The sequence below is a fragment of the Dipodomys merriami genome, unplaced genomic scaffold (assembly GCF_024711535.1).
Source record: "Dipodomys merriami isolate MVZ:Mamm:240054 unplaced genomic scaffold, mDipMer1.0.p SCAF_34, whole genome shotgun sequence".
Lineage (NCBI taxonomy): Eukaryota > Metazoa > Chordata > Mammalia > Rodentia > Heteromyidae > Dipodomys > Dipodomys merriami.
The window spans coordinates 7,581,833-7,725,195 of NW_027204937.1; the positions used below are offsets into that span (position 1 = coordinate 7,581,833).

Genomic DNA, 143,363 nt, shown 5'->3' on the forward strand with positions numbered 1-143,363 from the left:
GATTAAAACAAAATACAGGCTGAGCACTGGTGGCTCACATCTGCAATCCTAGTACTCAGGAGGCTGAGATCTGAGAATCACAGTTCAAAGCCAGTCTGAGCAGGAAAGTCCATGATACTCTTATCTCCAATAAACTAGTAGAAAACCAGAAGTGGCACTGTGGCTCAAGTGGCGGAGCACTCATTTTGAACTGAAGAGCTGAGGGACAGCACCCAGGCCCAGAGTCCAAGCCCTAGGTCTGACAAAAAACAAATTACAAAAATACAAAAAGGACTGGGGTATGGCATATTTGCCTAGCCTATGTGAGGCCCCAAGTCAAGACCCTACCCCATCTCCACACAGAGAGGAAATTGTTTCTACCTTTCCCTCAGAAACTTGTTCACCCCATCCTCATTCCAGTCAGGTCCACCTTGTAAATGGCCATACTGGCAGACATTCTTACCCTATATTCAGTTGCCAGGTTCTGCCAGCTCCACTTTTGCCTATTTTTGCATATGTCTCCACTACTGACAGACACGTTAGGCAGACTTCTATGGCCTTGCACGCAAACACTATTCTCAGGCCCTCTGCCCCAACACATCATTCTCCCCTGTGTCTCCAGCAAAGGCTGAAATTGCTATAGCAACCAGCTTTTGGTCCTGTGCCCACACATACCCCAACTCCACCTTTCCTAGTACACGTGAGTTATGTGGGGTACATGAATTTCTCAGACAAAGAAATAGGAGCAGCTTTAAGAGCACAGTCTTTTTCTCTTCCTCTGTGATGAAGGCCATGAAGATACACAGAAGTGAGAAAGGAACTTATAGAGCTGTGTCATCAACTGCTCCTGACTGCACTATGAATATAAATGCCTTACAGCAGTGAACAGTTTTCCATGAAATAAGTCCCTTTGCACTTTCCCATTTCACCTTGGACCTGTGGTTCCCGCTTACTATATAGCCATTGGCCCCCCGGGCTCACATTGGCCCCTTGTAATTTTTGGAAAAAGCAAAGCCCCTAAACTTTCCACCTTTTCATGCAAAGTTCTGAGCACTAAATTACTTTCTTGCCAAGTACCAGTGGCTCACACCTGCAATCCTAGTAACCCAAGAGGCTGAGATTTACAAAAAAGTCCCTGAGACTCTTTATCTTCAATTAATCAGCAAAAAGTTGGAAATGGAGCTGTGCCTCAAGCAGTAAGGTACCATTCTTGGGCAAAAAAAGCCAAGTGAGAGTACAAGGTCCTGAGTTCAAGCCCCAGAAGTGCCATGCACACATGCGCATGGATTCACACGTGTGTGCGCGCGCATGCACACACACAATCTTTCTTAACTACTTAGAAGCCCCACATTATCACTGTCCCATCTTTTCCTGCACAGCATGTCAGTCTGTTAACCATTCATTCTACATAAGGAAAGATCTTGATCCATCTCCAGTGTCTAGCGCTATACTTTCTATACAGCACCATCTATAAACAGCAGGCACTAGTTAGTACCTGATAAATGAATTAAAAAAATACTCCAAAAGTAGAATAGAACCCTACGGATCATTCCCCAGGAGCATGTAGTGGCAGTGTTGGTAAGGACAGTAAAGGAGCTCGTAGTGAGCACCTAGCACCACATGACCTGCTCAATCATGACCCGCCAGGAACAAGTTTTAACCCTGACCTTTCGCTTTCAAGAGACAGCACTATACATTTTTACTCCTCAAACTAATTTCTGCTTTCATTAGCTCATCGTTTGATATCTGAGACCTGGGAGGGCAAATGATGCAGCAAACCCGAACTGTGGCTACCTCCAACATTTCACTGGAATGCTACTCTGGGAGTGTTTTTCTTCTCAGAATAAGAAGCCAGGAACTCATTTGGGGACTTGGGCTGGATTAGTTTATACTCAGGTCTTTCCACCAAATGTTGTTCTGTCAATCACAAAACCTGTGAAGCTAAATGGCCTCAGGGGACCTGAACCACAGTACTGACTATATCAGCCAGGGCTAAGCATGTGAGTGTGTGAGCATGTGCATGTGCCTGTACATGTCTGTGTGTCTGTCTGTCTGTCCATCTTTGGGTAAAGTAATAACTCTGGGGCCTGCCTGCATCACTCCCCAAAACTCCCAAATAATTCTGTGGAGCTAACTATACTCACAGGATTATCCCTATAGAAGGGACCATAGGGATGGTGGCATTAAATCCACTGCATGATCTGCTTTGGAAAGAGATCCAGCCAGGCAGTTATTTACCTACCTGAAAGAAGTCTTGATTTCTGGTCAAGTACTCTTCCCAATATACATGGCATCTTAATGGAAAACTAGTGATTATGTCAAAGCAACCAGGTGATACTTTCCAAGTAACAGTTTGTAACCGCCCCTTCCCCCCACCAAGTTTTCCTACATGCACCATCACCAGGAAACTCTGAGCAATAAGAACACACAGTAAAAACAAAGGAAATCAGGAAGAGCTACTTTATTTTCTATTAAATATTCTTCCAAAAGTATTATTTTTATTCCATGTCTGAGTGATAAGAAATAATATTAGAATTTGAAAGACTATAAAGAAAAGGCAAATGTGGATAATTACTTAGGCATAGGAAAAATAAAAATTATAGTAAAACTTAATGAGATTATAATTTGAAAATTGTGCATCTGAAAAACAAATGTATTTTTTCTATTATTTTTAGCAACAGCATTATATGACTCTAATACCCTGATTTTTCAAGAAATAAACCCATTTTAAAAATATTTTTACTTTAAAAATAGGCCTGTGTTCAACTACAAAATTTCCCCCAAGCTTTGAGCATAATTCCTTTTTTTGGGGGGGAATGGTTTCTGATGGTATGATATATGCAAAACTTTTAGATTTTTTTTCCTGGTTAATCCCAATGCAGAATGTTAAGAACTATTAATAAGAAATCCATGAAGGTTATCAACTGTAAAACACTAATTACTGCTCAACTACTAGTATTTCTGTTTTTACCCTAGTTCCCTCAAAGAAAAGTCTTAAATTGAATTTTCAGCAGAATAAACTTTATATATAGCTCTAAGAAAAACAAGAGCTTTTGTTTACATAATCCTTAAGATTTTACTGTTCCTAATTTAAACTCACCCCAAACCATAATTACCATACTAACTTTGTCACGTACAATTGTATGGAATTCCGCCAAGCAGTAGTACACCACAAGACCCTGTTTACCCAGAGATTAGGAAAAACATGATCCATCACCCCGATTTAACAACAAATCTAACTTATGCTAGTTGCCTGTGTATGGTTTCAAGCTAAGCTGTGACAATACAAGAGATGGAGAGATATCTAAATATCTCATCTTGGTTTTCCCAAGTTGTCAGAGGTGTTCTTCACAGTTTTGCTTTGCCTGGCTGAAGTTGAAGCCTCTGTAACTTCATTGCCAGGCCCATGTTGCCAGTGATTTTCAATTTACCTTGGAAGAAGGCCTGTAAGAAAAAGCAAATCATTACTTGGTGATTCTAACGTTTCTAGACTATTCTATCCAAAACTACATAGTTCCTTCATTTGTTCAGGAGCGCACTTAGAACCACTATCCCCATGAAAGAATCTGCAAAGGCCATGCTTTAAAAGTAGAGCAGTAGAAAGGAACACTAGTCCCAAACTGAGTCTGTCTTCACCTGCCTTCCTCAAAAGTGGTCCCTCTCCTAAATATCAGACAAAGAGGGTTCATAATAGATATCATTTAAAAAACATTCTACATGAGTTGGAAATACAAACTGAAATTTTCAATAGGCTGCTCATTTAGAAACTCAGGATTCAGCTGATGCCAGTACTCATGCCTGTAATCCTAGCTACTCAGCTGAGATCTGAGGACTGTTTCAAAGCCAGCCCAAGCAGGAAAATCTGTGAGACTCTTATCTCCAATTAACCACCAGAAAACCAGAAGTGGTGCTGTGACTCAGGGTGGCAGAGTGCTAACCTTGATCAAAAGAGCTTCAGGGCTGGGAAGGTGGCTCAGTGGTAGAGCGCTTGCCTTGCATGCATGAGGCCTGGGTTCGATTCCTCAGCACCACATAAACAAAAAGAAAAAAGCCAGAAGTGGTGCTGTGGCTCAAGTGGTAGAGCGCTAGCCTTGAGCTGAAGAGCTTCAGGACAGTGTCCAGGCCCTGAGTTCAAGCCCCAAGATAGCACAAGAAAAAAAAAAAATCCGTTTAGGAGTCAGTAGAGGGTAGAAGAAATGCCACTAACGGTTCTCCTTTCCCCGTGCAGGGCTGATCCCTACAGGATGGCCACTAGCTCCACAGTGCTCAGTGCTCAGGTTACTCTTTGGCTCAGTGAAAGTGTCGGACCATTCGGAAGGGTAGAGCTACAATGTGTTCCATTTAACAATGCCTAGAATTAGACCACATGATCCTTTCTAAATTTGCCATGTAACAAAATCCCAGGAAAACTAAGAGAAATAGCAAAATGGGAACATAAGCAAGACTCTGGTCTTCACTTAGTCCCTGAAATCAGGAAGAGCTACATGCAGTTTCTGGTAGCCTCAGCTTTTCATAGATATACAAGAAGAAAAGCCTCTCAGGACTTCACCGGTCTGTTTTGTTTTGTTTTTTAAATACCTCCTGGTAGGGGTGACTAATTCCTTTCCCTCCCCCTCCCCTGTCTGGACAAACTAAATATTTCCTTTCTGTATGGGCACAAAGCCTTCTGTCTGATGACTTAAAGGTCGGGTGTCTTTTGGAACACAATATATTTAACATATGTCATTTAAACATATGGACTGAACCACTACATCTCTTTTTTTTGGGTTAAAAGTGATTTCTTTCTTTTTTTTTTTTTTTTGGTGTCTGTCGTGGGTTCTGAACTCTTCTGGGCCTGGGCGCTGTCCTTCAGCTCTTCAGCTCAAGGCTAGTGCTCTACTACTTGAGCCACAATGCCACTTCCTACTTTTTCTGCTTATGTGGTACTGAGGAATTAAACCCAGGGCCTTATTCATACAAGGCAAGCACTCTACCACTGAGCCACCTTCCCAGCTCTGAGAAAGTGATTTCTTATACTAAGAAAGAAAGAGCCCAAACATTAGCTTGGTTTTAATCTGGTCCTTGTGTGCTTTTCTCCTGGAGAGCACCTTGCTTTGTTCCAGCCAAACACTGAGAATTTCACTCAAGATTTCCAGTCAGGTCCTCTACTGAGCATAAGGGAAGGACATTAGCACTTTATTAGAGGGATCTGTCATTTGAATCCTTAATTCCTCTGGCTGTTAACAAGTGCTGAAGGAAAATGAGCCAACAACTCACTCCTCCAACAGACCATCCACAGACACCCTGGGAGGTGAAGGGCAGCAAATGTGAGGTGAGGCCATGTGTGCAGCGGGCCAGCTCCAATCCTGGTGGCCTCTGCTGTGCCCAGATTTCTGGAGCAGGCAGCAAGGGACGAAGTGTAGATGCCAGTGTTGTGTGATCATCCAAAACGCCACAGGCCCAGGGCTCTCACACACCACAGACCTGTGCCTCACAGCTGCTTAGAAAAAGCATTTGAGAAGGAGCATGTGATTGTTTTATCCAATCTTACAAATTACCAGGGAATGTCAGGAATAGAACCTGAAATTAATTAGGCCGAGGCAACAAAAACAAGTTACAATGTAGAGCAAGGTCTTATTTTCAGCTAAGAGGAAGCTCAGAATATGAAGCTGACTGAAAACTGTATATCTAGTCTAGTCTCTTAAAAACAAAAACAAAAACAGAGGCACTTGAGAAATTGAGGACCAAGAGCTACAGAAGACATTTAAATATAATTTAACCCAACAGCTATTCATAAAAACCTAAAAGCAGCTTGGTGCCGGTGGCTCACGCCTGTCATCCTAGCTACTCAGAAGGCTGATACCTGAGGATCATAGTTCAAAGCAGCCTGGGGCAGGAAAAGTCCATGAGACTCTCATCTCCAATTAACCACCAGAAAACCAGAAGTAGTAGCACTGTGGTGCAGAGTGGTAGAACACTGGCCTAGAGCAAAAAAGTTCAGGGACAGCACCCAGATCCTGAGTTCAAGCCCCATGAATGACAAAAAAAAAAAACCCAAAAACAAAACAAAAACACTTAAAAATATCAGACATTAGGCTAAGTTCTGGAACATAAAGAGCAGTAAGAGCAGTCTATCTTTGAAGATACCACCTAATGGTGAAAAGACAAGCACATCATGACTGAGGAGCGCTGCCATTATACTTACTGACTGAGGATTCATTTTCCCAGTCATCAAAGCCAGCAAGTCTGAGTCGGCCATAGTGATTGTGCAGTCAGCCTTTTTATCTAAAATGGATACGCAGAAGGAAGAAGAGAAAAACACATATTCAGGCTCACATGGACATTTCACTCAAGACAGTGACTGCATCAAGAATCATAGTAGAGAACGTCCACATACACATCTATGGCAGCCTGGTACTGTGGCAACCTCCATATTCAACAGGGAATTAAGTTTAATGCAGTATACTTACATGGTAGAATACAATACAGCAGGATAAGGGATGATGTGGATATAGACTACTGACCTGGAAAAAAATTAGCTTTATATTGCTCGTGACAGTTAAGTAGGCTAGCTACAAAATAAACTGAAAGGATTCCACTTTTGCTTAAAAACAGTGTTCAGGGCTGGGAAGGTGGCTCAGTGGTAGAGCGCTTGCCTTGCATGCCTGAGGCCCTGGGTTCGATTCCTCAGCACCACATAAGCAAAAAGAAAAAAGCCGGAAGTGGCGCTGTGGCTCAATTGAGTGGTAGAGCGCTAGCCTTGAGCTGAAGAGCTGAGGGACAGCACCCAGGCCCAGAGTTCAGGCCCCACGACTGGACCCCCCAAAAAAATAAAAATAAAAACAGTGTTCAATTATATAAGTATAAGAAGAATATGTCAATGTAGACACCAATATATTTAGAAGTTATTATGGCCAATAGATTATACTCAATCTCCTGCTATCTTTCCCTGCCTGTATCTTTGCCTCCAAGGTAAGCAGACCTGTGACTTACTCTAAGCAAAAGAATGTGGTACCACTGACAGAAAGAGACTACTGTCACGTCCTTCTGTTACGTAAGCCTCCATCTCACTAGCAGACTCACTTACTCTCCTGATGACTCTGAACAGCTAGCTGCAGTGTGGGAGCTTCCCAAAAAGAGTGACATGCTTCCTCAGAGCCAGCATGACTCTGGCCTACAATCCGTAGAATACTAAACTTGTCATTCTCACACATTCAAGAAATGAATTCTGCCAATAACCTGGATAAGCATGGACACAGATCCTCCCAGTCAGATCTCTAGATGAGGACTATCACAGGCCAACACCTCAACCACAGCAATAACCCAGCTAAATGATCCTCAGTCTCCTGACCAATGAAAAAGTTCAAGGTGATAAATGTGAGGAAAGGTGTATATGTGTGTGCGTGTGTGTGTGTGTGTGTGCGCGTGTGCATGCGCGTGTGTGTGTTGGTCTGAGGGCTTGAACTCAGAGCCTGGATGTTAGCTCCTTTTGCTCAAAGCTAGTACTCTACCACTTGAGCCACAGCAACACTGCCAGCTTTTTCTGAGTGGTAGGAGTCTCATGGACTTTCCTGCCCAGGCTGGCTTTGAATTGTGACCCTCAGATCTCAGTCTCCTAAGTAGCTAGGATTACAGGTTGAGCTACTGGTGCCTGGCCAGAAGACTATTTTAAAAACAACCCTCAGCCAGGCACTGGTGGCTAATGCCTGTAATCCTAGCTACTTCAGAAGCTAAGATCTGAGGATCACAGTTTGAAGCCAGCCAGGGCAGAAAAATCCATGAGACTCTTATCTCCAATAAACTACTTTTTAAAAAAGCCAGTGAGTGCTAGCCTTGAGCAAAAGGAGTTCAGGAGTTCAGGGATAGTGCCTGGGATCCACAGTTCAAGCCCTATGATCAGCCAAAAAAATCCTGTGTGGCTCTACTTATGACTAGCATTTCCACCTGGGGTACAACATAGCCATGTCCACTAAAAGACATGGTAAAGGTCCCCAAATGAGAACAATGCAGTTTTGAAAACCACACATGCAAACATAAGAGCAAAAGAAGCAAAGGCCTCAAAGACCAAGTCAAACTGCATGCACACCTCCACTTATACGCATTTCCAAAGTAAAATCAATCTGTGGTGATAGGACTTGGGACAAAATTCCAATGAGATTTTGGGTGATTGGTAGGAGGTAGAACACAAGGGGTTTCTGGAATGTGTACATTTCTGCATGCTAGTCTGGGAGGTAGGCCCTTCAGATTTAGGCCTAAATAAAAGAAAAAAAAAAAGTCACTAAAAACAAAACAGAAAAAAAAAGATGGTGGGCTAGATTTGGTCCACAGATTATAATTTGTCAATTCTAAGACTAGAGGGTAAAATTGTAAGAGAATTTTTTTTTGGGGGGGGGGGTCAGTCGCGGGGCTTGAATGCTATCCCTCAGCTCTTCAGCTCAAGGTGAACGCTCTACCACTTGAGCTACAACGCCACTTCCGGTTTTCTAACGGTTTATTGGAGGTAAGAGTCTCACAGACTTTTCCTGCCTTGGCTAGCTTTGAACCGTGATCCTGAATAGCTAGGATTACAGGCATGAGCTACCGGTGCCCAGCTATTTTTTATTTTTTTAATTTAATTTATTTTTGTTAGTGAGGCTTGAACTCTGGGCCTGGGCACTGTCCCTGAGGTCTTTCACTCAGCCACAGTACCACTTTTAGTTCTCTAGTTAAATGGAGGTACACGTCTTACAACCGTCCTGCCTGAGTTGGCTTCACACTGCAATCCTCAGCTCTCAAACTCCTGAGTATCTAGGATGATAGGGATGAGCCACCACCAGCAGAAAGTTTTTTGTTTTGTTTTGTTTTATTTTATTTTCTAATTTTTTATACCAAATGTACTTATTTATACAATGCTCTTAAATTAGTAATTATAGTACCATTAATGTATAATAATAGAAAAAAACCTGGGCAAAAGTAAAACCTCATTGTTAAATTAGCCATGACTACCTCAGGCAATCAGAGGTTTCTAGTGCAAAAGGAAAAATTCACTAGGAAAGTAAATGCTTTACTAGTCTGTGTTTTAGGCAACAATCTCTAAAGCAATAGGGCTCTAACAGTGAGCTCCTCATATCACTGAGAACCAGCTCAAGTTAAAGCTTGCTTTCCAGGGCTGGGAATGTGGCTCAGTGGTAGAGTGCTTGCCTAGCATATATGAAGCCCTGCGTTTGATTCCTCAGTACCACATAAACAGAAAAGGCCACAAATGGCGCTGTGACTCAACAGGTAGAGTGCTAGCCTTGAGCAAAAGAAGGGACAGTTCAAACTCCAGGACTGGCCAAACAATAGTTGGGCCTGATCCTAACATCCCAAAAATGGACTTGTAAAACACTGAAAGGCAACTCTGGAAAGCCTGGTTTCCTCTGTTTGTGTGCCAATCCTAGTAGGCCAGAAAGGTCAAATAACATCCAAGATCACACAGCAGATTCTTGTTGCTGAAGGCCATATCCCCAGCTTTGTGCTTTGCTGCTCCTTCTTGTTACAGGAAAGAGGCAGACATTTCTCAGCTCTGTTTTAACTGGGCCTTCATTACTAGTTCAATAGCATCTGATGAATCACAGATGCCTTCCCAGCTCCACAGGTCCTTTCTGGGAGCTTAGACAAGCCCATGGGTCCAAGAAAAATTAACATTTAATACATGGGCAGGGAGGAAGTAATGATTTACTCAGTACTTCCAGTGCTAGGTACTTTATGTAGTTATCTCATATAATCCCCACAACAGCTCTAAGGATAGAAACTATTCTCACCCTTTCTAGAAAAGACAATTTTGGACTCAAGGGAAGGTATTTGTTCTGCTTGGCCAAAATCTGAACCAAGGTTTGGGTGTCTCCAGGATACTATTTTTTTTCGGGGGGTGGGGGCACTTATGGTTTTCTGGAGATAAGAATGTCACGGACTTTCCTGCCCAGGCTGGCTTTGGACCGTGATCCTCAGATCTCAGCCTCCTGAGTAGCTAGGATTATAGGTGCAAGCCACCGGCACCTGGCTTGTACCAGGGTTCTGCATCCTATTGCCCATAAAGGAACCAGGCTGAGAACTCCAGTGCTCGGGGGCGAACTAAAGGAATGGAGGAATAACAAGGAACCCAGAGAGGAGGGAAAGATTTTTTTTAAAAATATAAGTCTTTAACATAACCATGGATATAATCATTCGGGGTACCTAGCAAACAAGCAAATAAAAAACAGTTGAGAAAATCTTACTTTGTACAGTAAGTAAACCTCCCAATGCTATGCTAGAGGCCAGAAGAACTAGCAATTCTCCTTAAGGTACCAGTTCAAACTAGGACAGGTTATTGATGCTTTAATGCAACTGATCTCAAACAAATGGTCATTTGTTTGGTATATGTAAAAAGAGCTGGTAATTTCCAATAGTGGCTTTTACAGGTTAAGTCCACATTTCAGTGCCACTCCTGACTGCCAACAGGTGTTGAATTCGGCAGAAATTCCCTTGTGCCAAGGTGGGATCCCTTCAGTTCTGAGTTGGCACCTAATTGGGGTAGGGGGAAGGACTCATAGTAAGAATCCACCTGCAAAGAACAAGACTTTTTGAAATCATTTAACAGCTTTTTGTAAGCAAATTATCTCCCATGACCAACTAGCTGCCCAAGCTACCACTATCAACAACAATAACATATTAACATCTGTCTGAGAATAACAAAATAGAATTCTAAGTAATTATTAACCTTTTTTTTTTCCAGTCTTGGGGCTTGAACTCAGGGCCTGGGCAATGTCCCTGAGCTTCTTTTGCTCAAGGCTAGCACTCTACCAACTTGAGCCACAGTGACACTTGCAGCTTTTTCTGTTTATATGGTACTGAGGAATTGAACCCAGGGCTTCATGCATGCTAGGCAAGCACTCTACCACTAAGCCATATTTATATCCCCTAGCTATTAACCTTTTAATGCTTAAAAAAAAAAAAAAAAAAAAAGACAGTACTGTATTCCCAAAGCTCTTTCTGTTTCAAAAAACTAGAATCTGGGGAGTTTGCACCTTTTTTCCTCCACCACCTTAGAATGGCAGCTCATATGATGCAAACATAATTTTTTTTTCTGCCCATGTCCACGCTGCTCATACCAGGTAAAATTCCTTGCTGTGATGCTCAGCTTTATGAAGTTTGCACTGATTTCTCATTCTGTGGCATACACTTCTTCCCTACCTCTGAAGGCCACCCTCCATCTCTATTCCAGGAGCTCTGTACCCTTCTCTTCCCTTGAGGTGAATTGCTTACCTAACTACCCTTGCAGAAGAAGCACCTATCCCTCCTCGCCAAGACAAATGCACCACTTCTAATGGCATCCTGTCCCCCAGAACTTCCTCACTAATGTGTCACAACTGTGTCACTGTCTGTGACAGACCTCTTATCTACATGGCCTCCAGGTCCCATCAGCTTCATCCCAGCATCTACCTCTGACAACACTCGCTTTGCTCACAGCCACACTTCTATCTTCTCTTCCTGCCTCCAATCTCTTCCTTTCTAGTTCAGCAGGTCTGTCATAGTTGGGATATGAAGTGTCCCCACAAAAGGATCTATGTTGAAGGATTGCTCCCCAGCTGGTGGTACTATTAAGAGGCAACCGGTTCATGAGGGAGCTAACGTCATCCACGGATTATGCCACCAATGAGTTTATAGCTGAATGAGCTGGTAGGAAGTGTGACCTGGGTGAACAAAGGAGGTCACTAGGGTTATCTTTAAAGGTGATCTTGTCCCTGGCCCGTTCTGGGCTTTCTGCTTCCTGGCTGTTATGAAGTGAATAGCCTTCTTCTTCCATGACCTTTCACCACACACTAGCCCAGAAGCAACAGAACATCTGACCATGGACTGAACACTGAAGCTACTAGCCAAAACAGATCTCTACTCCTTTAAGTTGTTTGTGTCAGGTATTTTGTCTTAGCAATGGAAACTAACAAGAGGTCTAAGACATCAGCTTCTTCTGTAAAACACAGCTCTTTCGCTGGGTGCTGATGGCTCATGTTTGTAATCCTAACTACTCACAGTTTGAAACCAGCTCAAGCAGGAAGAGTCTGTGAGACTCTTATCACCCATCAACCACCAAAAAAGCTGGAAGTGGAGCTGTGACTCAAGTAGTAGAGTGTTAGCCTTGAGAAAAAAACAAAACCAAACCAAGACTGGTATAAAATAAGTACATAAATAAAGGAGGTTAGAGACTTTGCTCTCATGCATGAATGGGTATCATTTTCTCACGAAAAGTTTATCCTTCAGCCTTTCTCTGTCTTGTGCATGCTCACTAACCTCTGCAAGATATTATGACAGAGTCTTCACCAGATGTAGCCACTCAATATGGGAGAGACTTTCCAGATTCCAGAACTGTGAGCCAATGAACTTCTAATGTTCATAATTCAAGCAATCTGTGACATTCTGTTACAGCAGCAGCAAACACTCAAGACAGGTGTCTTCACAAACTTGTCAATGAAGCAGTTGGTTGGGAATCTGGAATTTGGTGGCTGGGTCCACACAACATATAAACCTGACAGTCATCAGTATATAGACTATTTCCAAAGCATGAAGCTATATGAGATTCCTAAGAAGTGAATGAACTAGAAGAGAGGCTTGTGCCACCTCAGTGCTTAGAAGAGAGAAATCAGCGAAAGAGACCATGAAGGAGCAAGCAGCCAGTAAGTAAGAGGAAGACTTTGAGGGCTGGGAAGTCATGACTGTATTTAGCAAGATGGTGTCCCTGTAGCATTGGCAAGAGCAGATTTGAGACAAGAGATCAGGACAAAAGCTGACTGGAATAGGTTCAAGCAAGATTTGGGTGAGAGGAAATGGTGATGCAGAGTACAGATAGGTCTTCCAAGGCAACATAGCTATGCAATGGGCCACAAGCTAGCCAAGAGAATTCTCAGTCAGGTGGTAGTGCACAATTGCTTAGAAGGCTGAAGTAGGAGGATTGTGATTTTGAGGCCATCCTGGCTACATAATGAATTCCAGGCCAGCCTAGCCTATATGATTAGGCCAGTCTTTAATATCTGAGGTGTGGGAGGCAGGTGAGATATTCTCTTAATCCTTACATCAACCCTATGAAGTAGGTGCCACATATCATGCCCACTTGCAATAAGAAAACTGAAGCTTAGAGCTGATGGTTTAGCTCAAATGGTATAGTAGATTACTATCTAGTAAGAATGAGGCCCAAATTTGTCTAATTTTAAAGCCTATGATGGAGCCTCCTCATCTAGGAAGGAGGGTTTTGACCTACTCATTTCCAATGAGTCACTAGTTCTTTAGCAAGGTCCCACACACTGCTCTAAAGGCAGTCCTTTTGGAGAACACGAAAGACAATTCCAGTTTTCCCAGCTGATGGCCTTTTATGAACTTGTTATTGCTTCGTAAGTGGAATCACTACTGTACTGACCTGAGTTCAGAAGCACTGATCCTTTGCCGTTCTTTACATCCACTACCCAAGTGGCTTCTTTACCCCCAGGGCCATCCTTCACCTTGAAGGCAAAAATACCACCAATTTTCTTCACAAACTGTTCACCTTCCTGGAAACAAAGAATAACACTGGGAGTTACATTAAGTCTCTCTCTCTAGTCTTCTCTCCAGTTAATTAAGGTTTAAACAGGTACATGACCCGAGAAGTTAGGCTAGCAAGAATCTATAAGCTCCTGTAAACTACCCAGAAGTCAGAAAGGCAACCAGGCAACACCTTCTACTCAGCAATGTCCTGTAAAAAATCAGCCTCTCTAAAGGTATGAGGGGCTCCATTTTCTGCATGTAAATCCCTTTACATCTAATTTTGGTTTCCCAAAGCTCTGTGTGTGTGTGTGTGTGTGTGTGTGTGTGTGTGTGTGTGTGTGTGTGTGTGTGTGTGTGTGTGTGTGTGTGTGTGTGTGTGTGTGTGTGTGTGTGTGTGTGTGTGTGTGTGTGTGTGTGTGTGTGTGTGTGTGTGTGTGTGTAAAATAAAAATCAATCTTTTTTTTTCTTTTGTCTAAGACCAGGACTCAAACTCCATATCTGACACTTTCACTCACTAGCTGTGTGTGTGTGTGTGTGTGTGTGTGTGTGTGTGTGTGTGTGTGTGTGTGTGTGTGTGTGTGTGTGTGTGTGTGTGTGTGTGTGTAAGTAAAATAAAAATCAATCTTTTTTTTTCTTTTGTCTAAGACCAGGACTCAAACTCCTTATCTGACACTTTCACTCACTAGCTGGCATTTTACCACCTGAGGTCTTGGAGAATGACATCAACTTGGATACAGAAAACATTAACTTCACACCCCTATTTCTACAGATGAGTTCCTTTCTGCTTTCCTTCCTATTTTCTCCCCTTCATTCTCACTCGGTGACCTTCACCTTGACTTTTTGAAAAGGTGACAAAGCTGAACACTGTTCTAGGTACAAAGGATATGGAAGCAGAAGTCAAAGTTAAGTGATGACAATTCTTTGTGCATAGAGACTAGGAGCAGCTGGTAGGCTAAACAGTGAGAGGATGACGACAGACTCATACACGTTGCTTTTTTTGTAGGGATGGAGTGTAGTACTGGGGGTTTGAACTCTCACTGGTAGTATACCACTGAATCACACCTATAGCCTGACCAAGCTGGGCATCTAGCTGCTCAGGAGGCTGAGACCTCAAGCCCCATGACAGCCAAAAAAGAAAAGATTATAGACAGGAATATTTTATATAACCAATAGCTTTTGCTTATTAAGCTAACTCTAACTTAGTTCTTACACAGTGTTGTAACTCACACACTCATAATCTCTTTTAAAAGTAAACTGCCAGAATTAAAAATTGCTGATTAAGACTGCATTTGGGAATCAGCACAGATTTGTGTTCCTGCTCTTCCTTGTGCTGCTTTAAATAGCTTTGGCTTTGTATTATCTTCTATCTGTTGTCATAACTTTACTTCTCTTTGTTGTCCCACTGAATTCTGCACCAGGTGGGGAGGCGGGGGAGTGGAGGACATCTATCAGAGTCAGTGGAAGAACAGACCTTCTTCTATTGAGATCCACTTGTCCTAAGGCTGTTGCTTTAGTCATCCCTGGTCCCCTCCCCTTAACTTGGGTAGCTCACAATACTCCTATTTGAGGGAAAAGAGAAATGGAAGCAAAATCTTGTCCCATGTACATGGCTGTCTTATAAGAAAGATTAGTTGAGAAAAACTAAAAAGCAGATTTCTTTATATATTCTGCCTAATCCATTTCATTTTGTGCCAAAGGTTTCACTTTGCTACCCCATTATTCTAATGGTTCCCAAGTCACTGTCTTTGGTTTGGACTTCTTTCATTAGTTGCAAACCTACACAACTGCCACACATTATAAACTCAATCTATCAAAAACAGTCATGCATTCCAAGTGGTTCCTCTTCTCAGCACAAAATAATTTTTCTTTCTTGCACTGAGCTCTGTAATGTATCCTTTAATTAAAAATATTCTGGGGCCGGGCGCTGGTGGCTCACGCCTGTAATCCTAGCTACACAGGAGGCTGAGATCTGAGGATCGCGGTTCAAAGCCAGCCCAGGCAGAAGAGACCGTGAGACTCCTATCTCCAATAAACCACCAGAAAACCGGAAGTGGCGCTGTAGCTCAAGTGGTAGAGCGCTCGCCTTGAGCTGAAGAGCTGAGGGACAGCGCCCAGGCCCAGAGTTCAAGCCCCACGACCGACAAAAAAAAAAAAAAAAAAAAAAATTCTGGGCCTGGGGGGTCCAGCATCACACACACACACACACACACACACATACACACACACACACACACACACACACACACCCCTCCTAAAAGGTTTTCTATTCCAGCATCACACACACACACACACACACACACACACCTCCTAAAAGGTTTTCTATTCCAGCATCACACACACACACACACACACACACACACACACACACACACACACACACACACACACACACACACACACACACACACACACACACACACACACACACACACACACACACACACACACGGCTCCTAAAAGGTTTTCTATGGTAACTAACACAGCAAATGTAGGTATTCTTGTTTTAGAGTACAGAACAGGGGAACATAACACTCATACATATTTAACAGTTAGTAAGCATGAGTAGCCACTTGAACTCGTTTGTAATAGGAAAGCTATCAGAGACTCAGCACCGTATACTAGTTTAAGCTAGAAGTCTGGAAGGTATTACAGACTCCTTTAGTTCCTCAGCTTTTCTTTCCATTCTACTCCAACCTTACAGCTTAGGTTCTATGATTCTGGAACACAAAAACAAGCCAAAAGCAAAACAAAGTTTAAAAAGTTGTCCTTGAGGGCAGGGAAGGTGGCTCCGTGGTAGAGTGCTTGCCTTGCATGCATGAGGCCCTAGGTTCCATTCCTCAGCACCACATAAGCAGAAAAAAGAAAAAAAAAAAAAAGCCGGGAGCGGCACTGTGGCTCAAGTGGTAGAGCGCTAGCCTTGAGCTGAAGAGCTGAGGGACAGCGCCCAGGCCCAGAAGTGCCCAGGCCCAGAGTTCAGGCCCCATGACCGGACCAAAAAAAAAGGAGGGATACTGAAAAAGCAGCAAAGGATGCTTATGTCCCTTTCTATTTCCCTACACTATTCCATCTTTTCTCTAGCCTGTATGTACTGGAGGTCTGGAGCAGAAATTGTTCCCTTTATCTTGGTCTAAAGAAGGGATGTCATTGTTTCTTCCCAATGAAAGAGTAATTTCTATAAACATAAACTAAAATAAGAATATCAGGGGCTGGGAAGTTGGCTCAGTGGTAGAGCGCTTGCCTTGCATGCCTGAGGCCCTGGGTTCGATTCCTCAGCACCACATAAGCAAAAAGAAAAAAGCCGGAAGTGGCGCTGTGGCTCAAGTGGTAGAGCACTGGCCTTGAGCTGAAGAGCTGAGGGACAGTGCTCAGGCCCAGAGTTCAGGCCCCACAACCGGACCAAAAAAAAAAAAAAAAAGAATATCATTCTACCATACATTTGGTTAACAGGCCCTTCAAAGACTCTCTAGGCCTACCAAACGGAAACCCACTTAAGAAGGGCCCTTGATGGAGCTGGGAAGGTAGCTCAGTGATAGAGTGGTTGCCTTGCATACATGAGGACGTTGGTTCAATTCCTTAGCATCACATAAGCAAAAAAAGTCAGACGTGGCACTGTGGTTCAAGTGGTAGAGCGCTAGCCTTGAGCTGAAGAGCTGAGGGACAGCACCCAGGCCGAGTTCAGGCCCACGTCTGACAAAAAAAAAAAAAAAAAAAAAAACTTAAAAAGAAGGGCCCTTGATGACCTAGCTCATATATCTTTTCTCTAGACTTTTCCCTCAAGAGTATCATCTAAACTACATTTATACTATTCTATCTACATTTCTTTTTCTTTCTTTTTTTTTTTTTTAATGCTGGTCCTGGGGCTTTTAAGCTCAGGGCCTGGGTACTACCTCTGAGTTTTTTTGCTCAAGGCTAGTGCTCTACAGCTTGAGCCAACAGCTCCATTTCCAGATTTTTGTTGGTTAATTAGAGATAAGAGTATCACAGACTATCCTGCACATACTGGTTTTGAACCACAATCCCAGAGCTCAGTCTCCTGAGTAGCTAGGATCACAAGGCTTGATCTATGGGTTATGTTTAAAATCTATAATATATAAAATCTATATTTAAAATCTAGAATATAGGCCTGGCACAGAGAAGGTGGGGGCAAAAGTCAGGACCCTTGTTGAGCCATCCAGTGTTGGTGTTAATTCTTTTGTTCTCACTTGGTTTCTTCAGTAGAGCTCAATTACTCTTTCATGTCACTGAAGCTTTATGATTTTCATTGCCAAATCTTTTGCATATGGACTGGTCACAGAGACACACAATGAGCACTGCCTCCTACCCTTTCTGGGATAGATGCAAATATTTTGTGTTTGCCTCATTATCAAGAGGGAGAACTAAGCCAGGTGCTGGGGGCTCATGCCTTTAAATATAGCTACTCAGGAGGCTGAGATCTGAGGATAACGGTTCAAAGCAGCCTGGGCAGGAAAATCCATCTTATCTCCAATTAACTGAAGAGCACAGGGACAGCGGCCAAGCCCAGAGTTCAAGCTCCATGACCAACCAAAAAAAAAAAAAAAACAAAATAACTTCCAGGTACTGGGTGTCAATGACTCACATCTGTAATCCTAGCTACTCAGGAAGCTGAGATCTGAGCTTCAAAGCTAGCCTGGGCAGAAAAGTCTGTAAGACGCTTATCTCTAATTAACTACCAGAAAACTGGCAGTGGCATTGTGGCTCAAAGTGGTAGAGTGCTAGCCTTGAGTGAAAAGGCTCAGGGTCAGTACCCAGGCCCTGAGTTCAAGTCCCAGGATTACAATACTTAGGTAGGTAGATAGATATAGATAGATAGATAGATAGATAGATAGATAGATAGATAGATAGATAGATAGATAGATAGATAGATGGATAATGAATATAGTTCAAGTAGTTTATATGCATATATGAAAATAGAACAACAGGGGCTGGGAAGGTGGCTCAGTGGTAGAGAGCCTGCCTTACATGCATGAGGTCCTGGGTTCGATTCCTCAGTACCACATAAGTACAAAGAAAAAAAAGCCGGAAGTGGCGCTGTGGCTCAAGTGGTAGAGCACTAGCCATGAGCTGAAGAGCTGAGGGACAGCACCCAGGCCCAGAGTTCAGGCCCCACGACCGGATCCCCCCTACCAAAAAAAAAAGAAAGAAAGAAAATAGAACAACAAAACCTGGGGGCTGGGAAGTTGGCTCAGTGGTAGAGCGCTTGCCTTGCATGCCTGAGGCCCTGGGTTCGATTCCTCAGCACCATATAAGAAAAAAGCCGGAAGTGGTGCTGTGGCTCAAGTGGTAGAGCGCTAGCCTTGAGCTGAAGAGCTGAGGGACAGTGCCCAAGCCCAGAGTTCAGGCCCCACGACCGGACCCAAAAAAAAAAAAAAAAAAAAAGAACAACAAAACCTGTTGAAATTGCTTCAATTAGTGGGGAGTAGTTTAACAGAGAATGATAGAGGCCAGAGTTCAAGCCCTACAACCAAAAAAAAAAAAAAAATTAATCAATGGTTGCTGGTGGTTCATGCCTGTAATCCTAGCTACTCAGGGAGGCTAAGATCTGAGGATTATGATTTGAAGCCAGCGGGGGAAGGAAAGCTGGTGAGTGACGTTTCCAATTAACTACAATAAAATAGAAGTGGAGCTGTGGAAGAGTGCTAGCCTTGAGCAAAAAACACTCAGGAGTAGCATCTAGGCCCAGAGTTCAAGCCCCAGGAACACAAAAAATGTTAATCAATGGGAGTACTTTCACCTACATAATTCCTTTAATGTTCATAAAAACATATAGTTGGGCTAGCATTAACATTAGTTCATTAAGTGGAAAAAGCAGCTGACTCTCATAAAGGTTATGAACCCTTCAGATTATTTTCTGTACTGCTGCCAAGGACTTTATCTAACACATCCCACTAATTCTTTTATGCCTGAATTTCATACATGGTCCCCATAGCTAACAGGTGAAATCTGTCTTTATGTAACACTCAAGAATCTTCACGATCTAAAGAATATTCTCTCTACCACTTTTGGTTCTAATACTGATCATTTGCCTATATGTATCAAGTTGTCCCCATTTGCTCATACCCATCCCAGACTACCTTCTCCTGTTTCCTGACCCACCTTGACTCCACCAAGCTAGTTATACCTCACATCTAATTCCTTTGGGAAGGCTTCTGTTTCCATTACTTTGTGGTCCTTCGTACATGCACATATGTTTCTTGTTAGGGCTGTCACTTTTTCTGGAAAAAAAATTTCCATGTGTTTCTTCCCACTAAACAATATGTTCCCTTCCTTGAGAGCTAATAAGTAGTGACACCCAAATTCAACTCCAGCTTATTTTTTTTGTTGTTGTTGCCATGTTTTTATTTTTTTTCAGTACTGGGATTTGAACTCAGGGCCTCATGCTTACTAGGCAGGTACAGTATCACCGAACTATCCCTCCAACCTCTTTTTGAATTGGTTATTTTTGAGACAGCACCTCACTTCTTGTCCTGGCCTGTGATCCTCCATTTTACACTTCTTACCATAGCTAGGACAAGCACACACCACCATGCCCAGCTTCCTCCACGGAGATAATAGTCCCACAGACCTTTGTGGGTTGGAAAGGGTGCCACTCCCAATCTCAGCTTCCTGCTAGTTAAATTAACAAGTATGTACTACCACATTTAGCTATGGTCTCAAACTGTGATCTTCCAGATCTCAGCCTGGCAAGTAACTAGGATTCTGTGAGCTACTAACACTCAGGATCCTAGACTGGTAAAATTCCAAGTTCAATGTTCTTTCCAGGAAGTGGCACTGTGGCTCAAGTGGTAGAGCATTTACCCTGATCTGAAGAGCAGAGAGACAGTGCCCAGGCCCAGAGTTCAAGCCCCATGACCGAAAAAAAAAATGTTATTTCCATACTGTAACTGTGACTTACATCAGTACTTTCAAACTTGAATGTATGACAGTAAGTCGGATCTACTACTACAGAAAGTTTATTTTTTTTTCTCCCATTCCCTAAAATCTTCTCTCAAGGTTCTGCAAAGATAACCTGGAAAAAGGGGTTAATGTTGATGTGAGGCACTAGACCAGTTTCCTCTGGGGTTAGGGGCCCATAAATAACAACTCCAGAATGCACTGCGTCATTTCTTGTGAAGTACCTCAGGATGACAGCTATGAGCAACAAGTCAGTGCAGGAAAACATGAGCAAACATTTAGAAACTCTACTTGTGTACTCAAAGAGAAATTCCTGCCGCCTTGAACAGATGTAGATTCACTTGCACTTGCTATTTCTTTTTGAGATCCAACTGAACTCTCCTATAAAACCACATCCATTTGTAGTAGGAGTGAGAGTTCGTAAGAAAAGGAATGAGGAGGAGGGAGAGAGTTTAAAAGAAAAGAAAACAGAGTTGTGAAACTGGAGCTCTAAGTATTAAGAAAGTTCCAAGTGCTTCCTTATGGAAAGAAAAGTTCTTTCTGAGTGGGCAAAAGGTCAAGGAGTAGGTCCTGTTGTAAACTTAATAGGAACAAAAAAATTAACGACAGAATTCAAAGAAGGGCAATGGAGTATTGCTAACACATGCAAAAGTGGAAATAAAATCTCTTGCCAGGCTGCCTTTGCTAATGCAGAAAATGCATGAATTGACAAAAGATTCCAAGACTTCCACTTTCTACTGCTGCAAACACAGGAAACCGACAATCGTGGGAAGAGAAAAGAGACAAGGGATAAGGTTGGTGGGGTTGAGGTTATAAAAAAGAAAAGAATTAACATGGAAGCAAGAGGCATACCATTGCGGAGCTAAAAGTATACTGCAAAATAAAACAGCACTGCTTTGTTAGTCCCAATAATGACATTTTCAACATGATCCATCTGTGGCCCTATTTCAGACCTGAAAGTAGATAATCTCTAATCTTTTCATTTGATTTTCTTTTAGACTCGAGTTGAATATTTTTTTTTAATTAAAGTGCAGTCCTCCTTCATTTCCAGTGGACACATGCTCAAAATACAGGATGAGATTTTTTTTTTTTTTAAAGGGGAAAAGGAGTCATAGGGCTTAACTCAGGGACTGGACACTGACCCTGAGCTTTTTTGTTCAAGACACTCTACCACTTTTGAGCCATAGGGCCACTCCCAGTGTGGTAGTTAATTTAAAGATAAGAGTCTCCTGAATTTCTCTGCCTGGGCTGACTTTGAACCACGATCCTCAGAAATCAGCCTCCTAAGTAGCTAGGATTATAGTTGTGAGCCACTGGTACCAGGCTGAGATTTTTTTTTTTTCCTACTAAGGTGGCAGGGATTTTTGTTGGTGGTGGTGGTGATGGTGGTGGTCATGGGGCTTGAACTCTGGACCTGAATGCTGTCCCTCAGCTGAAGGCTAGCGCTCTACCACTTTGAGTCACTGCACCACTTCTGGTTTTCTGAGTGGTTTATTGGAGTTAAGAGTCTCATGGAGTTTCCTGCCAGGGCTGGCTTTGAACCGTGATCCTCAGATCTCAGCTTCCTGAGTAGCTAGGATTACAAGCATGAGCCACTGGCACCTGGCTGCAAGGATTTTTTTTCACGCCAGCCACTACAGTATAGGAGAAGATTGCTCTCATACATTGTTATGTTTGTAAGTTACAAAAACTGTCTCTAGTGAGAGTCTGGCACACTGCATTAAATATAAATTGTATGTCTAACTATCCATCAAATTAACTTCCTTCATTATTTAAACTAAGTTGATACTGGTATAAGTTCCTTTTTTTTTTTTTCTTTTTGCCAGTCCTGGCCTTGAACTCAGGGCCTGGCACTATCCCTGAGCTTCTTTTGCTCAAGGTCAACACTGTACCACTTGAACCACAGCACTGCCTCTGGCTCTTTTATGTGGTAGTGAGGAATCGAATCCAGGGCTTCATGCATGCTAGGCAAGCACTCTACCACTAAGCCACATTCCCAGCCCTTTGAGTTCCTTTTAAAGGTAAATGCCAAAATAAATTACTACAGTACATGCCCTACTTACAAAATTTCAACACAACCTGATATTCATGATAGGTTACATTACTTGTGATACATGTGCAAGCATGTACTATGTATGGAAAAGAATGATTAGAATCTGTAGTGATGGCCATGGAACTTTTTATCAGCAGAAAACAGAGGGCTATAAAACATCAGATAGCCCTGTGTAGATACATCCCCAAAGATGATCTCCTGACAGCCTTGGACCTGTGCCCTGGCCTGTAGCTACCAGCCTGGCTCTGCCCCACTTCAGAAAGATGTTTAATTATTATGAAAGTTCTGGAAATGTGCAGTTCTTTCATAAGACATCAGTGACATCAGCTGCCTTGCACCCACAGAGCAATTGCCTCACATGTTAAGAAATCCCATTATGACCTACAATAAGGGAGTTTGCTTTTCACTCTGACAGGAGTGAAATACACAGCTGAAACTTCATGAATCCTTTGGTTTATTTCAGCCTACTCTATTCATCTTCTCAGATATGTACATTGAATTGTGATCATTGGCTGTGAAGATACCTTGTATATGATCTCAAAGCTAAATCAATAATGAAATCCCCTAAATGCCCCAGCATTAAAAAAAAAATAAAATCTGTATCATATTTTGCCAGGAAAGAATAAGTCTCTTTTTAGAGTTACTGTTAAGATTATTTTACTATGTTTCCTACACAAAAGTAATAATGGATGGGCACTAGTGATTCATGTCTATAATCCTAACTATTTAGGAGACTGAGATCTGAGAATTGCTCTTCCTGCTACCTAGGCAGGAAAGACTGTGAGATTCTTTTTTTTGGGGGGGGGTCCGGTCATGGGGCCTGAACTCTGGGCCTGGGCGCTGTCCCTCAGCTCTTCAGCTCAAGGCTAGCACTCTACCACTTGAGCCACAGTGCCGCTTCCAGCTTTTTTCTTTTTGCTTATGTGGTGCTGAGAATCGAACCTAGGGCCTCATGCATGCAAGGCAAGCGCTCTACCACTGAGCTACCTTCCCAGCCCTGACTGTGAGACTCTTTTTTTTTGGGGGGGGGGGCGGGGTCCAGTCGTGGGGCCTGAACTCTGGGCCTGGGAGCTGTCCTTCAGCTCTTCAGCTCAAGGCTAGCACTCTACGACTTGAGCCACAGAGCCACTTCTGGCTTTTTGCTTATGTGGTGCTGAGGAATCGAACCCCGGGCCTCAGGCCTGCAAGGCAAGAGCTCTACCACTGAGCCACCTTCCCAGCCCTGACTGTGAGACTCTTATATCCAATTAACCACCAAAAAGCTGAGAGTGGAGCTATGGCTCATGTAGTAGAGCACTACCCTTGAGCACAAAAGATCAAGGACAGTGCCCAGGCTCTGAGTTCAAGCTACAAGGCTTATATTTAAAAAAAAAAAAAAAACCCTAATAATGGTACATAAAAATAGTAAAGCCAAGTATTAGTGACTCACAGCTGTATTCCTAGCTATTCAGAAGGCTGAGATCTGAAAATCAAAGTTCAAAGCCAGCTGGGGCAGAAAAGTCCTTGAGACTCATCTCTAATAAGCTACTCAGAAAAAGATGGAAATGGCACTGTGGTTCAAGTTGGTAGAGCCATAGCCTTAAGCAAAAGAAGCTCAGAGACAGTGCCCCAGAACTGACACACAAACACACAAAAAGTAATACAGGGCTGGGAAGATGGCTCAGTGGTAGAGCACTTGCCTTTGCATGCATGAGGCTCTGGGTTCGATTCCTCAGCACCACATAAGCAAAAAGAAAAAAGCCGGAAGTGGTGCTGTGGCACAAGTGGTAGAGCGCTAGCCTTGAGCTGAAGAGCTGAGGGCACTGCCCAGGCCCAGAGTTCAGACCCACGACCGGACCCAAAAATAAAAATAAAAATAAAAAAAAGTAATACAATATTAGAACTGGAGGTATATGGAGGCATAGTTTATGTCCTATGAACTATGAACAAAAAAATAGTAGCATAACAAAAACCCAGTAAGTACTATATGATCCTAGTTTTGTAAATTTGTAAATTCATACACAGAGAGAGATTACTGCAAGAATGTTCACTAGTGTTAATAATAGTTTAGTGAACTCTGGTAGAATCTGAGGAAATTTTAAATCATTTTAAAAAAATTTTTAATTGTGTTTTTCCTGGTACTGGTATTTGAACTTAGAGCTTCTTCCAGACTGGCTTTTTCTGTTCATACCATGTGCCCTACCCCATGAACCACATTTCCACTTCCAGCATTTTGTTGGTGAATTGGAGAAGAGTCTCCCAGTTTGTTTGCCCAGGTTAGCTTTGAACCTTGACCTTCAGATCTCAGCCTCCTGAGTAGCTAGGATTATAGGCCTGAATCTTATGTGCTTGGCTTAATATTATTATTATTTTGTTGGTGGTGGTGGTCATGGGGAGCTTGTACCCTGGGCCTGGGCACTGTCACTTAGCTCCTCAGCTCAGGGCTAGTGCTCTACCACTTCAGCAACAATACCACTTCCAGTTTTCTAGTGGTTTATTGAAGATAAAAGTCTCACACACTTTCCTGCCCCGGCTGGCTCTGAACTGTGATCCTCCGATCTCAGCCTCCTGAGTAGCTATAATTATAGGCCTGAACCCTATGTCCTTGGCTTAAAATTGTTATTTTTTTATATTTTATATTTTTTATAAAAATTCAGTGAATTTTTTATTAATTCTCTTTCCTTCTTCCTTCCTTCCTTCCTTTCTTTTTTTCTTTCTTTCTTTTTTTCTTTCTCTTTCTTTTTCTGTGCTTGTCCTGAGACTTGAACTCTGGGCCTGGGTACTATCTCTGAGCTTTTGTGCTCAAGGCTAGCACTCTTCACTTGCGCCTTTGCTCTGCTTTCAGCTTTTTTGTAGTTTATTGGAGAAAATAGTCTCAAGGACTTTCCTGCCTGAGCTGGCTTTGAACCAGGATACTTAGATATCAGCTTCATGAGTAGCTAGGGCTACAAGTATGAGCCACTGGCACCTGGCTAATAATCTTTATTAAAAAAAAAAAAAAAAAGATATAAATTAAAGTCTAACTTGAAAAGGCAACTGTAATTGATTCCTTTCTAGAAAAGATTTTTATATCATTATTATTACACTAAGGGCTCAAATAAAATATTCTTTGGAACAATTTAAAGTAAAATCCTTTTTTTTTTTTTTGGCAGGGGGGCAGTACTAGAACTCAAGGTCTCAAGCTTGCTAGGTAGCTGCTCTACCACTGAGTCATGCCCTTACCCTAATTATTATACTATTTATTTTTTGGGGGGGGGTCCAGTCGTGGGGCCTGAACTCTGGGCCTGGGTGCTGTCCCTCAGCTCGTCAGCTCAAGGCTAGCGCTCTACCACTTGAGCCACAGCGCCACTTCCGGCTTTTTTTCTTTTTGCTTATATGGTGCTGAGGAATCGAACCCAGGACCTCAGGCATGCAAGGCAAGCGCTCTACCACTGAGCCACCTTCCCAGCCCCTGTACCCAGCTTCTTTTGGTTGAGATGGACTCTCAAGAACTTTTCGGCTTAGGCTGACTGGAATCCCTGTTCATACCAACTTTCACCTCCCAAATAGTTGGGATTACAGGCATGAACCACTGCATTCAGCTATGGGTTGACCCACTAGCCAAGAGTGTCTATTTTGAAAAAATATTTACTATAACTTTTTAACTTACATCTGGATATTTTTACACTCATGAAATGGCAACCTTACTAGAATTATAAGGAAGCCTAATAGACACTTAGAAATCTAAAAGAAGTTCAATACTTCACAACAGGACATCCATTTCAACTTGTGAACCTCATGTCAATACCAGGCACCTGTGTCACTTCCTGACTTCAAAAGACTCCATAATGTTTTACACAACTCTTACCTCTTCAAGCTTCTTTTCGATCTCCTTGAAGATAAAGTCTGCCTTGAACCCGCTGCCTGCAGAGCTGGTGGGTACAGCCTTAATCTGATGTGTTCTAAAGGAAGCATAGAAGCCATTTGTTTTTATTCACTGAATCACATAGGTAGGAGTTCTCAACATTTATAACACAGTAGTTTTCGAAAACCCTAGGAACAGAGATGTTGCAATTCCTGTCTAGTGGTCCAGTAAGGCCTCTCAGGAGAGGCGACATTTAAATTAGATCTTAAACTATGTAAATAAGCTGGCCCTAGGTGATTCAGATAAGGAAGCCAATTCTAGCCTGGAGGACCTTAGGTATAAAGACTATAAGGGGGCTGGGAAGGTGGCTCAGTGGTAGAGTGCTTGCCTTGCATGCCTGAGGCCCTGGGTTCGATTCCTCAGCACCACATAAGCAAAAAGAAAAAGGCCGGAAGTGGCGCTGTGGCTCAAGTGGTAGAGCGCTAGCCTTGAGCTGAAGAGCTGAGGGACAGCTCCCAGGCCCAGAGTTCAGGCCCCACGACCGGACCCAAAAAAATAAATAAAGACCATAAGGTGCAAAGTAGCTTGACAGTTAAAGAAAATATAAAACCAGTACAGCTGGAACAGAGGAGAAAGGCCAGAAAAACACAAGGGGCACATAGCAATTCCCTTTACAGATCATAGTCAGACCTTTCAGTATTTTTTTATTGTTTTTGTAGTACTGGGCTCAAACTCAAAGCATCATAAATACAAGCAAGTGTTCTACCATTGAGTTATACTCTCGGTTCTAGGAGTTTTGGTTCTAAGGGCTAGGTTAGAGTTCAGGGATAGAGTTTGTGCAGGCACAAGACCCTGGATTCTCAGTATCACATTTTTAAAAAGTGTCTAGTTTTAGTGCAATAAAGAGAATAGTAGCATATGATCTACTTTATATGTTTTGAAAAGTAAATCTGGCTGTCAACTGGAAAATAGGACAAGTGGGAAGTAGGGAGATTAACTGAAGTTACTGCAAGAGTCCAGTGAGATGATGGGAATCACAACAGAATTCCAGGGACTGGGGAGTAAGCAAGCAAAGATTACACTTCAGTTTTATTGTTCACCTACAATGCAAGATAAATAAAAAACTGCTCATTGTTTATGGAACCGATTCATCTGTGGACCATACTTCCATGGATTCTGAGGAAGAGGACACTTTAGGCTGCTAGATAAATACTGTCAAACCTCCATTAGCCAGTGCAGGCAGGGAAAAGACCAGGAAGCAGCAGGAAGGGTATGTTTGCTAGGAAGAAGCACAGCAGCTGCTCCTTCAGCTCTCCTTCCTCCCAGCTTGCTCGCCTTTCCTTTCATCTCCTCTTATGACAAGTATTAGAAACTGCTTTGGCTCCAGCTGGAAATGTGGCTTAGTGGTAGAGTGCTTGCCTAGCATGCATGAATCCCTGGGTTTGATTCTTCAGTAGCACATAAACAAAGCGGGAAGTGGCTCAAGTGGAGTGCTAGCCTTGAGCAAAAGAAGCTCAGGGACAGCGCCTAGGCCCTGAGTTCAAGCCCCAGGACTGGCCAAAAAAAAAAGAAAAACTGCTTTGGCTAAAAGCATGGGCACTACTTGAGCCAGCAAATGTCCAAAGGATAACTAAAAGCAAGATAAAAAAGCATACTTGCCTCCAAGGCACAGCTCTCTCCTTCACTCTGAGTTATTCTCTCCCATAAATGCTTTTTTTTTTTTTTTTTTTTTGTCGGTTGTGGGCTTGAACTCTGGGCCTGGGCGCTGTCCCTGCGCTCTTCAGCTCAAGGCGAGCACTCTACCACTTGAGCCACAGAGCCACTTCTGGTTTTCGAGTGGTTTATTGGAGATAAGAGTCTCACGGACTTTCCTGCCTGGGCTGGCTTTGAACTTTGATCCTCAGATCTTAGCCTCCAGAGTAGCTAGGATTATAGGTGTGAGCCACCTTCTCTCGGCCCTATGAACTCTTTATCAGTGATAAAAATCCACAAGGCTAAGATAAAACCAGTCACCAGGATACAAAGACTTTCTCCATGTGATAAAATCTGACCCACCAATCCAGAGATCTTGATCAACCATAACATACTTTGCCAAGATTATAAACCCCTTCAACCCTAATTCTTCCTCTACCTCCAAGATATTTATACCTCCAAGATAAATTGAAATGCTTTCTATCCTCTTCATTCTCTGACCTTGACCAGTGCTGGTCTCTAACTGGCATTTAATGTAGTGAGTGGCCATATCCCCTGAGGTGGGCTTCTTGCCTGAGACCAGTTATACCCACACTTCAACCCATTTCTTCTTTCCCTTCCCTTTCATTCCTCTTGACAATTCATAAACATCTGATGTCTGTTTGCTATACGTCAGGTAAGACATGTTTGAGGCAAATGTTATAATGGTGAACCTGTCCTCTGGAACCCCACTATTTAGAAGTCTGTCTAAAAGTCTGGGACAGGCTTCTAAAGCACCTGCTGCTGCTGAGTACAGAAAAGCATGTCATAAGAAGCCCGAAAGAGCCAGGCACCAGTGGCTCACCCCTGTAGTCCTAACTACTCAGGAGGCTAAAATCTAAGGATTGGTTCCAAGCCAGCCCAGACAGGAAAGTCTGTGAGATTCTTATTTCCAATGAACCACCAGAAAACCTGGAGTGGCACTGTGGCTCAAACTGTGGCTAACCTTGAGCAAAAAGGCTCAGGAACAATGCCCAGGCCCTGACTTCAAGCCCCATGACAAACAAAAAAGAAAAAAAGAAAATCTTTGTATTCTCAACCCAGAAGAAGCATTTGGTATACAGTTACTAAGTAGAAGAGAAAATCCCTTCTCAATCCTTTTCCATTTGAAAAGAATTATCTAGTCTACCATCTTGGCTTAAAAAAATAATCTGAATGATGAGGCTAGGAATGTGGCTCCGTGGTAGAGTCTTGCTTAGCATGCATGAAACCCTGGGTTCAATTCCTAAGTACCACATAAACAGAAAAGCCAGACGTGGTGCTGTGGCTCAAATGATAAGAGTACTAGTCTTGAGCAAAAGAAGCTCAGGGACAGTATGCAGGCCCTGAGTTCAAGCTCCATGACTGGTAAAAACAAAACAAAACAAAACAAAAAAAAACCCTGAATGAATGCTGGGCAGTGGTGGCTCACATCCTTAATCCTAACATCTCAGGAGGCTGGGATCTGAAGATCACTGTTCAAAGCCAGCCTGAGCAGGAAGTTGGTAAGACATTTATCTTCAGTTAACCACTAAAAAGCCAATTTATCTTCAGTTAACCACTAAAAAGCCAGAAAGTGTATTAACAACAACAACAAAAAAAAGCCAGTGAGTGTAAAATCTAAGTGACAATGTCCAGGCCCTGAGTTTAAGCTCCAGTACTGGTGCACGTGCATGCGCGCACGCGCGCACACACGCACGCACACACACACACACACACACACACACACAATGTGAATGAATAAACTAAAATCAAGTGGCCACAACCAGTTCTCTACAAGCGAATTTCATTTTATTGATGGTCCAGTTTTTTCACATTTAAACACCACTGCACCCTTCTCAAGCCTGCCACTTCACTGTATATGATAAAGTAATCACTGGTAGAAGCAGCACTTTCCACAGTACAAAGTATCTCTGTTGTGTGGCAATGTCCAGGCAGGTTCCCAAAGGTCACAATCCCTTTATCTTGTTTTGAAAAGCTTATCAAGTTATGGATTAACCAACTTTCCACCCAATTTAGGAAAAAGGTTAATATGTAAAGTACTATCAATATTTCCAGAAACCATTCCTTAAACTTTACAGCTGAGGGGCTGGGAATATGGCTTAGTAGTAGATTGCTTGCCTAGCATGCATGAATACCTGGGTTCAATTCTTCAGTACCATATAAATAGAAAAAGCTGGAAGTAAGCTGGGTACCTGTGGCTACTTGGGAGGCTAAAATGTGAGGATTGAGGTTCAAAGCCAGCCCAAGCCAGGAAAGTCCATGAGAATCTTTTTTTTTTTTTTTTTTTTTTTTGCCAGTCATGGGACCTAAGCTCTGGGCCTGGGCGCTGTCCCTCAGATCTTCAGCTCAAGGATAGCACTCTACCACTTGAGCCACAGCGCCACTTCTGGCTTTTTCTGCTTATGTGATGCTGAGGAATCAAACCCAGGGCCTTCATGCATGCAAGGCAAGCACGCTACCACTGAGCCACCCTTCCCAGACCTCCATGAGACTCTTATCTCCAGTTAAGTACCAGAAAACTGGAAGTGGCACTGTGGCTCAAGTGGTAGAGTGCTCACCTTGAGCAGAAGAGCTCAGGGACAGTGCCCAGGCCCAGAGTTCAAGCCCTAGGACAGACAAAAAAGAAAAAGAAAAAAAAAGAAACAGAAAAGAAAAAGCCAAAATGGCACTGTGGCTCAGGTGGTAGAGCACTAGCCTTGAGCACAAAGAGGCTCAGGGACAGAGCCCAGACCCTGAGTTCAAGTGGTACTGTGTCTAAAGTGGTAGAGTGCTAGCCTTGAGCAAAAGAAGCTCAGGAATAGTGCCCAGGTGCTAAGTTCAAACCTCAGGACTGGAAAAAAAAATTATACTCGAATACCCCCGCTACACTCAAAACCGAATAGGTCACCTAAAATTTAGAGATTACTTACACATACAAAAAGATTATTTCTCATCATTTCTTTTCATTTTTTTCTTCTGTCAGTAATGGGGCTTGAAGTCAGGACTTGGGCATTGTCCCTGAGCTCCTTTGCTCAAGGCTAGCACTCTACCACTCTGAGCCACAGCACCACTTCCAGTTTTCTGATTGTTAATTAGAGATAAGAGCCTCACAGACTTTCCTGCCTAGGTTAGCTTCAAACCTCCATCCTCAGATCTCAGCCTCCTGAGTAGCTAGGATTACAGGTGTGAGCCACCAAGGACTGGCTTCATCATTTCTTTTTGTGAGACTTTTTTTTTTTTGTCAGTTATGGGGCTTGAACTTCGGGCTTGGGCCCTGTCTCTGAGCAATTCAGCTCCAGGCTAGGGCTCTACCTCCCAGAACCGCATCCAGTTTTCTGGTGGTTAATTGGAGATAAGAGTCTCCCAGACTTTCTAGCCAGGGTTGGCTTTGAACCGTGATCCTCAGATCTTAGTCTCCTGAGTAGCTAGGATTATAGGTGTGAGCCATCGGCACCTAGCCATCATTTCTTTTTGTAATTGTTGTTTTGTTTTAATATAATTGTCCAGGCTGGTCTCAAATGCCTGGGACTCCAACAATACTCTCAATGCATCCTCTTGAGTGCTGGGACTATGCAGTACACCATCTCACCTGGTCACTTGTGACTTTTATTTTTCTTTCCCCTTTTTTTTCTTCCTTCCCTCCCTTTCTTCTCTACTTGCTTTCTTGTGGTATAGGGATTAACATTCTACCAACTGGGCCATGCCTCCAGTCCTAGCTATTCATGATTTCTTTTTTGTTGTTGTTGTTGGTCATGGGGCTTGAACTCTCGGCCTGGGTGCTGTCCCTCAGCTCTTCAGCTCAAGGCGAGCGCTCTACCACTTGAGCTACAGTGCCACTTCCGGTTTTCTGGTGGTTTATTGGAGATAGGAGTCTCACGGTCTTTCCTGCCCGGGCTGGCTTTGAACCGTGATTCTCAGATCTCAGCCTCCTTAGTAGCTAGGATTACAGGCGTGAGCCACCAGCACCCGGCTGCTATTCATGATTTCTATATACATAAAGTTATCTTAGTAGACACTAAGTTCTGAATAGTTTTTATTTATTTATATGTTATTTGATTTATACATGTTTTATTATGACATATATGTTTCCTGGAATAAATTAGTATGTATAGTGTTATTGGAGACCTAGATGAACCAGCAGAATATTCTAGTTGGTGTAGAATTCCCTTTCACTGGAACTTTTCACTGGAAGGCCAACACAGGCTCTGCTTTAACAATGTTAAACATTGGGTTGGGAGGAATTATAATAGGAATAACAAGAATTGGAACTGGAACCAACAATGGTTAGAACCTTGATTCCTATCACTTGAGACTTTCTTGAAACAAACTTTTAATACTGATCATCAATCTCTTCTATGAACAAGGTATAATAATACCATGTGGGGTTTGTTAGGCTTAAATAAAGAAGTGGGGCCAGGTAGTGGTTTCATTATAAAGCATGATCTAGCATATGTCAGGCTCAGATTCAATTCTAGAAGAGCAAAGAAAGAAAGGGAGGGACAGGGAAAAAAGGAAGGAAGGAAGGAAGCAAGGAAGGAAGGAAGCAAGGAAGGGAGGGAGGGAGGGAGGGAAGAAGGAAGGGAGGGAGGAAGGAAGGGAGGGAGGGAGGGAGGGAGGGAGGGAGGGAAGGAGGGAAGGAGGGAAAGAGGGAAAGAGAAAAGGAGAAAAGGGAGAAGGAAGGGAGAAAAAAAGAAGAGAGAAAGAGAGGGGCTGGGAAGGTGGCTCAGTGGTAGAGTACTTGTCTTGCAAGCATGAGGCCCTGGGTTTGATTCCTCAGTACCACATAAACAGAAAAAGCTAGAAGTGGCGCTATGGCTCAAGTGGTAGAGCGCTAGCCTTGAGCTGAAGAGTTCAGGGACAGCGCCTAGGCCTAGAGTTCAAGGCCCACAACTGGCCAAAAAAAAAAAAAAAAGAGAGAGAGAGAGAAAGAAAGAAAGAAAAGTAAAGTACCTATTTGAATCCTGGTATAGACTAGGCCTTTAAAAAGTGAGTGCTGAGAGTGCTGATGGCGCACGCCTGTAATCTTAGCTACTCCGGAGGCTGAGATCTAAGGATCTCAGTTCAAAGCCAGCCAGGGCAGGAAAGTCTAGACTCTTATCGCCAATAAACCACCAGAAAACTGGAAGTAGCACTGTGGCTCAAGGGCTAGAGTGCTAGCCTTGAGCTGAAGAGCTCAGGGACAGCGCCCAGGCCCAGAGTTCAGGCCCCATGACAAATAAATAAATAAATAAATGTGAGTGCTGGGCTCTGTGCTGGTGACCCATACCAGTAATTTTAGCTACTTGGGAAGCTGAAATCTGAGGATAGCAGCTTAAAGCCAGCTCAGGAAAGAAAGTTCGGAAGACTTTTTTTTGTGAGTTTGGGGCTTGAACTCAGGGCCTGGCCTTGTCCCTGAATTTCCTTTTTGCTCAAGGCCAACACTCTACCACTTGAGCCACAGTGCCACTTGCAGCTTTTTCTGTTTATATGGTACTGAGGAATTGAACCCAGGGCTTTATGCATGTTAGGCAAGCACTCTACACTAAGCTACATTCCCAGCCCAAAAGTAGAGGAGAGTTTGGGCTTCATTTGAGTAATTTTTTTTTTCTGTCAGTCATTGGGCTTGAACCCAAGGCCTGAGCACTGTCCTTGAACTCTTTTGTTCAAAGCTAGCACTCTACCACTTTGAGCCACAGCACTACTTCCAGAAAGACTCATCTCCAATTAAGCACCAAAAAGCTGGAAGTAGAGCTGTGACCCAAGTGGTAAAGTGCTAGCCTTAAGCAAAAAGAAGCTCAGGAATAGTGCCCAGGCCCTGAGTTCAAGCCCTTCAACCAGCACCCAAAAAAAAGTGTAGCTGGAACTAATGTGGAGGTACATGCCTATAATCCTAGAACTAAAAAGGCAGAGGCAGGAGGTTTTTTAGCTTGAGCAACTTAAGAGATACTCAAAATATTAACTAATTTAAAAGGGAGGCTAGGTGAGGTGGCATGAGGCAATGATCCTAACCACTGGGAGGCTTACGTAAGAGGATCAGTGATGCTCCAGTTTAACCAGGGCAAAAACTTGAGACCTTATCAGAAAGGTAACTAAAACACACACACACACACACACACACACACACACACACACACACACACACACACACACACACTTGAGACCTTATCACACACACACACACACACACACACACTTGAGACCTTATCAGAAAGGTAACTAAAACACACACACACACACACACACACACACACACACACACACACACGAGACCTTATCAGAAAGGTAACTAAAACACACACACACACACACACACACACACACACACACACACACACACACACACACACACACACACACACACACACACACACACACACACAGAGGCTGGGGATATGGCTCAAGTGATAAAGTCTGCCAAGCAAGCCTGAGGCCCTGAGTTCAAACCCAATTACTGAAAAAAACATACCCTTAAAGTAAATAATATCCTAATTTGTAAATGGCCAAATGATCTAAATAGATATTTCTTCCAAGGATAATATACAAATGGGGAATAAGCACATAAAAAGATGGCCACTGAGGAATGGAAACCAAAATCACAATGAGATACTTCACATCCATGAAGACTGCTGAAATAAAAATGGATGAGAGCCAGGTGCTAGTAGTTCATGCCTGTATTCCTAGCTACAAAAGAGGCTGAGATCTAAGGATCTCGATTCAAAACCAGCCTGGGCAGACAAATTCCCTTGTATCTTCAATTAATCAATAAAAAAGCCACAAGTAGAGGTGTATGGCTCAATTGGTAGAGTGCTAGCCTTAAGCACAAAAGCTCAGGAACTGCACCCTGGCCCTGATTTCAAACTCCAATACAGGCACACACTCACAAAAAAACTGCATATGCCTCAACCAAGGACTAGATAAACAAACTATGGTTAAGTCCATACAATTAAGTGATATTGATCAATAAAAATAAAAAGCATAGCAGGACATGAAGGAAAACACAGGTATCCCAGCACTCTGAGGCTGAGGCAGAATAACTGAGAGTTTGCATCTAGCCGGGGAGACATGGAGCAAGTTCCATGATAGCCTGAGCTACATAGTAAGATCCTGTCTCAAAAAAAAAAAAAAAATTAAGAAAAGGAATAAATCATCGATAAAGTGGATGAATCTTAAATACATTATGCTAAGTGAAAGACGGCAGACAGGACATTCATGAAAAGGGAAATCTACAGAGGTGAAAAACAGACCTGTGGCTGCCAGGGTCAGAAGGTAGGAAAGGGCTGACAGGTACACAAGGAATTTGGGATGAATGATGAAACTGCTCTAAATCTTGATTGCGGTGGTAGTTATATGACTATCCAGCATGTGGATGGCAAAACTTGAAATAACTAATAAAGGTGATTCTTTCCCAGGAGCCTCTAATCCTAGCTACTCAAGAGGCTAAGATTTGAGGATCAGTTCCAAACCAAACCAGCCCATGCAGGAAAGTTCATGAGACTCTTATCTTTAATTAAAACACCAAAAACTGGGAGTGGCACTGTCGCTCAAAGTGTAGTAGAGTGCTAGCCTTGAGCAGAAAAAGCCCAGGGACATCACCTAGGCCCTGAGTTTAAGTCCCAAAACTGACACACACAAAAAAAAGATAAATCACACTATATGTAAATTGTACTTTAACCCTGGGGGTGAGGGAAAAAGCAGCAGGTAATAATAAAGTGAGTTAAAGTGCGTTCTAGAAATAGGTTTCATTTAATCTATCACAAATAAAATAGGCTCCCTTTAATCTACTACAGAATGCAAAATCATTCATTTCTATCATAATAGCTTTCTATTTATATTAAAGAACATGATGTTACAATATACAGCCAATATTCATGTCTAAAACTGGTCTAATTAGCTAGGCACTGGTGGCTCAATCTTGTAGTCCTAGCTACTCAGGAGGCTGAGATCTGAGGATCTCAGTTCCAATTCAGAATAGGCAGAAAAGACTCTTATCTTCAACTAACCACTCAAAAAAACAGAAGCTGTGCTGTAGCTCAAAGTGATAGAATACTAGCCTTGAGCCAAAGAGGTCAGGGACAGGACTCAGGCCCTGAGTTCAAGCCGCATGACTGACCAACAAATTAATTAATTAATTAAAAACGAATCTAGTTAAGTTTAACTGGAAACCAAATGCAGTGGTCCTGGCTCTTAAATATGACCTTTCTTCTTCATTTCATCGTCCTATGGTAGCACTAACCATCTCTTCTCCACACTATTTAAACTGCCTCCTAAGAATTCTGGCCTCTGGCTCTCCTTCAACTAACTCAAAGTAATGCCAGTCTGATCTATCAAACATATAAAAATATATAGGTGTTCGATCACTAAACCTATCAAAAGTATCAATAATAGATCTGTTTGTTTTCAGTCATTAATATACCACCTTTCCCAAAGTATCAATCTTGGATAATGTGAACAATTCTTTTACCTAACTATGTAGTCTCTTAAAAATCAAAGAACTATGAGAAATTCACACTTAAGATAGATTCTCTTGAGCTGGGAAGGTGGCTCAGTGGTAGAGTGCTTGCCTTGCATGCATGAGGCCCTGGGTTCTATTCCTCAGCACCACAAAAGCAGAAAAAGCCGGAAGTGGTGCTGTGGCTCAAGTGGTAGAGCCATAGCCCTGAGCTGAAGAGCTGAGGGACAGCACCCACCTAGGCCCACAGTTCAGGCCCCATGACCAACAACAACAAAAAGATTCTCTTGCCTGCTACTCAGAATTTTTTCCTCTAAGAAAATGAGATAGCTATACTAATCATGCTGATTGTGGTGGCTCTTTATAATTTGGTGTTTACTAGAGGTTTTGAACTCCATATATGAACTGGATGGAATTCTAGAGTCAGTACAGAGTCAATAAAAATCAGACAAGAAAATACAAGTCATGATCTTTTGATTTAATTAGAAACATTTGCTAATTTAAGAGAACTCCTAGGGGTAAAAGATGTCATAGCCTTAAGCCTCAAGAAATCAAAACTAGGATAAGGTTCAAGAAGTACAATGTGCTGTGAATAAAGAGAAATGATTTTTAAGATAGATCTTAATTTTTACAACAGAAATTATACTCTGTGCAGATATTCTGAAACAGAAGAAGAGACACAGAACTTGTAGGAGATTAAGAACATAATAAATTATGTAAAAGCAGTGACATGTCCTCTGTAGATGATGTGAATAAACTACTAAATTATTAAAATAAATTATTACCAAGAAAAGAGAGAGGCTGGGAATGTGGCTTAGTGGTAGAGTGCTTGCCTATCATGCATGAAGCCCTGGGTTTAATTCCACAGTACCACACAAACAGAAAAGGCTGCTAGCCTTAAGCAAAAGCAGCTCAGGGACAGCACCCAGGCCCTAAGTTCAAGCCCCAGCCTGACAAAATGAAAAAACAAAAGAAAAGAGGGGGGAAGAGGGAGAGAGAGAGGGAGAGACAGTATTAAAAGCTAAGGCACGTTTTAAAAGCATACGGAGGAAAATACATACATAAAGACAAAGGCATCTAATTTCATTCTCATCTGCCTGCCTAACCTCCAGTGAGACACTAGACTGCCAGGCACTCCAGAAAAGGAAAAAAGAAAAGCAAAGGTGGCTGGATACAAAAACTCAGTATAAAGGGGAATAATTAAACAAGGAGAAAGTAGATTCTTCAGGGGAAGATCTGACCATGTTTGCTGAGAGCGGAAAAGGACCCAATGAAAGGAGAAAGACAGGATAACTCAAAAGAAAAAAGTGTAATAGATTGGAATGGAGTGTCAATGGGAATAATAGCCTAGGAAAAGGAAAGTTGGATCTTAAAGAAGAAAGGAGACTTTTTTCCCTCTGGGAAGGAGGAAGCTTCTCACATAGGGGACCAGGGACCTGGAGGGCTGGGCAGAAGGCACCCAGAGCCCTGAAGGGCACAGCCATGCAGCCAGGCACAAAGATGAGGGCAAAGATCCGACCGCACTGCACGCATGCACTCGGTGGCTTTCTCTACACCGCCTAGGAGCCAGGAGGCGGCCAGCGCGGGGGACACCTGCCCCAACTCCGGGGCGGCCCCTCTCTGGACTAGGCCTGAACAAAACCTTCCTGGTGCGGACAGGTGACGCCTGAGGCCAGCTTTAAAGCCCTGGGATCCCGGCACCGTGATGGGATTCTCATCCTTGGAAGTTAAGACAATTAAAACGAGGGAATTTATTTTTTAACATAAAAAGCATCCTCAACTGTGGAACGTTAGAAAGACGGAGCGGCAGAACGCAGAGTGCCACGTACCTGGCAGCCTCTGGGAAGCCCATCCTGTAGAGGGTGACGACCACGGCGCCGCCGAGACCCAGGTTGTGCTGCAGGGCCACTTTCGCCCCCGGAACTTGCCTTCTTCCGGCCTCGCCGCGCAGCTGCCAGCAGAGCTCGGCGCACTGGGCCAGGCCTGGCGAATCGAGCACAGAGCGGGCAGAGGGCTGGTCTTAAGAGAGCCGCCAGCCTCCACCAGCTTTCCCAAGCCAGACGCAGGCTAGCGGCTAATCGTGACTTTAATCAAAGCACTAGAAGTGGAGCCCAAGTTCGCCTCAATCACTTCTCTGACAGAAAGGGTTTTGCCACTGCTAATCCACCCTCTCTAGTCCCTTCCTTAGTCTCTGTATTTGGGCAATATACCAGGCTTACAAATTGTCTGAACTCTTTTTAACCTGTCATTTGGGGGCATGCTGAAAATGAAAAAACACTGTATATTATTCACCAGCCTAGGAAAAATGTCATAAAAATAATTTAATCTTGCCATCTTCAAGATATACACTGAAAATCTAGGATCTGAGTTCACTTTTTCTAAAGCATCTAGCTGTTAAGGGGAAAATTTCTATTATTGTCCTCCAAGCAGTTCCTAATATTGAGTAGTTTTCCAGACCTATTCAAAAGAAAAGGTGTTCATTCACAAGAATAACTATCTGTCCCTTGGATAATAAAATGAAACATTAACTGGAGGAAGCTAATGATGTAATTATTCCGAAATATAAAAGTTAATTCCAGACATGAGATTATTGAAATGCACTATAACTATAAGACAATAAAAAAATACTTCAGCTAAACAAGCATTTAAAGCACCAGCTGCCAAGTTCAGAAAATACAAATTATATTCAAATAATGGACCAAACCATACTTATGACAAAAATAAACAATGCTTACAAAGTCTGTGTGTGCTATTACCTGTAGCTCCCAATGGGTGTCCCTTTGAAATCAATCCACCACTAGGATTGATGACCCATTTCCCTCCATAAGTATTATCTCCTCTATCAACCAGTGTTGCACCTTGCCCTGCAGAAGGAAATACAATATTCACAAATGTTAGAAATAACATCAGAACAAAGGGCAAACTTTTTTTTGGGGGGGGGGGTCAGTTGTGGAGCTTAAACTCCTCAGGGCCTAGGTGTTAGTTAGTTGGAGATAAGAGACTCAAGGACTTCCTACTCAGGCTGGCTTCGAACCATAATTCTCAGACCTCAGCCTCCTAAGTAGCTAGGACTACAGGGGTGAGCCACCAGTGCCCAGCGGGCAAGCATATCTTAACAGCTCACCAACAAGTATAAAATATTGAACAAAATAATGGCTTGGGGCTGGAAAGGTAGCTCAGTGGTAGAGCGCTTGCCTTGTATGCATGAGGCCCTGGGTTCGATTCCTCAGCACCACATAAGCTAAAAGAAAAAAAAAGCCGGAAGTGGTGCTGTGGCTTAAGTGGTAGAGTGCTAGCCTTGAGCTGAAGAGCTGAGGGACAGTTCCCAGGCCCAGAGTTCAGGCCCCACAACCGTACCCAAAATAATGGCTTATCTTTATATAACATGTCCTGCCTGAAACAAAGCTCTAGTTAATTCCTAAGAGTTCTCTGTCTTCCAAAATTGCTCCATATGTAATAGATTCAAAAAGCCAGAAGAAAAGAACTAAATGGATATAATACTACATAACATAACTAAAATAATTATAGCCACTTTAAAATTCATACTTTTAACAATTATGTTTGAATTGTATTGCCATATACTAATACATCTAATAGATATTATAATATATGCATTATATATGTATACATCTATTACCTGTGTGTGTGAGTGTGTGTACACACATGCTGGCCCTGGGGCTTAAACTCAGGGCCTGAGCACTGTCACTGAGCTATTTTTGCTCAAGGATAGCACTCTACTACAACTCCACTTCTAGCTTTTTGGTGGTAAATTAAAGATAAGAGTCTCACAGACTTTCCTGCCCAGGCCACTTTGAATAGCAATCCTCAGATCTTAGCCTCCTAAGTCTCTAGAATTACGAGCATGAGCCACTGGCACCTCTATATACGATATATACTATATACTCTATATACTATATATTTTTAATAAACAAGGAAACACAAGAAAAATAATATTTTCATGAAATTAAGAGAAATGGCTAAAGATATTGTTGTGCCACAGAAACAAGGGAATGGAGGAAGTGGTGCTGTGGCTGAAATGGTAGCATTTGCCTTGAGCTGAAGAGCACAGGGATAGCGCCCAAGCCCAGAGTTCAAGACCCACGACCAACAACAATAACCAAAAAAGGAATGGAAAAAGTATTCACATGCATTGTGCTTCAACATTTCGATCAGTCTTAGTCACTGCCGGGCACAGGTGGCTCACGCCTGTAATCCTAGCTACTCAGGAGGCTAAGATCTGAGGACCCAGTTCAAAGCCAGCCTGGGCAGGAAAGTCCAAGAGACTCTAATCTCCAGTAAACCACCAGAAACTGAAAGTAGCACTGTGGCTCAAGTGGTAGAGCACGTAAGAAAAAGCTGAAAGTGGCGCTGTGGCTCAAGTGGTAGAGCACTAGCCTTGAGCTGAAGAGCTGAGGGACAGCGCCCAGGCCCAGAGTTCAGGCCCCATGACCAGACCCAAAAAAAAGAGATGGTAGAGAAATAAGGCAGATCTAGAGGACCAGCTGTGAGACTACAACCATTGAAGCAAGAATTCTGATAAATGACTAAAGTGGCAAGATCACAGGCTAGATTTATTTCAAAGGTTAAATCCATATCTGACAGGAATTATAGGTGGGCTCAGTTGGGGCTATAAAAGAAAGAGAAGGCTTAATTAATGAATTAATTTTGGCAGTATTGGTGTTTGAGTTCAGAGCCTTAAACTTGATAGGGAAAGAGACTTATGAGTAAATCTATGAGTAAATCTAGTTTGACCAATTAGAAGATAGAGAAGATCTGTGAGAGGAAGAAATATGAAAAATATTGAGTCAATTCTGAATCTGGTTTGAGATGATTATGAGGGCTGGAAATGTGGCTTAGTAGTAAGTTTGCTTGCCTAGCATGCATGAAGCTCTGGGTTCAATTCCTCAGTACCACATAAACAGATAAAGCTCAAGTGGTAGAGCACTAGCCTTCAGCAAAAGAAGCTCAGGAACAGCGCCCAGGTCCAAAGTTCAAGTCCCACAACTGGCAAGAAAAACATGTATCAGAACTACAGGTAACTAGTTCTTTTCAAACCACACTAGAAATGACACAAAAATGTGTGTTCTCAGCAGAGCAAAAGAAACTAGAGGGACTAGGAAGGTGGCTCAGTGGTAGAGTGCTTGCCTTGCATGCCCTGGGTTCGATTCCTCAGCACCACATAAGCAAAAAGGAAAAAAAAGCCAGAAGTGGTGCTGTGGCTCAAGTGGTAGAGCGCTAGCCTTGAGCTGAAGAGCTGAGGGACAGTTCCCAGGCCCAGAGTTCAGGCCCCACGACTGGACCCCCCCAAAAAAAAGAAAAAGAAAGAAACTAGAAAATGAAGCAAATGGAAATTTTAGAACTAAAACTGAAGTATTAGAAATAAAAAAAAATCTCACTACAAGGGCTGGAGGGATGGCTCAAGGAATATAGTGCCTGCATAGCAGGCAGTACCACAGAAAAAGAAAAAAGAAAACCCTCCCTAGGTTCAAGAGCAGAGTGAGGATAAATAAGGAATCAATCAATTGAAAGATACATCAAAATCAAAGTTGGGTGTTGGTGGCTCACATTTATAATCCTAACTACTCAGAAGGGTAAAATCTGAGGATCACAGCCCAGACAGAAAAGTCTATGAGATTTCTCCAATTAACTAGCAAAAAGCCAGAAGTGGAGGTGTGGCTTAAGGAGGGGGCAGGGAGCAAGTCCAGATTTCAAGCTCCAGTACTGGCATAAAAATAAATAAATAAATAAATATAAAGATACATCCATGTAAATTATCTAATCATTTAATCAAATAAAGAGAAAAGGAAAAAATAAAAAATAAATAGAAAAGCTGTACATTGCCTTGGGTTTGATCTCTACTACTATTACTACTACTACTACTACACTCACACAGTTTCAGGTACCTATGGGATAATATCAACCAAATAGCTGCATCATTGTCATCTCATAAAGTAAGAAAAAAGAGATTGGCACAGAGTAATTAGAAACTCACCACCATAGCATGTTTGTAATCCCAACACTCAGAAGACTAAGGCAAGACAATTTGAAGTTCTAGTCAGCCTAGGTTATGTATTGAAACCCTGCCTCAAAAAGGAGAAAGGAAGGGAGGTAGTCAGAGAGTAAAGAAGTAGGAACAAAACAGGGAACAATTTCAGTGACCATAGACTCCTCATTAGAATCAGAGATCAGAAGACTCAACATGCTTTTCCATGTTGAAAGAAAATACCTGTCATCCCAAAATTCAAGGTCCAACAAAGGTTACCTTTAGAAATTTAGCTTAGGTAAAGATAGTGTCATAAGAAAATGAAAGGATCCATCTCCAAGAGATCTTCACTATAAGACATACTAAAAGAAGGCCTTCAAACTAAAGGAAATGGTTACAAGGAAAAACTACAGTCTTTGAGAATGAAGAAAGAGCAACAGAAATTATACTTAGATGAATAGAAGACTTTTTATCTTAATGTCTTTAAAATATTTATGACAAATTAAAAGCAGAAATTCTATCATTATGTGTTCTGTTTTTCAGTATCACTAAATGCATATGATAACTATAACATATATGATGATATGAAGTGGTACAGTCTAAAAGGAGACCATGAAAGGTAAGTTCACATATAATAACTCATGCAGCAAAACTTAACTGGAAGAAATTTTACCCTAAAGAGACCTTTGGCAATTGTAGAGCCATTTGGTTATCACACCTACCTGTTGGTGGAGGTGTTGCTGACATTTTGTGGTAAAAGAGCAAGAATGCTGTTGAGTATCTTACAATTTACAAGCCTCACCACAAGAAAAATGAGCACAAATATCAACAACACCAAGGTTAAGAAACCTGGTCCTACAGCAACCACCAGAAAAGAAAGAGAGAGCCAAAAACACGACATGTATACATAAATATTCAAATAATGTAAAAGAAGACAGGAGAAGAAGAATGGAGGAACAAAGGCATCGAAACAGGTAATAAAACTTACTACATCAATAAATCAAGAGACTATCTTCACAGACTGTATTTACATTTACAGTGCACATGTACCAGAGAAATAAACTGTATGAGAATACTCTTACAACACAATGAAGACAACTAAAAAACAGTGTGGGAACCTTAGAGCTCTGTGGGGATTATGACTTGGCGTAGGACATATGATAGCATGGAGAATGCCTGATGCCAGCAGAAAAATCTGGTTATCTGATTGCTCATCCTAGGTCTGAATAAAGACAGGATTATGAGTGTTTGACCTTCTGAAGTAATCTTATTAAAGACTTGAGAGTGTTCTATGAACTGATCTTACTGTTCTTCCTGATATCCTTCTATGTGTCCATGGCAATGTGCCCTTTAGTCTGATACTTAAATTGCCTCAAGCAAGCCTCTAGGAGATCTGATCTTAGACTGTTCAATCAAGTCTGTTAGTAAAACTCAACCCTACCCCCACCTGTGGTGGTATTATTGAGTATTAAAATATTGTGGAGGTGATGAGAATGTGGCTCAGTGGTAGAGTGATTGCCGAGCATGCAGGAAGCCCTGGTTTCAATTCCTCAGTACTACATACATAGAAAAAGCCAGAAGTGGTACTGTGGCTCAAGTGGTAGAGCACTAACCTTGAGCAAAAGAAGCTCAAGGACAGCATCTAGGCCCTGAGTTCACAAGCCCCAGGACTGGAAAAAATATATATATCATTGCATGGGCAATCTTTCATCTGTCATCGTGACATCTGCTGGAGAGAGCCATAAAACAATAGCACAAAAATCTAAACAGAGTTGGGTGCCAGTGGCTCACACCTGGAATCCTAGCTATTCAGGAGGCTGAGATCTGAGGATTGTAGTTTAAAGCCAGCCCAGGCAGGAAAGTCTGTGAGACTCTTATCTCCAATTAATTATAGAAATAAAAGAAAACTGGAAATGCCACTATGGCTCAAGTGGTAGAGCACTAACCTTGAGCAAAAAGGGAGCTCAGAGACAGCACCCAAGCCCATAGTTTGAGCCTTGGGACCAGCAAAAAAAAAAAAAAAAAAAAAAAGATACATGAGTGGGGCACCAGTAACTCACACCTGTAATACTAGCTACTCAGGAATCTGAGATCTGAGAATCATGGTTCAGGACAGCCTGATCTCCAATTAACCAGCAAAAAGCTAGAAGTGGAACACAAAATGGTAAAGCACAGCTGAGAGCAGAAAAAAAAAGTAAGAACATTTTTAGGAGAACTCAAGGATAGTTATTCAAATCCCAAGATAGACAGACAGACAGACAGACAGACACACACACACACACACACACACACACACACACACACACACACACACACACACACACACGCACACACACATACACACACACACACACACACACACACACACACACACACACACACACACACACACACACACACACACACACACCTATAAATGACCAATAAGCATGGGGAAAGATGCTCAGTATGGCTAATCAGAAACATGGAAATTTAAACTAAAATAAAATACAATTGTGTGCTGGTGGATCACACCTATTGTCCTACTTATTCAGCTCAGGCAGGAAAGTTTGTGATAGCCTGATCTCCAATTAATTACCAAAAAGCCTGAATGGTGCTTGCTATGGTTCAAGTGGTAGAGCCTTGAGCACAAAAGCAAAAGACTGGTACCAAGGCCCTGATTTCAAGCCCAAGGGATCACACACACACACACACACACACACACACACACACACACACACACACACACACACACACACACACACACACACACACACACACACACACACACACACACACACACACACACACACACACACACACACACACACACACTCACATAATGTTTTAGCATGGCTGAAGCTTTAAAAACCAATCATTCAAAGTGTTGGCAATGAAGTAAAGCACTAAAAGTCTCACACACTAAAGGAAAATGGTATACTTAAGAAATGAAAAAGAAATCTTTCTAATCTGATCAACTATTTTTCATTCTCATTTCTTTAAGTTTCTAAGCATACTTCAAATAATTGGAATTATATATGTAATATTATATGCTTTCAATAATTCATGTTGTAAGTGCTCTGACACATATAATGTAAATTATGTGAATACCCTGTTATCAGGGTTGACTATTCCAAAGACCATTATTCTAAAAACTAGTAACAAAACCACTTGCATTCACTTTGCAGTGTGGAACAGCCTGACGTGGAGGGAAAGGCAATTAGTGAATTCTTTTATTTGATAATGAAAGTGAGCCTTTCATAGTGAAATCTACCCAATGAATCTTCCCTCTTCAAATACATTACCTTCTGGACAGAGTCCCAGTGCTTCATAAGTAAGGAGTTCATTGATAGAAAAGCAGTCATGAAGTTCTATTACATCAACATCATTTGGTCTAAGGCCAGATTTCTCATAGCATTTTCTAGCAGCTTCTTTACTCATATCATAGCCAACCTAAAACCAAAATCACATTTAAGTAAATTTAGGGTACCAAAACTGGACCTTTTAGACAGGATTATATATATATATATATATATATATATATATATACATACACATATATATATATGTACATGTACATGTATATATACACATATATGACATAAAGAAATATGAGTTGAATCCGTATTATGTAGGAAGTCTAAATAAAGTAATACCCAGGAAGAAGATACATACACATACACACATTCTATATACTCATAATATATATGTAAATTTTGAACTATAAATAACAGAAGTTCTAATCAAGATATATAGGGGGATTACAATTCCTCGCATTTTATTTTATGCTACATTATGAAAACTATCAAGTCCCAACATATTCTGTATTAAATTGGTTGAAGAGGGGCTGGGAAGGTGGCTCAGTGGTAGAGTGCTTGCCTTGCATGTATGAGGCCCTGGGTTCGAGTCCTCAGCACCACATAAGCAGAAAAAAAAAGCCAGAAGTGGTGCTATGGCTCAAGTCGTAGTGCGCTAGCCTTGAGCTGAAGAGCTAAGGGACAGTGCCCAGGCCCGGAGTTCAGGCCCCACGACTAGACCCAAAAATGAATAAATAAATAAATAAATAAAAATAAAATAAAATAAATTGGTTGAGGGCTGGGAAGGTGGCTCAGTGGTAGAGCGCTTGCCTTGCATGCATGAGGCCCTGGGTTCCATTCCTCAGCACCACATAAGCAAAAAGAAAAAAGCCGGAAGTGGCGCTGTGGCTCAAGTGGTAGAGTGCTAGCCTTGAGCTGAAGAGCTGAGGGACAGCGCCCAGGCCCAGAGTTCAGGCCCCACGACCGGACCCAAAAAAAAAAAAAAAAAAAAAAAATTGGTTGAAGAGATTTGCCATACATCATTATGAGTCAGATACACTGAAAGAGAAGGAACATTTCTATATGAAAGCACACATCTTTTTTTTTTTTTGTCGGTCATGGGGCTTGAACTCTGGGCTTGGGCGCTGTCCCTGCACTCTTCAGCTCAAGGTGAGCGCTCTACCACTTGAGCCACACAGCGCCACTTCCGGCTTTTTTCTTTTTGCTTATGTGGTGCTCAGGAATCGAACCAAGGGCCTTGAGCATGCAAGCCAAGCGCTCTACCACTGAGCCGCCTTCCCAGCCCTCAAAGAGATTCTTATTTCCAGCTAATCAGTAGAAACTCAGAAGTGGATATGTGGCTCAAGTTGTACAGCTCCAGCTATGAGCAGAACAGTTTGCTAGAGAATGAGAGGTCTTGAATTCAAGCAAAAAACAAAATCTAAACTGTTAATCCATCTTTGGTTTTATATAATAGTATGCAAACTCAACTTCCCATCAAGAAATAAATTGAAAATAATAGAAAATGTGCTATCAAGAAAAAGCTAAGGGGCTAGGAATGTGGCTTAATGGTAGAGTGCTTGCCTAGCAAGCATGAGGCCCTGGGTTCAATTCCTCAGTACCCCATAAACAGAAAAAGCCACAAGCAGCATTGTGGCTCAAGTGCTAGCCTTGAACAAAAGAAGCTGAGGGACAGTGCCCAGGCCCTTAGTTCAAGCCTCAGGACTGGAGAAAGAAGAAAGAAAGAAAGAAAGAAAGAAAGAAAGAAAGAAAGAAAGAAAGAAAGAAAGAAAGAAAGAAAGAAAGAAAGAAAGAAAGAAAGAAAGAAAGAAGAAAGAAAGAAAGAAAGAAGGAAGAAAGGAAGGAGGAAGAAAGGAAGGAGGAAGAAAGGAAGGAGGGAAGGAAGGAAGGAAGGAGGGAAGGAAGGAAGGAAGGAAGGAGAAAGAAAAGAAAGAGAGGGAGAAAGAAAGAGAAAGAGAGAAAGAGAGAAAGGAAGGAAGGAAGGAAGGAAGGAAGGAAGGAAAGAAGGAGAAAAGAAAAGAAGAGAATAGAAAAGAAAAGAGAAAAAACTAAGAAGCAGGGGCACTGGTGGCTCATGCCTATAATCCTAGATAATGAGGAGGCTGAGATCTGAGGTTCACAGTTCAAAGTCAGCCTGGGCAGCAAAATCCTTGGGACTCCACTAACCTACAAAAAAAAAAAAAGAGCCAGAAGTGGTGCTGTGGCTCAAGTGGTAGAGTGTTAACCAGAGTTCAAACCCTAGGAACAAAATAGATAGATAGATAGATAGATAGATAGATAGATAGATAGATAGATAGATAGATAGATAGATAGATAGATAGATAGATAGATAAAATAAGAAATATAACTATAGCCGAGCACCAGTGGCTCACGCCTGTAATCCTAGCTACTCAGAAGGCTGAGATCTGAGAATCACGGTTCAAAGCCAGCCCAGGCAGGAAAGTCTGTGAGACTCTTATCTACAATAAACCACTAGAAAACGGGAAGTGGCTCTGTGGCTCAAGGGGAAGAGCACTCATCTTGAGCAGAAGAGTACAGGGACAGCACTCAAGCCCAGAGTTCAAGCCACACGACCAAAAAAAAAAAAAAAAAAGAAATATAAATATTTCACCACTGAAGCGTGGCACTGGTGGCTCATACCTGTAATCCTAGCAACTCAGGAGGCTGAGATCTGAGGATCACCATTCAAAGCCAGACCAGGCAAAAAAGCCTTAAGACTCTTATCTCCAATTAGCCACCAGAAAACTAGAAGTGGAGTTGTGGCTCAAAGAGGTAAAGCCCTAGCCTTGTGCAAAATAGTTCTGTGACTGCACCCAGACCCTGCATTCAAGCCCTACAACCAATAAAATAATAGTAGTAATAGTAGTAAGAGTAATAATAATAATAATACCACCTCTGCTATAATTTTGTTAATTTTGATAGTTTCCCAACACTGTGACAAAATACCAGTGGAAAACAAATTAGTTATGAAAATGGTTAATCCCAGGCTGAGGTGTAATCCTATGTATAACCCCAGACTACGGTGAAATCAGGCTGAGGCAGGGAAATTTCAGTTCAGCCTGAGCTATATAGTAGACAATGTCTCAATTAAAATCAGAAAACTAGAAATGGTTTATTTTGGTAGGTAGTTTCAGAGGTTTCAATTGGAACCATAACTTTGAGCCTATAGAAAGACAGAACATCTTGACAGGAAGCACATGGAACAGCAACACTACTCATTGAAGACAAGAAAGCAGACAGAGAGCTCACTCACTTTTTTTTTTTTTTTGGGTCCAGTCGTGGGGCCTGAACTCGGCATGGGTGCTGTCCCTCAGCTCTTCAGCTCAAGGCTAGCGCTCTACCACTTGAGCCACAGTGCCACTTCCGGCTTTTTTCTTTTTGCTTATGTGGTGCTGAGGAATCGAACCCAGGGCCTCAGGCATGCAAGGCAAGTGCTCTACCACTGAGCACCTTCCCAGCCCCTCACTCACTTTTATGACAAAGACCCATCCTCAAAACCCATTCAGCTATGCACTCATTGTCAGATAAATGTATTGATAAGTCAGTGTCCTCATAAGCCAATAACTCCTGAACATTGCTGCACTGGGATCAAGTCTTCAATATGTAAGCATTAGGGAAGCATTTCAGTACAAATCACAGCGCTGGTCTGGGTCTGAATTCTCTTTTCTTTCTTTAATTTTCTCAATTTTTTTTAAGACCTATAAAATCTTTGTATAAAATCAGGATGTTTGTTCTGAGGGTTAAGAAACTTCTCTAATGGGGGCTGGGAAGGTGACTCAGTGGTAGAGTGCTTGCCTTGCATTCATGAGGCCCTGGGTTTGATTCCTCAGCACCACATAAGCAGAAAAAAAAAGCCAGAAGTGGCGCTGTGGCTCAAGTGGTAGAGTGCTAGCCTTGAGCTGAAGAGCTGAGGGACAGCGGCCAGGCCCAGAGTTCAGGCCCCATGACCGGACCCAATAAATAAATAAATAAACAAACAAACAAGGACTGGGGATGTGGCTTAGTAGTAGAGTACTTGCCTAGCATGCAAGAAATCCTGGGTTCTATTCCTCAGTCCCACATACACAGAAAAAGCCGGAAGTGGCACTGTGGCTCAAATGCTCAAGTGGCATTCAGGGACAGTGCCAAGGCCTTGAGTTCAAGCCCTAGGACTAGCAAAAATCAATAAGTAGGGCTGGGAAGGTGGCTCAGTGGTAGAGCGCTTGCCTTGCATGCATGAGGCCCTGGGTTCGATTCCTCAGCACCACATAAGCAAAAAAACAAACAAAAAAAAAATCAATAAGTAGATAAAATAAATAAATAGCCAGCATGACTAGACAGGTAAAGATCAAACTCATGACTCAACCATAACAAGTATCTCTTTGTCAGTTTTCCCATATCAGATACTTAAGGACAGGTTACAATACTAAAATTTCTAGACCAATGTTTTTCAAGTAAATAACTTCCAGAGTTGTTGATAGACAATGTATGTCATACCAGGTGCCAGTGGCTCACGCCTATAATCCTAGTTACTCAGGAGGCTGAGATCCAAGGATGGAGGCTCAAAGTCAGACCAGACAGCAAAGTCCATGAGACTCTTATTTCTAATTAACCCCAAAAAGCTGGAAGTGAAGCTGTGGCTCAAGTGATAGAGCATTAGCCTTGAACACAAAAGCTCAGGGACAGCACCCAGGCTCTCAGTTCAAGCCCCAGTTATGGAACTAATTTAATTAATTAAACACCATTTCCTCAATTTGATTAATAAAATAATCTCAGACATACCGTTTTAATAACGCTTTTCTCTTCAAATGAGCTTGGCAAATCAGTCATCATCTCTTGTGCCACAATTTCTACAGCTTTGGATTGCAGTCCATACTTGTGTACAAATTCTTCACTAGCCAAAACTGCAGCAGCAGCACCATCTGAAGTGGGACTAAGAGGAAGTAAAACAATGACTTACCCCTGACCCATCTCAACCCTAGGATTCCAGAATGGAAGGCAGAAGGAGGCCCAATTATACTTGCTGGTTGGTGCACTGTTTTCTTGTGATACCTATCGTAAGAAACCACATAGGCTTCCCACTAAAAACTGGACCTCTAGCAAGACTTCAAATGTTGTCCATCACTTCTTGATTTCTAGTCTCTCCCAAAAACTTCTCATCACACAAAATCTGGATTTGCCCTTGCAGGTGCATAATGCAATTTCTGATATCTTTCTGAAATAACCAAAAGATTATTTCATATCCTACTACTATAAAAATTCAACTATAGACCTAAATAGCTCCAACTCTGCTTAGCTCAGACAGCTCACTCTTGCAATCCTTTTGGAAACTGAGGAAATATAGAAGAGGGATACCAGAAAGTCCAAAAGCAAGACTCCTGAGATCTCCTCAGAGCAGACCTTTTCAAACTTAGAGCATCTACTGGTTGTAATCTAGGTTCCCTGGGAAGCTAGACTACAAATGACAGAAGCCCTCTGTGAGTTCAGCAAGACTCTCTAGAGGGGAAAATCCTCAGAATGCAACCTGACTTGTTTACCTGAATCCCAAGCCAGTATCTGAAGGGTTCTGCCAAGGATATACTAGGACTTATGGAGGCTCTACACAGAACTCACTGTCAGGTAATTTGCATTATGCTTTTTTTCCTTGTTTTATTTTTATTCTTGACTATTTTAATAGCAGAAAGTTTCCTATATTAGAAGCCTATTTAGGGAAAAACAAAATGCTCAAGGAAAAACCTTTGGATTCCTCTGGTCTCAAGGTATATTTTAAATGAATATGTATGATTAAAACAAAGCAAGTAGAAATTACAAGAGAAGAAAGAAGTAAAACGTATTTTTCAAGATAGCAGATAGTCTGTCTCAGGATAGGAGTAAGAAAAGGATATTCTCATGAAATAACCTGGAGTGAGGATCACATTGGTAGTACTTCTGTAAAAGCTACATTTAGATAACACAGTCTGAAGTTTAACCACAGGGATGGGCAGGGAGAGGGAAGGAAGGAGTTACATCTATCTAGTAAATGTCAAAATAGTTTTTCTTACCAACATTGTAAGATAGTCAAAAAATCAAAAACTCTTCGAGATTTCATTATTTCATCTAAACTGTATTCAACTTTGAACTGGGAATACCTAGATACAAAATAAATAGTTACAAAATGTGCAGTAGTAATTGTAATTTTTGTTGAAGATGTCTTGGTCCAGAGATAGAATAATGTGTAAATATTGTTTTTACAACCAAAACAACAGATTTATGAATAGTTTCAACCTTGAAATGAACATCTGGATTGAATTGAAAGAGAAAATTCAAATTTTGAAATACCCTCTGCTACATAATTAAAAAAATTAGCCAGCGCCAGTGGTTTATGCCTATAATCAAAGGCTGAAATGTGAGGATTGTGGTTCCTGAGAAGGAAAACCATTCAAACTCATCTCTAATTAGCAACCAAAAAATGCCAGAAGTAGAGCTGTGACTCAAGCGGTAGAGTGCCAGCCTTGAGCAAAAAAGCTCAGAGAGTGAGCCCAGGCCTTGAGTTCAAGCCTCAGAACCAGTACGCACGTGTGCGCGCACACACGCACACACACGCGCACACACACACACACACACACACACACACACACACACACACACACACACACACACACACACACACACACACACACACACACACACCCTCTTTTTTGTTATCTTTTTGTTTTGTTTTTCTAGGGATTGAACTTAGGGTTTCAAATTTGCTATGCAAACATTCACCACTTGACCTTTTTATTTTTTATCTTGTTTTTGAGAAAGAGACACATCCTTATTTAATACCATCAAGCCTTAATAGTATTCTAAATATAAATAAGTCAAAAATGAACTGCAAAATAGTCAAAAGTTGACTGGGGCACAGACTCTTATAATAACGGGCTGGGAAGTTGGCTCAGTGGTAGAGCGCTCGCCTTGTATGCTTAACGCCCTGGGTTCGATTCCTCAGCACCACGTAAGCAGGAAAAAAAAAAAAAGCCGGAAGTGGCGCTGTGGCTCAAGTGGTAGAGTGCTAGCCTTGAGCTGGAGAGCTGAGGGACAGCGCCCAGGCCAAGAGTTCAGGCCCCACGACCGGACCCAAAAAAAAAAAAAAAAAAAACAAGAAAAAAAATAACATGCAAGTTAGTATTTTTGAGATCTTACATTTTCTTCTTATAAAGTTGTATATTACACAGTAGAATAAACAGATTTTCATTTCTTGTCTCAGAAATACTTACGGGTTATTAACTGAATGTTTATGATTTTTCCATCCAATATTTGCAAAGTGTTCAATTTTTGTTCCTGTAGGAAAGATAAATATCTGTTAATATTTTTCTGATGTTTATGAATAATGGTAATCATGATACCCAAACTTCTGCTAAATATTTTTATATACTCTCTTGCATAGATATCACATATACTATTTAATATTTTTATTGCTTATTGTTATTATAAAGGTGATATACAGAGGCATTACAGTAATATAGTCAGGTAAAGAGTACATTTCTTTTTGGACAATGTCACACCTTCCTTCACTCCCAGTTTTTCCATTTTAGTAATTTTTATAATTAAATTTGAGGTTTTTTAAGAATGTATTTTATTTTTAGCAAGAATTTATTTTATTACAACAAGGTTAGCATAGAGAGAAATAGGAAGAAATTAATATTTACTGTTACTAATGTAGGAAATGGAAGTTAAAAGATTCCAAATTTGCCAGGTGCTGGCGACTCATGCTTATAATTTTATCTTCTTAGGAAGCTAAGATCCAGAGGATCTGTCAGCCTAGGCAGACAAGTCCAAGAGACTCCTATCTCGTTTATCACAGTGAAAGTGATGACAAATGGTACTGTCAGACTGAGTGAAAGTTTGCTGGTATACTGAAGACAAAGTAGAATCATAGAGTCTTGATCAAATATAGAAAAATGGAGTGCTCAGTTATTGAGTGGGGAAAACTTTAGAGAAACAGCCAGTTCAATGAAAGAATTAAAGGTTTTATACATCCTATTTATGCTACATCAACTAGCCATTCAAATGAAAATCCCTTTTGTAAAGTGCTGAAGATACAAAATAAGGTTTTTTTTATTTATTTATTTATTTATTTATTTTTGGTTGTGGGGCTTGAACTCTGGGCCTGGGTGCTGTCCCTCAGTTCTTTAGCTCAAGGCTAGCACTCTACCACTTGAGCCACAGCACCACTTTTGGTTTTCTGGTGGTTTATTGAAGAGTCTCCAGGACTTTCTTGCCTGGGGTACCTTTGAACCAAGATCCTCAGTTCTCAGCCTCCTGAGTAGCTAGGATTACAGGTGTGAGCTACCAGCACCTGGCTTAAAATAAGGTTTTTCTTTGTTAAGTTTTGGTTTTATTAATATTGATGAATATTCACCCCAGTTAGCCCTACTTCCACAGGTTCTCCATTCGAGCCTGTTTTATTTTCCTATCCTTTTTTAGTATTAATTGTACTAGAGAGTATCACTATGGTATTTTAGGCATGTTATATTCTTCTCTGAATCACCCGACCTCCTGCTTTCTCTTTCCTTGTCCAGATCCCTACTGACTGACCACGTTCATTGAGGTTCCTTATGCCATAGTATACACAGTTGCATTGTATTTTGAAATTATTCACCCTCCATCTTTCCCTCCCTCCTCCCCTAACCCCTACTGTCCCACAGAGTGAGAGAATAATGTTTTATCTATATATATATATGTATATAAATTTATGAAATACCCTTTATTTTTGTCCTCTGTATTAAACTAGTATTCAAAAAAAATTTTAATATACCGTATTTTTCCATGTGCTCTTTTCCAGCACCCACAAACATTTGAGCAGTAATAGGATGGGCAGAAACTCCATACTTATTGGCCAAGACTTCAACATGTTTATCTACAGGGTGGGTACAATCATTTGCTAACTAAGAGAGAAGGGAAAAACAAGTTTAATGAGTACCTGGTATAGTGTCTCTTTCAACTACTACACCATTACTAACACATTCATTTATTCTACAAGCATAAATAGGAAATACTTGGCATAAAAGCATAGAAAATAGCCGGGCACCTGTGGCTCATGGCTTTAATGCTACCTACTCAGGAGGCTGAGATCTGAGGATTGCAGTTCAAAGCCAGCTCTGGCAAGAAAGTCTGTAAGACTCATCTCCAATTAACCACCAGAAAGCCAGAAGTGGCACTGTGGCTTAAAGTGATAGAGCACTAGCCTTGAGTGAAAAAGCTCAGGGACAGAGCTCAGACTCTGAGTTCAAGCCCCATAACTGACACTGACAAACACAAAACAAAACAAAACAAAACAAAACAAAAAAACAGAGGAGCCAGAAGCCACACCTGTAATCCTAGCTACCCAGAATGCTGAGATCTGAGGATCACAGTTCAAAACTATCCCAGGAAGAAAAGTCTTTGAGATTTTTATCTCCAATTAATTATTCACCAAAAAGCCAGAAATAGAACTGGTTCAAGTAGTAGAGCACCAGCCTTGAACATTAATCTAAGAGATGATACCCAGACCCCAAGTTCAAGTCTCCACTCTGGCACAAAAATTTAAAAACGGGGGAAAGACAAATAACCAATGTTCAATCAATAAGCAATAAGCAATGTTTATTCAACATCTAATGTGTGGAAATTCTAAGGTCTGCCCCAGTCCATGTGGGCTTTGGCCTCCCCTCCTCTAAGGTCACATCCTGGGCCGCCCCAGGTCACATCTCTCAGCAGACCAGGGAAGGGTCTCAGGACCTGAGGTCACACCCAGATCCAGTGTGGCCACACCTCTTCTCACCTCAGGCCAAGATAAGTGCGGCCTGGGATGGGTCCACCCTACAGCCACGTGCTCTCCTTTAAGCACAACAGGGCAGCAGTTCTGTAAATGAACTTCTCTTCCTGCTTTAATACTGGGTGGCGTTCTCTTCTTCAGCAGCTACTTTACCTTACAGAAATAACTATTCAAAGTGTAAGCCATAAAGGAGTCAAAAACTCAGCTAAGATTCAGTTCATCTGGCACCTATTTTGTAGAAAATGAGGACAAGAAACAATGGGGACGAGAATAAATTAAAATATAAGTAATCTCATAGAAGAGAACAGTTTTACTTTATTTTTTTCTTCCTTTTTATTTTCCTTCCTTCCATCTTTCCTTCCTTTAAAACCTAAAGATTTGCTGGGAATGTTGTTTAGTGGTAGAGTGCTTGCCTAGCATGCATGAGACCTTGGTTGAATTCCTCAGTACCACATAAACAGAATAAGTCAGAAGTGGCACAGCCCCATCCATGAGACTCTTAATCTCCAATAAACCACCAGAAAACTGGAAGTTGTACTGTGGCTCAAGTGGTAGAGCACTCACCTTGAGCTGAAGAGCTAAGAGACAGCACTCAGGCCCAGAATTCAAGCCCCAGGACCGATTTAAAAAAAAATTTTTTTCAATGTGAAATAAGGATGGGGGGAGTGGGGTGGGGGTGTCTTGTTAGTATTATGCTCACCTTTGGTCCTCAGCTCCACCCACACCTGAGCTCCTCCCATTCCTGGAGTTCCTGCCATACAGCTGGCCCCTCCTTCTCTCTGCCCAGACCCTCCTGAGCTCCCATCTACCTCACTTCCTATCCCCCAGATCCTGCTGCTACCTGGATAGGTAGCATGTGCTCCCTCCTCTTGGGGGGAATATGGCTCTTCTAATAAGCCTTATAATAATCTTTCTCCTGTGCCTGCCTGCCTCTGCATGGTCCCCTGGGATGGATGTGTGGGATCCTTCAGGTCTAACTGGCACCATCTTGTCTTCATGGTAGAAATAGGGATGTTCCACCCCCAGGTGAATACCGTGCCTGAATTCCTAGAGGCAGGGGCAGGGACTTGGACAATAGGTTACTGGACCTGTCAGTCCTATACCTCGAACTCTCCATATACTCGTTTCCTGTGCCCCTGCCCCCTGACCAGTTCAGGTACTATCATGCCACACATCCTGTCTCTCGTGTGTCATGTCTCTTGGCTCTCTTCTGGTCAACATGGCATCTTCTTCAGCTTTCCCTTAGAGAAGATCTGGTATGATGGTATTATTTTTCTACTCTTTCTTTCCTCTCCTACACTCATGGTTCAGTTTTCTAATAGTGTTAAGTGTATTCAAGTGGCTACAGATCTTTGAGACAGAAGTCTACCTGCAGATGCCTGCTTTCCAATAAAAACTTCCAATTCAACCTCTCAAAATGCAGCCTCTCTGTATCTCGCCATCCAAGGTACTGTACAACAAATGCACCAGAAGGTACAGTCTTTTTGGTATGTGCAAACAAAAGTCAAGAGACAAACTCTCTCTGGTATCAGAAGTATATGAGTCTCATTCAGAAGTTCTTTTCTATGATCTTGTTATATGGAAAAATTTGACCAGCAAGATACAGAGAAACCACATTCTGAGAGGTCCAGTTGGGAGTCTTTACTACAAAGCCTGTCACTGTAAGTAGACTCACGTCCCCTAAAAAACTTGCAGCACCAAATGTAGCTAGCACAAAGTTTGTAAAGGCAAAAACCTCATGTTTGAGGTTGGGAACTAAATCTAACACAAGGGTTACACATGAGCAAAGCAAACTACCTAAGGGAAATCAGGGCAGTCAAGGGCCAGTTATCTGTTGGGTAAAAAGAATCAAGGGCAAGTATTCTCTGGACACATCTGCAATTCAAAGAATGACCTATTTTACTTCTTCTAGAGTTTCCAGAACTGGGTAAAAGGTCATCATTCATTAAGATGCCAAGATGGTGGTAAAGACAAGATGGCATTACTTAAACCCAGTACCCATATTTCAACACTAGATTCTAATACAGTCAAAATACAGGGGATATTAATTTTGTGGAGAAATAAGCATTCAATCCATGTATCAGGTTTGTATATAATCTTTTTTTTTTTTTTTTGTCGGTCGTGTGGCCTGAACTTTGGGCCTGGGCGCTGTCCCTCAGCTCTTCAGCTCAAGGCTAGTGCTCTACCACTTCAGCCACAGCACCATTTCCAGCTTTTTCTGCTTATGTGGTGCTGAGGAATCAAACCCAGTACTTCACACATGCAAGGCAAACACTCTACCATTGAGCCACTTTCCAAGCCCCTGGCATATAATCATTTTTTAATTCTCCCCTATAAAACCTCCATGTGGCTGGGAAGGTGGCTTGGTGGTAGAATGCTTGCTTTGCATGCATGAGGCACTGGGCTCAATTCCTCAGCACACATAAGCAGAAAATTCTGGAAGTAGCGCTATAGCTCAAGTGGTAGAGCACTAGCCTTGAGCTTAAGAGCTCAGAGACAGTGTTCAGGCCCAGAGTTCAAGCCCCATGACCAATTGAAAAAAACAAAGAAACTTCCTTGCTCTCTATGCAGGTTTAACTTTAAGAACTGTTTATTTCCACTTTGGATTTTGCTGTTAAGATCAACAAGAACCTCTATCTTTTTAAAATTCTTGTACCAGTTCTGGTACTTGAACTCAGGGTCTATGCACTATCTTTGAACTTTTCTGGTCAACACTAGTGTTTTATCACTTGAGCCACAGCTCCACTTCCAGCTTTTGGGTAGTTAATTGGAGATAAGAATCTCATGAACTTTCTGGGCTGCCTTTGAACCATGATCCTCATATCTCAGCCTCCTGAGTAGCTGCACCAGATAAGAACCCCACCTTTTACACAATATGTCCTAATATCTATACTGTTGGTTTCAGTACAAGGCGACATTTGAGAATTCCTTCATGTGGCTCTCTGGGCAGTACAAGATCCCTAATGACACCTGTATGAAAGTGAGGAAGTCTTAATAATAGTCCTTGTAAGGAATGAGAGGCAAGCAACCAAAATGGGCTCAAGGCTTTACTGGGGACAGATCTACCAGGCTGCTCCAAGCAGGAATGGAGGCAGCAGATAGACAGGTGTGAATGAAATTCAAACAAAATTTGGTGGGTGGTCATGGGTCACATTACATAGGCTACAGGAATTGGGGGGGAAAATCTCATTCCAAGGAGGAGTGTAATGAGACTGTTACAACTGGGGCAGGAATTTGTACATCACATCAGGGAAACAGTACAACATCAGGGAAATAGAAACATAACAGATTTTTGTAAACAGGTAGGGACACAGAGTGGGAACTTTCCAATATCAAAAAGCTGACTCTTTGTAAGACCTGTTTAATTTTCTATATTCTATCCAAATGTCTTAGACCTGTCAAATTACTTAGCTTGCCATATTCAAAATCAGATGTCTCCCACTTCTTCAATTTGTTGAGTGGAATTAATTTGTTGAATGAATTGATTATTTTAAATAGACAAAAAAACTTTTAATTCAAGCATTTGATGTTTTTGAACTCTAGTTTCATCCATGGTGGTAGAGAGTTTAAATAACTCTAAGATTCTTAACTATTCTAAAATACCGGTGTGGAAAATAAAGTCAGTGGTAGTCCATTTTCTTTGTGTGTGTGTGGAGAGCAGGGTGGTAGGGCTGTCTCTTTCGGCCTGGGCGCTGTCCCTCAACACCACTTTCGATTTTCTGGTGGTTAATTGGAAATAAGAGTCTCATGGACTTTACTGCCCAGGCTGGCTTTGGACCGCATCCTCAGATCTCAGCCTCCTGAGTAGGTTGGATTACAGACGTGAGCCACCAGCACCCGGCTTGGTGATCCACTTTCAAGACAAAACATCTGACCCTGAGTAAAAAGTTGCTACATAAATTAACACCAAGCAAGAGGCAGGGGAGATGAAGATAAGACTCTCTTCTAAAATCCAACCAACCTCAAAAGATACATGTGGGGGCTGGGAAGGCGGTTCAGTGGTAGAGTGCTTGCCTTGCATCCCTGGGTTTGATTCCTGAGCACCACATAAGCAAAAAGAAAAAAGCCGGAAGTGGCACTGTGGCTCAAGTGGTAGAGCGCTAGCCTTGAGCTGAAGAGCTGAGGGACAGCGCCCAGGCCCAGAGTTCAGGCCCTACGACCGGACCCCCCCCCCAAAAAAAAATACATGTGTTCAAATTATCCAATACAACTGAGGGGAGGGACTTTCAAATTAGGGAATAAATTGTTTAGTATAACTTCTCTGTGTATGTTTGCCCACCAGACACCTGGTCTTGCAAGCAGGCAATTAACCACTGAAGCCTTGCTTTTGTTGTACTCAGTCTCCAAGACCATTCTTTGAGAGTTTGGGCAGGTGAGTACATTTCTTACACCGAATGGTGTTACTTTACAGCTTACTAAATTACTATAGAAAATTATGTTTTATGTTGCTTATTAACAGACAATGCATGATAGTCAGATGGGCATAGTTCTCTTATCATAGTGAAGTTAGGCTACTGGGTCAAACTGGCACCATCTCCGCAATGGAGTAGATGATAGGGAATTGGGTCTAACTGGTGCCATCTTGGCTTCGTGCTGGGTGAAGATGAAGTCACACACCCAGGTGATGGGCATGCTTGAATTTCTAGAGGCAGGGGCAGGGACTGGGACCATCAGTTACTGGACGTGTCAATCCTGTGCCATGAACTCCCTGTGACCCTACCCCCTGCCATGAGCCTACATAGGCTCCACCACCTTAGCCACCATTTTGTGCCATGCCTCTTGTCTCCTCCAATCACCATGGCATCTCACTTTAACTCTCCATTAGAGTAGATCATGTTTGTTGAGATTGTTTTTCTGCTCTTTCTTTACTCTGCCACCCTCATAGCTCAGTATTAAATGTATTAGAGGCTGCAAGTTTTGGGGGGAACATGTGATTACATGCAGTTGTTGGCTTTCTAATAAAGACTCCCAATTCAGTCTCTCAAAATGTGGCTTCTCTGTATCTTGCGTTCCAATTCCCATATAATAGCAACTCCAAATTAATAAACGACTTACTTTTACTTCAATTGCTCCCTTCTTCATCTTCTCAAACCCAAGAGCCAAGACACAGTCTGCCAAACCTTAAAGGAAATGTAATTATTTTGAAATTTTTAATTTCCAGACACCCAATAAAATGCTATTAAATATTTCTATTTAAGCCTGGTGCTAGTGGCTCATGCCTGTAATCCTAGCTACTCAGGATCTGAAGATTGCAGTTTGAAGCCAGCCTGCGCAAGAAAGACCCAAGACTCTTTCTTATTTTTATTTTTTTGGGTCCGGTTGTGGGGCCTGAACTCTGGGTCTGGGCGCTGTCCCTCAGCTCTTCAGCTCAAGGCTAGCGCTCTATCACTTGAGCCACAGCACCACTTCCGGCTTTTTTTCTTTTTTGCCTAGGAAGTGATGAGGAATCGAACCCAGGGCCTCATGCATGCAAGGCAAGCGTTCTACCACTGAGCCACCTTCCCAGCCCCCAAAAGAGCTTATATACAGTGCCCACCCTGAGTTCAAGCCCCATGGTGACAAAAAAAAGTGTATCAATTTACACAAAATACAAAAACAGCTGGGCATCAGTAAAATCTGAAAGATAGAGGTTGAAGTCAACCCAGGCAGGAAAAGTCTATGAGACTCCATCTCGGAAGTGGCGCTGTGGCTCAAGTGGTAGAGCGCTAGCCTTGAGCTGAAGAGCTGAGGGACAGCACCCAGGTCCAGAGTTCAAGCCCCACGACTGACAAAAAAAAAAAGAGACTCCGTCTCCACCTAACAAACAAAATACCAGGCTTGGAGGGATGGCTCAAGAGGTAGAATGTAACATTTCAATTTATGTGTACAATGCATCCTAGTATTCTAAATTTTAAAACCTTTTTTTTTTTTTTTTGCATGGGCAAGATAATGTGTACATTTCTTTTTTTTTTAATTTAATTTTATTTTATTTGTGAACATACTGTACAGAGGAGTTACAATTACATGGGCAGGATAATGTGTACATTTCTTACCAAGCATTGCAGCCTCCTCCTTTGTTTACCCTTCACATCCCTTCCCAGCCTCCCCCCTCCCCCCCAATCCCAATCCTTCTCCTTCCCCCCCTTCCCCCCCCCCCCCCCGCACCGAGGTTGTAAAGCTCGTTTTGGACATGACAACTTGTACTTCTCATTGTTGCAACTAAATTTTAAAACCTTTTTATACTGAATTCAAAGTTTAACTGAAAATTATAAAGGTTCCCAATGTTCTCAGGTGCCAGTGGCACACACCTGTACTACTGGGATCATCACTGAAAGCCAGCCCAGGAAGGAAAACTAAGACTCCAACTAACAGGCAAAAAGCCTGAAGTAGAGTTGTGGCTCAGTGGTAGACCAGCTTTGAGCAAAAAAAGAAACAAGTGAGTGCATGAGGCCCTGAGGCCAAGCCCCAAGTAGCAGCATTAAAATTAATAAATTAATAAATAGGTTTCCCAGTCAAAATCTCTACAAAATTGTGCAAGTTTTGTTTTGTTGTTGTTTTTGGAGTCCGGTCGTGGGGGCCTGAACTCAGGGCCTGGGCGCTGTCCTCCTCTCAGCTCTTCAGCTCATGCTCTACCACTTGAGCCACAGCACCACTTCTGGATTTTTTTTTGCTTATGTGGTGCTGAGGAATCGAACCCAGGGCCTCAGGCATGCAAGGTAAGCGCTCTACCACTGAGCCACCTTCCCAGCCCCAATTTGAAGGGGGCATCTAATGATGGTGTTAAAGTTCAACTCAGAAGCAAAACATGACAAAATTGCTAACATTTTTCTATAAAAATGAAAGAAAAATAATAAGGAAGAGGAAAAGGGGATACTAGCATTATCAAACAGGAAGATTACAAAGTGCTAAAAAATTGGGAAGTAGAACAATAATTAGTGGAATAGAACAGAATAGTAGGGCCTCAAAAATCCTGAGAAACAATATACATCAAGTGCTGAGCAGACAAAAAAATGTGGTACAACTTTACAAAAGAGTATTATCTGACCATAATGCTCCAGTAAGAATGAACTGTTAAAATATTACACTAAATAAAATAAGCCACAGAAGGTCAAGTATTACATGCTAAGTCCATAGACAGAACATAGATGAGTGATGACAATATGCCATGGGAAGAATAAAAGGTGGAGTGACTGCTAATGAGTACAGGCTTTCTTGCTGAGTGATTAAAAAAAAAATATTCTGCCTGGTGCCGGTGGCTCACACCTGTAATCTTAGTTACTCAGGAAGCTGAGATCTGAGGATCATGATTCAAAACCAGCCCAGGAGGGGGGACCAAGATGGCGACAGGGCAGTAGGGAAACGCCACAGCTCTCTCCAACCAAAAAGAGAGTTCGAGTTCCAACGCTTAATCTCCCCAAGAGACCGACAACAACAAAATGACGAACACTCAGAGAAAAACCAGAGGCGGAGAATAACAAAAAAAGAAAGAGAGGAAAAGAAGAATTTCAGAACAGAGAAAAGCGAAGACCCCTCCCCCAACCTTTACTGGCCGCGCCGCAGTGCGCCAAGCCGCCGGCCAGCTGGCCCGGCAGGGGCTGCGGGAGCCCCAGAGACACAGGGGGCCGCTTTCAGATCACCAGGTACCAGTTTGCAGAACAGCGGATGGATCGCCAGGAACAGAGAAACCTACCAGCCGGGAGTGTCCACGAGGATCCCACCCCCACCCCTCACTCTCCACCCGAGCAGAGAGGCTCCATCCCGCCAAAGCCGCTCGGCACTAGCAGCGCGACAACGGGACCTGTCGGCAGACCACTGGCCCGATCACGATCGCAACGACCTGGCGGGGCCGCTCGGGCCCCAGAGGTACCGCGAAGAAGCTGCCTGAGGGTGGACACTTTTGACCCGACAGCTTCGACAGAGGCAGAGACAGAAAAGAATCACACAGAGCCACCACGGCCCAACCCAGCCCGGATTGCAACAACAACTGACGACCTACACCACACAGAAACAACCAGCTCCAGGGTGAGTACCCCACAGGGGAAGTGTATCCCTCAAGGGAGACCAGAGCTGGAGGGAATTCCCAGACCCTGACCTAGACTCCCTACCCCAACACCCGGACCACAGGACCCACTAAAACTGGGAACTGTTTGAGAGCTCCACCAGCCCGTGGAGCACACTCAGCTGGCCAGGCTAGAGCAAGAGCGCCCCTGGAAGGGAGCTTAAATGCCCAAGCCAGGAACAGCACCCCTGGGTCAAGACTACCAACAGTGAAGAAATTTGAACTGTGTCCCCCAGGCTGTATAACCTAGGTGGTATACACATCAGCACAGGCCTAACGAGTGCGCTCCAGGCTGCATAACCTAGATGGTATACACATCAGCACAGGCCTAACGAGCGCGCTCCAGGCTGGGGCCGGAACCAGGCCCAGGGATCCGGCGCCTGAACAACACAACCAACTCCTCCCAACTGAAGTAAAAAGCTGAGCATACGCCTCAACAGAGGGGAGAAAACCAGGAAATAACACTCCCCGGGAAGCACGCCTGTGACAACAAAAGACCTGGAGGCCCAGGACAAGAGAAGCCCAAACCCCACCAAAACTCCACCCATATACCCTAGACTGGGAATTGGGCAACACAGGCTGCCAGCACCTTATAGTAAGCAGGAGCTCAGACTGATAAGGAGCCTCAGCAATAGAGTGATAGTCTTGGATGTATGAGGCCCTGGAACTGATTCCTCAGCATCACAAAAGCAAAAAGGGTCAGAAGTGGTGCTGTGGCTCAAATGGTAGGGTGCCAGCCTTGAGCTGAAAAGCTGAGGGACAGCACCCAAACCTAGAGATCAAGCCCACAACTAGCCCAAAACAAACAAACAAAAACACATCAGGAGCCCATAGCAGACTCCAGTATTTGGGAGAGTACATCCAGAGCATCTGTTCTTCACAAGAGCACCTGTAGGAGCAAACACAAGCAGTCTAGGCTGCTCAACCCTTCCAAAGGCGGGAACTGCCAGCAATCTACAGCAGAGAGCTGAGAATCCTAAGTAAGTCAGAATAGCAGCTGAAAATAGGCTCCCAACAGAACCCAGATCAGGCACAGAGTCTCTCTACCAATACAGAATCAGCAACCAAGCAAAGACAGACACACCAAAACAAAATTGAAGAGCAGTCTCCTGAACCTCCATGCAAAAATCACAGAGAAAAATCACAAGGTTTACCACCACCCAGGACAGCAAGCTCACCTCAAAAGCCAGCAGCCACACAGGGGAGAGCCCCAGTGGGAGCAAAGCAGGAATGGAAGACAAAAGCTACATCCAAGGGTTGCTGGAGGCAATGACTCAAGAAATAAAGCGAGAAATTGATCAGAAATTGAAAGAGCACAAGGATGAACTATCCAAAGAGATACAGGGTATCAAACAAGAGATGCATGCAAAAATAGAAGCTGCACAAACCTCAGTAAGAAGTGAGATAAACGCCAAATTAGAGGTAATGCATACCTCATTGAGAGGTGAAATCAGTACTCTGAGAACCAACATTGAATCCATAAAGGGATCCATTTCCTCCATGCAAACCACAATAGAAGCCACGATCAACAGAGTGAATGAAATGGAAGGTAGAGTGTCAGATACAGAAGACAGAATACACCAACTGGACCAAAAAGTGACAGATATGGAAAAATCACTCAAATTAAACCAAAGGGAAATTCAAGAGCAAGCAGATAATGCTAAAAAATTTAACCTTCGCATAATTGGAGTGGACGAAGGTGAGGAATTCCAGAGCAAGGGAATGCACCACCTATTTAACAATATAATCAATGAAAATTTTCCCCACCTCAAAAACGACCATCTTAACTACATCACAAAAGCTTATCGAACACCCAACAAGCAAGACCCCAGGAGAAACACTTCTAGACACATTATAGTAAAAATGATAGATCTGAATAATAAGGAAACAATCCTGCATGCAGCAAAAATGAAGAAGGAGCTATACTACAACGGGAAAAAAATAAGAATCACTGCAGATCTCTCCACACAAACAATGAATGCAAGAAAAGCCTGGGAAAGCACCATACGAGCCCTGAGAGCCAATAACTGCCAACCCAGACTGATATACCCGGCAAAGCTAGCATTCACATTCGATGGAGAACTGAAAACTTTTAATAGCAAAGAAAAACTAACTGAATACATAAACATTAAGCCAGCATTACGAAGAATTCTAAGAGGGGGGACACAACCTGAAGAAAGCAACCAGGAACTGGGGCCTGCCCCAAACAGGCTTTACTCAAAGTCTAACTGAGCAAGCACAGGAGGAAAGGAAAGAAGAAAAACTTAGGAAAACGAAATGGCAGGGACAACAATGCATCTCTCTATACTTTCTCTTAATATAAATGGGCTGAATTCGCCAATTAAAACGAACTGAGGACTGGATCAGAAAACAAGACCCATCCATCTGTTGCCTTCAGGAGACCCACCTCTCAGCCAAACATACAAACAAACTCAGAGTGAAGGGGTGGAAAAGGATCTACCAATCAAACGCCCCCAGTAAGAAAGCAGGTGTAGCTATCCTGATATCTGACAAAATAAACTTTTCATTAAAATCAGTACAGAAAGACAAGGACGGACACTACATATTAATAAAGGGAACAATCCAAGAGGAGGATATAACCATCATCAACTTATATGCCCCAAATATTGGTGCACCCAGATATGTCAAACAAATGCTCTCAAACTTACAGAATAAAATAGATCCCAATACGATAATACTAGGAGACTTTAATACACCACTCTCACCAAAGGACAGGTCTACCAACCAGAGGATTGGCAAAGAAGATACCGAATTAAGAGAGGCCATACTTCAAGCGGAATTAACTGACATCTACCGAGTATTTCACCCTAAAACAACACAGTACACATTCTTCTCAGCAGCTCACGGAACTTTCTCCAAAATAGACCATATCATAGTTCATGCAAGGAACTTAAGCAAATACAAAGGGATCGACATAATCCCCTGTATCCTATCTGACCACAGTGGAATCAAGCTAGCTCTCAATAACAAAGCATACCGCAGAAATTTCTCTAATACATGGAAATTGAACAGCACACTCCTTAACAATGCCTGGATAACAGAAGAGATCAGAGAAGAAATAAAGCATTTCCTACAACTCAATGAAAATGAAAACACCTCACAAAGAAACTTGTGGGACACAGCAAAAGCAGTCCTGAGGGGCAAATTTATTGCCCTCAGTGCCCACATCAAGAAAATGGAGACAGACCAAGTAAATAATCTCATGTTGCAATTAAAACAGCTAGAAAAACAAGAAAAAATGGGACCTAAAGCTACTAGACGAAGCCAGATAACCAAATTAAAAGCAGAGATTAACCAATTAGAAAATCAGAAAACCATAACCAAAATAAACCAAACAAAAAGCTGGTTCTTTGAAAAAATAAACAAAATTGATGGCCCATTGGCTAGATTAATTTAAAAAAGAAGAGAGGAAACCCATATTAATAGGATTAGGGATGCCACGGGAAACATCACAACACGTACCCAAGATATCCAAACAATTCTAACAGACTACTTTCAAAAGCTATACTCTCTAAAGGAAGAAAATCGGGCAGAAATGGATGCATTTTTAGAGAAATACAAGTTGCCCAAACTGAGCAAAGAAGAAGTTAACCAATTAAATAAGCCAATATCCTATAATGAGATACAGGAAGCTATCAAAAGTCTTCCAACAAAAAAAAGCCCAGGACCAGATGGATTCACAGCAGAATTCTATAAGACCTTTAAACAAGAACTAATACCCATACTCCTCAAGCTCTTCAGAGAAACAGAGAAGGAGGGAGCTATCCCAAACTCATTCTACGAAGCCAATATCACACTCATCCCCAAACCAGGCAAAGACCCAACCAAAACGGAGAATTACAGGCCAATCTCCTTAATGAACACAGATGCAAAGATCCTTAACAAGATTCTAGCTAACAGAATCCAGAAACACATAAAAAAAATAATTCACTATGACCAGGTAGGCTTCATCCCAGAGACACAGGGATGGTTTAACATACATAAGTCAATAAATGTAATCCAACATATCAACAGAGCCAAGGTCAAGAATCACATGATTATCGCCACAGATGCAGAAAAGGCCTTTGACAAAATTCAACATTCATTCATGCTAAAAGCTCTGGAGAAAATAGGAATAGAAGGAACATTTCTAAAAACAATAAAAGCCATTTATGACAGACCAATAGCCAATATTATACTTAATGGGGAAAAGCTACAACCAATTCTCCTAAAATCAGGAACAAGGCAAGGATGCCCACTGTCTCCACTCCTCTTCAATATAGTCCTAGAACCCTTAGCCAGGACAATAAGGCAAGAAAAAGACATTAAAGGGATCCGCATAGGGAAAGAAGAAGTTAAGCTATCCCTTTTTGCAGACGACATGATACTATACCTCCACGATCCCAAAAACTCCATCCCCAAACTCTTAGAAATCATAAATCACTTCGGCAAAATAGCAGGATACAAAATAAACCCACAAAAATCAGTTGCCTTCCTATACACTGATAATGTACAGGAAGAGAGGGAAATAAAGGGAGCAACCCATTCACAATAACCTCCCGAAAAATAAAATATTTAGGAATTAACCTAACCAAAGATGTAAAAGAACTATTTAATGAGAACTATAAAAAGTTAAAGAAAGAAATTGCATAAAACACTAGGAAATGGAAAGACCTCCCATGCTCTTGGATAGGCCGACTTAATATAGTAAAGATGGTAATACTTCCAAAACTAATATACAAATTCAACGCAATTCCTATTAAAATCCCAATGACGTACATCACTGAAATACAGAAAACAGTCCAAAAATTCATATGGAACAACAAAAGACCTAGAATAGCCAAAACAATTCTAGGGGATAAAGACAATATGGGAGGGCTATCCATGCCGAACTTCAAACTCTACTACAGAGCTATAATAACAAAGACAGCATGGTACTGGCACAAAAACAGACCCGAAGACCAATGGAACAGAATAGAAGATCCAGAGATAAATCCACAGGCCTACAGCCAGCTGATATTCGACAAAGGAGCCAAAGACATACAATGGAAGAAACACAGCCTCTTCAACCGCTGGTGCTGGGAAAACTGGGCAGCCACATGCAGAAAACTAAAAGTGGACCCCAGCCTATCACCATGCACCAACATCAACTCAAAATGGATTAAAGACCTTAACATTAAACCTGAATCTCTGAAACTACTACAGGACAGAGTAGGAGAGACACTTGAACTAATAGGCACAGGAAGGAACTTCCTGAACAGAGTCCCAGGGTCACAACAAGTTGGAGAGAGACTCGACAAATGGGACTACCTTAAAATAAAAAGCTTCTGCACAGATAAAGCTATCGCAACCAAGCTAGAAAGACAACCAACTAATTGGGAAAAAATATTTACCAGCAATATATCAGACAAGGGGTTAACATCCTGTATATACAGGGAACTCAAGAAACTAATCCCTCCCAAACCTAACAAACCAATTACTAAATGGGCAAGGGAACTAAAGAGGGACTTCTCAAATGAAGAAATAAAAATGGCAAAGAAATACATGAGGAAATGATCATCATCCCTGGTGGTGAAGGAAATGCAAATAAAGACAACCCTGAGATACCACCTTACCCCAGTCAGAATGTCCCACATCCAAAAATCAGCCAACGACAAATGCTGGAGGGGATGTGGAGAACGAGGAACGCTATTACACTGCTGGTGGGAATGTACACTTATACAACCACTTTGGAAAGCAGTCTGGAGGGTCCTTAGAAAGCTAAAGATTGACCTCCCTTACGACCCAGTCATACCACTTCTAGGCATCTACCCTGAACAACAGGAACCAATATACAAGGACACGTGCACCTCCATGTTTATTGCAGCACTGTTAGCAATAGCTAGGATATGGAAACAACCTAGATGCCCACCACAGATGAATGGATCCAAAAACTGTGGTATCTATACACAATGGAATATTATGCAGCCATTAGAAATGACAAAATAATGGCATTTGCAGGGAAATGGATGGAGCTAGAAGGAATCATGTTGAGCGAGGTAAGCCAAGAACGAAGAGACAAACAGTACATGGTCTCCCTGATAAGTGGATGATAAATCCAAAATGTTAGGTGATATGACAAAACTAACAGGACTTAAGAAACAAAGAACTCCCACTCATCTGGTTGAACCACTACCAAATATCCCCATGCTGCTGATCACATATATGGTATATAACATGTGAGCACCGTTATATATTACAGACTGTGATAGACAATTTGCTCCAGGAAAGTTAGAATGAACTTGTGACTTTAAATGAGCATCATTATTCCACAATACTGTGAATTTCCGGAAATTAAGTAATCACTTAATCACAATCAAAAAAAAAAAAAAGAACCTCGGGGAAGGGAGGGAGGGAGGGGATGGTAGGGGGAAAACAATGGAGGGGGTAACAATGTTCAAGAGGAAGTGTACTCATTACCTCACTCATGTAACTGTAACCCTCTGTATAGTATCTTTACAATAAAAAAATTAAAAAAAAAAAAAAAAAAAACAGCCCAGGCAGGAAAGTCCTTGAGACTCTTATCTCCAATAAACCACCAGAAAACCGGAAGTGGCTTTGTGGCTCAAGTGGTAGAGTGCTAACCTTGAGCTGAAGAGCTGAGGGACAGCACCCAGGCCTAGAGTTAAAAAAAAAAAAAAAAAAAAAAAAAAAAAAAATTCTAAAATTAGGTAACAGTGATGGTTATACAATTCTGTGCTGTGTCTTTAACAAACACTGAATTGTATACTTCAAAAGGGTGAATTTGGGCTGGGAGGGTGGCTCAGTGGTAAAGTGCTTGCCTCGCATGCATGAGGCCCTGGGTTTGATTCCTTTGCACCACATAAAAAGAAAAAGCCGGCACCAGGCAGAACAATTTTTTTTTGGGGGGGGGCCCCTGAACTCTGGTCCTGGGCTCTGTCCCTCAGCTCTTCAGCTCAAGGCTAGCACTCTACCACTTGAGCCACAGCGCCACTTCCGGCTTTTATCTTTTTGCTTATGTGGTGCTGAGGAATCAAACCCAGGACCTCATGCATGCAAGGCAAGCGCTCTACCACTGAGCCACCTTCCCAGCCCTAGGCAGAACATTTTTGAACTGTAATCCACACAAGCCAAAAAAAAACAAAAAACAAAAAACCAGAAGTAGCAAGTGGTAGAGCACTAGCCTTGAGCTGAAGAGCTGAGGGACAGTGCCCAGGCCCCACGACTGACCAAAAAAAAAAAAAAAAAAGGATGAAATTTATGATATAGGAATTGTGCCTCAATAAAGCTTTGCTGGATTCTTGGAATGTTGCTCAGTAGTAGAGCACTTTTGCCTCCTGTGTGTGAGGCCCTAAAGTTGCTCCCCAATAGCATCAAAATAAATAAATAAATAAAGCTTTACTAAGCAGTGCATTCTATTTCTTGCCTGGGCTCTGTCCTCAGCTCTTCAGCTCAAGGCCAGCACTCTACCACTTGAGCCACAACACTACTTCCACTTTTCTGGTGGTTTATTGGAGATAAGAGTCTCCAGGAGCTTCAAGTCAGTGGCTCACGCCTGTAATCCTAGCTATTCAGGAGGCTGAGATCTGAGGATCACAGTTCAAAGCCAGCCCGGGCAGGAAAGTCCCTGAGACTATTATCTCCAATAAACCACTAGAAAACCAGAAGTGGCTCTGTGGCTCAAGCAGTAGAGCGCTTGCCTTGAACTGGAGCGCACAAGGATAGAGCCCAAACCCAGAGTTCAAGCCCCATGACTGAAAAGAGTCTCACGGAATTTCTTTTTTTTTTTTTTTTTTTTTGGGTCCGGTTGTGGGGCCTGAACTCTGGGCCTGGGCGCTGTCCCTCAGCTCTTCAGCTCAAGGCTAGCGCTCTACCACTTGAGCCACAGCGCCACTTCCGGCTTTTTTCTTTTTGCTTATGTGGTGCTGGGGAATCGAACCCAGGGCCTCATGCATTGCAAGGCAAGCGCTCTACCACTGAGCCACCTTCCCAGCCCTCACGGAATTTCTTGCTCGGGCTGGTTTTGAACTGTGAGTCTCAGATCTTAGCCTCCAGAGTAGCTAGGATTATAGGCATGGGCAACCACTTGGCTTAAGCAGTGCATTATAAAGCAACCTCTCTGAAGGTTGTAAGCATTATGCCCACCTTTGGTGCTCAGCTCCACCCAGACCTGAGCTCCTCCCATCCCTGGAGTTCCAGCCATAGAGCTGGCCCCTTCCTCTCTCTGCTCAGACCCACCTGAGCTCCCATCTACCTCACTTCCTACCCTCAGACCCTGCTGCTACCTAGATACTGGGGGCCCGCCATGTGCTCTCTCTTTGGGGGAAATATGGCTCCTCTAATAAAATTTGTAATAATCTTTCTCCTGTGCCTGCCTGCCTACCTCCACATGGTCCCTGGGACAGATCCTTTCAAATGTAGTATAGAGAAGCGCTTGCAAGAGGGCACCACCACCACATTTATTTAAGAACAGTAGACACATAAGCATTCCTTACCACCCTGAATCAGCTGCCGAGCTGCAAATAGAGCAGTAGAGCCAGTAGAGCAGTTATTGTTGACATTGATGATAGGAATTCCAGTCAGTCCCAAACTGTGATAGATAGCTCTCTGCCCAGAAGTAGACTCACCTATAGGAAAACAAAGAAGAAATGTAATACCTACAACACAGCAATTACAGAGCTCTAATGCAACATGATACCACATTATGATTTTTTTTTTTTTGGTCATGGGGCATGAACTCTGGGCCTGAACACTGTCCCTCAGCTCTTCAGCTCAAGGCCAGCACTCTACCACTAGAGCCACAGTGCCACTTCCATTTTTCTGAGTGGCTTATTGGAGATAAGAGTCTCAAGGACTTCGCTGCTTGGGCTGGCTTTGAACCATGATCCTCAGATCTCAGCCTTCTTGTAGCTAAGATTACAGGCATGAGCCACTGGTGCCTGGCTTAGTAGTATACTTTCACCTAGCACAAAACCAAGGGCCAGTCAGTGAATATACTACTGTCATTGTGATGATTGGTCTTGATGGTTCTGCGGTGTTTGAAAACTGGCTGCTAACTTTAGGTATGTAATTTTAGAACATACAGTTTACCACATACCATAAACGTAGCCCACACATGCCTGTTCCACTGCTGAGTAGGGGATCTGGGCATCAGCTAAAGCCTTCTTGCCTATAAGAAAAATAAAATAAAAAGGACTTATCAAAATGTACTTCAAGTATTTGCTTTAAGTGTATAAAAACTCTGAGTTTAAGTCAATTTATCTCTATTGATTCAACCTGTGACCTTTAGAAGTATTCATCGTTCCCAAGTTGCTACATCACTTTGCCTTTTTGATACCTAGTGTTATCTGTCCTAACTGCACACTTAAGAAGTATAAATACACCAAATACTAGATTCTTTTTTTTTTTTTTTTTTTGCCGGTCGTGGGGCCTAAACTCTGGGTCTGGGTGCTGTCCCTGGAGCTCTTCAGCTCAAGGTTAATACTCTACCACTTGAGCCACAGTGCCACTTCCTGCTTTTCCTGCTTATGGGGTACTGAGGAATTGAACCCAGGGCCTCATGCATACGAGGCACCCACTCTACCACTGAGCAACCTTTCTAGCCCCCAAATCCTAGATTCTTTTTTTCTTTTATTGTCAGTCATGGGGCCTGAACTCTGGGTCTGAGTACTGTCCCTCAGCAATTCAGCTCAAGGCTAGGGCTCTACCACTAGAGCCACAGTGCCACTTCCAGCTTTATCTGTTTAAGTGGTGCTGAGGAATCGAACTCAGGGCCTCATGCATGCGAGGCAAGCACTCTACCACTGAGCCACCTTCCCAGCCCCAATCCTATATTCTTAAACCTCCTTAATACCAAGGTTCTTGTACAGTTCCATCACAAATCTTAGGGACAAAATAGACTGCCATTGGACAAAAATGGTGGTGGTAAGAACTTACGAGCTGAGCTGTGAATGTGGCTTAGTGGCAGAGTGCTTGCTTAGCATGCAAGGAGCTCTAGGTTCAGAGGTAGTAAATTGGTAGGGTGGCTTAAGTGGTATAGAGCTAGCCTAGAGCAAAAGAAGCTCAGGGACAGTGCTTATGCCCTGAGTTCAAGCCCCAGGACTGCCCCCCTCCCCAAAAAAAGGCTCATCTTACAAAGCCAGGATAAAGAGGTGATCTTTTCTAAGAAACCAGAAGAAGAGGGGGCTGGGCACCCATGGCTCACTCCTGTAATCCTAGCTATGCAGAGGGCTGAGATCTGAGGATCGTGGTTCAAAGCCAGCCTAGGCAGGAAAGTCCATGAAACTCTTATCTCCAATAAACCACCAGAAAACCAGAAGTGACACTGTAGCTCAAGTGGTAGAGCGCTAGCCTTGAGCTCAGCACTCAGGCCCAGAGTTCAAGCCCCACGACCAACAAAAAAAAAAAAAAGGGCTGGGAAGGTAGCTCAGTGGTAGAGCACTTGCCTTGCATGCATGAGGCCCTGGGTTCAATTCCTCAGCACCACATAAGCAAAAAAAAAAAGCCGGAAGTGGCGCTGTGGCTCAAGTGGTAGAGTGCTAGCCTTGAGCTGAAGAGCTGAGGGACAGCACCCAGACCCAGAGTTCAGGCCCCACAACTGGACCCAAAAAAAAAAAAAAAAAAAAGTGGAGGGGCTGGGAAGGTAGCTCAATGGTAGAGTGCTTGCCTTGCATGCACGAGGCCCTGGGTTGGATTCCTCAGTACCACATAAGCAGAAAAAGCCGTAAGTGGTACTGTGGCTCAAGTAATAGAGTGCTAGCCTTAAGCTGAAGAGCTCAGGGACAGTGCCCAGGCCCAAAGGTCAGGCCCCACAACTGACCAAAAAAAAAAAGAAGAAAAGAAAAGAAGACGAAGAAGATGAAGAAGACAAAGATGAAGACAAAGAGCTTTTTATTTATTTATTTTTTTTGGGTCCGGTCGTGGGGCCTGAACTCTGGGCCTGGGAGCTGTCCCTCAGCTCTTCAGCTCAAGGCTAGCGCTCTACCACTTGAGCCACAGTGCCACTTCCAGCTTTTTTCTTTTTTTTTTGCTTATGTGGTGCTGAAGAATTGAACCCAGGGCCTCATGCATGCAAGGCAAGCTCTCTACCACTGAGCCAACTTCTCAGCCCAAGACAAAGAGCTTTAAGGATACTATCCAAGCTGAAGAAAACATGTGCCAGTGGATTACACCTATAATCCTACTCAGAAGGCTGAGATCTTAAAATGGCCATTCCAGGCAGAAAAGTCTATAAGACTTCTATCTCAATTAACCAGCAGAAAATAGGAAGTGGTGCTGAGGTTTAAATGGTAGAGTGCTAGCCTTGAGCAAACAAGCTGAGTGGGAGTTCAAGCCAGAGTTAGAGCCTAGTACCAGCACCAAAGAAGAAAAAATTATCTATATGGCTTAACCTCTAAAGCACAATACTCTGTGCTTTATACTGCTGCCCTGGCTGCCCTGTCAGAACTTCAGGACTCTGCTGCTGTCATTCACAGTCTTAGCCTGCAAACATTTGTCAAGGGCGTGGATGCTGTCCCTGAGCTTTTGCTTTTCTTTTGCTCAAGAATAGTGCTCTACCTCTTGAACCACAGCTCTTCTTACGGCTGCTTTTTTTTTGGGGGGGGGGTGTGGAGAGGTAGTAAATTGGAAATAAAGAATTTCAGACTTTCCTGTCTAGGTTGGCTTTGAACTTTGATTCTCAGCTCTCAGCTAAGATTACAGGTGTGAACTACCAGCATCCAACACAATTATACTTTTTCTTTTTAAGAAAGGAAGACACGGGCTGGGAAGGTGGCTCAGTGGTAGAGTGCTTGCCTTGCATGCATGAGGCCCTGGGTTCGATTCCTCAGCACCACATAAGCAAAAAGAAAAAAGCCGGAAGTGGCACTGTGGCTCAAATGGTAGAGTGCTAGCCTTGAGCTGAAGAGCTGAGGGACAGCGCCCAGGCCCAGAGTTCAGGCCCACGACTGGACCCAAAAAAAAAAAAAACCAGAAAGGAAGACATTGGGCTGGGGAGGTGGCTCAGTGGTAGAGCGCTTGCCTTGCATGCCTGAGGCCCTGGGTTCGATGCCTCAGCACCACATAAGCAAAAAGAAAAAAGCCGGAAGTGGCGCTGTGGCTCAAGTGGTAGAGCGCTAGCCTTGAGCTGAAGAGCTGAGGGACAGCACCCAGGCCCAGAGTTCAGGCCCCACGACCGGACCCAAAAAAAAAAAAAAAGGAAGACATTGACTTTGTTCTACACTATTCACACTAGAATCAAGTGTCCTTCTCTCCCACAGACGTCCTTACCATCCGAAAAAAAATAAAATCTTTACTACAGTCTGCCCTACCTGTTCTGGCTTTATGGTTGCTAAGACACCAATATGCCTTCCCCTTGGCTTCTCCACTATGCTAGGAGTAAAGCCCCAGGAGAGCTCTGTGCTTCCTTTATGCTCATAAGGTAGCTATAACTTGGGAACAAGGTCAGGCCACATAGAAGCTAGGCATGTTCAAAGATTTAAATTTTCTCTATACCTGCTTCTTCTGCCAATTCAGGGTAATCTCTTGAGTTATGGTCAGGCTTCATAAACTAGAATACAGAAGAAAATAGAAAAAGTACCATTAGATGCTTTTCTCCAGCAGAACAGCTCAGAAATTCAACTATTCAAACAAAATGCACACACTCAGAAAAGTGCAATAAATACTGCAAATTTGAAAAAAAAAAAAAAAACATACTATTGACAATCTGTCATGTTCCTTGACTCTGAAAATAAATCACATATATTCTTGCCCTCAGGGAGCTTCCAACCAGAGAAACTGCCATTTAAACTGAATCTTTAAGGATGAGTGGGCACTAGCCAGTTGAAAGAGAAGACAGGGGCTGGGAAGGTAGCTCAGTGGTAGAGCGCTTGCCTTGCAAGCATGAGGCCCTGGGTTCGATTCCTCAGCACCACATAAACAGAAAAAGCCAGAAGTGGTGCTGTGGCTCCAGTGGTAGAGCGCTAGCCTTGAGCTGAAGAGCTGAGGGACAATACCCAGGCCCAAAGTTCAGGCCCCATGACCGGCAAAAAAAAAAAGAAAGAGAAGACAATGTGGCACCATTTTTCTCAGTGGAAAACCTGCAATATTAGATAAATCAAAGTTTAAAGTACAGAGTAGAAAGTGATAAGGACAGAAAAGTAACTTAGGACCAAATGAAAATAGTTTCTGTGAGCTAGGCACTGGCTACATACTTGTAGCTACTCAGGAGGCTGAAATCTGAGGATAGTGGTTTGAACCCAGCCTGAGCAGGAAAGTCTGTGAGATTCTTATTTCCAATCACAGAAAAAGCCAGAAGTGGTGCTGTAGATCAAGTAGTAGAGGCTAGCCTTGAGCAAAAGGAGATTAGGGACAGTGTCTAGGCCCAGAGTTCAAGGCCCAGGACTAGGGAAAAAAATAGTACCTGCTATTTATCATATACTTACTTCTTTGTACTAAGTATATTACATATAACTCAGCTAATCTTCACTTTACAGGAAAAAAAAACTAGAACAAAGGGAGAGTAAGCAAGCTCTGCAAAGGCACATAGCTACTAAGTAGTGGAACTATTATAGGCACCAATCTAGAGGCAGCTCACAAAGGGAATTTATATGTCCTGCTACAATGTCTGACTTTTTCCTTAATAGACTTTTTTTGTTGGTGGTACTTAAGTTTGAACTCAGAGCCTTGCACTTGCTTGGCAGGCACTCACTCCATTACTACCACTTGAGTCAGGTTCCTAGGCCTTTTATAATTTAGTTGTTTTTTTTTTTTTGGACAGTCTAGAATTTTTGCCTAGGCAGGGCCTAGACCACAATTCTCTTACTTGCATAGCTGGAATTACAAACAAGTGTTGAGAAGGGGTCTTGGTAACCTTTTGTTCAGACTGGGATTACTGATGTGTACCACAAAAATTAACTTGAGACAATGGATTTTTTTAAGAGATGGGAATAAAACAATAAGAAGATAATATGATTTATGAACATGTCAAAAATCCAGCCAGGCTCTCTTTCTCTTTTCTCTTCTTCCTTCCCCTCTGTCTCTGCATGCCTCCATCTGTTCCAGGCCCCCAGTTTTCCCTCCCGCCTGCTTGGAAAAAAAAATAAATAATCCAGCCTGGTGCTGGTGGTTCATGTCTGTAATCCTAGCTACTCAGGAAGCCGAGATCTGAGGATCATGGTTCAATTAACTACCAGAAAAACTGTAAATGGCACTGTGGCTCTAAGAGGTAGAGCACTAGACTTGAGCAAAACAGCTCAGGGACAGTGCCCAGGCCCTGAGTTCAAGCCCCACAAACAATAACAACAAAAAAATCCAAAACCCTGACCAAACCAAATGTAGCAATGTGGGAAAACAGGAATTTTCTTTCATTGCTGGTAGAAATGTGAATTGGTACAGCCACTTTGAAAGGCAGATCCAATAATCATACTCTTTTTTTTTTTGGCGGTCCTAGGGCTTGAACTCTGGGCCTGGGCACTGTCCCTGAGCTCTTCAGGGACCTCCATGTACCTCCATGCCTGACCCTACTCTATAGTTTTATTTTGTTATATGGGAATTTGATCATGAGATATAGAGAAGCCACATTTTGAGAGGTTGAATTAGAAGGCTTTATTGGAAAGCTGGCAACTGTAAGTAGACACATGTTCCCTCCAAAACTTGCTGCCTCCAATGTACTTAATACTGTTAGGAAACTGAACTATGAGGATAGTAAAGAAAGAGCAGAAAAAACAATCTTAACAAATCAGGGGGGCTGGGAATGTGGCTTAGTGGTAGAGTGCTTGCCTAGCATGCATGGGAGCACTCTACCACTTGAGCCACAGCGCCACTTCCAGTTTTCTGGTGGTTTATTGGAGATAAGAGTCTCATGGACTTTCCTGCCTGGGCTGGCTTTGAACTGTGATCCTCAGATCTCAGCCTCCTGAGTAGCTAGGATCACAGGCATGAGCCACCAGTGCCCTACTTAATCATACTCTTTGGTGTTTACCCAAAGGAGCAGAAAAGTTATGTCCATACAAAAATCTCCACAAAATTCTTTAACAGCATTATCCATAGTTGCTAAGAATCCTTATTCTAAGCACCCAAAATGTCCTTCAGTAGAGGTAAATGGGTAAACAACGACAAGATGGATACTGGGTCTAACTGGTACCATCTTGATATCTTGGTGGGTGATGGGGATTTTGCCAAAACTTTTAGAGGTGAAATCCTACTCCCACCCCAGGTGATAGGCACCTGAATTCCTAGATGAAAGGGTGGCAACTTGGACAAAAAGTTCCCTGACCTGCCCAGACATACACCAGGAACTCAAGACTCCAAACTCTGGAGCTGTGACTTTGACCCTGACCAGACCCTATTTAGCCACCACCACCACCACCACCCCTCACCACCACCAACCCCCCCCCCCACACACACACACACACACACGTCAGGCATCATTGCACCATGCCTCCTGATTCTCCTCAGGTCACGATGGCATACCTCTTCAACTCTTCATTAGAGTTGATCTGATTTGTTTTGGGGGTTGTGTGTTTGTTTGTTTTGCCAGTCCTGGGGCTTGAATTCAGGGCCTGGGCACTGCTCCTGAGCTTCTTTTGCTCAAGGCTAGCACTCTACCACTTGAGCCACAGCACCACTTCCAGCTTTTTCTGCGTATGTGGCGCTGAGGAATCGAACCCAGGGCCTCATGCATGCAAGGCAAGCGCTCTACCACTGAGCCACCTTCCCAGCCCTTTCAGGATTTTCCTCAGATCTCTGTTGGTTTGCTCTTATATCCATATTGTTCCTGTGGGTCAATACCTATGGTTTATCTCCGTGGGATCTGCACAGTACCAGTAGTGACAGACACAAAGCCAGTGTCGCACAAATAAGAGAAAAGAAACTACAGCCGTCTGGGCCCTGCTGGGGTGTGGGGGAAGGAGGCCGTGGGAGCCTCTGGACTTCTCATCCACACTGGGCATCGTGATGACGTCACGACCTGACTCCCCCACGCAGCGCAGGCCCCGGGGTTCTCCTGGGAGAGAACGGGCTGCAGAACAAGCTCGGAACATTATGACCCCACAGACAGTACCGTCACGCCCCACTCGAGTCGCCTCCCTAACGGCCCACAGATCAAAGCCCCGGCGCTGGGAGGGCGGCTGTCCGGGCAGGAAGGACAGACAGCATCTCCCGTCCCCTCAGGGCACCAGCGCGGGGGCTGGTGCGGCTAGGGGGCCGGCGGCCACCGCCCACGGCTGTTACCTCGGTCATTCCAACCCCCACCACAAACGCCCGGCGCAGGTGCGGGGACTTGTACTCCAGAGAAGGCATGGCTTGATTTGCGCAGGGACGCGGAGGCGGCAGAGGACGCGGAGGCGGCAGAGGACGCGTGCACAGCGGACGCGGCCTTCCGAGAGACTGAGCCCCGGCGTTCTCAGAACTAGAAACAGGGCCTCGGCCGCGGGGGCGGGGCTGAGGGCGGTGACGCGGGCGGCGCCGGATTCCAGGGGTGTGGCCGGATTCTGGGGGTGTGGCCAGTGTGGAGTAGGCGGTCTCAGGGCGGGGCCAAAGCTGGGGCAGGCGCGTTTGGATGTCTTCGCGTGCGTGGCAGCGACGTGAGCGATTCTTGTGTCCAGTGGGCCGTTCAGTTAAGCTTTAGCCCAGTCAGTATCTGAGCTAGAGGGGCTGAGGGACTTCAACTGAAAGAAAACAAGCCAGTCAGTCCTAGCAACTCAGGAATCGGACCTGTAATGATCCAAGTTCAAAGTCAACCCGGCTCCGAAAAGTCCATGAGACTCTGACCTCCAATTTACTACCAAAAAGCCGCAAGTGAAACTGTGGCTCAAGTGGAAGAGCGCCAACCTCGAGCAAAAAACGTCAAGCGAGAGCACTGGCCCTCGAGTTCAAGGCCCAGCCCTGGCACGGGCACCGGCGGGGCCCATGTGCGCACACACACACCTGGTTTAAACTAATAACCAATCTGGCCACACTTTGACCTGGAGTGTTTAATCATTATGCGTTTGTTTCAACCTGCCCCCAATTCTTTGGTTAAACAGTTTTAAATTTATTGTGGTTCTTGCTTTTTGCCTCTTCCCACAATATGACCAGGTGACAGGTGCCCAAGCAAAGAAATAAACCTCTTTTAAAAAAATTTTTTGGTCAGTCGTGGGGCCTGAACGCTGTCCCTCATCTCTTCAGCTCAAGGCTAGCACTCTACCACTTGAGCCACAGTGCCACTTCCAGTTTTGTTGTTGTTGTTGTTGTTGTTGTTTTGCTTACGCGGTGCTGAGGAATGGAACCCAGGGCCTCATGCATGCGAGGCAAGCACTCTATCACTGAGCCCTTCCCAGCCCCAAAAAGTATCTTTTATCTACCCTTCACCATAACTTGTCTCTCTTTTTATTTCCTCTACCAATACCAGGACTTGAACTCAGGGCTCATGGCTGGTGTCTTGCCATTTGAGCCTATCTTCCAGTGAAACTTTTTGCTGGTTCATTGGAGCTAACAGTTTCACAGAACTTCCTGCCTGGGATTGCTGCAAACAGAGATCCTGAGATCTCAGTCTCCTAAGTAGCTAGCAAAATAGGGGTGAGCTACCAGTAGTCTTCTGTGTCTCTTCACTTACCATATAGGAGTCAGTGGTCAGACCTGACAAGTGAGAATCCTGGAGTTTGGTTCTAAGACCTAAAACTTGAGTTTACATTCCAGCTACTTGGGAAGCGGAAGCAAGAGAATCACTTGAGCACAGAAGTTTGAGACCAACCTGTGTTAACACATGGAGACAGACAGCAGATCAGAGAGAGAAGTTGGGGAAGAGATTTTTGCAATCCCTCTGTGTGTGTGTGTGTGTGTGTGTGTGTGAGTAATTATATGTGTGTGTGTGTTTGTGTGATTATATGTGTGTGTGTCTGTGCAAAAACTTTTCCCCCAGTGCTGTCCTGGGCTTGAACTCAGAGCCTCAGTCTTTTTTTTTTTTTTTTTTGCTCAAGACAAGTGTTCTATCACTTGAGCCATAACTCCACTTTAGGCCTCTTTTTTTTTTTTTGGGGGGGGGGAGTCCAGTCGTGGGGCCTGAATTCTGGGCCTGGGCGCTGTCCCTCAGCTCTTCAGCTCAAGGCTAGTGCTCTACCACTTGAGCCACAGCGCCATTTCCAGCTTTTTTTTTTTTTTGCTTATGTGGTGCTGGGGAATCGAACCCAGGGCCGCCTCATGCATGCAAGGCAAATGTTCTACCACTGAGCCACCTTCCCAGCCTGCGGAGGGGAGATAGTTTATTAGAGATAAGAGTCTCACAGACTGTCCAGACTGGCTTTGAACCACAGTCCTCAGATCTCTCAGCTTCTTTAGTAGCTTAGATTATAGGAGTGGGGTAATACTGTTGCTAGTATAGCTAAAAGCATTGGGCAGGATGGTATCAGGGTGCTACAAGGGAAAAAAATTAAGGTATTCTGAGGCTGAACACAAAGCCTCAGTAGGGGCTACCTATCTACATAGCCTATCTCTGGAGAGAAGGATATTTGCAAATTGAGGCTGATTGGCCTTGGGAATATTGCAAGGGAGTACCATAGGTTCAAAACATCTATATACAGGGCTGGGAAGGTAGCTCAGTGGTAGAGCACTTGCCTTGCATGCCTGAGGCCCTGGGTTCGATTCCTCAGCACCACATAAGAAAAAAAGCCAGAAGTGGCGCTGTGGCTCAAGTGGTAGAGCGCTAGCCTTGAGCTGAAGACCTGAGGAACAGTGCCCAGGCCCAGAGTTCAGGCCCCACGACTGGACCCAAAAAAAAACAACAACAACAACAACAAAATCTATATACAGACACTGGAGTAAATCAGAGCCTGTGGGTAGAAGGATGGAGATTAGGGATCAATAAAGAATTATCAGGTTACAAATAGGCCAATTGAGAGCCAGGCACAGTTGGTTCCTGCCTCTAATCCTAGCTACTCAGAAGGCTGAGATCTGAGAGGAATATGGTTCAAAGCCAGCCCAGCAGGATGTCTGTGAGACTGTTATCTCCAATTAACCACCAGAAAACCAGAAGTAGAGCTGTGGCTTAAGTGGTAGAGGGCAAGCCTTGAGCTGAAGAGCTGAGGGACAGCGCCCAGACCCAGAGTTCAAGCCCCATGACCAAAAGAAAAAAAAAAGGCCAATTCATAAATGTTCTAGTTGATTAAAGAAAGAAGACACTAAGAATCTCCCTTTTTTCTAACTAGGGCCTACCACAAGGAAAGGTATTAAGTGTACATGTGTTTCTTGAAACCTTACTGGCTGATAAAGGCAGAAATGTGATTTGTAGGTCAAACATAGTTTACCAACCAAATAGAATCAGAAATCAGAAATTATAGAGTCCAAAGTAATTATTATACAACAAAATTGTCTGACCACTTGGTCTCAAATTCATCATAGGAGTCAACAGAGGAAGATAAGATAAAGAAATTTGTCAATATTGAAAAGGTTGAGGGAGGAGCCATTACTGGAGCCAGAGCTTTGGGATTAAGACTGATGAAGATGACCACCTCCGAAAAGCATGGAGATTTCGTGGCCGAGTCCATGGGGGAAAAGCCAGTGGGGAGCCTGACCGGGATTGGTGAAGTCCTGGGCAAGAGGCTGGAGGAAAGGGGCCTTGACAAGTCCTATGTGGTCCTTGGCCAATTTCTGGTGCTAAAGGAAGATGAAGACTTCTTCTGGGAATGGCTGAAGGACACATGTGGTGCCAGCACAAAGCAGCCCCTCCGCTCTGGTCTATTGAATGCCATGTGGCCCCTTTTATGGGAGAAGTCACTGTCCTTGTAAAGTTTTTTAGATCAATAAAGTCAGTGGCCTTTAAAACAAAAGGTTGAAAACAGGATTGGATAATTTTTTAAACTCCATTGCCACAAAACACCTGGAAATGCTGGGTTCATATATATATATATATATATATATATATATATATATATATATATATATATATATATATATATATATATATATACACGTATATATATATATATTTTCCCCCCATTGGTCGTGGGGCTTGAACTCTGGGCCTGGTCGCTGTCCCTCCGCTCTTCAGCTCAAGGCAAGCGCTCTACCACTTGAGCCACAGAGCCACTTCCAGTTTTCTAATGTTTTATTGGAGATAAGGGTCTCACAGACTTTCCTGCCTGGGCTGGCTTGAAGCGCGATCCTCAGATCTCAGCCCCCTGAGTAGCTAGGATTACAGGTGTGAGCCACCAGCTCCCGGCTGGATAAAAATATTTTTAAATGAAAGGAATATGAGCTGGGTGCTGGTGGCTCACACCTGTAATCCTAGCTCCATAGAGGCTGAGATCTAAAGATCACAGCTCAAAGCCATCCCAAGCAGGAAAGTGCTTGAGACTCTTCTCTCCAATTAGCCACCAGAAAACCAGAAGTAGAGCTATGCCTCAAAGTGGTAGAGCATTAGCCTTGGGCAAAAGAGAGGGAGAGCGCCCAGGCTCCAATCTCAAACTCTACCATTGACCAAAAAAAAAAAAAAAAAAAAGACTATGAAAGGGGGAGGTTTTCTTTCAATTTTATATTCATCTATGTAGTTTGAATGTTTTGATTATGTTAATTTTTATTTTTGCAATATCATATCTTCTTTATGATATCTTCTTTATGATAATCGGCTCCACCAAGGAGCCGATTCCGATGTAAGCACACAAGAGTCGTATATTGCAAGCTGGAGCCTGGACTCACCACCGTCACCAACGCAGCGGATCAGAGTTGAGAGCCATGACCCTTCCTTCAGCAGGGTTTTTATAGGGCTTCAGGGGCATTCTATACACCATAACATCACTTAGCGGGAAATTCACAAAATAATTCTAAAAGATGATTAGTTTAACCAGGGACTGGGGGTTGGCTGGTTCATGGTACTGATGCTCTTCAAAATGATGATCAAAGTGGTCTTTATCTTGCAGGAACATTAGGAACTTAGCTGTAGTTAGTGGAATTTATCATAAAAGGGGTTGATCCTGGAATTTGGGAGTTTCTGATACAGTTCCTGGAATTTCAGTTATAGTTGCTTAACAAGATGGAATCTACACCTAAGATGGCTATGTAATAGTTTGTTCTGGCTTCACAATTGTGCTTTGCTCTCATTTGCAATATTTACTCTTTTTTTTTCTTTTTATTCAGTACTGGGATTTGAATTCATGGCCACACATTTACAGGGTTTGCCTGCTCAGTTGGCACTTGAACCATATCTCCAGCCTAGCTTCCCTTCTTCCTTTTACCAACACAACACTGTTTTCATTGTGCAGCATTATGTAGTGGGTCTTCCAACTTTATCTCCTTTTTCAGTACCGTTTGTTATTCAAGGCCTTTCACTTCTCCATATAAATTTTGCTTCTCCATGTAAACTTAAGAATCAGTTTGTAGGGGCTGGGAAGGTGGCTCAGTGGTAGAGCGCTTGCCTTGCATGCCTGAGGCCCTGGGTTCGATTCCTCAGCACCACATAAGAAAAAAGCAGGAAGTGGCGCTGTGGCTCAAGTGGTAGAGCACTAGCCTTGAGCTGAAGAGCTCAGGGACAGCACCCAGGCCCAGCGTTCAGGCCCCACAACTGGATCAAAAAAAAAAAAAAAAAAAAAAAGAATCAGTTTGTAAGTATTGACAGAAAAGCTTGTTGAAATATTGGTTGGAACTCAGTCCTATTGATCAACTGAGAAATAACTGACATTTCTTAATGTTGGGTCTTCTGATCCATGAACAAGGATGTTTTTCCATTTATTTAGGCCTCCTTTCATAATCTTTTCGCTGCTGCTGTTGCTTCTTCTTCTTATTATTATTATTATTATTATTAATTATTATTATTATTATTCTTTCTTCTTTGTGTGTGTGTGTATGTGTATGTGTGCTGGTCTTGGGGTTCCAGATAAAGGCCTAGATGCTGTCCTTGAGCTTTTTTGCTCAAGGCTAGCACTCTATCACTTGAGCCACAGCTCCACACTTATGTGTGTGTTTAATTGGAGATGATAAGAGTCTTACAGACTTTCCTGTCTGTTCCTGTCTGTGCTGACTTTCAAACTGCCAGCCTCAAAATCTCAGCCTCCGCAGTAGTTAGGATTACAAGCATGGGCATCAGTATCCAGACTCCTTTTATCAGTGTTTTGTAATTTTGCACCCACCCTGTTCATGTTTTGTTAGCTTTATACCTAAGTGATATTGAAAATCAATGGTTAGTTTACATAGACTTTAATTGTTAGAGAAGTTTTAGGGTCTGAAAATTTGAGCAGAAGGTGCAGGGATTTCCCTTATGCCTCCTGCCCCCATCTGCACAGTCTCCTCTGCCATTGACAGCCATTACCCCCCCCATGAACATCACCCCGCCACCTTTGCTCTAGTCTACGAATCTACACTGACACATCAGTACCTAAAATCTATAACTGTACCTAAAAACTATAACTGTTGGACAGACCGTGTGTTTCCAAAATGGCGGCGGCGATGGATGTGGACACCCCGAGCAGCACGAACAGCGGCGCGGGCAAGAAGCGCTTTGAAGTGAAAAAGTGGAATGCAGTAGCCCTGTGGGCCTGGGGTATTGTGGTTGGTAACTGTGCCATCTGCAGGAACCATATTATGGATCTTTGCATAGAATGTCAGGCTAACCAGGCATCTGCGACTTCCGAAGAGTGTACGGTTGCGTGGGGAGTCTGTAATCATGCCTTTCACTTCCATTGCATCTCTCACTGGCTCAAAACACGGCAGGTGTGCCCTTTGGACAACAGAGAGTGGGAATTCCAAAAGTATGGCCACTAGAAAAAGAATTCTTCCATCAAGCTTAACTGTTTTGTTATTCATTTAGTGACTAGCCCCTCTTTACTTAATTATACATTAGCTAGAACGGTGTCTTTTCTCCTTTGTCTTTTCATTTTGCTGTTCCTGCAATGATACTGAGTTCCGTGTCAAATAAAGTCCAGTTGGATTCTAAAAAAAAAAAAAAACTATAACTGTTGCTCATTCATTGTACAAAAGTATAATGCATTCTAGTATCATTCAGAATGCATTATGGTATCATCAGTTCATCATTCCCTTCTCCCTCATTCCTGGCAGCTGCGGATTGTTTTACTGTCTCCAAAGTTTCTTCTTTCCCAGAAAGTAAGTAGTCTTTGTAGATTAATTTCTAGTATACTTTGGATCTAGAATGTCCTCAAAGAACTGTATAATAAAGGTTTGGTCTTCAGCTTGGTGCTATCCTGAAGTGATGGGATCTTAGAAAGGTTGGGCCTAGCAAGAGGAAATTAAGTTTCTGGAGGCAGGCCCTCAAAGAGGAGTGTAGGATCTTGCTTCCTGGCCAACATGGGGGAAATAACTTCCTACTCTGTCTGTTCCCACCATGATGCACCACTTTTCCACAGCACCAATTGCAAAGGCACCCAACCAACCACAGGCTGAAGCCTCTGAAAATACGAGAAAAATAAGCTTTTTTTAAAAAAAAGTTGAGGGCTGGGAAGGTGGCTCAGTAGTAGAGCGCTTGCCTTGCATGCCTGAGGCCCTGGGTTCAATTCCTCAGCACCACATAAGCAAAAACAAAAAGCTGGAAGTGGCACTATGGCTCAAGTGGTAGAGCGCTAGCCTTGAGCTGAAGAGCTGAGGGACAGCACCCAGGCCCAGAGTTCAGGCCCCACAACCGGACCCAAAAAAATAAATAAAAATTAAAATTAAAAAATTAAAAAAAAGTTGAGGGCTGTGAAGGTGGCTCAGTGGTAGAGTGCTTGCCTTGCATGCCTGAGGCCCTGGGTTTGATTCCTTAGCACCACATAAGCAAAAAGAAAAAAGCTGGAAGTGGCGCTGTGGCTCAAGTGGTAGAGCACTAGCCTTGAGCTGAAGAGCTGAGGGACAGCGCCCAAGCCCAGAGTTCAGGCCCCACGACCAGACCCCCCCCCCCCAAAAAAAAAGTTGATTGTGATGGAAAGTAACACAGCTTATTTCACTTATTAATACACATTTAAGGTGGCTCCATGCCCTTTCATGGCTTGATAGCTCATTTGTCTTTAGCACTCACTAATTGTCTATTGTCTGGATGTACCACTGAAGATTTATGTACCTAATAGGAGAGCTGGAGGGAGAAAGAAAAGACTTCTATGAAAAGAATAACTGGGGCTGGGAAGGTGGCTCAGTGGTAGAGTGCTTGCCTTGCATGCATGAGGCCCTGGGTTCGATTCCTCAGCACCACATAAGCAGAAAAAGCCAGAAGTGGCGCTGTGGCTCAAGTGGTAGAGCGCTAGTCTTGAGCTGAAGAGCTGAGGAACAGCGCCCAGGCCCAGAGTTTAGGCCCCATGACTGGCAAAAAAAAAAAAAAAAAAAAAAGAATAACTGAGTTTACAGGAATCAAAAATGAGATAAGATTAGTGTTCTTTTCTGCAATTGTGGTAGTCTTTGTTTTTTTCTTCATAGTCCCAGATACCCCCTTCCCTTTACCTAGGCATTAGGGGCTCAGAAGGCTGAGATAGGAGGATCAAGGTTCAAAGCCATCCCAGAAAGAAAAATCTACAAGACTTTATCTCCAGTTAACCAGCAAAATGCTGAACTCCAGATATGGTTCAAATGGTAGAGCACAAGCCATGAGCAGAAAAAGTACAGAGAAAACTAGGTTCAAGCCCCAGTACTGGTAGAAAACACACAAAACTCTCCTTTCTCCAGAGATTTTTGAGAGTGTCAGTCTCATTCTGAGAAGTTTCTGCTTCTTAGTGAAAATGAAATTACCAGGCTTCTTTCTACATCTTGAATCTCAAATGTCTACAGTTTAAAATGATCTTTTGGCTGTGGGGTTTTGTTCAAGTGGTAGGGCACTTGGTCTGGAAAGCTTAAGGCACTAAGTTCAAATCCAAGGAATGCTAACAACAAAATAATGAGTTTATATGAATTCTAGGAGTCCAAGTAAGTTCTGCACAATATGTTCTGTATGAATGAATATATTATTTCTTCCTTCCTGATCTGTCAACCTATTTCCTTTCTTTGTCATTGGTACTAGATAAGAATTCCAGTACAATATTGAATAAAAGTAAGAGGTAGTAACTAAGATGTCTTTTTTTTTTTTTTTTTTTTTGTCAGTTGTGGGGCTTGAATTCTGGGCCTGGGCACTGTCCTTGAGTTCTTGGGCCACAGCGCCACTTCTGGTTTTCTGGTGGTTTATTGGAGATAAGAATCTGCCAGGACTGGCTTTGAACTGCAATCCTCAGATCTCAGCCTCCTGAGTAGCTAGGATTACAGGCTGAGCCACCATTGCCCAGCCATAAAATGTCTTTTTATTTCCCTAAGCTCAGTAGACATTGTAATCCAAACTCTTTCTCTGCCTCTTATTTCACTTTTTTTTTTTTTTGGGTCCAGTCGTGGGGCCTGAACTCTGGGCCTGGGCGCTGTCCCTCAGTTCTTCAGCTCAAGGCTAGCGCTCTACCACTTGAGCCACAGCACCACTTCCGGCTTTTTTCTTTTTGCTTTTGTGGTGCTAAGCAATTGAACCCAGGGCCTCAGGCATGCAAGGCAAGCGCTCCACCACTGAGCCACCTTCCCAGCCCTTATTTTACTATTTTATTTGTGTGCTGTCTATGGGGTTTGAATCAAGGAATCTTCCTCTCACTTAGCTTTTTTGCTCAAGGCTGGTATTCTGCCACTTGAGCCACACCTCCGCTTCCAATTTTTTGCTGGCTTCAAATCGGATTCTCAGATCTCAGCCATGAGCCACTAGTACTCAACTAAACCACCTTTTTTTTTTTTTTTTTTTAATGTATACATTGAAGGAACTAGAAAGGGCCTGGTTGTCATTCAGTGGTAAAGTGTTGATTGGATCCCCAGCACCTCAAAAAAGAGAATGACAGTCAGAGAGAGAGAGAGAAAGAAGAGAGAGAGAGAGAGAGAGAGAGAGAGAGAGAGAGAGAGAGAGAGAGAGAGAGAGAGAGAGAGAGAGAGAGAGGAGATGGAGAGTACAAAGTCCCTGGATACGATTTCAACTTCAAAGGTCACCAATTAGCAAACACATCAGTTATGAAGAAAACTTTTGCAAACTCAATAATTACCTAATGTGCTAATGTCCTTAATGTCCCCTTAATGTCCTCCAACAGCTCACTCCAGGCCTTAAAATCTTCACCATTTTCCTAGCAGACTCAGATGCCCAGTCTTTGTCTACACTCTCCTCTCCTGCTACAAAATACCAGACCAAGGCTGGCAGTGTGGCTCAAGTGGTAAGAACTTTGCCTAGTGTATCCTGGGTTTAACCCCAAATAACAAAACCAGAGAATCAATAAAAACAATTTCTGTTGGTTTTTTTTTTTTTTTTTTTGATCCACTCTTGTTTTGTTTAGGCAAGTTTTTTTTTTAGGCTTAAAAAAATCATTGTTGGGCTGGGAATGTGGTTTATTTGTAGAGTGCTTGCCTAGCATTGATTCCAATACCACATAAACAGAAAAAGCCAGAAGTGGTGCTGTGGCTCTAGTGGTAGAGTGCTAGCCTTGAGCACAGAGAGGTTCAGGGACAGTACCCAGGCCCTGAGTTCAAGCCCCAGGATTGGCAAATATTTCTGGACAATGTCACCCCTTCCCTCTCTCTCTCCCAGTTGCTCCCTCCCATCCCCAACCACAAGTTGTACAGTCCATTTTCAATATAGTGTCTAGTGAGTACCACTGTTTCATTTGTTCACCCTTTGTCATCCCATTTCTGCATCCCCTTACCCTTCCAAAGACAGAAAAATGAACAAACAAGACAAAAGAAAACAAAAATAGCCCCCCCAAAGAAAACACCTTTTTTTCCATTTCCTGGAGTTCAGTTTGATAAATATTATTTTGTATGATCACAGGCAGGTAGTCTCACTGTCCACTGTGATTTCTTTATCAGGGAATGTCCTTGCCTTGTTGTTGATCTTAGGGGATATTATGGTTGTCTTTTTTAAACTGTTCTTATCTCGTTAAGGAGTGCCCTTTCCATTCCTATTTTTTCTGAGACTATGTTTCATTGTTGTTGTCTCTCTCTCTCTCTCTCTCTCTCTCTCTCTCTCTCTCTCTCTCTCTCTCTCTCTCTCTCTCTGGTCATGGGACTTGAACTCTGGTCTTGGGCACTGTCCCTGAGCTCTTCAGCTCAAGGCAAACACTCTACCACTTAAACCACAGCGCCACTTCTGGTTTTCTGGTAGTTTATTGGAGACAAGTGTCTCATGGACTTTCTTGAGCTGGTTGGCTTTGAACTGCTATCCTCAGATCTCTGCCTCCAAATAGCTAGGGTTACAGGCATAAGCTGCCGGTGCCTGGCTTTTTTTTCAAATCATGAATGTGTGTTTAATTTTGTCAAATGTCTTTTCTGTTTTAAACATTTTAAAATTATTCATTTTATTATGGTAAAATACACATAATATAAAATAATTCCTCATTTTGCCCTTTCTTCACCCCTGACAGACAACATTCTTTTTTCTTTTGTGTGTCTGTCCTAGGGCTTGAACTCAGAGCCTTGGTGCTGTCCCTGAGCTTTTTTTTGCTAGTACTCTAGGGCTGGGAAGGTGGCTCAGTGGTAGAGCGCTTACCTTGCATGCCTGAGGCCCTGGGTTCAATTCCTCAGCACCACATAAGCAAAAAGAAAAAAGCCGGAAGTGGCACTGTGGCTCAAGTGGTAGAGCGCTAGCCTTGAGCTGAGGGACAGTGCCCAGGCCCAGAGTTCAGGCCCCATAACCGGACCCAAAAAAAACACAAAAAAAACGAAGCTAGTCCTCTACCACTTGAGTCAAAGCTCCACTTCACCCTTCTGGTGGCTAAGAGGAGATAAGAGTCTCACAGACTTTCTTGCCTGGGCTGGTTTTGAACAATGATTCTCAGATCTCAGCCTCCTGAGTGGCTAAGATTATAGGCATGAGCCACTAAGCACCCAGCTATCTCTATGATTTTAACTACTCATTTCATGTATGTAGAATCATAAAATACTTGTTTTCTTATCACTGGCTTCTTTCAGTTATGAAGACATCCCGAAGCTTCATTCTAGAATCTCGTGTGTGTGTGTGTGTGTGTGTGTGTGTGTGTGTGTGTGTGTGTGTGTGTGTGTGTGTGTGTGTGTGTGTGTGTGTGTGTGTGTGTGTGTGTGTGTGTGTGTGTGTGTGTGTGTGTGTGTGTGTGTGTGTGTGTGTGTGTGTGTGTTTGCTAGTACCAGGGATGGATCTTAGAGTTTCTTGATTTTGCTCAGCTTGCTTGCTCATGGCTGATGATCTCCACTTAAGCCATATAACTCCCGTCCAGTTTTTGGCTGGTTAATTGGAGATAGTTTCTACAGAACTTTTTCCCTGTGCTGGCTGGTTTTGGACTAAGCATAAGAAAAGAAAAACAGCAGGAAGGCCGAACTCAACAGCCCAACAAGTTTTATTCAGGAAGAAAATCTGGGAAAGACAACCAAGTCTCCTTCCATTCCACTGAAGGGGAAATGGCGCACCCCCCCTTACAACTTGGTGGGAGGCAGGCGTCAGATGGGTCAGTTGGAAGAGAAGTGGCATGGAGGTGGGATGGGCCATTAATGATATGTTGGATATTTTTGTGCTGCTCCCAGGGCTTGAATTCAAGGCATGGGCACTGGCCTGGAACTGCTTTTGCTCCACTTGAGCCACAGCTCCAATTCTGTCTAGCTTTTTCTGTGATTAACTGGATGAGTCTTACAGACTTTTCTGTCCAGGCTGGCTTCGAAGTATGATTTTCAGATCTCAGCCTCCTGAGTATCTAGGACTACAAGAGCCACTGACACTGAATGAGGAGTTTCAAGGTCTCAACAGCATCTGTATCCACCAGGAGTGTCAGCCCCAGACATGGCCTTGGTCTCAGGCTCTCTTCCAAGACTACTGGGTGCATTTGTCCAAGGGAAAGGGGAGGGGAGATGATCCAGTGAAATTGGGAGCAAGGACAGTTCTAAGATATGGCTGTCAGGAGGAAAGGTGAGTGTTTTCAGTGAAAGTTTCTTTTCTTTCTTTCTTTTTTTTTTTTTTTTTTGGGTCCGGTCATGGGGCCTGAACTCTGGGCCTGGGAGCTGTCCCTCAGCTCTTCAGCTCAAGGCTAGCGCTCTACCATGTTAGGTTTTTAAAAAGAGGTGGCCGAGTAAGAACAGCAGCACCTCGGTTTGAATCCGAGTCATGGCACCATTTATGTTAGGTTTTTAAAAAGAGGTAGCCAAGTAAGAACTGCACCACGCACGTGGTATTCAGGTAAAGGGTAGGTTTATTCATCGTTCCGGCTGGCACCAGGCCATCTTGGTCCTCCACGCTGTGGAGAAAGGCCTGGGAAAGAGAGAGAGCTGGGAAAGAGAGAGAGAAAGAGAGAGAGCTGGGGAAAAGAGCTAAGAGAGCTAGAAAAGAGAGAAAGTAGCTAGAAAAGAGAAGCGCTAGGAGAGCTAGAAAAGAGCAGAGAGAGGGTATCTGGGCCTGGGCTAGGCCTTATCTAGGGTATGGGCGGAGAAAGGTGTGGCCACATCAAATTCAGATGTGACCTCTTCCAGGTGTGCCAGTTGCCTAAGTAATGCTGGTACTGGGTGGAGACTTTGCTGCGAGGAGGGTGGAGTCTGCTAGCCATCCAGGAGCGGACCTTACATACCACTTGAGCCACAGCCCACTTCTGGCTTTTTTCTTTTTGCTTATGTGGTGCTGAGGAATTGAACCCAGGGCCTCAGGCATAGGCAAGCGCTCTACCACTGAGCCACCTTCCCAGCCCAGTGTAAGCTTATTTTCTATCACTAAGAACCTCCAATCTCAGCCTTGTGAGTAGTTAGAATTACAGCTGTGAACCACTAACACCCAACAGGTCTTTTATTTCTTTTATGTACCTTCTATATAGTTGTTTTTCATCTTTGGGAGTGAGGTGTTGAAGTCATTAACTATGATGATAGTAATATTATGCATCAATGGGCTATTGAAGAAGTGATTTTGCTATGAAAGTGAGCTCGCTGTGGCATGCTTATTCTATCTTTCCATACCCCACACTCCTTTGGGACTCTATAGACAGGTTCTCACTAGAAGTGGTTCTGAATCCTGACTTTCCCAGCCTGCAGAACAACGAGTTGAATAAATGTTGCTCTTTTATAAACTACACAATCTCAGCAACAGAAACAAACTCACTCATCTCACCAGCCCAGACACAAGACTAAACATAGCCACCCAGGGCAGACTCTCCCACATACTCGCCTCTCTTCCAAACCCTGACTTTATCCAGGATGAAGCCTCAGGCTATCTAACCAAACTCAAAAAAAATAGGTCTAAAAATAAGATAGAGGTGCCAAGCCTTTGCGAAAAGAGACAACAGCCCACCTCTCACCTAACATAGAAGCTGCCATTCACTCATCTAGTAAGCACTTGCTGAACACCTGCTGTCAGGATGTAGTAGGAAGACCCCTACTCAGGCAGGCAAGCCCAACTAGTCGTCCGGAGTGACAGAGCCCACCACAAAGTTGTTAATAAAGAAGCAACTTTATTGAGAAGGGTCCTACACTGAGCAGCCAGGGCCACAGCACAGGTTCGGGAGCTGATACGGTGAGCCCGAGCGGCCCACACACTTAGGTTTTTAAAGGCAAAATCCACAAGGTGAAGCCTGGTCACGCAGGTGACCAATGAGATTGTCACATACCCAAAAGATTGCAGTCATACTAGACCACACGTAGGTGGCCAATGAGGTTACAGTTTGTCACATAATGGCTGTTTAAACCAGCCTATCATTTTTGGTTTACAAGATTCAGGAATTCAACGGTAAGGCGGAGCTTACGGTAAAAATTGCCAGTAAGAGCCAGATTACTGGCTATCTGTTTAATGGGTCCATCCTTAACAGAACAATGAAGGTGGGTTAAGTTGTTAAGGGGAGGGGGACCTAGAGGCATTCTTTCCATTCCAAGAACAGGGCTGGTTGGAGCCAAGGTCACCTAAAACAAAGGCAAAGCCTGGGAAGAAGCTGTACCAGCTCAAGTCTTCTCTCAGGACCTACTTCAAGGCCACAAACAAATCTCTGCTCTCAGGAAATTTTATTCCAATAGGGAAGACAAGAAATAATTTTCCAACCATGAGAAATGCCCTAATGTTCAGGCTTCAGCCTCTGCTCTAACACAAAGTTCAGGCTGCAAACCTGCAGCACTGAAACCTCTGCTGGCTTTTTTTTTTTTTTTTTTTTAGTTGTGAAAATACCGTACAGAGGGGTTACAGTTACATGAGCAAGGTAATGAGTACATTTTTTTTTTTTTTGGTCCGGTCGTGGGGCCTGAACTCTGGGCCTGGGAGCTGTCCCTCAGCTCTTCAGCTCAAGGCTAGCGCTCTACCACTTGAGCCACAGCGCCACTTCCGGCTTTTTTCTTTTTGCTTATGTGGTGCTGAGGAATCGAACCCAGCCTCAGGCATGCACAGCAAGCGCTCTACCACTGAGCCACCTTCCCAGCCCATGAGTACATTTCTTATCAAGCATTGTTGCCTCCTTCTTTGTTTCCCCTTACCATTCCTTCCTATCTGCCCCCCATCCTTCCCCTGCCACCCCCCCATGCCAAAGTTATAAAGTTTGTTTTTTTGACATAATGTCTTGTACATCTCATTGTTGCAATGGGTCCACTTGTATCCCTATTTAAACAATTTAAACAATTTGTTTTTTCCCTTCCCCTCCACAAATTATACCAACATCAAATACAGTGAAAGCGGGGTGGGGGGGGGTTATACCATGGGGGAGTCTGCTGGCTTTCTAATCTCCCTCCTGCCTCTCACAAGCCATTTCCTGAAATGTTCAGCATCAAACTTATCATGATCCTGAAAGAGCTATTTTCCCTCCCAGCTGGCTCCATATTAATTTGGACAGGCTGACTGTTGGCTCCTGCCTACTGCTTCCCCCTAACACAACACTCTCTCCACAGCCTTCATGAGGGACTTTAACCACAGGCAACCCCTCTTCTTTAACTGAGTAGATCAAAATGGTACTTGGCAATGTGGGTTCATCAGAAATTCCTGGAACCTAGATTTGGATGACACTTGTGTTGCCTAATGATAACAGGTGTTAAAAGGCCATGGAGAATTGGTATAGCCATATTACATCACATGTATGTAGAAGTTTCAGAACAAAAGTTGCCCAGGAGGAAGTAGCATTGTGGCACCAAGTGTTAGAATGCTAGTGAAGAGTTAAAAATGGCTTCGTTTCAAAGCAGTAACCCTTGTGCTGCTCATATTAACCTTGGGCCCACCTGAATTTCAGAAACCGTCTTGTTTGTGCTGAAACTGCTAAACCATAAATTACTTGAACAAAGCTACTCTGAAGTCAGGCCCCACTTTGTACTATAGCTGGCCTTGGGTTCCCACAAACTTCTGGAGATGACCAAGCTGGCCCAAGATAAACAGACCACCAATTACTCCCTGCTAAGCTTTAACTGCTCTGGAATGTCCAGATGGCCCATTGAGACCCAGCCAGTTTGATAACTCCCTACTACCTCTTATCACCTTGGAATGCCCTGCTAACGCCTCTAGTTGCTGTAAATTTGTCAGTCTGTGATTTTTTTTCTCCTCCTTCTTCTTTTGTAACTTTGTAGTTTTTGCCTTTATAAACCCTGTGACATTTCAGCTCGGGGCTCTCCTCTTAAGCTCCGCTGAGTCGGTATGTAGGACGAGGCCCGAGCTGCAGCCCGCCTGAATAAAGCCTTGCTTTTGCATTTTGGAACGTCTGACTCTCCATGGTCTTCTTGGGGGGGTCCTGCGACGGGGGTACAACACTAGCCTTGAGCAAAAGAGCTCAGGGTCAAGGCCTAGGCCCTGAGTTCAAGCCCCAAGACCAAAAACAACTAAAAAAAGAGCTCGGGGTAGGAGGAGATGGGAAGGGGAAACAAAAGAGAAGGCAACAATGCTTGATAAGAATGCACTCATTACCTTGCCCATGTAATTATAACCCCTCTGTACAGTATTTTCACAATTAAAAAAAAAAAGCGCAGACTCGGCAGGGTCAGACAATGCCCTTCCAGGAGCAGCTCCAGTTCCTAGCATTTGATTGCTGCTGTGGCACAAGGGTGCATCACTCATGAACGAGATTAACACTCTTGTCAGAGAAAAGCTTGATTGCATTGCAGCCCTCTCTGCTCTCTGCCATGTGAGGCTGCAGTGAGAGCAATGGCCTGTAAAACAGGAAGGGGTTCTCTCCAGATACTCCATCTCTGGGTGCCTGGGACCTGGACTTTCCAGGACTGACAAAGAAGTGTCTGTTGTCAAGCCATCCTGGTCTATGGTATATTTGCTATATTCATCTGAGAGTTTCATTGCCTGTGTTGCTCACAGGGCCCGCATAACAAAGCCCTCTTACTTAAGTGCAGTTAGATAGCATTTCCTCACTTGTGACTAAGTTTCTCTGGCCGTTTTTTTTTTTTTTTTGGGGGGGGGGTCCGGTCATGTGCCTGAACTCTTGGCCTATGCTGTCCCTCAGCTCTTCAGCTCAAGGCTAGCGCTCTACCACTTGAGCCACAGCGCCACTTGCAGCTTTTTTTTTCTGCTTATGTGGTGCTGAGGAATCCAACCCAGGGCCTCATGCATGCAAGGCAAGCGCTCTACCACTGAGCCACCTTCCCAGCCCTCTCTGGCTGTTTGTTGTCTTCTATTAAGTTACTGTAACAAAGTAATCCCCAAATACCAATGACTTCAGAGACAGAAGTTGTTTTATTTTTGGTGGTACTCAGAGTGTTCCACTTGGCAAGTTTTCCACCACTTGAGAACTTTTCCACCTAGAGAAGTTTATTTTAGATTGCTTCAAAGTCCAGTCATAGGTTGAGGCCAGAACTGTTAGTGACTTTGAGATCTTTCACAAATGGGCGATAGGAAGTGGAGAACAGAGTGTGTCTTCCTTTCTTTCTTTCCTCCTTTCTTTCTGCCAGTCCTGGGGCTTGGACTCCGGGCCTGAGCACTGTCCCTGAGCTTCTTTTTGCTTAAGGCTAGCACTCTACCACTTGTTCCACAGCACCACCTCCGGCTTTTTCAGTTTTTGTGGTACTGAGGAATCAAACCCAGGGCTTCATGCATGCTAGGCAAGCACGTTCCAAGCCCTTATTTTAATTTTTGTGCCAGTCCTGGGGGCTTGAATTTGGGGATTGGGAGCTGTCCCTAAGCTTTCATGTTCAAGGCTGGCTCTAACACTTGAGCTACAGCTCCACTTCCAGCTTTTTGATAGTTAATTGGGAGATCAGCGTCTCACCTACTTTCTGGCTTGGGCTAGAATCTCAGTCCTCAGATCGCAGCCTCCTGAGTAGCTTACAGACATCAGCGCCCAGCTCTATATCCTAGGCTGGCCTCAAAATCACAATCCTCCAACCTCAGCTGTGTACCACCACGCCCAGCTCCTGAAAATGAAATGGCATGTATTGAGCTTTCACACACTGTCCCATCCGCATACCACCGGCACGGGGTGGTCACCATCTCAACCCAGCCGTTTACGGAGTGTCGTGGAGAGGTTGGTGAGGAGCTCACGCAGCGCAGGGTCTCCAGGGGGCGCCGGCCGAGGCGCTGGCCCGGGCGGCATAGGCGGAGCCGTTTTCCCAGGCCTCGCCCCCCCCTCCGGCCGCCGGAACTTGGCGGATCCCGAGATCCCAGGCCTGGCGGGTCCGGCCACACCTGCCCAGCTTCGCCGGGATGCAGCGCGCCCTGCCCCGCGTCCTGCGCATCCTGCGGCCCCGGAGGCCCCTCGGGGCCCGCCACTGCGCTTCGGACGCCGCCGCCGGGGGCCGCGAGATCCAGGTGCGGGCCCTGGCGGGTGCCGACCGAGGTAATCACCGCGGGGGCCCCGACCAGATCGCGGGGGACGAGGCAGGCGCTCCGCCATGACACTGAGGACGGGTCTCAAATCACCTGTCTCCAGCGCTAGGCTCCTACCGCAGCCCGGGACCCGTGAGGTTGGGCTGGGCCGTCGTATCTCAGCCTCGCACCTGGAGGTCTCCAGCCGTGCGGGGGACTGCGGGGAACAGGAGCTCCGCCGCACTGCACTTTGGGGCCCAGTGGCCCCACATCAGCGCTGAACCCGCCGGCGGAGGCGGCGCGGCCAATCCCTGGCCGGCGTGCGGGGGAGGACGCAGGGCGGGGCCGGCGGCCGCACCGCTCCCCTCTGGTCCTGCTCGGGGGACACTTTCCAGCGCACCTGGGTGGGAGGGTGCGCGCATGCGCGTTTGGACTTCAGTGGCGTTCCGTGGGCCCCTTTCCTTCCCCTGTTGTTGTTTTGTGCTGGTCCTGGTCAAGACTTGGTCGTTGCTCCTGAGGTCTTTTGCTTAAGCCTAGCACTCCACTACTTTGAACCACAGCGCCATTTCTGGTTTTCTGGTGGTTAATTGGAGATAGGAATCTCACAGGGACTTTTCTGCCTGTGTTGGCTTTGAACCTCAGATCTCAGCCTCCTGTGTAGCTAGGATTGTAGGTGTGAGCCACCAGCACCCGGCAGCATCTACTATTTTTGATGGATATGTATGTAACCTGGAGTGGTAAGGCTAGACACCTAATTCCTAGAATTCCAAGATACTAGGTTCAACCACTTGTTCCAGTCTGCCATTGAAAATAGACAAGAAGTAGCTAAGCATCTGTGGCTCTGGCTTGTAGACCTAGCTATTTAGGAGGGTGAAATCTGAGGATTGACATTTGTCTGGCAGACAAATCCCAATGACTCTTAGCTCCTTTATCCAGCAAGAAAACTGGAAGTGGAAGTGTGACGTAAGTGGTAGAGTGCTAGCATTGAGTGAAAACACTAACCAAGAGCCTCTGCAAGACCCTGAATTCAAGCACCAGCACCAAGGCAAAAAAAAAAAAAAAAGCAAATAGTGGTGAAGGGCCGAGGAAGAATTATCACATCTCACACTGGAAGAGGCAGAGAGTAAGCATTTCAGCCAATCCTTCCCACTGAGTGGAAACTCAGTGTGATGGGCTGGTCTCAGGTACAGTCTGGCTGATTATGATCTCAGGACTGGCCAGGTGGAGCCTGGCTACTCTAAAAAGTCCTTAGTGCTTGTGGAGTAGCTTACATTCTTGTCACGGGTTATCAAGTAGTCTTTCTTCTTGGATTGCAATGTAACTAACTGTTAGAGAGAATGGCTGAGAGCAAAGGACACAAAAAGATGGAGCAGAAGAGCCACGTTTTTCTCTGGTTTTGGACATTTACAGGCTTAAGTCAAGAGCCAGTATTTTGTTTTGTTTTGTTTTGTTTTGTTTTGGGGGGGGGGTCCAGTAGTGGGGCCTGAACTCTGGGCCTGGGCGCTGTCCTTCAGCTCTTCAGCTCAAGGCTAGCGCAAGAGCCAGTATTTTGTAGCAAAAGTGCTAAGGACAGTACTTGGAATTTTCCCTAGAATCCAGTTTAAGAAATTGAGACAGAGGCTAGGAAGGTGGCTCAGTGGTAGAGCGCTTGCCTTGCATGCATGAGGCCCTGGGTTCGATTCCTCAGCATCCCATAAGCAAAAGAAAGAAGCTGCAAGTGGCACTGTGGCTCAAGTGGTAGAGCGATAGCCTTGAGCTGAAGAGCTGAGGGACAGCGTCCAGGTCCAGAGTTCAGGCCCCACAATCAGACCCCCAAAAAAAGAAAGAAATTAAGACAAAGAGGGTAATGGCAATTTGAACTAGGTATATTTGAGAACCTGCACTGTGGCCCAGAAGTTCACGATTGATTTTTCTAGCAATTTAATGATTCCACAGGTTTATCCATCAGTACATAAAAAATTGCCTGGGTTATAGATCTTTCACCTCATCTACAGATACTGAAATCATTCGCTCCTGAAAGTTGGGTAAGACTATGGCACTGCCAGGGGACATGAGAGGGGAGAAAAGGCAGGAGAAGCAGTGGCCAGGGCATGAGGAAGAGCTCACACAGAACTCCCAGAAAATGATGCAGTCACTTGATGATCCTATCTGAAGCCCCAGGTTATGTGTTCCGCTGGGGAGATGGCACCCAAATTCTGCTGTCCTGGGAAGTGGGAGTGGCTAGGCAGCTGCTGCTCTTCACTTCTGCTGCTTTAGACTTTGTAGTTCATGGAGTATTTCTTCAACTCCCTAGCTGCAAGTCAGGGTGCCCTACCTCAACCTAACGTTTCCATCTTCTCTCTATCCATGGCTGCATTTGAAGCTTTTCCACTCTGTTTTTCCATCTGTGGTTTCCTGATGGACCTGTCTCTTCCTTTCTGCCCATTTGATTCTTTCTGCTTATGTGGGTCTTTCTGGAACCCACTTGCCAAACCACCTCCTTTAAGTTTTATGTGTCTCATAGGTGTATGTGTATGTGTTGGCACTGGGGCTTGAACTCACACTCTTGCTCACAAGGCTGGTGCTCTTACCACCCCGCCTCCACTTCCAGCTTTTTGGTGGTTAACTGCAGAGAAAACTTTTCTGCCTAGGTGGGCTTTGAATCTCAATCCTTAGGTCTCAGTCTCCTGAGTAGGTAGGATTACAGGCATGAGCTATTAACATTCAGGCCTCCTAGATTGTTAATGCTCTGAATCCAACCCAAGGCTTTGCACATGCTGAGTAAGTGCTCTACTACTGAACCTCATCCCCAGCAATTGTTAGCTCTTAGAAAGTGAGGGCTGGTATCTGTGTGTAGTTGTTACTTTTCTGGTTTCTCTGTTTTCCCTGTTGTTAGGTTACCTAGAAAGGAAATGCACCACATGGTTCAGGCAGAAAAGAGTTTATTGGGGGGAGAGCAAACTGCCAGCCCACACAAGATGGAGGTACATGGAGAGTGAGGGGAAGGAAGAAGAGAAAAAGAGAAGTCAGGGCTGGGAAGGTGGCTCAGTGGTAAAACACTTGCCTTGCATGCATGAGGCCCTGGGTTCGATTCCTCAGCACCACATAACCAAAAAGAAAAAAGCTGGAAGTGGTGCTGTGGCTCAAGTGGTAGAGCACTAGCCTTCAGCTGAAGAGCTGAGGGGATACCACCCAGGCCCAGAGTTCAAGCCCCACGACCGGACCCCCCCCCCAAAAAAAAAAAAAAAAAAAAGAAAAAGAGAAGTCAGCTGGGAATGTGGCTTAGTGGTACTTTCCTCGCATGCATGAAGCCCTGGATTCTCAGTACCACATAAACAGAAAAGGCCAGAATGGCATTGTGGCTCAAGTGGTAGAGTGTTATCCTTGAGCAAAAGAAGCTTATGGACAGAGCCCAGGCCCTAAGCTCAAGTCCCAGGACTGGCTTAAAAAAAAAAAGAAAAGAAAGATAGAAGGAGAAGGACAGGCAGGAGGTGGGACCACAGTGGATGGGGAATGATTTCAGAGCCTGGGGAACCTCTCACTGTTCAAGGGAGGTGTGATCAGGGTGGTTCCGGAAATGACGTCAACAGATAAGAAAGTGACTTCAGAGCCTGGGATCCTTTGCTGACTCACTGTCAGGTGATTACTGTCAGGTGATTACTGGTTTCAGGCAGGTGAAGAAGCTGGGAGGGGCTGTTCTCCTGGGCTGACCTTAACATCTGTTACACAAGAGGTTGTTAAACTCTACCTTCCAGTGCTTTCTGTTGGACTTCCACCAACATAGCCTGTGGAGGAGATCATCTAGACAGATGTGACCTAAGAGATTTTCATTGGACTTGGTAAGAGTGGAAATTGCAACACAGCCTCTCTCCACTAGTTGGGCTAAAGGGCAATGCTCCTAGAACCCAAGCCAGAACACTTAGTGACAGCTGAATGGTCTGTTCCTCAGAATGAGGCATGTTATATGAGGCCAGGTGAATGAAAGCCAAGGACACTGCTTGGCTCCTTAGGGTCCCCAGCTTGCAGCATGGTCTCCTCTGATGACCACACATTCACACTTTGTCTAGGTACTTTGTACATTATCCCTTTTGATTCTCCTAACAACCCTTTAATTCTTATTGATCAGGAAATTGAAGATCAAAGAGGTAAAGTGACTTTACTTGATGTGTCCAGGTTGTGGCTTCAGTCAAGAACAATAAGAGCTGTCTGTCTATGTCCTGAGAGGAAGAGAGATGAAAACAAAAGGTTAAAAGGCAGGCAGAAAGAAAAGGACAGAGCAGGAAAGCAGGAAGATGGGGAACAAAGTTTGTTAAAAACAAATCATGGTGACTGTGTTAGTTTTTTGTGGCTATGTAATAAATGACTAAAAACTGTTGCCTGTGATATTACACATGTATTACTTGTGGATTCTGTAAGTCATGTAATAAATATAGTCTTCAAGAACCACCAGAGACCCAGCACCAGTGGCTCACGCCTGTAATCCTAGCTACTCAGGAGGCTGAGATCTGAGGATCACGGTTCAAAGCCAGCCCAGGCAGGAAAGTCTGTGAGACTCTTATTTCCAATAAACCACTCAAAAACCGGAAGTGGCACTGTGGCTCAAGTGGTAGAGTGCTCACCTTGAGCTGAAGAGCTCAGGGACAACACTCAGGACCAGAGTTCAAGCTCTACAACCGACAAAAAAATTCTGCTGGGAGTCAGGCACAGGTAGTTCATACCTATATTCCTATCTCCTGTAATCTTAGCTACTCAGGAGGCTGAGATCTGAGGATCATGGTTCAAAGTCAGCCCAGGCAGGGAAGTCCATGAGACTCTTATCTCTCATTAACCACAAAAAGCTGGAAGTGGAGCTGTGGGTCAACTGGTAAGAGCACTAACCTTGAACATAAAAAGCTCAGGGACAGCATCCAGGTTCCGAGTTCAAGCTCCCAGGCAGACATAAGAAAATAAAATCCCTTCCTTATCCCAAAGCAGTTCTTTTTCTTTCTTTACTTGCTGATAGAGTTTTAACAAAATAACCAGAGCCAAGCTTTCAGGCCAATGCGAGAGCTTTGATAGAAAAGACAGCTTTCCTCACAGAGGTCGGGCACACTTGAGCGGAGCTTCCTATGGCAAGTCTTCCCAGACCATTATGCAGGACTTGGCTGGGACTGTGGTCTCATCAGAGGCTGGGCTGAGGGCCTATCTGCTTCCAGTTTCTTGGTGCAGTTGACAGAATTCACCTAGTTGTGGCTATAGTACTGAACTCCCACCTTCTTGCTACCTGTTGGTCAGCAGTTGTTCTCAGCTCCTAGAAACTGCTCATAGTTGCTTGACATGTGACTCTCCACAGACCCATTAGTGTGGCTATCAAGATAGAGGCTTGTATGTACCATAGCCTAATCACAGAAGCCACAATTTATCACCTTTGTCACATAATTTATATTTTGGGGGTTGTACTACTTTTTGTCTTGTTTTTGTGGTTGATAGATGTATATCACCACACACTGTTGGTTGAGGTTAGGTCTTGCTGATTTGTTTGCCCATGCTGGCCTTGAATCTCTTCCAGACTCCACCTTCTGAGTAGCTGGTATGAGCAGCTATGGCCAGCCTGTTACTAGGGTTTTAAATTCAGGACCTACCTGGTTGCTAGGTAAGTGCTCTACCATTTGAGCAATTTCAGAACTCATGTTGTATGCCATTGGTTAGAAGCAATTCTCAGATCCCATACACACTCAAGTAAAAAGGAATTCTTCCAGATGTGAATGTTATGAACAGTTGACCTTACAACTAGGCAGACAAAGGGACAGCTCTCTTAGCACTGACAGCCCTGAGTTCCAGAGGCTTTCAGAGCTAGGGGCTTATTGCTGTGAGTGCCCAAGCAGAGGCTTCTTGCTCTGCATTTGGATTACTGACACCTAGTGGCTAGTTTCAGTTACCAACTTTTGAGTATTGGGACTTCATCTCTTTGGCCACTTGACATCTAGTCAAGGGGGCTGGAAGTTCTCACAGCTTCAGCGCTCACCTTTGGCTCCTCAATTTTGAGTCTCTGATTCTCCACCATCTCAACTTCTCAGTACTTCTGTTTTTGTAACCTTAGCTTCATTTGGAGTCTGACCACAGTCATGCTGTGGAACTCTTTCTTCAGCTGCCTCCTACTGTTATAGCTCAGAACTTCAGGCCTCAGGACCTTAGTGGCTGTCTGGGAATCTTAGCTACTTTTTGGTATTTCACTTCTGGGTACTGGGCCCTCAGTTCATGGTGGCCCTGGAAGGCTCCGGCTGTTTTCCTTTCTGCTGTTGCCAGGCCTGGAAGTCCTGGAGTATAACCAGGTTAGTCCACTCTACCTGTGATAAAGACCACAGGGATGCAAAGACAATTCAAGAGGAGCCTCCGTGGAGGACTAATATTTCAACTTAATGTTGTAGCTAAGACTTCAATACTAAATTGTGTGTGCGTGTGAGTGCCAGTGCCGTGGCTTGAACTCGACTTCCTGTCTTTGTTTAGCTTTTTTGCTCAAGATTGGCAATTTTACCACTTGAGCCATACCTCCATATCTAGCATTTTTTCTCATTAATTAAAGTAAGAGTCTTTAGGATTTGTCTGCCCTGCTGATCCTCAGATCTCAGCTTCCTGAGTAGCCAGGATTACAGGTGTGAGTCACCAGTGCCTTAAATAATTCTGGTAATTATGGACAAATCACATTTGCTATTTTTTACTGGTCTAGTTAAAGTTTTTTAATTGTTAAAATAATTTTCTGGGGAAAATATAGGAAGCAATGACTACAAAAGTCAGAAGTACTTTGTCAGGAGCTGTGACTGAGTTGGGGTACATGTGGGGAATGGGTCTGTATTTTGATCTAGTTACAGGCTATTTGCTTTTAAACTCTACAGGAAGGTGTTTGGTTTATGACAGGGAGATAATATGGCAGGAGTTGTAGAATTCAATGTGTGTGTGTGTGTGTGATAGTGGTCACCTTGTGCCTCTTGCTCCACAGTTAACAAATCCTTCTTCCTATGGGAGGCAACAAGAGCAAAGACTATTCTATGGAGAAACTGAGGAACGAGTGTGTGATATGCTCCAGCAATACCACCTAGAACCAGACCTCCCATGTCTAGTCCCCAGGGTGTGGGCGAGCAGGGCCAGCTGGCTCACCTCAGCTTGTTCTATCCCTTGTAGGAATCACTGAGATCCTGATGAACAGACCTCATGCCCGAAATGCCCTGGGGCACATCTTCGTCAAGGAGGTGAAGACTGGGGAGCACTAGGGTGGGGCTGGGGATGTACCATGAGGTGCCTGACAAGGTGTCTTCTGCAGCTGTTTGAAGCTCTGGCCCGGCTGAGAGAAGACCAGCACGTGCGTGTTCTGCTCTTCAGAAGTGGAGTGAAGGGTGTGTTTTGTGCAGGTAGGTTCCATCTCCAGCTTGGGCCATATCCCAGGCTCTGGAGGGCTCCTCCAAGCAGGACCTGGACCCTTAGGTCAGCTCCAGTGGAGGACATAATCCCATTTTATACAAGTGAACTTGAAGCTCCAGCCCCAAAGTCTTGTAAAAGGTCACAAAGCACAAGTCAGCTTGGTCTTGATCTCAGGGCCTCGTTCTTTCTCTATACTTTGTTGAGGAAATGAAGAAACTGAGTCACCAAACATGCTTTCAAGGTTAATAATAAGTTGAGACTCTTTGTCCTTTGCCCACCTGCAGAATCTGTCCCCACTACCAAAGCCCTCCCCAGTACCTGCACCATGGGGGTTCTCACAAGGAAAGCACCATGAACTTCTGCCTCAGAGGCAGACAGAAAAGCTGGATGCTGGTGGCTCATGCCTGAAATCCTAGCTACTCAGGAGACAAATCTGAGGACTGCAGTTCAAAGCCAACCCGGGAAGAAAGTCTGTGAGACTTATCTTCAATAAACCACCAGAAAATCACCGGAAGTGGCCCTATGCCTTAAATGGTAGAGTGCTCGCCTTGAGCTGAAGAACTCTGGGACAGTGTCCAGCCCTGAGTTAAAGCCCCACAACTGACCACAAAAACAAACAAACAAAAAAAGGTAGGGCTGGGAAGGTGGCTTAGTTGTACAGTGCTGGCATGCATGAAGCCCTGGGTTCGATTCCTCAGCACCACATAAGCAGAAAAAGTGGGAAGTGGCGCTGTGGCGCAAGTGGTAGAGCGCTAGCCTTGAGCTGAAGAGCTGAGAGACAGCGCCCAGGACCAGAGCTCAAGCCCCAGGACAAAATAAAAAAAGGCAGAAAAGTGTAGGGGTAGGAGGAAGTATATGACTCTCAGAGCCCTTCAAGGTATGGTTTGCCTTAGAGCTGAGCTGTCATGGCTCAGTGTAAATGTTTTATATACATATTATATATGTATATGTGATTTCCTTTGGTACTGGGATTTGAACTCAGGACCTTGCATTTATTTATTTATTTATGGCTCCAGTCGTGGGCCTGAACTCTGGGCCTGGGCGCTGTCCCTCAGCTCTTCAGCTCAAGGCTAGCACTCTACCACTTGAGCCACAGTGCCACTTCCAGCTTTTTTCCTTTTTGCTTATGTAGTGCTGGGGAATCGAACCCAGGGCCTCAGGCATGCAAGGCAAGCGCTCCACCACTGAGCCACCTTCCCAGCCCAGGACTTTGCATTTATTATGCAAGCACTTTATCACTTGAGCTATACCACCTATCTTTTTTGCTTTCATTTTTTGATTGGCTCTGGAGTTTTTGCCCAGGGACAATCAAGAGTGAAATCTTCCTACCTATGCCTCTTGTGTAGGTGAATTACAGGCATGAGACACTATATTCAGCACCTGAATTCCTGTTTTCAGTCCTTTGAGGCATGTATTTAAGACTAGAAGTATAAGGTGTTTTGCATTTCTCTTTGGTGGTCCTGTGGTTTGAACTCAGACCTCACGCTTGCTAGGCAAGCACTCTTGCCACTGAGCCACATCTCCTTCCATCTTTGGTACTAGTTATTTTTCATGTAAATTTTCACTTCCTATTCTGGCACACACCTGGATGGCAATCTTATACTTTGTGCCATACCAAGCATGACAGGCATGACCCATCACAGGTGGGGCGTCTCATGAACTTTTCTGCCTGGATTGGCTTTAAACCATAGTACACTCATCCTCAGCCTCCCAAGTTGCTAGGATTATAGGTGTGAACCAGTGGTACCTGGTAGTGATAACTGCCCTAACATATATGGAGATAAGAGACTTATGGACTTTCCTGCCCCGGCTGGCTTTAAACCATGATCCTCAGATCTCAGCCTCCTGAGCAGCTAGGATTTCAGATGTGAGCCATCAGTGCCCGGCTTCTGTGTACTTATTGACTGTACTTTGCCTACTTTGATTGTTTTTGTTGCATTACAGGAAGTCTTTATATACACTAGGTATTGACCTTTTTCTCTCCAGTGTTGGGGATGGAACTCAGGGCCTCACATACACGTCAAGTGCTGTACAGCTGAGTGACTTGCAGTCTTGTTATTAACCTCTTACCAGATATATTATTTGCACACTTTCTCCCACTGTGGATTATGGTTTTCATTCTGTTAATAGGGTCTTGATGCTCAAAATTATTCACTTTGATGAAACCCAGTCAATCTTTTTCTGTAAGCCCCTTTCCTTTTTTCTTTTCCTTCCTCTTTCTGATATTTCCTGCTTCTTCCTCCCTGGCTGTTTTTCCTTACGTCTTTGCTGGATACTTTAACCACCTGGCATTCCCATAATAAGCCATTTATCCAAGAGTGGCACCAACTGCTGAGCATCTACAGGTGCAGACCTGAAGGAGCGGGAGCAGATGAGCCCTGTGGAGGTGGGCGTCTTTGTGCAGCGACTCCGAGGCTTGATGAATGAGATTGGTGAGTCTGGGAGTAGGATGGAGGTGTGGGAGCCCCTGCTGTTGCCAGCCCTTTCCCCATGCACCATGCTCTACTCTATGGGAACAGAGATGACTCCCAGGATAAGCACAAGGAATTCTACAAGGGGGAGGGTACAAAAGGGTACAATCAGCATTTCTACCAGAGGGAGTCCTAGCTCTTCAGCCTTTGTTCACCACACCAATGTTCTATTCCCCCCTCAAACTCAGCCACTCCAGGAGTCAGGAATCAAGCTCACTAGACAGATTTAGCAGCCTTTGCTATTTTTCGAGTACCCCTTCTTGAACTGATCTATCTGAACTTTTCCTTTTCCTTCAAGCCCTACTATGCCTCCTCCTGCAAGAAGCCTTTTTGACTCATCCTCCAAGCTTTTTTGTTTTGTTTTTAATTTCTAGTACTAGGGTTTGAGCTCAGGGCCTTGCACTGGGCTGACTGGCTTGATTGGTGCTCTTCTGGCTTTTTGCTGATTAAACATGAGAGTGTCAAAGATTTGTTTTCCTAGACCTTCTCCCCCTTCCCCCCTTTTCTAGTCCTGGGTTTTGTTGTTTTTTTGGGGGGGTCTGGTCGTGGGGCTTGAAATCTGGGCCTGGGCGCTGTCCCTCAGCTCTTCAGCTCAAGGCTAGCGCTCTACCACTTGAGCCACAGTGCCACTTCCGGCTTTTTTTCTTTTTGTTTATGTGGTGCTGAGGAATTGAACCCAGGGCCTCAAGCATGCAAGGCAAGCGCTCTACTACTGAGCCACCTTCCCAGCCCCAGTCCTGGGGTTTAAATACATGGTCTGGGCTGTTCCTGGAGCTAAGAATATCAGACTTTCCTGCCCAGGCTGGCTTCAAATCACAATTCTCAGACCTCAGCCTTCTGATTAGATTACATTATAGGCATGAGCCACCAGTGACTGACTACAGGCTAGCTTTAAAACATGATCTTCAGTTTTAGCTCTTGACTGGCTGTGATTACAGGCATGAACCTCAGTTTTTGTTGTTGGTGGTGGTGGTAGTGGGTTTTTTGCTTCCCACCATAGCTAGGATGGCATGTACATGCAACCACACCCAACTTCTTCCACTGAGATGGAATCTCTGGCTTTTCTCAGGCTAGCCTGGAACTGATCACAGCCTCACTAGCTCCAGCTCTAGGCTCCCTTTCATTGGAGCATTCAAATTCCCAGATTATCACTGTCTGAATACTTGATTACCTTCCATTGGACAGGGGGCACATGGGAGTAGAGCCAAGTCTGATTCTGTTGCTAGCACCCAGCACAGAATTTAGCACACATTAAGTCAGGTTCCAGAGATACCAGTGAGTGTGGACTTAAACAGAAACTGTCAGCTTATTTTCCAGCTGACCCTAGAACATTCCTGATGGAAAAGCTGACTTCTTAGATAATCTGATTGAAATTCTAGGTGAGGTCCCTAAGTCTGGGACCAGTAAGGCCTGCTATTCCACCAGCCTTAGGTTTCTCCTGGCCCTTTTGTCTCTACAGCAGCCTTCCCTGCACCCACCATTGCAGCGATGGACGGGTTTGCCTTGGGTGGAGGCCTGGAACTTGCCCTTGCCTGCGACCTCCGAGTGGCAGGTACTTGGCAGGGGTGAGGTGAAGGTATGAGGTGGGGAGCTTGAATAAAACAAGAAATCTGGGGCTTCTGCAAAGTTAGCCACTGCTCTTGGCCTTCCCACCAAGAGTAAAACTGAGGGAGAATATGGGAACACAGAAGACAAAGGTATTGCCACCCACTGCTGTTATAGCCAAGGCTGGCAAGAACCACTTTATTCATCTTGGGAAAGCCTTCTCTAACCTGAGCCATGGCTGACAAGGTCAGCAGAGTACATAGGTAGTGAGAACAAAGAACACTTCACCTTTCAGGTGAACAGAGGGCCAGGCAGGTGGTTTGTCACTGGTCCATTTGGTTGCAAAGGTGCCTGGCAAGTTCATAGCAGCACCCGTTTACTGGTAAGCTGGGTGCCGGTGGCTCACACCTGTAATCCTAGCTACTCAGGAGGCTGAGATGATCTGAGGATCATGGTTTAAAGCCAGCCTGGGCAAGAAAGGACATGAGACACAGAAAACCAGAAGTAGTGCTGTGGCTCAAGTGGTAGAGTACTAGCCTTGAGCTGAAGAGCTGAGGGACAGCACGCAGGCCCAGAGTTCAAGCCCCATGACTAACAAAAAGAAAAAAAAGGATGGGGGATGCAAGATAATCAATCACTTTTCAAAGTCACTGCCTTGGTGGCTTCTCTCCCATTTTTCTCTTGCCACATATCCATGTGTGAAGGTATCCATCTATGCAAAGAGGGAACTGACCAGACTGGGAAGGTAGCTTGCTTACTGCTAGAGCACTTGCCTAGCATGTTCAAGGCATTGGGGGGAGAAAAGGAACTGATCAAGTGATCAGGCACCAAAATTCCAGGTCAGGCTAGCTCTGCCTGTCACTTGCTCATATGTCAGGCAACTACCATGCAAGGTTTGCTGAGGACAGAGTAGAAAACCCTGTACAGTAGCCCAGCTGCCTTTCTGCCCACATTACACACGTCATATGGCCTGTGCTGAGGCAGAGCTACTTAGAGGCAGCAGCACTTCAGAGGAAGATGTGGACTGAACTGTCAGGGAAGTTTCAGGCTTGACAAAACCTATGAGGCATAATTTGCAAGATCAGGGAGCATGGACACCACAAGCCAGAGCTGAAGGCACAAGACAAGAGAGCATTTACCTCCAATTGAGTGTCAGGCACCTTCTAGGAATCCTTGCTTGTTCCAGAGTGATGTGGTGACCAGGTAAAAGAGTTCAGTTACCTTTTTCCACCATTGAGGCTCAGGAAAGGAGACTCACAGGTAACATACAACTCTACCAGCAGGCACTGGTGAGATGCCAGCCTGGAGGCCCAGTTGGTTGGTATCTGGGTGTGGCCAGAACCATAAGGAAAATGTCTCCTTTCCTCAGAGGTTAGCAGTAGAGGGTGGTGCAGGGGAGAGCATTCCTTCACTTTGTGCTGTTCCAATAGCTTCTTCAGCTGTCATGGGACTGATTGAGACCACAAGAGGACTTCTCCCCGGAGCAGGTATCCTGCTTTCACTGTCAACGTCTGTCTTCTTCTCTTATCCTGGCTCTTGCCCTTCCATCCTAACTCATTCTGCAACTCTGCATCTGTGGGTTCCCCCTTCTCCACCAGTCTTAGCCTCCTCATGCCACCATCCTTGTAGGAGGGACTCAAAGGCTGCCCCGATGCCTGGGAGTGGCCCTGGCAAAAGAGCTCATCTTCACGGGCCGACGGCTGAGTGGAGAGCAAGCCCACCAGCTGGGGTTGGTGAATCATGCTGTGGCCCAGAATGAGGAAGGTGATGCTGCCTACCACCGAGCTCGAGCCCTAGCCCAGGAGATTCTGCCCCAGGTATAGTGACAATTAGACACAGGACTGTGGGAGGCCCAGGGGGGAAGCAGGTGTTCCCTGAACTCCAATGGGTTTGAAAGCAGCAAGGCAGCACTGTCCACTAAGTTCTTGAGATGAAGTCATGTTCTCCATTCAATGCCATACAGCATGGTACAAAGCCAAGTGATTTAGATTGGACAAAATTTAGCTTCTCAGTTACATTAATATCTACATGTGGAATTGTATTTTCATATGCATATGAAAGCAGCTGAAATGAAGTCAGGTTTAATCTGTATTAAGTCCCTGTGTGGCAACACTCTGTAACAAAATGTTAGGTACTGTAATGCAGGGCTTGCTATTAGGTAATATATTTGAAATGATTTTTTTTTTCTTTTTGGCATTACTGGGGCTTGAACTCAGGGCTTTGTGCTTGCTCAGCTTGTTTGCTGATGTTCTACTACTTGAGTCACACCTCTAGCCCATGAGTGAGAAAACAGACTCAGAATGTCTAAGTGGCTTGTTCAAAGTCACTTCAGTAGCACAGTTATTTTTGGCATTTGTTTTTGGGGTTTTTTTTGGGAGTCCCGTCATGGGGCCTGAACTCTGGGCCTGGGTGCTGTCCCTGAGCTCTTCAGCTCAAGGCTAGCACTCTACCACTTGAGCCACAGCGCCACTTCCGGCTTTTTTTCTTTTTGCTTATATGGTGCTGAGGAATCGAACACAGGGCCTCAGTCATGCAAGGCAAGCGTTCTACCACTGAGCCACCTTCCCAGCCCATTTTTGGCATTTATTTTGCACAGTAAACTTTTTTTTTTTTTTTTTTTTTTTGTCGGCCGTGGGGCTTGAACTCTGGGCCTGGGCACTGTCCCTCAGCTCTTCAGCTCAAGGCGAGCGCTCTACCACTTGAGCTACAGCGCCACTTCCGGTTTTCTGGTGGTTTATTGGAGATCGGAGTCTCACGGTCTCTCCTGCCCGGGCTGGCTTTGAACCGCGATCCTCAGATCTCAGCCTCCTGAGTAGCTAGGATTACAGGCGTGAGCCACCAGCTAAACTTTTTTTTTTTTTTTTTGTCAGTGTGGGGCTTCAACTCTGGGCTTGGGCGCTATCCCTCACCTCTTCAGCTCAAGGCAAGCACTCTATGGCTTGAGCCACAGCACCAGTTCCAGTTTTCTAGTGGTTTACTGGCGATAAAGAGACTCACGAACTTTCCTGCCTGGGCTGGCTTTGAACTGCGATCCTCAAGAGCTCAGCCTCCTGAGTAGCTAGGATTACAGGTGTGAGCCACCGGCGCCCGGCTAGAAAATCTTTTTTGTGGGGCTGGGAAGGTAGCTTAGTGGTAGAATGCTTGCCTTGCATGCCTGAGGCCCTGGGTTCAATTCCTCAGCACCACATAAGCAAAAAGAAAAAAGCCGGAAGTGGCGCTGTGGCTCAAGTGGTAGAGCGCTAGACTTGAGCTGAAGAGCTGAGGGACAGCGCCCAGGCCCAGAGTTCAGGCCCCACGACCAGACCCCAAAAAAAACAAAAACAAAAACTTTTTTTTATGTGCCAGTGCTGGGGCTTGAACTCAGGAATTTAGTTTTATCCCTTAGCCTTTTCTGCTCAAAGCCAGTGTTCTGCCACCTGAGCCGCATGTCCATTTCTAGCTTTGTGGGGGAACCCCACAACTGCCTTGGTTGTAGGGCTTGAACTCAGGGCCTGGGCACTGTCCCTAAGCTCTTCTGCTCAAGGCTAGTGCTCTACCACTTTAAGCCATACCTCCACTTCCAGTTTTTGAGTGGTTAATTGGAGATAAGTCTCATAGGGACTTTTCTGCTTGAGCTAGCTTTGAACCATTTTCCTCAGATCTCAGCCTACTGAAGCAACTGGGACTAAGTTAAAAACTTATTTTTAGAAGTACAGTACAGAATATATGTAAAATTTTAATATCTTTGAGACAAAATATGTACACTTCAAATACAAAGTACTTAAAATGTTACAAAGCAGTTTAAGCCTATAAAAAGTATTTGTCATATATCATTAAGATGGTATTTGAATTAACCTTTAAAAATAACAAGTGTATTTACTCATTCTCTGACTTATGTCACTGTAACCTCTCTGTACATCACCTTTATAACAATTTTTTTATTTATTTTTTTATTTTTGGGTCCAGTTGTGGGGCTTGAACTCTGGGCCTGGGCGCTGTCCCTCAGCTCTTCAGCTCAAGTCTAGCGCTCTACCACTTGAGCCACAGCGCCACTTCCGGCTTTTTTCTTTTTGCTTATGTGGTGCTGAGGAATCGAACCCAGGGCTTCAGGCATGCAAGGCAAGCGCTCTACCACTGAGCCACCTTCCCAGCCCCTATAACAATTTTTTTTAATTTTATTAAAGTTTGATTTAAAATAGAAAAACCTGCTGGAGGCATAGCTAAGCTGAGGGTCCAAATCCTAGTATGGCTCCCTCATCCCTCCCCCCACCCCCCCTCCCCCCAAAAAAAAGGCCGGGCCTTGGTGGCTCATGCCTGTAATCCTAACTACTAAGGAGGCTAAGAAAGTCCTTGAGACTTATCTCCAATAAACCACCAGAAAACCGGAAGTGGCGCTGTGGCTCAAGTGGTAGAGCTGAAGAACAGGGACAGCACCCAAGCCCAGAGTTCAAGCCCCACAACCAGCCAAAAAAAAAAAGGAAAAACAAACCACATGCTAGTGGCATCTGTGAATAAGAAAGCATTTTGAGGCTAGAAAGATGGCTCAGTGGTAGAGTGCTTGCCTTGCATTCATGAGGCCCTGGATTCGATTCCTCAGCACCACATAAGCAGAAAAAGCAGAAATGGCTGTGGTTCAAGTGATAGAGCACTAGCCTTGAGCTGAAAAGCTGAGGGACAGCGCCCAGGCCCAGACTGGTTCAAGCCCCATGACTGACCAAAAAAAAAGAAAGAAAGAAAGAAAGCATTTTGTAGCCAGCTTTAGTGGCACATATAATTACCACCTATTGGGAATATGAGGCAGGCGGACCCTAAGGCCAACACTAGCCTGGGCAACTTTGACCTCTCAGGAGCTAAAGAAAACACAAGAATGGAGCCCTGGGTTAAACACATACCCCACAGCTGTTTAGGAACTGTAATGACACGAACCCCAGCTGGTTGGGGTTTGAAAAGTCTTCAATTTGACCTAGTAGGTAAGAGGACTAATTGAATATATCATCCGTCAGTAGAATGGTTGCAACCAGACCTGTCTAAAGCTCTTCCCTTACAATGTACCTGTGTTATCTCTCTTCATTCATGCCTCAAACAAGCATTTTCTATTCCTAGGCCCCTATTGCTGTGCGGTTGGGCAAAGCTGCCATTGACCGAGGAATGGAGGTGAGATTCTAGTGTGTCAGGACTTGGGTCCACTTAACTCCAACGTGTCAGGGTTGCAGCATTTTCTAGATTCTGGGAACCAACAGCAAAGCTGAACAATGAAAAACCTTGAAGTCTGACCTTAGTTCACTCATTTACAAAATGGGAGGTTTGGGTATCCCTATTTCTTTCCCTTGGGAAGAAGAACATTCAGAAAGGGTAAATGACTCAACCAAGATCAGAGTAAGCATTAAGAACCTAAGCCTGTGGAGCTCCTGGGTCTATACTGATCTTCAGTAATGAGGCCTTGAGTCTTTACACATTGAATCTAGAACTGAGCTAAGAATTGAGATTCAAGAATAAGATATAGTCACTGACCCTTGAGGTAGAAAGGGGTAAGATAGACATAAACCACTTAGGAAAAGTTAATTGTACCAAGCAGGTACCTGAGAGGTTGGAGCTATACTGTCCACAAGGTGGGCACATATAGCTGGTTCTGCTATTCCTGTTTGATCAAAACTTTTTGAGCAATGAGAGTTTCCACACTTTTTTTTTTTTTTTGGGGGGGGGGGGTCCGGTCGTGGGGCTTGAACTCTGGGCCTGGGCGCTGTCCGAGCTCTTCAGCTCAAGGCTAGCACTCTACCCACTTGAGCCACAGCGCCACTTCTGGCATTTTTCTTTTTGCTTATGAGGTGCTGAGGAATGGAACCCAGGGTCTCAGGCATGCAAGGCAAGCGCTCTACCACTGAGCTACCTTCCCAGCCCCTCCACACGTTATTATTTAGGACAATAGAGGACAGAATGTGCCAGGGACCAGCTCATAAAGGCCTAGGGCCTATACTTCCTGAGGACCGTGAAACTGACAAAAGGTACTGCTGAGGTAACGTGGCTAAGGATGGACACTAGCCTCACCATGCAGCTTGCACTCTCCCCCTCTGAGCTGGGGGAAGTCAGCTTTACAAATGTCAGACCTCACTTCTCCTCACACACTTTGCTTCTCCTATGCATCCCAGGCAGAAATTCCTGACAGGTCATCTCTGTTCCTAGTCTGGCTCCCAGGGGGTAGCCCAGCTCAGGCTGAATACTTCTTTCTTGTAGGTGGATATTGCATCAGGAATGGCCATTGAAGGAATGTGCTATGCCCAGGTATGTAGCTGCTGCCAGCCTGCACATTTAGTAGAGGCTGGGTCATGAGGAGGCTTGTGTAGTTCAACTAATTCAGAAGGTTCTCCCAAACCCAGTCTTGTTCCTGCTTAATTAACCTAGGGTGGCTCCAGGTAAAGCACATGGCTTCCCTCAGTTCCTTAACAACTTAATGGCATAGCCTACCCTATTGATATCCACAGAATCACAGCACACGCTTGACAAAGGTACTTGACAGCCAGGCACCCTGTGGCTCACGCCTGTAATCCTAGCTAATCAGGAGGCTGAGATCTGAGGATTGAGGCTCAGAGCTAGCCCAGACAGGAAAGTCCATGAGCCTCTTATATCCAATTAACCACCAAAAAACAGGGAGTGGAAAAAACAAAAAACAGGGAGTAGTGCTGTGGCTCAAGCACTCGCCTTGAGCTGAAGAGCTCTGGGACAGCACCCAGGATGACTTCAAGTCCCACAACAACAAAAAAAAGGTACTTGACAAAATACCTCTGGGTACTTTGGATTTTGCTACCCCTGTACCCACTATAGAGGGCTAGGCTAGAGTTGGGACATAAAGGCTGTGACTTGCACTATACCCAATAGAGGGGCTACAAACCTGAGTCTTGACCTATTTAGCCCAACTTGATTTGTGTCTGTGCTAGTACTAAGGCCTAAACTCAAGGCCTCCCACTGTCCCTTAGCTTTTCATTTAAGGCTGGAGCTCCACCACTTGAAACAGCTTTTTGCTGGTTAATTGGATTTGTCTGCTGAGGCTGGCTTTGAACTGGTATTCTGAGCCTCCTGAGTGGCTAGAATTATAGGGATGAGCCACCAGTGCCTGGGTTAGCCCAATTCTTGAGTGAATAAAGTATCACTGAAACATTAAGAACCTAGTAACAACCAACTATATTCTCTTTTTTCTTTTTGTCCGTTGTGGGGCTTGAACTCTGGGCCTCAGCTCTTCAGCTCAAGGGAGTGCTCCACCACTTGAGCCACAGCACTACTTCTGGTTTTCTGAGTGGTTTATTGGAGATAAGAGTCTCACAGAGTTTCCTGCTTTGAACCACAATCCTCAGATCTCAGCCTCCTGAGTAGCTAGGATTACAAGTGTAAGCCACCAGCACCCAGCCTATTCTCATATTCTTTTTTTTTTTTTTCTTTTCTTTTTTTTTGGGTCCGGTCGTGGGGCCTGAACTCTGGGCCTGGGCGCTGTCCCTCAGCTCTTCAGCTCAAGGCTAGCGCTCTACCACTTGAGTCACAGTGCAACTTCCAGCTTTTTTCTTTTTGCTTATGTGGTGCTGAGGAGTCGAACCCAGGTCCTCATGCATGCAAGGCAAGCGCTCTACCACTGAGCCACCTTCCCAGCCCATCATATTCTTTTTTTTTTTTTTTTTTTTGGTCCGGTTGTGGGGCCTGAACTCTGGGCCTGAGCACTGTCCCTCAGCTCTTCAGCTCAAGACTAGTGGCCTACCACTTGAGCCACAGCGCCACTTCCGGCTTTTTTCTTTTTGCTTATGTGGTGCTGAGGAATCGAACCCAGGGCCTCAGGCATGCACGGCAAGCGCTCTACCACTGAGCCAACTTCCCAGCCCCCCAGCCCATCATATTCTTAATATTCTATATTAAGCAATTCTTTGGCAGCTGTCCCTGCTCCTACAAAACTAATATCCTGTGTACTGTTGTAGAACATACCAACCCAGGACCGGCTGGAAGGCATGGCCGCCTTCAGGGAGAAGCGCGCCCCAAAATTTGTTGGCAAGTGAACTCCTTTCTTCCCCTATACCTGAAACACCAGACATGTATACCTTAAAGAACAGAATCCAAATGGGAAGTCTTCAGTCAAGACTGCCATACTTTTTTCACCTTGGCCTTCAATTTCTTCACAAAGATGATCAACCATTAATAAATGATGGGCAAAATGATGACCTGCACTTCCTGTTGCATTCTTTCTTATTCCTTACCCTGGCTATATCATCACAGGAGTCAGGTTTGCTTAAAAAATGTCTGATTCTCCCTATCCAGATGACAAACTATAGATTAAAGAACTGCCTCTAGATCTGTGTTGTTGGCTCTCAGTCCATGGCCTCTGCCTCTCCATGACCAGCTTACTAGAGACACAAAGACCAACGAATCAGCCGGGCACCGGTGGCTCATGCCTATAATCCTAGCTACTCAGGAGGCTGAGATCTGAGGATCATGGTTCAAAGCCAGCCCAGGCAGTGAAGTCCATGAGACTCTTATCTCCAATAAACCACTAGAAAACTGGAAGTGGTGTTGTAACTCAAGCGGTAGAAGGTAGAGCATTTGCCTAGAGCTGAAGAGCTGAGGGACAGCGCTCAAGCCCAGAGTTAAAGCCCCACAACCGACAAAAACAACAAACAAAATGAATCAATGGGGTCAGTGGTTGAAAAGGGATCAGTAGCAACTGCAGATCCTAGCTCTCTCCTTGTGATGTAACCTTGGACAAACTGCTTAATCTTCTGAGGCCTCAGTTTCTGTACCTGTGAAATTAATCTGCTGTGCGGATTTAAATCAGTTACCTGGGCACTGGTGGTTCACACTTGTAATCCTAGCTACTAGGAGGCTGAGATTTGAAGATCATGGTTCAAAGCCAGCCCAGCAGGCTCATCTCCAATTATGCACCAAAAAAGCCAGAAGTAGAGCTGTGGTTCAAGAGGAAGATCCAGCCTTGAACAAAAAAGCTGAGAGAAAGCACCCAGACTCTTAAGTTCAAGGCTCAGGACCAACACACAAACACACACACCTTGTGTTCAATAAACATGTTATGATTGTTAGCTTACACTGTAATTGTGAGAAGTACAATCAGTGTTGAAGGACTTTTGTAGATTGCAGGTTGCAGGAAGACTTTTAATGGCCTTTGGGAGCACTTAAAAGGAAGTAGTGATTTTGAGGAAGCAAAGCAGAAATGAGCAGGCACCATTACAATAGATCCTTGAAGACAAGTAGGCATATGAATCAGCAGTGATGCGAATGGCATGGGCAAAGGCAAACTAGATGACGCACTTGGAAAATAAATGGAGGTGGAAGGCTAGCATTTGCTTGTCAATACCAGCCTCAATGCCCTTTTCTTCTAAGGCTGCTTCAGGATCCTCTAGAGTTGTTCTACCTAAGCAGCCAGAGAAACCTGGCCTAGATTCACTGGCTCTACCACAGCACAGACACATCGTAATAACTGTTGATTTGCTAAATGCAAACATACAAAGGTTATACTTGTTTCCTGGAAGGCAGGCTTCAGAAGTAGCACCGTTCTCACAACTCAGAAAAGTAACTGCCCTAAACTTCCTTTTCCTTCTCACCTTTCAACTGAGGAGAAAAAAATTTACCTATACCAGAGGACTGCTGTGAAGACAAAACTTGAAAGGGCACCTGATACAGGATTGGAACTCAGACATTCAAGGTTTGGCACCTGTGGTTCAGACTGCGTAGGACGCTGAAACCTGAGAGACGTTAGCAGCCAACTCAAGAACAAATGCCTGCAGATTCCATCTCTAGTCATCAAAAAGCCAGAGTAGAGGCCTGGCTTAAGTAGTAGAGCATCAGTCATGTATTAGAAAGCTGAGGAAGAATGCAGCCCAGAGTTCAAAACCTTGTACACACACACATACACACACACACACATGGACACACCTACATAGACCCTGGTTCCCATGACATCCCTGAATTAGTGAAAAATTGGTTATCTGGTAAAACAATGCTCCAAAATGCTGGAACCCAGAGCAGGAAACTAAGACCTTTTTGGAAGCATGCAGAAGAATGGATAATTTACGGACTCTGAAAAGACTTGTTCACAAATTCTGCTTTGGATGAATAAAAGTTTAAACCATGGTTTAAGGTACAAAAACGTATTTGTCAGTTATCAATAATAAAGAATAAATACAGGGGTTGGGAATGTGGCTTAGTGGTAGAGTACTTGCCTAGCATGTATGAATCCTTGGGCTCAATTCCTCAGTACCACATAAACAGAAAAAGCCAGAAGTGGCACAGTGGCTCAAGCCCCAGGACTGCCATTAAAAAAAAAAAAAAAAAAAAAAAAGAATAAATACATACTCAAACCCTTTTTTCTAACCCTTCCCCTTCCTAGTTTTGGGTATAGTCTGAACAAATTAACTAAATGCCACATATACTTTATTCTGACCACTCCTTGCTAGGCAAGTATTCTACCACTTCAGACACATCCTTAGCCTTACTTCTCATCTTCTTTCTTCATGTACGTCTTTTCTGGTACTGTCATATAATCAGAAATAACAACTGAGAAAATTAACAAATATCAAGGACTCTGTAGGTCTTTCCTTCATCTTCAGGGTAAGCAAGTCCTATTCTCCTGATGAGCTCCCAAAGTGGAGAAACTGTCCAGGGTTAGGAAAAATTTGTACAACATTCCAACATAAGCTTCCAGGTGAAGTCTGTCAAGTCTATGGTTTTGGTTTTTTTAAATTACTGAAGGAGTGTCTCTAGAATGAGCCCAACCTGAGTTTGTAATTACAGTGATCATACAAGTTCAACCTTTTAGTAATAAGATAAACAAACAGGGTAATGAGACGGTCAACTCACAAACTCAAACTGGTTTCAACATTCGATTACCAATAGAACAGAAGACCTGTCACCTATGAAGGGCGTTCACTATAGTGGGAGCCTCTGATAATTCATAAAATGCATCCTGAAGTCCTCTAGAATGGAAGCTGCAAGCTGCTGTACTTGTGGGTTCACCTGACTGTGCTCCTGGGTATCATACAAAAGCTTCAACACTTCTTCTTCCACTATCATTTTGCAGTATTTGCTGGCTGAAAGAAAATGAAATAAAGAAACACTATGAGCCAGGTGCCGGTGGCTAACGCTTGAAATCCTAGTTACTGAGGAGGCTGAGATCTGAGGATCACGTTTCAAAGCCAGCCCGGGCACAAAAGTCCATGAGACTCTTATTTCCAAGAAACCACTGGAAAACCGGAAGTGGCCCTGTGGCTTAAGCTCACCTTGAGCTGAAGAGCACAGGGACAGCGCCCAAGTCCAGAGTTCAAGCCCCATGACTGACCAAAAAAAAAGTTTAGTAAGAAAAGCTAATGGGCCAGGTGCTGGTGGCTCACACCTGTAATCCTAGCTACTCAGGAGGCTGAGATCTGAGGATCGCTGTTCAAAGCCAACCCAGCAGGAAAGTCTGAAACTCTTATCTCCAATAAACCACTAGAAAACCAGAAGTGGCGCTGTAGCTCAAGTGGTAGAGTGCTCACCTTGAGCTGAAGAGCTGAGGGACAGTGCCCAGGCCCAGAGTTCAAGCCCCATGACTGACCAAAAAAAACAAAAAAACAAAAAAAACAGGCTAATGGTTTACACCTTAGTAAATGTCATTAACACTATATGCCTTAATAGAACAGAATGAAATATCTTATGGCCCTGGAAATCCCAGGGGCATTTCCACACTTGTGGAAATAAAGCAGAAAATATCCAAAAAAATAATCAAGGGGCTGTGAAGGTGGCTCAGTGGCAGGGTGCTTGCCTCACATCCATGAGGCCCTGGGTTCAATTCCTCAACATCACATAAACAGAAAAATCCAGAAGTGGCTCTGTGGTTCAAGTGGTAGAGCACTAGCCTTGAGCTGAAGAGCTCAGGGACAGTGCCCAGGCCGAGAGTTCCAGCCCCATGACTGACACACACACACACACAAAAACCAGAGAATAAAGGATCAAGCTGGTCCCTCAATGTACTAAACAGAAGCAAGAAACAATGAAGTATTTTTATGTTGGTACAGACTCTCAGGGTATATAGAAGAAGTCTTTGCTGAGAATTCATAACAACAGTCCCAAGTCGGTTTGGATCTATACCAAGTGAACGTTTCAGAGAAATTAAGAAGACTGGAAAGGCTTTAATGCAGTGTAGACAAAAAAAATCAAGAGATTCCCACACCCCTATAACCCCCACTCCCCGCCACAAAGCTGGTGTGAGAGTTTGTACCTGTCATTCCAGCTAAAGAGGAGACTGAGATCAGGAAGTTTATGGGTTCCAGACCAACCTTAACAAAACAAAAACTTGCAAGACATCAACAGAAAAGTCTGGGCATGGTGGTACATACCCTGTCATTCTAGCTCCTTGGAGAACATAAATAGGAAGATTGCAGTCCAGTTTAGGCAAAAAAAAAAAAAAAAAAAACTTATTGCATAAATGAAAACAAAAATAGTTGGAGGGGAAGTTGGGAAGGTAGCTTAGTGGTAGAGCGCTTGCCTTGCATGCCTGAGGCCCTGGGTTCGATTCCTCAGCACGACATAAGCAAAAAGAAAAAAGCTGGAAGTGGCGCTATGGCTCAAGTGGTAGAGTGCTAGCCTTCAGCTGAAGAGCTGAGGGACAGTGCCCAGGCCCAGAGTTCAGACCCCACAACCAGACCTAAAAAAATAAAAAAATAGCTGGAGGTATAGCTTATAGCCTCCCTTATCTCCCAGGAAAAATAAAGGATAAAGGACAGAAAGATTTGGATATGCACAAGTATATTTCTGAAAGAAATTCTACAAAAAATAAAATAAATGGGAGATGGGTAACATTTTTTAATCTCTATATTCAGGAAGCAAAAATCTCTAATCAGAATAGAAATAAATCCATCGTGGAGTTAAGCATCCCAATTTTGTTCCAATTTTACCAGATGCTACTGTACTTGAATGTTTAATAAACTGAACAGTTCTGCTGGTGGGGAAAATACAATTAAGATGTACCACAAAGGAACCAAAGGAAAAATTATCAGGGAATTAGCTGACAACAGAGTACAATAGCATTAATAGAAGATATTGAAACCTCTCCCACCCCTCTTTTCTTATTCAGATGGCTATTATTTAATAGTAAGAGTGGGGAGAGGGACTCATACTTCAATTAAAGAATTTTATTATTAACAACCCATCAAAATCTAAATCCAGCCAGGCACCAGTGGCTCACGCCATAATCCTAGCTACTCAGGCTGACATCTGAGGATCATGGTTCAAAGCCAGGCAGGGCAGGAAAGTCCATAAGACTCTTATCTCCAATAAACCACTCAGAAAACCATAAGTGGCGCAGTGGCTCAAGTGGTAGAGTGTTAGCCTTGAGATCAAGAGCTGAGGGACAGAGTTCAAGCCCAGAGTTCAAGTCCCACAACCAACCAAAAAAATAAAAATGACTGGGCTCAAGAAAACAAAACAAGGGGAAGTGGCGCTGTAGCTCAAGTGGTAGTGTGCTAGCCTTGAGCTGAAGAACTGAGGGACAGCGTTCAGGTCCAAAGTTCAAGCCCCACAACCGACAAAAAAAAAAAAAAAAAAAAAAAGAAACACGGAGCGGGAGCGGGCTGCCGGTAGCTCACGCCTGTAATCCTAGCTACTCAGGAGGCTGAGATCTGGGATCATAGTTCAAAGCCAGCCCAGACAGGAAAGTCCGTGAGACTCTTATCTCCAATAAAACCACTAGAAAAACTGGAAATGGCATTATGGCTCAAGCATAGATAGAGCGCTTGTCTTGAGCTGAAGAGCTGAGGGACAGTGCCCAGGCCCGGAGGTCAAGCCCCACCACCGACAAAAAAAAAAAAAACAAAACAAAACACGGTGAGACCCTATCTTTTCACATGGGGTCTGAAAGCAAAGAGGGCTATATGCCTAGCTTAAGTGTAGAGTAGTGCCTACCTAGCAAGCACAGGCCCAAAGTTTAAAAGAGGCAGGGAAAAAAAAACCCATATATATATATATAGATATAGATATAGATATAGATATAGATTTATTTATTTATTTGTTTTTCCCCACTAAAACTGGATCACACTAAATTAGAACTTCGTCTCTAGGAACAGCTGGTATGTGTTTGTATCTTGGGCAAGTTACTTCCCTGAACCTCAGTTGTTGTTTTTTTCTTTGCCAGTCCTGGGGCTTGAACTCGGAGCCTGGGCACTGTCCCTGAGCTTCTTTTGCTCAAGGCTAACACTCTAACACTTGAGCCACGGTGCCACTTCCAGCTTTTTCTGCTTATGCAGTGCTGAAGAATCGAATCCAGGGCCTCATACATGTGAGGCAAGCACTCTACCACTGAACCACCTTCCCAGCCCTCAGTTGAAATTTTTTATCTCTAATATTTGGATATTAATAATAATGCCAACCCCTTGTAGTTTTGTTGAGACAAATGAGATACTGGGGCTTGAACATGAGTAAAGGATATAAACTAAAAATTCCCAAAGGGGATTTTAAGCAGCAAAACATGTAAGAACATACTCTGCCTAAGAAATAAGCAGACAGCTGGCTTCCCAATCTCTCAGACAGCCGGGGGCTGGTGGCTCACACCTGTAATCCTAGCTACTCAGGAGGCCGAGATCTGAGGATCGCAGTTCAAAGCCAGCCCGGGCAGGAGAGACCATGAGACTCCTATCTCCAATAAACCACCAGAAAACCGGAAGTGGCGCTGTAGCTCAAGTGGTAGAGGGCTAGCCTTGAGCTGAAGAGCTGAGGGACAGCGCCCAGGCCCAGAGTTTAAGCCCCACGACCGACCAAAAAAAAAACAAAAACAAAAACAATCTCTCAGACATTGAAAAGAAACAGATCCATGTATTACTTAAAAAAAAAATTAGTTGGGCACCAATGGCTCATACCTGTAATCCTAGCTGCTCAGGAGGCTGAGATCTGAGGATCAAGATTCAAAGCCAGCCCAAGCAGAAGAGTCCCCATGAGACTCTTATCTCCAATTAACTACTCAAAAACCAGAAATAGAGCTGTGGCTCAAAATGGTAGATCACTAGCCCTGAGCAAAATAGCTCAAGGACAATGCCCAGGCCCTGAGTTCAAGTCCCACCACCAACAGCACACCCACACCCCCCAAAAAAAGAGAGAAAGAAAATTAGGATAACTACCCAATTATTCACAACACTTGCCTTTAGGTAATAGGAGTGGGTAAAAACTTGCACATAGGTCTATACTACTTAGATGTTCCCTCCTAAATATACTGCCAATTCTGTAGCTCTTCTTTTTTTTTTTTTGCTGGTCCTGGGCCTTGAACTCAGGAATTGGACACTGTCCCTGAACTCTTTTGCTTAAGGCTAGCACTCTACCACTTTGAAGCACAGTGCCACTTCTGGCTTTTTCTGTTTATGTGGTACTAAGGAAACAAACCCAGGGTTTCATGCATGCTAGGCAAGCACTCTACCACTAAACTACATTCCCAGTTCCTTACTGTATGTAGCATTTTTTAAGCTAGTAATTTTTCCCTTCCTTTTTTTTTTTTTTTTTGTCAGTCATGGGGCTTGAACTCTGGGCCTGGGCGCTGTCCCTCAGCTCTTCAGCTCAAGGCGAGTGCTCTACCACTTGAGCTACAGCGCCACTTCCGGTTTTCTGGTGGTTTATTGGAGATAGGAGTCTCACGGTCTTTCCTGCCCGGGCTGGCTTTGAACCGCGAGCCTCAGATCTCAGCCTCCTGAGTAGCTAGGATTACAGGCGTGAGCCACCAGGCCCGGCTTTCCCTTCCTTTTTAACAAGTTAAATCCAGGACAAAGGTGAATATTCAAAGTCCATTTTGACCTTTTTTATTATTTAGAAAACTATTAGTTGGAAAATTACTTTAATACATACGGTTTTTACTGCAGACATGATACATAGCCCATAGTGCCCAGAGTTGAACCTCTGGTTGAGAGAAGTTGCCAAGTAGTGGGAAAAATGCCCTGAAGGATCTAAAAATACAAAAATGTTAGTTGAGAACTCAGGGATATAAAAACCATCTTCAATATCTTCTCTCAGTGAGGAGACAGATGTGTTTTGCACCAAGCACAGGGACCATCCAAAAAGCTGCATATGAATTCAGTATTGTCACATTTGCACCCTGTCAGCCTCCTTCCATAGAGAAGTTCACACTGTCAGCCTCAAAACTCAGCTTTTCTATAAATAATTTTTACAATAGCACAGAAAAGAAATCAAAGCTACTTGATATTGTATTGAGTACACTAAACGCAAACCTAAGAAATCATAATAAAATTACCTGTAAGTCACCAATGCTGACATCTTACAACTTGAACTTGGCCAATTCTGGATGGTTGCATGCTAACTCCAAAAGAAAGAGGAGAAAACAAAGATCTTAATATTATATGCTGTTATTTTAGAAATACCATTATAGAATATTTTGTTATTTGTATTTTGAAACATACATTTTCAAAATGTGGCAATTACAAATTTAGATATACTCACTTGAGAATAATCAATTCGGTAATTATTATACACACACATAATATATGAACAAAGTCATGTAGCAAAAAAATGCAATGAAGTTCTGAGGATAAAAAAGCTCAGTGGTACCAGCTGCAGTGGCTCAGGTTGAAAGCAAGCCCAGGTAGAAAGATTTCAGGGAAGCCGGGCACTGGTGGCTCACGCGTGTAATCCTAGCTACTCAGGAGGCTGATATCTGAGGATCACAGTTCAAAGCCAGCCCGGGCAGGAAAGTCCATGAGACTCTGATATCCAATAAACCACTAGAAAACCGGAAGTAGAGCTGTGGCACAAGTGGTAGAGTGCTGGTCTTGAGCTGAAGAGCTGAGGCACAGCGCCCAGGCCCAGAGTTCAAGCCCCACGATCAACCAAAAAAAAAAAAAGAGAGAGAGAGAAAGGTTTCAAGGATTCCTTCTCACCAAAAGCTACATGCAGTGATACATGTTTGTCATACCACCAGTAAAAAAGAAGCCTGAAATAGATGGGTCATGGTCTTGGCACTCACCCAGGTAGAAAGTTAGATCCCATCTCAAAAATAACCAGTGGAGGGCAGGGCCTGCCTAAGAAGGAACTGAGTTCAAAGTCTAGTACCACAGAAGCAGACAGACTGAGAAAAGGAAGAAAAAAAGAGGGAAGGGGAAAGGAAGGATTGGCGCCAATGATTCATGTCTGCAACCCTAGATATCAGGAGGCTAGTTCTGAGGATTGAGTTCTTAAGCCAGCCCAGGAAGGAAGTAAAAGCCTCTCCAATAAACCAGCAAAAAGCCATAAGTAGAGCTATGGCTCAAGTGGTAGAACACCAGCCTTGAGAAAAAAAAAAAACTAAGGGATAGCACCCAGGCCCCAAGTTCAAGCACACACAAAGAAGAAGAGGGAAGGGCAGTGAGGGGGAGAAAAGAAAAAAGGAAAGAAGGGAGAGGGAAGGCAGGTAGACCCAATGGTAGAATAACTGCCTGGCATGTGCAAAGCCCTGGGTTTAATACTCAGTAACACTCGTGCACAAGGATGCATAATGAAAAAGCTTCATTTTAAAGATAGTGAACCCAGGCTACTCAGGAAGCTGAGATCTGAGGATCATGGTTCAAAGCCAGCCCGGGGAACAAAAATCTGTGAGACTCTTTATCGCCAATTAGCCACCAAAAAACTGGAAGTGGTGCTGTGGCTCAAGTGGTAGAGAGCTCCCCTAGTGCCGAAGAGCTGAGGGACAGCACCAGGCCCAGAGTTCAAGTCCCATGACCAACATAAACAAAAAAAGGGGGAGGGCCTGGGAAGGTGGCTTAGTGGTAGAGCGCTTGCCTTGCATGCATGAGGCCCTGGGTTCGATTCCTCAGCACCACATAAGCAGAAAAAAAGAAAAGAAAAGCTGGAAGTGGCACTGTGGTTCAAGTAGTAGAGTGCTAGCCTTGAGCTGAAGAGCTGAGGGACAGCGCCCAGGCCCAGAGTTCAAGCCCCACAACCGACAAAAAAAAAAAAAAAGAAATGAAAAATTTATAATTGTAGTATAGGAAAGAATGTGCATAGGGACAGGAAGAAAAAGTACATTTATTTCACACTATGGGGAAACTGATAGATGATGCCCAAAATAAAGTCAAGAATTTCATCAAAACATGTTATACAGGTCATACACACCTGGCTCAAAACAAATAGTTTTGAAAAAAGCCAAAAAATGGAAAAGAATATTAGAATTAAGGCATACACAAGTAGTTTGCACATGTAATTTTTATGAAAATATTTGGTTCCTGTACCAAATCCTGGAGAAGAGCATTCCTTTGCAGGTCATGGAAGAGCCATTTTTTTCTGTCACATGTCAGATGGGCTAGGATACCTGCAGCCAAATAGCTCACTTCTATGTCCTTGCTATGAAGTAAACTGCTTATATGCTTCAGCACACAGTCGGTTAGCAGCGTGGGAGAGAGTTCTCTGACTTCGGCTATGTTGTTCTATAGAACAAAGGAAGCAGAGAGCATTAGTGGGCAGGAAGGGAGAAAGAACTAGCTCTTTTTCCAACTAGAAGGAAGATAAATTTCCCAACCTTATTCTCATCTTCCTCTCTCTCAACTTGGCCTACTATCTCTTTTTCTTTTTTTTTTTTTGTCGGTCATGGGGCCTGAACTCTGGGACTGGGCACTGTCCCTCAGCTCTTTAGTGCAAGGCTACTGCTCTACTACTTGAGCCAAAGTGCCACTTCTGGCTTTTTCTGCTTATGTGGTGCTAAGGAATGGAACCCAGGGCCTCATGCATGTAAGGCAAGCACTCTACCACTGAGCCACCTTCCCAGCCCAACCTAATACCCTTTGTGAGGCGTATGATCACTAATAAATCATTAAGAAGAGGCGCTATGGCTCAAGCGATAGAGTGCTCACCTTGAGCTGAAGAGTGCAGAGATAATACCCAAGCTCAGAGTTCAAACCCCACAAATGACAAAAAATAAAAAATAATAAATAAAAGTGGAACAAATCACTTAGTAAACACTAAGTACTAGGTACAGTACTAGATAAACACATGGTTTCTTTTTAATTTGCTTCTTCACTTTAATGTTTGCAATAATCCTATGACTTGACACTCAGCAAGATTAACTTGTCGAATTCACATTGCTAGTTAATTGCTTGAATTAGAGAGTACAAATTCAGGCCTGTCTCAAATATTTAACACTGCCTATTAAATTTCAAAATTATATAAGCTTAACAATGAAAAGCAGATAATCTATCTATTTCATTAGTTTAATATGTGTTAGAATAAATTACTCAATAATATGCAGTTACTGCTTCACAATCCCTGTAGGACAGAAGTCTGGGCATGACTGCTTTAGGACCTCTAACTTAGATACTGCAATCAGAGTTTTGAGTGGGCTGTAGCCCACTGAGGAGAATCTACTTCCATTCTCACTCAACTGCTGCTGGAAGAATTTTCCTATGGCTGCAGGACTGAGAAATTCAGTTTGTGGTTCAGCTCCTTAAGGCTACCCCCCAGTTCTTGAAATATAGGCTTCTCCATTTTCCAACTTTTTTTTTTTTTTGGGGGGGGGTCAGTCGTGGGACTTGAACTCTGGGTGTAGGCTCTATCCCTCAGCTCTTTAGATCAAGGTGAGCCCTCTACCATTTGAGCCACAGCACCACGCCACTTCCGGTTTTCTGAATGGTTTATTGGAGATAAGAGTCTCATGGAGTTTCCTGCCCAAGCTAGCTCTGAACCATAATCCTCAGATCTCAGCCTCCTGAGTAGCTAGGATTACAGGTGTGAGCCACCAAGGCCTGGAATCATCTTCCAACTATTTGCTTTCTTACAGCTTACTCATTCAGTACCAGTGGGGAAAATCCCTACAACATTTCTACTTGGGAATGAATTCATACATAATTAGCATAATAAAGAAGTGATAACATATCATCTTATCAGTTAGAAAAAAAGCAAGGACTGGAAATGTGGCTTAGTGGTAGAGTGCTTGCTAGCATCCATGAAAGCCCTGGGTTCAATTCTTCAGAACCATATAAAAAGAAAAAGCCAGAAGTGGCACTGTGGCTCAAGAAGTAGAGAGCTAGCCTTGAGCAAAAAAAGTACTGGACCAAAAAAAAAAGAGGAAGAAGGGCTGGGAAGGTGGCTCAGTGGTAGAGCGCTTGCCTTGCATGCATGAGGCCCTGGGTTCAATTCCTCAGCACCACATAAGCAAAAAGAAAAAAGCTGGAAGTGGCACTGTGGCTCAAATGGTAGAGCGCTAGCCTTGAGCTGAAGAGCTGAGGGACAGCACCCAGGCCCAGAGTTCAGGCCCCATGACCGGACCAAAAAAAAAAAAAAATAAAGAGAAAGAAATGTGGAAAATGATGTGTGACTACTAAGAGTAATTGTAGCACCATTTTATTTGTATTTTTATTTTGGTGCTAGTCCTGGGGCTTGAACTCAAGGCCTAGGTGCTGAACTTCTTTTACTCAAGGCTAGCACTCTACCACTTGAGCCACAGCTCCACTTGTGGCCTTTTTAGTAGTTTAGAGATAATAGTCTCACAGACTTTCCTGTCAGGCTGGCTTTAAACCACAATCCTCAGATCTCAGTCACCTAATTAGCTAGGATTACAGGCGTGAGCCACCAGCACCTGGCTTCATAGCACTATTTTTCATATTCCTGTACATATACCCTTTAGCAACAGGACACTGCTGCTCCTTCCCAAGTAGCAATGGCCACATTCTTTAAGATCAGCTTAACCATATAACCACATAACCAGTGTACAATGGCCAATTAAACATTAGAGCAGGCTGGGAAGGTAGCTCAGTGGTAGAGCGCTTGCCTTGCATGCCTGAGGCCCTGGGTTCGATTCCTCAGCACCACATAAGCAAAAAGAAAAAAGCCGGAAGTGGTGCTGTGGCTCAAGTGCTAGCCTTGAGCTTAAGAGCTGAGGGACAGTGCTCAGGCCCAGAGTTCAGGCCCCACAACTGGACCCCACCCCCCCAAAATAAAAACAAACATTAGAGCAAAGATAACATGGTATCAGTATACAAGAAGAACTCGCATAGTTAAGACTTGACCTCCACTGTTGCTCTGAGACTGCCACTGGAGGAAGCTGATGGAGACAAAGCTGAGCTGATGACTCATCCCAATTCTCATGTATCTTAGATCCATCAGCTTTAGTAAAGCCACTAGATAGACACTGCATCAATAAGACTCCCATATTAGCAGAATGTACAGCTGAGGTGAGTTCAAACTCAGTGAGTTCACCCATAGATTTAAAAAAAAAAAAAATAGTGCAGGTTGGCCTGTAACTCAAAATTCTCTTGCTTTACCCTCTTAGGATAGAAGATTATAGGAATTCACTATTATGTTCCATGGATTCTTTTTTTTTTTTTTTGTCGGCCGTGGGGCTTGAACTCTGGGCCTGGGCGCTGTCCCTCAGCTCTTCAGCTCAAGGCGAGCGCTCTACCACTTGAGCTACAGCGCCACTTCTGGTTTTCTGGTGGTTTATTGGAGATAGGAGTCTCACGGTCTCTCCTGCCCGGGCTGGCTTTGAACCGCGATCCTCAGATCTCAGCCTCCTGAGTAGCTAGGATTACAGGCGTGAGCCACCAGCGCCCGGCTGTTCCATGGATTCTTAATAAAATGGTTATTGTTTCAAGGGACTAAATTGTTATATGTTTTACTGGAACAATGTAAAGATTAAATGAATTTATAAACAAACTGCTTACAACAATGCCTAGCATACAATAGATTTACATAATACATAATGATTAGTTTTCTTTAAGTAATTAAAATTAATTTAATACAATTCACCTTACCAAAAGACCAAGTATTTTGCTTTGTATTGTGGACTCTGGAAAAGTCTGTCAAAAAAAAAAAAAAAAGATTAGTTTGCCATGAAGAAAACAACTTTACATAGGAAAACAATACTATTTTCCTACCTCTAAGACTTGAATGAAGATCTCCAATCCTTGATTTTCAATAAAGTATTTGCAGGCAGCAGGAGACTCATCTGTAAGATTCCAAAGTGCTTTCATACTAAACAAGAAGGTGACATCATGTAAGTTCTCAGTAGTCTTTTGTTTCACTATTGCTAGAAGTTCCTAAAAACCAAAGAGACAGGGAATTAGATATTCTCATAACTGACTGAAGCAGTGTTAACATCAAACCTGATTTCTCAACCCAAGGTTTTACCAATCATTTACTGGTTTTGTCTACTATTTTCTTTCTATAATATTATACCTACCTCTTCCTTTTTAAGGAAACAGAAGTTTTCCCTAAGACCCAGCCATACCATTCCTAGGCATCTATCCTGAGCAACAGGAACCATGATACAAGAACACATGCACCTCCATGTTCATTCCTGCACTATACACAACAGCCAAGAAAAGGAAACAACCTGGATGCCCCACTACAGATGAATGGATCCAAAAACTGTGGTACCTATATACAATGGAATATTACACAGTCATTAGAAAAGACAAAATAATGGCACTGGCAGGGGAATGGAACTAGAACAAATCATGTTGAGCAAAATAAGCCAAGATCAGAGAGATAAATGGCAGGCACATGGTCTCCCTGATATGTGCGGATGTTAAATTCAGAATGCAAGGATATGACAAAGTAAACGAGATTCAGGAAACAAAGGACCTCTTCTTAATTTGTCACATCATTTTTAGATGACTGTGTTCTTCACCTCACATATGGTATATAGATGTGCACATCTGAGGTAAGATAGGAAGAGGGTACAGAATCAGAGGAAAACATGAAAAAATACAACAGAGGGGTCCATCAGCTGTACTGGACACTGATCAAAGGGCAGCAATGGGAGGGAGGGAATGAGAGAGGAGGGAAAACTTACACCAAGCAAAAGGAAAGAAATGTACATAACACCCATTTGAAAAAAAAAATAGTTGTAGTGTCAAAGTTTGTAGACTTCATAAGTTTTATAGACCGTAAGAATGACAATTTTGGAGCTGGGAAGGTGGGTCAGTGGTAGAGCACTTGACTTGCATGCATGAGGCCCTGGGTTCGATTCCTCAGCACCACATACGCAGAAAAAAAAAGCCAGAAGTGGCGCTGTGGCTCAAGTGGTAGAGTGCTAGCCTTGAGCTGAAGAGCTGAGGGACAGCGCCCAGGCCCAGAGTTCAGGCCCCAGGACCAACCAAAAAAAAAAAAAAGGAAAAAAAAGAGAAAAGTTGGCTGCTCATGATCAGAAAGAAAGTCAGTGTGGCTAGAGCATGACATTGAAGTTAAATCCTAATGGACTCACCTCCTAAGAAACCAGTGGTTGGGGCTGGGAAGGTGGCTCAGTGGTAGAGCACTTGCCTTGCATGCCTGAGGCCCTGGGGTCGATTCCTCAGCACCACATAAGCAAAAAGAAAAAAGCCAGAAGTGGCGCTGTGGCTCAAGCGGTAGAGCACTAGCCTTGAGCTGAAGAGCTGAGGGACAGTGCCCAGGCCCAGAGTTCAGGCCCCACGACTGGATCCCCCCTTCCCCCCAAAAAAGAAAGAAACCAGTGGTTCACTTTAAGGAATCAAACTTGCTACTTCAGAACAGGAAGTTATTTTTGGACACAAGTTAAACGTAGTAATTATAAACTATTTCAGACATATTAGACTATTATGTGAGAAGAAGCAGACAATCATTGTCACTGAACTAGCCAAGGAAAGATACATAAAAACCTAATAGCACCAAACAAATCAGAACATATCTGCTATGGGTAAGAGTGAGACCACCTCAGATATTTTTCCCAATAATGAGAGAACCTAACAGTTTAAGGCAAAAAATACAACTGTAAGAGTCAAGAGTGACAGACAAGTGCACTTACCCAGGGATCTAAAATGAAAACAAAGCAAGGGATGAAGCAGGTCCTGGTGCAGGGCAAGGAACCACTTGTTCCTCTCATAAACTCTATACACATTATCCTAGTCATATAGTAACTGTGAGCCATTAATGCTAAGACAGATGCCTGTTTTTCAGCTGATGTTAGGGTTTTTGTTAATGTTGTTTGCTTGCTTTAGTGCTGGTACTGGGGCTTCAATTCAGGGCCTCCCAATATTGCTTAGCTTTTTCTTTTAAGGCTGCCTCTCTACCACCTGAGCCACAACCTCCACTTCAAGTTTTTTTGGGTTTTTTGGTCTTAGGACTTGAATTCAGTACATATGGACTGTTCCTGGGCTTTTCTGCTCAAGGCCAGCAGCACTCTATCACTTTGAGCCACAGCCACCACTTCTGGTTTTCTGGTGGTTAATTGGAGGTAACAAGTCTCATGGATTTTCCTGCCCAGGCTGACTTCATACCACGATCCTTAAATCTCAGCCTCCTGAGTAGCTATGGTTACAGGCTTAGGATACCAGCACACAACAGCTTCTACTTTTTACTGTTTCATTGGAGAGTGGCAGATTCTTTTGTCCCAGCTGGCTTTGAAACCCAATCCTGAAATCTCAGCCTTTAAGATTCTTTTTTTTTTTGGTCGGTTGTGGGGCCTGAACTCTGGGCTTGGGCGCTGTCCTTGCACTTTTCAGCTCAAGGCGAGCTGCTCTACTGCTTGAGCCACAGGGCCACTTCCAGTTTTTCTAGTGGTTTATTGGAGATAAGAGTCTCACAGACTTTCCTGCCCAGGCTGGCTTTGAACCCCAATCCTCAGATCTCAGCCTCCTGAGTAGCTAGGATTACATGCATGACCCACCAGCACCCAGCCTAAGAGTAGATTCCTAGGGAAAGCAAGTCCTTTAAGGCCTTTTTCATTTACATAGGTCTTTAATATTTTAAGCTGCATTCACATGAGTGGTGATTTTTGGGGGGGGCTATAAAAAGTGACAGTCAATTAAACTCACCTTAACTGCCATAAGGAGTTCTTCTTGAAGTTGTGAGGTTTGTCCAGGTAATAGCTAAAAGCAAACAGAAAATCAAATGTGAAATGTCCAAGCTTTAGTTCAGACTAAGGAGGAAAAAGTCTTAACTGTAGGCATTTCATACCTGCAAGACGAGAATGGAGGTGATGCTCACTGCCATGGTTTGCATCTTTGGATTCTCATGCCTACAAAGCCACTTTATCACAAACTTGGTAGCTTCAAACCTGAAAAGCAGTATTTCACAACTGCATAAACAAAAATGGTAAGAAAGAAAAATACCCTAACAAACCCTATAGCAAAGTTTAATTTATTTTTTTGTCATAGGGCTTGAACTCTGGGCTTGGGCACTGTCCCTCAGCTCTTCAGCTCAAGGTGAGTGCTCTACCACCTGAGCCACAGCACCTCTTCCAGTTTTCTGGTGGTTTATCGGAGATAAAAGTTATGAAATTTCCAGCCTGGGCTGGCTTTGAACCCTGATCCTCAGATCTCAGCCTCCTGAGTGGCTAGGATTAAAGGCTTGAGCCACTGGCACCCAACTAAAGTTTTGAATTTTTGAAGCCTTACCTTTAAAAAAAAAAAAAAAAGGAACAAAGAATGAAGACAGTGACAGAAGAGGAACATGCAAAGAAATATATGAATAAAAAACCCAGGATCATATCAATCCAAGAAAAATCTTGCTCACACCTGTAATCCTAGACACTCAGGAGGCTGAGATCTGAGGATCCTGGCTCAAAGCCAGCCCAGGCAGGATTACAGGCATGAGCCACCGGTGCCTGGCTCTGATTTTTTTGGTCCAGTTGTGGGGCCTGAACTCTGGGCCTGGCCGCTGTCCCTCAGCTCTTCAGCTCAAGGCTAGCACTCTACCACTTGAGCCACAGCGCCACTTCTGGCTTTTTTCTTTTTGCTTATGTGGTGCTGAGGAATCGAACCCAGGGCCTCATGCATGCAAGGCAAGCGCTCTACCACTGAGTCACCTTCCCAGCCCCTGGCTCTGATTTTTTTTTTTTAATAGCTATTATGTTTTGTTTTGTTTTGTTGTAGGTCGTGGGGTTTGAACTCTGGGCTTGGCGCTATCCTTGCGCTCTTCAGCTCAAGGTGAGTGCTCTACCACTTGAGCCACAACACCACTTCTGGTTTTCTAGTGGGTAATTGGAGATAGGAATCTCACGGACTTTTCTGCCTGGGCTGGCTTTGAACCATGATCCTCAGTTCTCAGCCTCCTCAGTAGCTAGGATTACAGGTGTGAACCATTGGCTCCAAATTATGTAATTTTCTGAGATTCTAGAACTAAAGCACTATTATGTTTTAAAACTCATGATTATGAAAGATTACAAAAGCCTCAAGAGGAATACACAGTATCTATACTGATTTGTTATTAAATAGTAATGATTAAATAAGGAAAACTCTTAGAGAAGTTAATATACTAAGCACTCTTGCAGATACTTATACGTATTATCATATCTAATTCTCTTAAAGTCATGGTTTTCAAAAAAGGAAGCCTATGTACAAAACTAATGGGACCTGAATCTAAGTATGATCAGCTTTTTGGAGCTAGGATTACAGGCTTGAGCCCAATTTTTTTTTCTTTTTTTTTGTCAGTCCTGGGGCTTGAACTCTGGGCCTGGTCCCTGTCCCTCAACTCTTCAGCTCTCTACCAGTTGGGCCACAGTACTATTTCTGGTTTCCTGAATGCTTTATTGGAGATAAGAGTCTCACAGAGTCAGGTATTGGTGGTTTGTGCCTGTAAGCCTAGCTACTCAGAGGGCTGAGATCTGAGGATCATGATTCAAAGCCATCCCAAGCAGGAAAAGCCAGGAAAGGCCGTGAAACTCTTATCTCCAATAAACTTCCAGAAAACCAGAAGTGGTGCTGTAGCTCAGGTGGTAGGGTATTTGCCTTGAGCTAAAGAGCTGAGGGAAAGCTGCCAGGCCCCGAGTTCACACCCCACAACCAACAACAAAAAAAACAAGAGTCTCATGTACTTTCTGCCCAGGCTGGCTTTGAACCATGATAACCTCAGCCTCCTGAACAGCTAGGATTGCACGTGTAAGCCACCAATGCACAGCTGAGCCCATTTTTTTTAACCATGTCCTGACACTAGAATCACTTTGGGAGAAAAACATGCACAATTAGAGTACCTCTAAATCACCTCTCCACGGAAGAGGGTCAAGAGAGAGCCTTTCCTCAAATACTTGATCTCAACTTTAGCAGTCCCTTGTTAAATAAGATTAGACACATTTCAAGGTGCTATGGCCATAAACAGCTTGCTAAATAATCAAGAGCCAACAATGATCAGATTAGTTGGCCAATACACCCAATCAGAGAATAACTTTTATTTATACTTGCCTATCAAATGGAACATCCACAAGAATCCTGGAATTGGTTAAGGAGAGAAGACAATTCTTCTGTAACTTTTAGGAAGAAAAACAATTATGAGAAAATGCAATACTTCTTTCTAGTGGTAGATTTTAAGCATTTGGATAGTACTGCCAACCAGCTTTGCTTACTCAGGAATCACTGCATACCTAAACCCTCTTTAAGTTTTCAATTCCATCTTACAATTAACGTCAGAACGAAGACTGATAGGTTGGGAAGGTGGCTCAGTGGTAGAGTGCTTGCCTTGCATGCATGAGGCCCTGGGTTTGATTCCTCAGCACCAGATAAGCAGAAAAAGCCTGAAGTGGCACTGTGGCTCAAGTGGTAGAACACTAGCCTTGAGCTAAAGAGCTCAGGGACAGCATCCAGGCCCAGAGTTCAGGTACCACGACCAAAAAAACCCCAAAGAATAAAGACTGAATTATATAGGATTTTCCAGCCTTTTTTTTTGTTGTTGTTGTTGGACGTTGGGCTTGAACTCTGGGCTTGGGTGTTGTCCCTCAGCTCTTCAGCTCAAGGCAAGCGCTCTCCTGCTTGAGCCACAGCAACACCTCTGGTTTTCTGGTGGTTTATTGGAGATAAGGGTCTCACAGACTTTTCTTGCATGGGCTGGATTTGAACCGTGATCCTCAGATCTCAGCCTCCTGAGAAGCTAGGATTACAGGTGTGAGCCACCGACGCCCAACTTTCCAGCCTTTTTTAAGCCTGGGTGGAAGTACAATATCTTCAATGAGGAATACCTTTTTTTTTTTAAATCAACTTTTTTTTTTTTTCTGCTGGTCTTGGGGGTTTAACTCTGGACCTGGGCACTGTCTTGGAGCTTTTTTACTCAAGATGAGCCCTCTAACTCTTGAGCCACAGTGTCACTTCCAGCTTTTTTGAGTAGTGTATTAGAGATAGAGTCTCATAGACTTTCCTGTCCGGGCTGGCTTTGAACCCTGATCCTCAGATCTCAGCCTTCTGAGTAGCGAGGATTACAGGCTTGAGCCACCAGCTTAGATATAAGCATCTTTCCAAATGATTTGTCTCATATATGTGAATGTGTTTATTTTGGTCGGTCGCGGGGCTTGAACTCTGGGCCTGGGCGCTGTCCCTCAGCTCTTCAGCTCAGGGCAAGCGCTCTACCACTTAAGCCACAGCGCCACTTCTGGTTTTCTAGTGGTTTATTGGAGATAGGAGTCTGGCTTTTAACAGTGATCCTCAGATCTCAGCCTCCTGAGTAGCTAGGATTACAGGCATGAGCCACCGGTGCCTGTCTTTTTTTTTGGTCATGGGTCTTGAACTCTGGGCCTGGGCGTTGTCCCTCAGCTCTTTAGATCAAGGCTAGCACTCTACCACTTGAGCCACAGTGCCACCAGCTCCTGGCTTTAAAAAAACAAACAAAACAGATTCTCACTATGTGCCCTAATCTGGCTTCAAACTCAATTCTCTTGCCCCAGCCTCCAAAGTTTTAAGATTATAGAACAAAGTTGGATTTTCTGACATTGTAGTTGACCTTCTAAAGATTCATTTCCAGATGGCTGCCAGTGGCTCACGCTTGTAATCCTAGCAACTCAGGGGGTGAGATCCCAGGCTTATGGGTCAAGGCCTATAGGAAAGACTGTGAAACTCATCACCAATTAACAAGCAAAAAGCCAGAAGTAGAGTTGTGGCTCCAATGGTAAAGCCCTAACTTTACATGAAAACAAACTAAGGCCCTCAATTCAAAACCCACTACCAGACCAAAAGAAAAAAAAAATTAGTCAAGTATTTCATTCAAATTACCTGTTGGTAAAGGGGGAAATTTTTTATAGCTTTGAAAAGTAGACAGGTGACCTCTGACAACAGACGAACAGGCATTCTACAGGCCAGCCCCTGGCGTGTTAAGTTGAGGACACAAGCACTAGCTGTGAACTGCACTGGTAAATCCAATGGGTGATTCTTCATTCCTACAGCTACAAGCTGAAGAAAAATTTGTTTTACTGGCACAAGATTTTATTACATTCCTTACAGTATTTTACACTTGCTTTTGTTAGTAAAAATTATTTGTGTAGAGTGACCCTCACTAAGATATACTGTACACATTAAATTGAAATGTCTCTATACAATTATTTGAAGAGAACAATTTTTTTAAAAAGTTATTTGCTCACTGGATCATATGGATTTTTCCCTTCCCTTAGCATTTATTATTGAGGACATCAAGGTGTTGTAGCAATACCTCCTAATCTAAATGCAACTTTTTTTTTATCTGTAGTCATGGGGCTTGAACTCTGGGCTTGGCCACTATCCCTGCACTCTTCAGTTCAAGGTGAGCGCTCAACCGCTTGAGCCACAGCGCCCCTTCTGGTTTTCTAGTGGTAAATTGGAGGTAAGAGTCTCATGAACTTTTCTGCCTGGGCTGGCTTTGAACTGTGATCCTCGGATCTCAGCCTCCTCAGTAGCTAGGATTACAGGCATTGGCCAACAGAATGGCTAATTCCAAGTATTAACTACTTATGTGACTTCTCTACATCTGCGAAACTAAATCATTACAACTCCTCTGAGTAATATTCACTAATAAGTATTGCAGAAGATATGCACAAATCAGATTTACACTCTATTTCTTAGAATAAAACCTTTTAAGAGAAATAGGCCTTGTAAATAAGTTAACACTAATCTGTCATTTTGCAGTTATATATACATATACACAAACAGGGTTGTTGGTTTGTTTTGCTATGCTAGAACTCAAAACCTTGCATCTGCTATATCACTAGGATATGTCCCAGGCAAAGCATACTTTTTGTGTGTATGACAGTACTGGGGCTTAACCTCAGGAGCCTAGTGTTCTTTCTTGGCTTTTTGGCTAAAGGGTAGTGCTGTACCACTTGAGCCACAGCTCTACTTTCAGTTTTTTGCTGGTTAACAGAGACAAGAGTCTCACATATTTGTTTGCCTAGGCTGGCTTTGAATTATAATCCTCAGATTTCAGCTTCCTGAGTAGCTAAGATTTCTTGCTTGAGCCACCAGCACAGGACTTCCAAGCACTTTTTTTTCCCCACTAGTCCTGGGGCTTGAACCCAGGGTGTGGGTGCTGTTCCTAAGCCTCTTTTGATCAAAGCTAGCACTCTACCATTTGAATCACAGTTCCATTTCCAGCTTTTTTTACAGTTTACTGGAGAAAAGTCTCACGGACTTTCCTGCCTGGGCTGGCTTTGAACCTTCATCCTCAGACCTCAGACTCCTGAGTAGCTAAAATTAGAAGTGTGAGCCACCAGTGCCTGGCTTCCAACTATATTTTTTAAGGAACTACAGAAAGTTACAAATAATAGGGGCTGGGTAGGTGGCTCAGTGGTAGAGCACTTGCCTTGCATGCCTGAGGCCCTGGGTTCTATTCCTCAGCACCACATAAAGAAAAAAAAAAGCCGGAAATGGCACTGTGGCTCAAGTAGTAGAGCGTTGGCCTTGAGCTGAAGACCTGAGGGTCACCACCCAGGCCCAGAGTTCAGGCCCCACAACCGGACCCCCCCCCAAAAAAAAAGAAAGTTACAAATAATAATAACAATGTGGTATTTGTATGTGTTATTTGTATGTGTACCAGTTCTGAGGCTTGAACTCAAGGCCTGGGCATTGTCCCTGAGATTTTTTGCTCAAGGCTATCACTCTTATTACTAGAATCACAGTTCTACTTCTGTTTTGTTTTTGGTGGTGAATTGTAGACAAAAGTCTCAAGGGGCTGGGAAGGTAGCTCAGCAGTAGAGTGTTTGCCTTGCAAGCATGAGGCCCTGGGTTCGATTCCTCAGCACCACATAAACAGAAAAAGCCGGAAGTGGTGCTGTGGCTCCAGTGGTAGAGCACTGGCCTTGAGCTGAAGAGCTGAGGGACAGCACCCAGACCCAGAGTTCGGGCCCCATGACCGGCAAAAAAAAAAAAAAAGAGTCTTAAGGACTTTCCTGCCCAGGCTCGCTTCAAACCATAATCCCTAGATCTCAGCTGAATAGCTAGGATTATAGGTGTGAGCCAATGGTGCCTGGCAAGATATATTTATAATATGATGCTTCATTTTCATGTTCAATTAATTTTACATCATTATGGTTTTTAAAAAATACACACACATATAAAATAGTTTCTTTTCAAAACCACTCAATACTTTCGATTACATTCAAAATAAATTTGTTATTGCTAAAGCAAAGTTCAGCTATGTCAACACTGGTAACTTTATTCACTTAAGACTTTTAAGTGGAACATTAGCCAACCTCAAGTAATTTGGTGGTATCCTGTTCTTGAAGCAAACCAACTGCTAGACTTTGAAAAATCAACACATTAATGATCCATAAGAAATTTTTAAGGCAATGTGTATTCATATGAATCCAGTTATCCTCATCCTCAAGCCAAATTCCAAGTTATTATTTTTGTGTGCATGCCAGTCCTGGTGCTTGAATTCAAAGCCTGGGTGCTGTCCCTGAGCTTTTTAGTTGTTATTGTTCAAGGCTAGTGCTCTACCACAGTTCCACTTCCAGCTTTTTCTGGGTAGTTTATTAAAGATATGGGCTTTTCTGACTGGGCAGGCTTCAAACCATTATCCTGAGATCTCAGCCTCCTGAATAGCTAGGATTACAGGCATGAGCCGCTAGCACCTGGCTCCAAAACTTTTAGTCAAATTGATTTCATATAACTCAGATGTTCATAGCAAGAGAAAATGTAGCAGAAAACCACACATTTTCCTTTCTTGATAAGGTACATGACTCGCTATTCAACAAGGTATACAAATTACTGTGTAATATCTGAAAGAACTAGTATCAAAATGCATGTGAATAAGGTATCTCAGAAATAACAGACTGTGCTCGGTGCCAGTGGTTCACACCTATAATCCAAGTTACTCAGGAGGCTGAGATCTATGGATAACATTTCAAAGCCAGCCTGGCAGGAAAGTCCATGAAATTCTTATCTCATATAAACTACTCAGACAAAGCCAGGAATGGTACTGTAGCTGGAATGGTAGATAGAGCAAGAAGCAGCTCAAAGACAGCACCCAGGCCCTGAGTTTAAGCCCCAGGACTGGAAAAAAATAAAGTCAGCATTAGACTATTTTATTTCATATTTTATAGTTTTTAAATCTTCCCTAATAAACATCCATTAACCTAATAATCATAAAAACTTAGTAGTTATATATAATTAACTAAAGTCAACAATACACAAAACAAAATATACTTGTCATTAAGCAGTACTCATTTTCAACTAAAAAGTTATATTGTAGTTAGGTTTTGTGAAAACTTAATTGAACCAAGTATGGAGTAATAACACAGACTTTCTAAGGCACAGATACCTTTAAAAGGGCAGGCATAGAAACGTTCATTGAGAAGGTCTCTGTGAAGAGTCTACAGAGAGCTTCCTTCATAAAACATGACCTGTTCCTGTATTGGTTCAGTGCTTCAGTAATCTGATTTATACTAACTCCTCCAGCAACCTGAAAAACAAAGATGGTAAAATGGGGTTCAAAAGTTTTTGTTATCTTCATTGTTTTGTTTTTCCCCTTGGCAGTGGGGCATGAACTCAGGACTTCACAGTCTTGCTTGGTGCAGGTACCAAAGCTTTAACTCAAGGCCTTACCTTTCCACTTGGTTTTTTCACTCAAGGCTGGCACTCTACCACTTGAACCATGCCTCTACTTCCAGATTTTTAGTGGTTAATTGGAGCTAAGTCTCACAGACCTTTTTGCCTTAGCTGGCTCTCAACCCAGAGATCTCAGATCTCAACCCAAATAACCAGGATTACAGGAAAAAGCCACCAGCAACCAGCTTCTTTCTTGTTTTTTTTTAATTGGTATTCTATCTCTTGAACCACATCTCCAGTCTGGTATTTTGCTGGTCAATTGCAGATAGTCTAAAGGACTTTTCTACCCAGGCCAGCTTCTAACTAGATTACAGGCATGAGCCACTGGTACCTAGCTATTAATATAGGTCTTTAATTAAATATTCCAAGTACTTTCAAAGTTGGTTTCATTAAATTAATCGAGCAGACTCATGATTTCATCTCCTCATTTTTAAGTATGTATAAAGTATGCAAACAACAACAAAATAATACATGTCATCAGATTTGACTATTATCTCCCTATGACTCTACTGTAACTAGGATCTCAAATGAATAATAGGTAACAGGTAAAATTTTCAACAATCAATAATCAAGAATGTATCTCGTGTTCTCTAAGCACTCATATAGGATAACTTATACAGAAAGACAGGGAATTTAAACAAAACTAGATGAGGCCCAATTTTCTGAAAGTATGAGGCAATGAGTTCAAACCTGTTATCACCAAAAATAAATAAAAACTACTTTTCGAGCTGAAGATATCATTCAGTTGTAGAACAGATGCCTAGCATTTACAAGATCCTGAATTTAATCACACCAATGAATCTAGCTATACCCTCCTGTACTGCTCCTGGTTTTGCCTAGTGTAACATGTATCTACTAAAGGCTTCTCAGCCAGGTACCTCCAACTCATGCTTGTAAACCTAGCTACCCAAGATGCCAAGATCTCAGAACTGCAGTTTCAAGTCTCCCAGGCAGGCAAGTCCATGAGACTCTCATCTCCAATCAACAGCCTCTGCCCTAAATAAATGCCAGAAGTAGAGCTGTGACTCAAGTGGTAGAGCCTTAGTCTTGAGCAAACACACACACACACACACAGACACACACACACACACACACACATATACACCCCTTCTAAGTGGTAGAGCCTTAGACACAGACAGACACAGACACACACACACAGACATACACACAGAGACACACAGACACACACACACACACATACCCCTTCTCTCCT

The 143,363-nt window shown here is 43.7% G+C and overlaps 3 protein-coding genes and 1 pseudogene across 4 annotated transcripts in view; 2 read left to right on the forward strand and 2 right to left on the reverse strand.

Moving 5' to 3' along the window:
• Positions 1-2,425: 2,425 nt before the first annotated feature.
• On the reverse strand, positions 2,426-79,840 carry Scp2 (sterol carrier protein 2). The gene is made up of 16 exons (XM_069987208.1): positions 79,656-79,840; positions 75,939-75,993; positions 72,544-72,615; positions 71,942-72,073; positions 60,464-60,528; positions 54,413-54,542; positions 52,872-52,935; positions 51,675-51,761; positions 50,416-50,566; positions 45,643-45,790; positions 39,132-39,239; positions 38,205-38,358; positions 26,259-26,352; positions 13,364-13,493; positions 6,164-6,243; positions 2,426-3,423 (listed from the first exon to the last, which is right to left on the reverse strand). Exons 1-16 carry the CDS (start codon positions 79,722-79,724, stop codon positions 3,328-3,330), a joined length of 1,635 nt encoding a protein of 544 aa, XP_069843309.1. The 5' UTR covers positions 79,725-79,840; the 3' UTR covers positions 2,426-3,327.
• A 5,971-nt stretch (positions 79,841-85,811) lies between these two features.
• Positions 85,812-86,243, forward strand: LOC138803241 (E3 ubiquitin-protein ligase RBX1 pseudogene; annotated as a pseudogene).
• An 11,559-nt stretch (positions 86,244-97,802) lies between these two features.
• Echdc2 (enoyl-CoA hydratase domain containing 2) lies at positions 97,803-117,640 on the forward strand. Of its 2 annotated transcripts, XM_069987209.1 has the most exons (10): positions 97,805-98,101; positions 105,208-105,275; positions 105,347-105,434; positions 107,790-107,876; positions 109,375-109,467; positions 110,891-110,947; positions 111,090-111,277; positions 114,543-114,593; positions 115,671-115,718; positions 117,395-117,640. In XM_069987209.1, exons 1-10 carry the CDS (start codon positions 97,969-97,971, stop codon positions 117,470-117,472), a joined length of 891 nt encoding a protein of 296 aa, XP_069843310.1. In that variant the 5' UTR covers positions 97,805-97,968; the 3' UTR covers positions 117,473-117,640. The 2 variants fall into 2 exon arrangements, with proteins under 2 accessions (XP_069843311.1, XP_069843310.1); XM_069987210.1 differs by lacking the exon at positions 109,375-109,467 and having other exon boundaries at positions 97,803-98,101.
• Positions 117,641-119,586: 1,946 nt separating this feature from the next.
• The window catches only part of Zyg11a (zyg-11 family member A, cell cycle regulator), a 41,165-nt gene continuing 17,388 nt past the window's right edge, over positions 119,587-143,363 (reverse strand). Inside the window, exons 4-14 of the mRNA XM_069987211.1 lie at positions 141,864-142,004; positions 138,347-138,523; positions 136,553-136,617; positions 134,331-134,430; positions 134,189-134,242; positions 131,291-131,452; positions 131,168-131,212; positions 127,655-127,849; positions 125,686-125,747; positions 125,283-125,380; positions 119,587-120,511 (exon numbers count right to left, since the gene is read on the reverse strand). Of these exons, the coding sequence (XP_069843312.1) occupies positions 120,351-120,511; positions 125,283-125,380; positions 125,686-125,747; positions 127,655-127,849; positions 131,168-131,212; positions 131,291-131,452; positions 134,189-134,242; positions 134,331-134,430; positions 136,553-136,617; positions 138,347-138,523; positions 141,864-142,004 (1,260 nt within the window). The 3' untranslated portion in view covers positions 119,587-120,350. The remainder of the gene's footprint in view (positions 120,512-125,282; positions 125,381-125,685; positions 125,748-127,654; positions 127,850-131,167; positions 131,213-131,290; positions 131,453-134,188; positions 134,243-134,330; positions 134,431-136,552; positions 136,618-138,346; positions 138,524-141,863; positions 142,005-143,363) is intronic.

Excerpts from the sequence above, each read along its gene's own strand:
- Scp2 (XM_069987208.1), bottom strand. The coding sequence starts at position 79,724 with ATGCCTTCTCTGGAGTACAAGTCCCCGCACCTGCGCCGGGCGTTTGTG. Across the intron at positions 75,994-79,655 it reads TGGGGGTTGGAATGACCGAG|TTTATGAAGCCTGACCATAA; the intron begins GTAACAGCCGTG and ends TCTGTATTCTAG. Across the intron at positions 52,936-54,412 it reads AGAGCACATGGAAAAATACG|GAACAAAAATTGAACACTTT; the intron begins GTATATTAAAAT and ends TCTTTCCTACAG.
- Echdc2 (XM_069987209.1), top strand. The coding sequence starts at position 97,969 with ATGCAGCGCGCCCTGCCCCGCGTCCTGCGCATCCTGCGGCCCCGGAGG. Across the intron at positions 98,102-105,207 it reads CCTGGCGGGTGCCGACCGAG|GAATCACTGAGATCCTGATG; the intron begins GTAATCACCGCG and ends TATCCCTTGTAG. Across the intron at positions 109,468-110,890 it reads CTGCGACCTCCGAGTGGCAG|CTTCTTCAGCTGTCATGGGA; the intron begins GTACTTGGCAGG and ends CTGTTCCAATAG.